Source organism: Acinonyx jubatus, chromosome D4, assembly GCF_027475565.1.
Source record: "Acinonyx jubatus isolate Ajub_Pintada_27869175 chromosome D4, VMU_Ajub_asm_v1.0, whole genome shotgun sequence".
NCBI classification, from domain to species: Eukaryota; Metazoa; Chordata; class Mammalia; order Carnivora; family Felidae; genus Acinonyx; species Acinonyx jubatus.
Genome location: NC_069391.1, coordinates 4,967,628 through 5,105,014, shown reverse-complemented (window position 1 = coordinate 5,105,014; position 137,387 = coordinate 4,967,628). Strand labels below are relative to the sequence as shown.

The 137,387-nt window shown below is 54.2% G+C and overlaps 3 protein-coding genes, 1 long non-coding RNA gene and 1 other non-coding gene across 21 annotated transcripts; 3 read left to right on the top strand and 2 right to left on the bottom strand.

The window, feature by feature from the left end:
- Positions 1-18,600: 18,600 nt before the first annotated feature.
- On the top strand, positions 18,601-109,017 carry PRRC2B (proline rich coiled-coil 2B). Of its 12 annotated transcripts, XR_008290884.1 has the most exons (33): positions 18,601-18,759; positions 46,684-46,853; positions 47,613-47,790; positions 50,630-50,732; positions 53,270-53,342; positions 57,652-57,795; positions 60,041-60,282; positions 60,747-60,868; positions 61,593-61,735; positions 67,233-67,323; positions 70,727-70,919; positions 74,568-74,883; positions 76,899-77,092; positions 79,256-79,451; positions 84,285-84,501; positions 85,153-87,216; positions 88,506-88,702; positions 89,290-89,435; positions 89,972-90,113; positions 91,861-91,943; positions 92,409-92,597; positions 92,736-92,933; positions 93,377-93,463; positions 94,184-94,288; positions 94,447-94,639; positions 95,485-95,582; positions 96,522-96,649; positions 97,170-97,410; positions 100,171-100,350; positions 100,932-101,023; positions 103,147-103,228; positions 104,522-106,263; positions 108,212-109,017. XR_008290884.1 is itself a non-coding variant. In XM_053204484.1 (32 exons), exons 2-32 carry the CDS (start codon positions 46,739-46,741, stop codon positions 104,654-104,656), a joined length of 6,687 nt encoding a protein of 2,228 aa, XP_053060459.1. In that variant the 5' UTR covers positions 18,601-18,759; positions 46,688-46,738; the 3' UTR covers positions 104,657-107,035. The 12 variants fall into 12 exon arrangements, 11 of the variants coding, with proteins under 11 accessions (XP_053060459.1, XP_053060462.1, XP_053060461.1 ...); XM_053204484.1 differs by lacking the exon at positions 108,212-109,017 and having other exon boundaries at positions 46,688-46,853; positions 104,522-107,035; XM_053204487.1 differs by lacking the exon at positions 108,212-109,017 and having other exon boundaries at positions 92,412-92,597; positions 100,174-100,350; positions 104,522-107,035.
- Positions 98,628-110,447, bottom strand: LOC128312081 (uncharacterized). The gene is made up of 3 exons (XR_008290886.1): positions 110,309-110,447; positions 106,764-106,934; positions 98,628-99,067 (listed from the first exon to the last, which is right to left on the bottom strand). It is a non-coding gene; the product is annotated as an uncharacterized LOC128312081 (long non-coding RNA).
- On the top strand, positions 99,320-99,403 carry LOC113592929 (small nucleolar RNA SNORD62). Its single transcript, XR_003412931.1, has one exon. It is a non-coding gene; the product is annotated as a small nucleolar RNA SNORD62 (small nucleolar RNA).
- Positions 110,448-110,773: 326 nt separating the features above from the next.
- On the top strand, positions 110,774-127,814 carry POMT1 (protein O-mannosyltransferase 1). Of its 5 annotated transcripts, XR_003412898.2 has the most exons (22): positions 110,780-110,947; positions 111,833-111,955; positions 113,323-113,429; positions 113,850-113,900; positions 114,454-114,600; positions 115,306-115,417; positions 115,798-115,863; positions 115,951-116,044; positions 116,246-116,401; positions 117,326-117,456; positions 117,963-118,058; positions 119,004-119,096; positions 120,572-120,668; positions 122,578-122,670; positions 122,978-123,098; positions 123,473-123,570; positions 124,065-124,178; positions 124,936-125,062; positions 126,071-126,248; positions 126,677-126,872; positions 127,040-127,352; positions 127,495-127,814. XR_003412898.2 is itself a non-coding variant. In XM_027035425.2 (21 exons), the coding sequence occupies exons 2-20, from the start codon at positions 111,834-111,836 to the stop codon at positions 126,849-126,851; spliced, it is 2,178 nt and encodes a 725-aa protein (XP_026891226.2). In that variant the 5' UTR covers positions 110,774-110,947; positions 111,798-111,833; the 3' UTR covers positions 126,852-126,872; positions 127,040-127,465. The 5 variants fall into 5 exon arrangements, 4 of the variants coding, with proteins under 4 accessions (XP_026891226.2, XP_026891224.2, XP_026891223.2 ...); XM_027035425.2 differs by lacking the exon at positions 127,495-127,814 and having other exon boundaries at positions 110,774-110,947; positions 111,798-111,955; positions 127,040-127,465; XM_027035423.2 differs by lacking the exon at positions 127,495-127,814 and having other exon boundaries at positions 126,677-126,866; positions 127,040-127,465.
- A 337-nt stretch (positions 127,815-128,151) lies between these two features.
- Positions 128,152-133,553, bottom strand: UCK1 (uridine-cytidine kinase 1). 2 transcript variants are annotated; one of them, XM_053204481.1, is made up of 8 exons: positions 133,329-133,553; positions 132,723-132,882; positions 131,616-131,712; positions 131,250-131,392; positions 131,078-131,172; positions 130,670-130,780; positions 129,308-129,356; positions 128,152-128,831 (listed from the first exon to the last, which is right to left on the bottom strand). In XM_053204481.1, the coding sequence occupies exons 1-8, from the start codon at positions 133,434-133,436 to the stop codon at positions 128,653-128,655; spliced, it is 942 nt and encodes a 313-aa protein (XP_053060456.1). In that variant the 5' UTR covers positions 133,437-133,553; the 3' UTR covers positions 128,152-128,652. The 2 variants fall into 2 exon arrangements, with proteins under 2 accessions (XP_053060456.1, XP_026891227.1); XM_027035426.2 differs by lacking the exon at positions 130,670-130,780 and having other exon boundaries at positions 133,329-133,550.
- Between the last annotated feature and the right edge of the window lie 3,834 nt (positions 133,554-137,387).

Here is a 137,387-nt window from a genome sequence, read left to right as displayed (position 1 = left end):
ACACCTCTCTGCCTCTGACCCCCCTGCCTCGCTCTTCTAAGAACTAGTGATTACAGTGAGCCCGCCCAGATGACCCAGGCTGATCTCCCCATCTTAAGATCCTTAACTTAATCAGATTGTCTGCAGAGTCGTGTCAGAGGTTCAGGGGATTAGGACAGGGATATTTTTCGGGGGCCATTATTCTGTCTGTTACAGCTACAATGAACATTGGTGTCTGAGTTTTTGTGTGGACATATGCTTGAGTTTATCTAGAAGCAGGATAGTTGGATCATATGTTAGTATAGGGTTCCCTTCTTAAGAAACTGCCAGATGGGGGCGCCTGTGTGGCTCAGTCGGTTAGGCATCCCGCTTTGGCTCAGGTCATGATCTCACGGTTCAGGGGGTTCCAGCCCTGCCTTGGGCTCTGTGCTGACAGCTCAGAGCCTCGAGCCTGCTTGGGATTCTGTGTCTCCCTCTCTCTCTGCCCCTCCCCTGCTCATGCTCTGTCTCTCAAAAATAACAAACGTTAAAAAAAAAAAAGAAAAGAAAAGAAAAGAAAAGAAAAAGAAAGAAAGAAAGAAAGATCCCAAAGAATCTACAAGGAAGTTACTAGAACTTGTGAGTCTAGCAGGGTTACAAAATATAAGGTCAGTATACACGAGTCAGTTGTGCTTCTGTATGCTCACTGCATTAGCTCCCCACTGCTGAGTAACAAAGCCATCCTAACACTTAGCTTCCTGAAACAACAAACTTTTATGATTTCACGTGATTTCTATGGGTCCGGAATACAGAAATGGGGCTGAGGATCTGTCACGAGGTTGCAGTCAAGATGTTGGCTGGAGCTGCGTTGTCACCTGATGGGTTGACTGGACCTAGGAGGACCCACTTCCCTTGATGTCCTCATCACCAAGAGAGAGCAGGGCAGAAGCTGTAACATTTTATGCTTTATGATTAAACCTTGGAAGTCACAGTCTGTCATTTCTGTCATATCCCGCTGGCTGCATAGGTCAGTTCTACGCAGGGCGTAAGGGCACTAACCACTCGAGGGAATGGAGAGCAGGAGAGCGAATCTCTGACGGCTTTCACGGGGGCTGGCTGCTACCCCAGTACTGAGCGCTGGACATTGAACTGTAAAAAGTACTGTGCATAATAGCACCACAACCCACGAGATACTTGTGTCTAAACTAACAGACGGATACCCAGTAGAGGTTTGCCACCCATCAGTTATGCCGCATGCAAATGGCACTTTCTTTTGCTTTAAAAAAAATGATTTAATATTTATTCATTTTTGAGAGAGGTGGGGGGGAGAGAGGGAGGGGCAGAGAGAGAGGGAGACACAGAATCCGAAGCAGGCTCCAGGCTCTGAGCTGTCAGCACAGAGCCCGACGCGGGGCTTGAACTCACGGACCGCGAGATCATGACCTGAGCCGAAGTCAGCCGCTTAACCGACTGAGCCACCCAGGCACCCCTAAAATACCATATTCTTAAACCAGAAGTAAAGGGGGAAAAAAGATCTCTGGGGGCAAGAAATCACTGTCACAAAGATCTTATGCTAAATTATAATCTTTTAGAAATACAATTCATGACAAACTTATTTGATTTCTCAGCCCAAAGCATTTTATCAGCCATACTGATGGGGATAAGGGTGAAGAGAGTAGGGCTGGAGAAAAGTATTATTTGAGACAGACTATGGCCACAAATCTGGCAGCCTGATATTAAGGTAACAGTAATCCAAAAAATAAACAGAATTCTATTAAGGCACAGAATGATAATAAATATTAATAATAGTGCTAAGTGATCAACAGAAGGTTAACTGCGTCCAAGATTCTCTATTTAAAGATTTTAGGGGTGCCTGGGTGGCTCAGTCGGTTAAGCGTCAGACTTCGGCTCAAGTCATGATCTCACAGTTTGTGAGCTCGAGCCCCACATCGGGCTCTGTGCTCTCAGTGCAGAGCCTGCTTTGGATCCTCTGTCTCCCTCTCTCTCTGCCCCTCCCTCACTGGCATGCTCTCTGTAAAATAAATAAACATAAAAAAGAATAAATAAATAAATAAGATTGTCATTTGAAACACAAAAAAACTTTGGGATTTTAAAGGGCCCATTTTGGGGATCTGGAAAGCTAACTTATGGCAAATAATTCGTATTCTTCTTAAGACACTGTTTTGAAAGAGCCGATCATATTCACAAATCGTGTTGTAACTGAGCACCAATTAACCAGTCAGGAGGGACAGAGTTCGTGGGATTAAAAACCCTTACATTTATAATCTTTCTCATCCATTACTGTCAATAATCTTCTTACTGGATCCATTTTGAGAAGGCAAATACTGATATTTTTACTTGTCCTATTGAAATTACACAAAACGTGCCAGGGCATAAAGGGACCATCGTTCTTTGCCAGAGCATAGCCCTGTGTGCCATCTTGGGGAAGTGGTGTAGCCTAACAGTGGAAAGGGTAGGTTCCATGGCCGGTTGCTAAGTTCAAACCCTTGCTATGTCATTTACCTGCTGCGCAAATGGCGGTTTCCTCTTTTCTAAAGTGGGAGTGACCAGAGTATCTGCTTCATAGGATTGTCGTAAGGACTTAACAAACTAAAGCATGCAAAGCACTTGCAAAGCGCCTGGGTGCACATGGAGAGGAGCAACGATTTGTGTCGTTAGTACTAATTATGATTATTAGTATTTCAATGTGGATTCCCCCCTGCTGGTTCTGAAGAACACAATGAACTTCTTATTTAGCAACTTGACCTAAGTAAAAATTCCGGGTCATTTTTGGGTAATCCTCTGCTGGCAGAATAATCTTGTGTGTTTTCACCACCCTAGAACATTTAAGTGATCTGGAATGCTCTTAATGACCTGATTTGGGAATATCGTCAAGTCGACTCTAAGGAAGAATGCTGTTCAGGTCGCCTTACGTGGCACCCCTTTATACGCGTAAGCCTCCCTGTTTCCAGGGGTCTCTTGGAGATTCGATCATGCAAGGGACTGACCCAGGGGGACTTCACTTCTTAGTATCATTACGTCTTTTTCAGGGTCTGTTACCCTCGTTCAACAAGCCATAAGCAGAGTGTGGTCTTTGCAGGGATTTTCACTTCCAAAAGCAAGCTTCAGCTTATTGAATACAATCAGGTGGCATCACACGTAGGATCTCCCATTATCTTTCCATTAACATGGAAACTGCCCAATTTTCTGGCTGTTGCTGTTGCCATTTTGCCACTACCTGTCTTTGTCATGCAGCAAGGACCCCCTGAGTGACGAAGCACCTCCCATAGGCCTGCAGGAAAACCTCCTCTCAGAAAGTCCGTCTGATCTCTCCTGGGCCTCAGGCATCTCACAGATAACAATCTTGGTGCAGGAAAACATTTTTTGGCTTTTTGTAGTGATGGATTTCTTGCGAGTCTTTCGTGTAACTTCTTCAATAACTTCAGGACGATCTATGCAAGACAAGCTCATTCCCACAGATGTTCTTTCTTCCTCCACCACAGTTATGTCCGGGGCAGGGTTTATTCGCCCACAGGCCACGGAGCTTCTGACAGAAGCACCTGTGCGCAGATTTCCGCTGGTCACGTTTCTCCTGGATCTTTCCCCCTTGGCCAAATGTCTTCAATCCTCCTCCCCCCCCACCCCCCCCGCCGCCAACCACTTGCCTCTTGAGAGGAGTCTGAGCGCTGAGAGGCTCGCTGCCAGCAATCAGCTTTTTGCTGTGTTTCGTCCAGTTCCCTTGCTCCCGGACCTCTGTGTGCTCCAGAAGCTCTCCACCTGCTCGGCCAGATTCAGTTTCCTGCAACTGCTCCTGACGGGTCCTGTGCATTTATCTGCTGGAGCAGAAGCCTCCGATCCCGGCTTCCGAACCCTTAGGCTTCCCAGGCCCGGTGGCAAGCCCGGGGACCTTGCTAGGTGTCCCGTGTCGACCACGCCACCTGGCGTCATCGCACGTCCTCCACCAGAGGTCCAGCCGGCATCTCGGTCCTTCGCGGGCCGGCGGCCACACCCCGCCTCTCCTGCTAGCCTTCTTAGCCCCTCATGCCTCAGGCCTCTCCACCTGACCGGCTCCCAGACCCCTGGGGCCTGGGGATCGCCGCGCGCCGCCCAGCAACTAGCACCCGGAAGCGAGAGCCGCCCTCGGGCGCCAGCAGACCCCTGGGGTGGCAGCCTCCTAGACGTAATTTGGCAAATCCTGCCCTCCCGCAGCACTTCGGCCAATCGAGGCTGGCCACGGGCGAGAGGCGGCAACTCCGTCCAATCGCGTCTCACCGACCCCGGGGGCTCGCCGAATCGCAAGGTGAAGCAGCCAATGGCGCCTCCAGGAGAAACAAGGAAGGCGGGGAAAAGCGAAGGGGTGTGGCCACAAGGCCCCGCCTTCCACTCTGAAGGAGAAGTGGTGCGCCTGCGTGAGGGAGCCTGGGGCAATAAGGCGGAGGCGGCGGTATCGAAGGTGGGTGTCTGTCCCTCAACCCTTCTTTGTAGGAATCTTTTAAAACCACCTGTCCATACTGTGAGAGCCAGTTTAATTAAAACCAAACTTACTGCGTTGATCCACTTATCCAAGCACTGCACGTGACACCTTCTATTTATGTTTATTCTATTAAAAAAATTTTTTTAATGTTTATTTATTTTTGGGAGAGAGACACACAGAGCGTCAGCAGAGGAGGGGCAGAGAGCGAGGGAGACACAGAATCCGAAGCGGGCTCCAGGCTCCCAGCTGTCAGCACAGAGCCCGACAGGGGCCTTGAACCCACGAACCGTGAGATCATGACCTGAGCTGCAGTCTGACGCTTAACCGACGGAGCCACCCAGGCGCCTCTATTTATGTTTATTCTAAAAAACAAAACCAAACCCACAGCGCATGACATTTTACTAATATGTATTATGCAGACGGGTCCTCAGCTGAGTGAAGGCACCAGGGTCAATCTGTATCATACGTATGAGTAAAGTCTATCTCTCTGATTTTTTGTAAAGAATACAGATAAGCATAAATAGAAGGAACCTATTTTCCCCTCGCGCCCGAGTGGACCAGCTGGCATCCTCCCCAGGGTACTAGCGCGTCACTTCGGAGACTCTGCTCTAGAACAATTTCTTTTGTTGTCTGTAAAGAGGTAGGAAAGGGGTAAATGTGTAAATAGGCTTTGGAGACAGATTACCTGGTTGGAGCCCTGTCTCTGCTGCGTACTTGTTGAGTGATCTCAGCCAAGTCACTTAACCTCTCTGTGCAATTTCCTCAACTTTAAAATAAGAGTATTAACAGTACGTCCCAGGGTTCTTGTGAGGATTGAATGAGTTAATATGAAAGTGCTTAGAACCATGCCGAATCTAAAGTCAGCACTTAATCAGTGATAATGATGTTGAGTGGGTGGGTGGGGTCTCGGAGCAGGTAGGGGCTCACTAGTGTCATCTGTCCTTACTCTTCTTTAAAAAAAAAATTTTTTTTTAATGTCTACTTATTTTTGAGAGACAGAGAGAGACAGAGTGCGAGCGGAGGAAGGGCAGAGAGAGAGGGGGAGACGCAGAATCCAAAACAGGCTCCAGGCTCCGAGCTGTCAGCACAGAGCCAGATGCGGGGCTTGAACTCACGGACCGCGAGATCGTGACCTGAGCCGAAGTCCGATGCTTAATCCACTGAGCCCCCCAGGGGCCCCTGTGCTTGCCTTTCAATTATAGGCTTTGAGTTGAAAAGATCAGATTCCACAGTGATTCTGCACTCATGAGCCTTTCACCTCAGAAAACGGACGAAAGCTTTCTAAGCCTCAGTTTCTCCTCTGTCAATGAGAGCGGACGCAAGTATAAAATGACAACATGCGTGTGACTTCTCCAGCACGGTGTCTGACATTTATCAGATGCTCATTCGGTAAATAAGCCCCTTCTCCTCCAGGGGACCCACTAGACTAATTCCCAGCTTCCCGTGCAGTCACGTGGGGCCACAAGACTGAGTTCTGGCCAGTGGAATGTGGGCAGACGTGATCTGCACACTCCCAGGCCTGCCTCCCTCTCTGTCGCTGTGTCTGCACAGCTAAGAGTGATAGTGGCGGGTTCCTGAATCCCTGCGACACCTCTTGGAACAGAGCAGCTCGACCAGGAACACACTTGGGAGGAAAACAAAACATAGACTTTTATTGTGATGCCCCGCTGAGATGCTGCGGTTGTTTGTCACTGTGACGGGTCAACCGAATACATGGTCATTTCTATTATTCCTGTAATGTTGTTACTGACTTTACTTTCTTTTTCTCTCTCAGCACTTCTGGTTCAGTTGCCACAAGATTCATCGTACTTTTTGAGGGTGTGTTGTTTTGTGAGGGCATTTTGAATGTGTGCTCAACACGACTGGAAGCCCCTCTCCGAGCTCTGTATCTTTTCTGTGCCCTCACCCCTGCCCTGTGCCTCACATTCACAGAGCCCTGTTCCTCCGGCAATCCCCGTGGAATGATGAGAGTGGTAAGTATCTCTCACCACCAATGATGAGGTGGGCACAAAAGTTGTTTCCTACTTCACTGACTTGTTATTTCACCTACTTCTCCCCTCCCCTCCTTTTTTGATGGATTCCTTTGTTCATCCATTCACTCATTGGTGTAGCAAGTATCTGTTGAGCTCCTACCCTGGGCCGGGCACCCTATGAGATTCAGAAGCATAGCTCTGAACGTTCAATCACCATCCCAGTCCACCGGATCTTACAGTCTAACGGGCAAGGAAGACAAGCAAACAGTGTCATTGATGTAAAACACTGGCCCGTGAACATCATGAACATTGTATGTCTTGTAAGTCACCGCATCCCTGGCCCAGGTGCTGGCCAAGTGATAGAGGTGAGAAGGCAGTTTGGAGGTGGGCACCCACAGGGAAGGGTTCTTAAAGGAAGTGATGTCCAAGCTGAGGCCTGAGGATTGAGTAGGATTCCCCCCGGGTGAAGGAGGTCGTGTGGGCAAGGGGGGAGTTTATTCCAGGCAGAGAGAACAGGTACCAAGTCTGGAGGGGAGAGAAAGCCATGACTCTGGAAAGTGAGGAGGTAGAGAGAAGGCTGGAGAGGTCAGGAGGGGCCAGAATATATTCCAGAATGCCAAGGAATACGGCCAAAGGCGTGAAGACCTGGTAAGAAAGACTTCCAACTGGTATTTCACTGGTTAATTCCCAGCTCAGCCTCTCAGGGCCGGGACAGGGGGTAAGCACCTGGGAAAAGCCACCGTGCGCCATGCTGCGAGAACTTCTGCAGGTGTAGAACCTGACCTGTGGGGACACAGCCCAGGGAAGCCAATCATCTCATTATTCCTGTTGCATTTTAATTTCCACACCTGGGCCCCACTGGCATGTCCTTCCCCCCTCTCCTGCCCCCGGCTGTTGTTTGTGTCAGGTGCTCCACTGGGATTATGAAAACCTGTACACCCAGCCTTTGTGAGAAGGGACTCGCCGTGATCACAGCCCATCGTTCTTAATATACCTTCTTTAGGGGCGCCTGGGTGGCTCAGCTGGTTGACCATCTGACTTCGGCTTAGGTCATGATCTTGCGGTTCTTGAGTTTAAGCCCTGCATCAGGCTCGCTGCTCTCTGTGCAGAACCTGCTTCGGATCCTCTGTCCCCTTCTCTTTCTCTCTCTCTCTCTCTCTGCTCTTCCCTGGCTTGTGCACTCTCTTTCTCAAAATAAATAAACATTAAAAAAAAAAAAAATACACCTGGGACACCTGTATGGCTCAGTCGGTTAAGCGTCCGACTCTTGGTTTTGGCTCAGGTCATGATCTCATGCTTTGTGGGTTCGAGCCCTGCATCAGGCTCCGCGCTGACAGTGCAGAGCCTGCTTGGAATTTTCTCTCTCCCTCTCTCTCTCAATAATAAATACACTTAAAAAATTGTTTTTAATTTTTTTAATGTTTATTTATTATTGAGAGACAGAGAGAGACAAGCATGAGCAGGGGAGGGGCAGAGAGAGGGGAGACACAGAATCTGAAGCAGGCTCCAGGCTCTGAGCTGTCAGCACAGAGCCCGAAGCGGGGCTCGAACCCACGAGCTGCGAGATCATGACCTGAGCCGAAGTCGGACGCTTAACCAACTGAGCCACCCAGGCGCTTCCAAAAAAAATTTTTTTTAAATAAAAAAAATACACCTTCTTTAGACCAGCCTTGTACACAGCTACTCACCCTCTGGCCCAGGCGAATTCATTTTGTTGGCTCTGGGAAGTCAACAATAGATTCATATAGGCAGCGTAGTTATTTAAACTTATTTACAATATTAAACTTTCCTTTAATTATTTTCCTTCTTTTCCCCCTTGATCTAACTTATGACCAAAGATTTTGGTGCCAAACAGAATCAGTATGGCACAGTTATTAAGAGGATTAGCTTTGAAGTCTGACAAAACTGGGTTTAACTCCTGGATGTGGTCATCACTAGCTGCCGTGGGCTTTTATCTTCTCTGAGTCTTGCTTTTCTCATCTGTAGAATGGGGATGTTAGATTCAATAAGACAGTGTATGTCAAATGTTTAGCACATCATTTGGCATGGTAGGAGGAAGCCAGTATTCAAGATTCAAGGGGCATCTGGGTGGCTCAGTGGGTTAAGCATCTGACATCAGCTAAGGTCATGATCTTGCTGTTTGTGGGTTCGAGCCCCACACTGGGCTCTCTGCCTGCTTTGGGTCCTTGGTCTCCCTCTCTCTCTGCTCCTCCCCTGCTTGTTCTCTCTCTCTCTCTCAAGTAAACTTAAAAAAAAAAAAAAGATTTAAAAATGTTTATTGAGCTCCTACTATGAGTCATGTGCTCCATAAATAATTCAAAGTGAGTCTGCTTCTTCTGGGTGGGTTTATCTGTTCTGCTTTTAAATTACCATGAAGGAAACGAGCTAAAACAGGTAGTTTTCAAAGTATGGTCTGCAGACTCCTGGGGGTCACTGAGATCTCAGGGACCTGCAAGGGTGAACATTATTTTTATAATAATACTGAGATATGATTTGCCTTTTTCACTGCGTGTGGACGTTTTTGCACAGAGGTCGGCAAACCAGCTGTCCCCTTAGGGCGAATCAAGGCGGTCCCTCCAAGCTGTATTAGTGACCATTGCATTCTTCAATTGCCACGTTCTTGCAGGAAAAAAAATAAAAGCCAGTTCTATTCGAGAGTGTCCTTGATGAAGCAGTAAGAATCGTTTTATTAAATTTCAATCCTTGAGGACATACCTTTACAGTACCTTGTCTGACAAGATGAGAAGTACCTAGAAGGCACTTTTCTGCAACATACCAGAATGTACAGTGCTTGTCTCCAAGAACAGCACTCGGAGGACGGAGTTGTCAGCTGAAGTGGACCACCGTTTTTACCTGACAAATGGTGGCGATCGAGACTAGACGGATTTGTTTTCGAAAGTGAACAAAGGGGGCCTGTCCTTTCAGGGAAAGCAACTGCCAGGATTTGTTTTCACTGACACAACTTGAAAGTGCAGGCCAAAGTTAGAATTTTGGAAAACGTGTACCAGCCACTGTGAGCTTGACAGTTTCCTGGTTAGTTTCTAAGATTTTGGGGGTGCTTTGAACAAATGCGATTTGGAAGTGTTGTCAGATTAAGTTTGTTGGCATCTGGCAGGTCTGTGTGAATCCGTGAATCAGTATTTTCCAAATGACCAATGCACGATACTACAAGATGAGTAAAGGATCCATTGAAAGGGAAAGATAGACCAATGGATCTCGAGATCACAGAGTAGGGAAAGTTCATCGTTATGGTTTCAGCTTCAACATTGCCGCCAAGAAACTAAAACTCGACGAGTTTTGGTGCACTGTTAGAGAATAATATCCACAGTGATCGGCAAAGGCTTTTGAAATAGCCCCTCCTTCTCCAACGGGGTGATTATGTCAGGCTGCATTTTCCTTATATACGTCAACCAGAACAACATATCACAATAGATTGGTTTCAGAAGTAGCTATGAGAATCCAGCTGTTTTCCGTTAAGTCAGACATTAAAGAGATTTATAAAAAAAATTTTTAATGCCAATTTCCTTGGTAAAAAAAAAGAAGTGTTTTGGAAAATTGAATTATTTTCATAAAACCATAGTATTTATACTAATATGTAATGGGCTTGTTGTAATTTTAATTGAAATAATATTTAGAATTTTTCTCAGTTTTAAGTTCTAATATGGTAAATAGAGATGGTTATAACCCGTATAAACAAAATCTCTTCGGGGCTGTGTTAAGATTGAAAAAGAATTCTAGTACCAAGAAGGTTTAGAAGCACGGACTTTGTTTACGACGTACTATAAACTGTTCAGAGCATTTCATGCATACTGTCATCTGAGCCTTAAATCAAGCCAATGTGATAGCTTGTGTGAACTGTCCATTCCATAGTCTCTAACTGCCACCGAGGAGTCCAAAGCCACCTCCCTTCAAAAATCCTAAGCTTCTGGGGTGCCTGGGTGGTTCAGTCAGCTAAACATCTGCCTTCTGCCCAGGTCACGATCTCACAGTTTGTGGGTTCAAGCCCCGCATTGGGCTCTGCACCGACAGCCTGGAGCCTGCTTTGGATCCTCTGTCTCCCTCTCTCTGCCCCTCAACTGGGCTCCTCCTTCCCTCAGTGAATTTCCTCCCAGGGGTTCTTACTCAATTCTAGGACCTGCCGTCCACCGGACCACCCTGCAATCTGCCAGCCTTGTCGGCCTGGAAGCTAACCCAGAAGGCTCCTCAGATGCCATTCAGGAAAGAGCCCCCCCGCCCCCCCGCTCCCCGGCTTTAAATACCTCACCTCACCTTGGACTCAGCTGCATGAGTCTTTTAGAAATAGACAGGAAGTTGCGTATCTTCCTTAAAATTTAAATATCACCTGGAAGTTGGGAAATGTAAATGATGCACGTGTAAACGAATGATGGTAACATAACTGACCAAGATCCCTGCAAAAATGCCATTTCAAATCAGATTACTTTTGTTGTGGTAAAAGACACACGACATAAAATCTACCTTTTTAACTCCTTCTAAAGTGTGCAATGCAGTAACACTTAGTACCTTCACAGTGTCCTGCACCCCTCACCTCTGTCTGGTTCCAGGATTGTTTCATCATCCCGGAAGGAAAGCTCATACCCGTTAAGCAGTCACTCCCCTCCCCTCCTCCCCACCTCCCCTCACAAACACTAATCTGCTTTTTGTCTCTATGGATTTGCCCATTCTGGGGATTTCATGGTAAGTGGTTCATACCATGCCATTATGCGGCTTCTGTGTCCGACTTCTTTCTCTTAGCGTAATGTTTTCAAGATCTGTTCGTGTTGTAGCGTGCAAAGTCCTTCGTTCTTTTCAGCAGCTAAATAATGTTTCAGGATGGATCTGCCGCATTTTGTCTAGCCACTCATCATCAGTGGACGGACAATTGGGTTATTTTTACCTTTCGGCTCTTGTGAATAGTGCCGGTGTAGACTTTCCTGTGTACATTTTGTTCGAACATCTCTTTTCAATTCTTTCAGATATACCTAGGAGGGGAATTTCTGGGTCATAGGATAATTTTTTTTTTTAAGTTTATTTATTTATTTTGAGAGAGAGAGAGAGAGAGCAGGGGAGCTGCAGAGAGAGAGGATCCCAAGCAGGCTCCGCACCAGCAACGCGGAGCCCAACGTGGGGCTTGAACTCCCAAACGGTGAGATCATGGCCGGAGTCAAAACCAGGGGTCCAACGCTTAACCGACTGAGCCACCCAGGCACCCCTCGCAGGATGATTCTGTGTAGCTTCATGAGGACCCACCAGACTGTTTTCTACAGCAGCTGTACCATTTTACATCCCCACCAGCGCCTAGGAGTATTCCGATGTCTCTCCATCCGTGTGAATGCTTGTTATCGCCCATCTTTTAGATTACAGTCATCCTGGTGGCTATGAGGTTGCATCTCACCGTGCTATTGACCTGCGTTTTCCAGGTAGCTAATGATGTTGGGCGTCTTTTCACATCCTAGTGGGCCATCAGTATGTCTTTGGAGACGTGTCTGTCCGAGTCTGTGACCCACTTCTATATTGGGTTGTTTGTCTTTCTGTCTTTGAGTTGCAGGTGTCTTTTTACTGGAGATCAGACCCTTACCAGATATTTGGCTTGCAAACATTTCCTTCCATTCTGTGGGTTGTCTTCTCTCTTGAAATCAAGTTAATTTGGAGATCTCTTCTTTCTCTAGTGCCTACATTTTGGAGAGCCAGTGGCTGCAGAGGACAAGACCTGATAACTAAATTCCCCTGCCAATGACCCTCCGGAGAGCGACGTGTTGAGGAAGGCGGTGAAGGGGCTCACGGGGGAGGAGGCGTGGGTACGGAAAGGGAGCAGGTAGGCTGTCTGGCCGGTGTCTGCCCTCCCTGTCCTTTATTTGGGAGCCCCCGGGAAGAGCTGACTCTTCCTTTCTTTCCTTTGCCTTCTCAGACCCCACCCCTCAATAATTTTTCGCTGCTTTTTCTCAGCTGAAGTTGCTAAGTTTTAAATCTTTCCCTCAATCTTCTTTTATTCCCAGTCTTGGCTCTTTTCCTCCCCGTCCCCCCAGTGGGAAAAGGAGGGCAAATTTGTAAGAATGCCGTGTGATGTGAACAGGTGTCAGGGCTCTCTGCCCTGGACTGTCCTTGTCATTGAGCCTCTCCAAGGAGATTGCGTTTAGTCTCTGTGCGTCAGGTGCTGAGACTCAGCTGCTGTCTGCCATGGTCTGAGGCCCCCTAGGTCTGTGCAGGGCCAGGCCCCCCCCCCCCCCCGCTGTGTGCTCAGACCCGCGTGTCTTATTTTTAGCTCAAGGCTCCCACCCTTACTGGAATGCACATTCCCTGGGATGGGGCCACTTTTCCAATGGCTACCAGCCAGCCCGTGGGCCCCTCCCGCTGCCCAGACACTCCTACCTCCAGGCCTTTGTTCAAGCCGGCCCCATCCATCTGGAATGGTCTTGCCCAGTCTCCCCAGCTGCAATCCGTTTCTCCATGGACTGTTACCCTTTTTTCTGCCCCCATTCAGATGACTGAAACAGGGACTCGCTCGCTCTCTCATTAGACAGTGCCCTTTAGAGAACAGGTGCAGTGAATACGAAAGCAAGGCCCTTCCAGGAATCCTGGGACGCATGGTCGCTACACAAGCTGCAGGCCTCCCGTTCCTGGAGTATGTTGCCGGATAGCTGTGGGCAGGTCGCCCGGTGTCCTCCTGCAGTCCTGGGCCACGAGGAAGCACCAGACCCGGTCAGAGGCAGGCCCTGGTGATTCGGACCCACCTCAGGCAGGTGCCCGGCAGGTGGTGAGAGCCACATATGTTTATTATTGCAGTTTTGTTTTGTTTCTCATGCCCCTTAATTTGGGAGTTTCTTGAGCATAGGGAGTGTGTATTTTCTCTTCTCGCCAGTTTCCCAGGACTCTGACTGGCTTGGCCATGACTGATCTCAGTATGAAGTGTTTCTGTGTTTTGTTTTTGTGTCGTTTTTGCAGTCGGACCGAATGTCTTCATTGGACAGGATGGGTGGAGGGCATAGGGCGGGGGAAAGCAAGAGGTCCTGAGAACCTGAAGGTTTATCCACGAATAATCCGCCAACCAACCTTTCCCTCCCTGCACACGTATGTGGCTCTTACCTTCAAGAGGGGGGTTATCTCTTCTTCCCCTGGAGTCTGAGCTGGCCCTGTGACTCACTCTGATGAACAAAACAATGCATCAGAAGTGACACCCTCAAGACAGACGCCTGTCTGCTTCCTCTTTCACTCCTGCGGAATCCAGCTGCCATGCTCTAAGAAGCCCAGACCATTTTTCTGGACAGGGAGCACATGGAGACTCCTGGAGGATGATGAGACATCACATGGAGGGGGAGGCAGTGTGACAGCATGATTGACCCCAATCAACACCAGGTGGAACAGGAAAATCGTTCCCAAGCCCACCAAATGATGAGCTGTAACAAACTCTTTAAGCCACTGGATTTGGGGGCCGTTTTGTTACGCAGCATGAGTGACTGCAAGAGGGGCTCTGATGTGTCTGAGAATAGGAAGGAACGACTGTGATAACAGACATGCATTGAGTGCCGGCCAGATGCCAGCTCGTGCTGACAGGCAGTGCACAGAATTCTCATTCAACTCTCATAATGGTCCTCCTCCCCGATTTTCAGAGGCTCAGAGAGTCGCAGTCACCTGTCTAAAGACACACAGTAAATGAGGAGAGAGACAAAATTCACATCAGGTTGGTCTGACTCCAAATTCTGGACTCTTAACCGTGGCTCCATGCTGGGGGTCAGCCCAGGGAAGGGGCACAGACCCAGTGCCTGCTTCTGGGTTTATTTGGGAAAGGCCCCACTGAGGAGGTGAGCTGAGATGAACCTGGCTGGGCTTCTGTGTATTGTGGAGTCAGTGTCAGTTTGCATGCCCATGTTGTGCACAACACTCAGTCTCAGAGGAGCTGGAGGGAGGCTTGCCTTGACACTAGACAGGGTCCACTTGAGAGGCTTCTGGGCCTGCCCCTGGGCTCTGTGCCTGGGCTAGCACTTTTAAAGGCTGGCTCTGGAGTCTGGGTGACCAGAAAAGCTCTCCTAACCACAGTGATATGATAAGCTTCTGGGAACTAAGCAGTGGTAAGTGAATGTCCTGGAGCCTCATTTTACTAATCTGTAAAATGGGGGTAATAATAGACCCTAAGTCACAAATCCTGCTGAAGAGGCTGTGATTCACAGAAGCTTTTCTGGCTTCCCTTTGAGGCCAGGACTGGACATGGTACCTGCAGAGGTCAGATTCTCATTCTCTCTGCCTTAAATTTTGTCTTCTTTCATTCAATAACTTCTCATTAAACACCTACTATATGCCACAGATTGTGTGCCAGGTGCTGGGGCACCTTGGTGGCTTAGATGGCTAAGCGTCTGACTCTTGGTTTTGTTTTAGGTCATGATTTCGAGGTTCGTGGGTTTGAGCCCCGTGTTGGGCTCTGTGCTAACAGCGCAGAGCCTGCTTGTGATTCTCTCCCTCTCTCTCTGCCCCCCCCCCTTGCTTGCTCGCTCTCTCTCTCTCTCTCTCTCTCAAATAAATTAATTAAAAAATTGTTTTAATGTTTGTTTATTTTTGAGAGAGAGAGGCAGAGAGAAAGAGAGAGAGAGAGAGCGGAATACACAGAATCGGAAGCAGGATCCAAGCTCTAAACTGTCAGCACAGAGCCTGACGCGAGGCTCGAACCCACAAACCGCGAGATTATGACCTGAGCCGAAGTCAGATGCTTATCCAACTGAGCCACCCAGGCGCCCCTAAATAAATTAATTTTTTAAAAATATTGAATAATTCAGTGGCTCCGTTTGGCTAAGCTCCTGGTCTTGTATACAGGGGACAGAGGTATGTATAGAAATGACAACCACCAGCCAGATAGAGGCTGTGATAGAGGGAATGTCAGAGTGTTAGAGAAGAAGAAGGCAGAGCACAGGGAAGAGAAAGAAGAAACAGAACATAAAAGGAGATAGTTTTTTAGATGAGTTAAAAAAAAAAATCAAAACAAAACAAAAACACAGAATGTGACCATGGCAGGGTTTTGTATATTCTACAAGAAATTAATGTGAAAGAGATCCGTATCTAGTCATACTGTGGCTCAACAAAGAAAATCATGGATGCGGGGCACCTGAATGGCTCAGTCGGTTGTGTCCAACTTCAGCTCAGGTCACGATCTCAGAGTTCGTGGTTCGTGGTTTGTGAATTCGAGCCCCACATGGGGCTCTGTGCTGACAGCATCGAGCCTGCTTGGGATTCTCTGTCCCCCTCTCTCTCTCTCTGCCCCTCCCCCACATTCTCTTTTTCTCTCTCTCTCTCTCTCTCTCTCTCTCTCTCTCAAAATAAACCTATGGGGCACCTGGGTGGCTCAGTTGGTTAAGCCTCTGACTTCCACCCAGCTTGTGATCTCACGGTTCGTGGGTTTAAGCTGCATGTCAGGCTCTGTGCTGACAGCTCAGAGCCTGGAGCCTGCTTCAGATTCTGTGTCTCCCTCTCTCTCCGCCCCACCCCTGCTCACGCTCTGTCTCTGTCTCTATCAAAAATAAATAAACATTAGGGGCACCTGGGTGGCTCAGTTGGTTGAGTGTCCGACTTCAGCTCAGGTCATGATCTCACAGTCGGTGAGTTCGAGCCCCGTGTCAGGCTCTGTGCTGACAGCTCAGAGCCTGCTTTGGATTCTGTGTCTCCCCCTCTCTCTCTGATCCTCCCCCGTTCATGCTGTCTCTCTCTGTCTCAAAAATAAGTAAACATTAAAAAAAAAAATAAACATTAAAAAAAATTAAAAATAAAAATTCTTTTAACATAATAAAAAAGAAAACAATGGATGAAAAACTTTATAAGTATTATACAAAAATATTAAATTTCAATGTAACAAAAATCATCAATCACATTTTGGGAAGAAAAAGATTCTGTAGACATAAAATCTGCATTAGGTCTCTAGGGATGGATGAAATTCCCCTTCTGTTCAGTTTGGAGGTCTGAAGGGGTTTCTCCACCCATTTGCAGAGTTGCAAGTTACCTAATATTTGGAAAGTAAAAAAAAAAAAAATAATAATAACGCAAGTGAAATAAATGGTTGCTCATTGGTTCCCGTCAACTCTCTGCTTGGTCTGCTCCCTCCCTCTGGTCTCTCTGGGTCTCTAGTTCTGCGAAAATTTGGCCAGGCTTGGCTGGCCCAGAAAAGGTGCTCAGTAAGTGGTACCCAGCATCACTGCTGTTGTCACCCCAGGAAAGTGCAGAAAGAAAAATGTTTCTCGAGCAGGGCAAGCGATTTGGATGCAGCCTGATCCTTGGGTTTTGCAGGAGTGAAGCATCTGCTGCCTTTGAAGTCCCAGGAACTTAGCAGCCCTCCTGTCCCCAGAGGGCGTCACTCCCCTACACCAGACCTGCCAGAGCAGAGCACTTGTAGACTTGGTTTTTACCCCCTTTGTGGTCTTTACTACTTCCTCCTCTGTCTTCCTGGAGCACTCAAGGCTGAAGCTTTTCATCTTAGGTTCTCTCTTGTCAGATCATTAAAAAAGAGACTCCCCCCACCCCCCGATTCTTAGGGAGTCTCTACCCACCAGCCTATAAGAGCCACTCATTCTGCCATTCAACAAACCAGCCAGTATTTATAGAGCGCCTACTGTGTGCCAGGCACTGTGCTCTGTGGCAACCCCTAACCTTATTCGTTAGGCTGCACTAGGTTGGCTTTCCTGTCAGGTCTTGCTGTGTGGCCTTGGGCAAGTTACTTAACCTCTCAGAGTCTCCGTTTCTCATCATTGAATTGAAAAAAATAACGTCCGCCTCAGGGGTGGGATTAATGTATGTGCTGCCGAAGCGAGCACACAGGGGTGGGATTAAATGAGGCAAACCGCTCCAAACTGTTGCACACAGGTTAGGGCCTGTGGCTGTGGTTTAAGGTGTAGGTGATCAAGTGCCAGAGACAGGGGCAGGTGATTTGGATTCCAGGTCCCAGCCACATTTCCTTATGTTGTTTGCTTTTGCAAATTGTTTGTTGTTCTAATTGCCAATATATTGAGAATGAAAAGCGAGAATTCTTGGCTCTCCAGACCTCAGACTGCAGAGGTAACCGAGACAAGAGTGCATTCTCCCAGACCTTTTGTTTTGCATTGACGCAAGTACACAAACACCGAAGACGATTGGCTTATTATTTCTCATTTTCCAAAAACGGATAAAGTATCTATATCGTGCAACAACCTTGCTTTTGAATTAACAATGTATTGTTTCTGTTTCCTCTCTGTGTACGTATCCTATAACAAAATCCGGGCTCACGGTCGGTCAGGAGGCGCGGCAGTGCTGAAGGGGAGGGGGCGGGGATCCAGGCTCAAACCCCCTCCCTTCTCAGCCCTTCTTCCGTCTGGGCCTCACCACCTCAGGCCCTCTCCCTCTCCAGCCCAGCCCTTCTTCCGGACCACTCCTCCCCGCCCCCCTCCCCCGGCTCGCCCCAACCTCCTCCCCAGGACCGCCTCCCCTTCCCCTCCCTAAGAACCCCTTCCCCTTCTCTCCCCGGACCCCTTCTCTGGGCCTCCAGCCCAAGTCCACCCGCTTCCCAGCCCGCCTTCTCCCAGCTTCCTCCCCTAGTCTCCCAGCCCCAATTCCGGCCCTTTTCCTTCCCCCTTAGCCCCCTCAGCCACCCCAGAACCCTAGCCCCCCATCTCTCGTACCCGTTCCCCTCTGTCTCCCTGGGACCCCAGCCCCCCACTTCTCTCGTGCCCCTCCCCTCCGCCGCCCGGCTCCTCCCCTCCCGGGACCCCAGCCCCGCTCCTCCCGTGCCCCTCCCCCGCCCCCGCTGCCCGGCCCGGCCCCTCCCCTCCCCTCCCGGGACCCCAGCCCCCACCCCTTCTCCGGTGCCCCTTCCCCTCCGTCTCCCCCGAACCCCAAACCCCCTTCTCCCGGGCCGCTCCCCTCCGCTGCCCGGCCCCTTCGCCTCCTCGGGGGGGGGGGGGGCCCACCCGGGGGGGCCCACCCCGCCCCGCCCCGCCCCCGCCTCCTCCGGCGCCCCTCCCCCCGCCGCCCGGCCCCTCCCCTCCCGGGGCCCCCAGCCCCACCCCCACCCTCCGGGCGGGCGGCGCGGCAGGGGGCGCTGCGCGGGCCGAGGCGCGGCTGCTGGCGGGCGGGCGGCGGGAGGAGGAGGCCCGGAGGAGGCGGGGGCGGCGGCAGGCGGGGGGCGGGGAGCCGAGCGCGAGAGGGAGGCGAGCGGCGAGACACAGGCTGCGAGGCTCCAGCGAGCGAGCGAGCGAGCGACGAGCGAGCCCGGGAGGGAGGGAGGGAGGGAGCGAGGGAGCGAGCAGCCGCGCCGCCGCCTCGCAATCCGCCGCCATCCCGCCGCCTCCGCGCCCGACCGCCGCCCGACCGCCATCGCCCGGCCCAGTCGCGCCCGCGGAACCAGACCAGGTGGGCCGAGGCGGCGGGGTGGCGGCGCGGGGCGGGGGACGGGGGCCGGGGGCCGGGGCGGCGGTCGGGCGCTAAGATGGAGGCGGCGCGGCCCGGCGGGGCTTTGTCTCGGCGGCGGCTGGCTGGCTGACTGACAGCGGCGAGCCCGGGCCCGGCCGCCCGCCCGCCGCCCGCCGTCCGCGAGCGCGCCGCCGCCTGGGCCCCGCCGGCCGGGGCGAGGGCCGCGGGGCCGGGCGGGGCCGGCCCGGGGGCGGCGGGCGGCCGGGCCCGAGCTCGCCATTGTTGTGCGGCGCCGCGCGGCCTGGGCGGGCGGCGGGGTCGGGGCCGGCGGGGCGGGGTGGGGGGGGGGGGTCGCCGCGTCCCGGGGCCGCCTCCCGCCCGCCGGGGGCCGGCGGCCCGGAGCGCCCCGCTGGCCTGGAAGTAGCCGGGGCGGCCTTCCTGCGCCCCCCGCCCCCCTCCCCCTCCCCCCGGGCCGGCCTGCAGAGGCCCCACCCCGCCCGGGAGTCCCGGGGTCGGGTTCCCCCCATTCCCGGGCGGGAGGTGTGGGGGGCGGCGGCGGCGGGGGGGGGGGCGCGGCGGTGCCCCTCCCCCTCGCCGAGTCGCCGGCCGGGGGCGCGCAGGGGGCAGGGGGCTCGCCGCCGCCGGCCGCCCTTTCGGTGCGCCAGCGACAGGATTATTTTCGAAATACTCCATGCTCTGCTACTGAGCGTGTTTAATAATAAACAGGATGTCGCTCCTCAGGGCCTGCCAGATGGGGTTTTTTCCCTTCCTTCTTTTTCCTTTTTCCCCCCTTTCGCCGGAGTGAGGAACAGCGCTGTCGAGACCGGGGGCCTCTGGAGTGGATTTGCCCACACACAAAGCTGGAAGGCGGTTTTCTCTTTCCTCCCTCCCTCTCTCAATACCGCGGGAGGTCCGAGCCCACCTTTCCGCGAGAAGAGGAGGTGTTTTTCGAGGGAATGGGTAGCTCGGAGGAAGTGGGGGAAACGGGGGCTGGGGAGGCTCCCCAGACGGTGTCATTTGCTCGATGGCTGCCAGGGAGAAGCCTTTAGAAGCCTTTGGTTTACGGGGTTGTTAAATTGGCCCTGAGGTTTTTCTTTCTCCGCCCCCCCCCCCCCCCCAAGATTTTCTGTGCATTTTGTGTGGCTGTGTATACATTTATCCAGTTTGGTTTTTGGAACCAGCCGTATGAAGCCGGAGCGTGGTTTCTCCGAATCTAACTGAGCCTTTTCGCTCTGTACACGGCGGTGTGGTGCAAAGAGGGCCTGGGGAGGCCCAGGCTTCGGGGTGCAAATCCTTCTGCCAGAGAAATCTAGGGTTCAGACAGCCGTCATTGGCCTAAATTTCGCATCCTCCACCTTGTAGAGTTAGGGAGGTGGGGAAAGATCTGGAAGGGCCCGGCCCGCAGGTTAGTGCTTAGCAGTAGTTTCTGCAACTGCCGTCAAGCCCTAGGATGGAATTTAGCCACCGTGATGCCACCCGTAGGGCTGACTGACCTGATGGAGCTGGTGCAGATGCCACAGGTGCTGGGCTAAGGCGTGGACCGGAGAGGAATGGAAGGCGCCGAACGTCTCTGGAGCACTTGGCTCATTCGGTGCTCAGCCTCTATGGGGAGACAAGGATGGGAGAGAGTGGCGTGTGGAGCTCCCAGGAACTGATGGTAGTAAGTCCGTGTCGTCGGGTCTGGGCTGCTTGCCCCCTCCCAGGCACGTTTACAGCTTTGTTTAAGGCAGACTTAGAACAGTGAGAGAACAAGCAGAGGCCGGGGACTTTGGAGGATGACTGCTTTCCTTTGGGGATGGCAGATGACCACTTGGGGAGCCTGTGCCTGCTCGGGCAAGTGTCTCTCCTGGAGCCCGCATTCCGGTCTTCATCGGCTTACCCTCGGCAAGTCTCTGAGCCGCGGCTGCTGCATCTGTGAAATGGGAATGATTATGCCTTGCCTGGAGTATCTGTTGGGGCTCTTGTGAGCCTCATATTCTGTTTGTACAGCAAACCGCTTCGTTCTGTGGGAGGGTGACGAGAATGTGTCTTGTTCTTGTTGATTTCCCGCTTTTCTCATCCTTTCTCAGCTCCTGAACTTTTTCTCCTGTTCTCCTGGCTGATGGCGCCGTGACTTCCCCACCCCAGATTCTATCCTTAGCTAGTATTTGCGTGTCACGGCCACTACTCGGGGCCTGGAAGCAACAGAACGGCCTAGAACAGCTAGGCTGCCCTGGGGTGTTTATTAGAGACCATAGGGAGGACTGAGGCTAATGCAAGGGAAACTGACCCCCGGTCTCGGTCGTGGGTGAGGGCCGAGACCCAGGTTATGTCTGGGCCACACCTGTAGCATGTTTGTAGACGGCCCCGGAGACGCTCTGCTTGGGCTTACTGTGCTTCTGCAGTCTCCTGGGCAGTTGTTTTGGTACATTCTGGCATTCCCCCAACCATCTTGGTTTTGTTGTGTTCTCTTTTTTTTTTTTTTTTAAACCTCCTTGGAACCTCCTCCAGGCCCACTGGCTGCGGGACTGAAGACATCTTAGCGGGGGCCCTGTCTTTAGTTTTCCCAGCTTCCTGCCTCTTGGCCTGTCTTTTCTATCGGATTTCATTGTGGCCAGGTCTGGCCCTGCACTATTACTTAGGGAAGGAGAAGAATCGGCTGTCCTTCCCCTTAAGCTTTTGGATTACCTGTGAATTTCAGTTACCCAAGGCTTTATGGAGGGGCCATGTTTCTGCCCATTGTGGGGGCCTGCCTGCAGCGGCCTGGGTCCTTTGCAGTCTCCTTCAAGCCCAAATGGGTAAAGAGCCTGGGGAAGGGAGAGCCAGAAAGCCCTGGGAGAGTAGAATTTCAGGAATGGCAAGTCAGAACTAGTTCCAGCACGGACTGGTTGCCTGGGGGCCCTGCGGAGGGATTTTTGTTGTGCCCCTTCACCATCCCCCACCCCCTTTTAAATTTCAGTTCTCTTTTCTCCTGAAGGATTATTTTATTGTACTTGAAAGATTATTCTTTTTCTTTTTTTTTTTTTGGCTTGCACAAAGTACTGACTCATGTTGCTAATGGCTGTGTGCTGGTTGGATGTCTCATTATTCTACCATTTAAGATTGATCATTTCTGTGTTGGTTTCTGTTTCACACCAGAATAGGCCGGGTGGGTCAGGACATGTATTTCTAAATTTGATAATGAGGCTTCTCTACTATCAAGCGTATGTGTCTTGTTATGGGCAGGCAGATCTTAAGTGGGGCCTGTCTACACTAGATTTTAAGGCCGTGCGCTCCCCTTGAAAAATAGTCTCCGGCGGAGAGCTGTGGGGCTTTGTGCTCTGAATCTCGAGTTCGGTCAGGGGTAACCAGACTGCTTTTCAAGTCGTAGCTCAAGTTTCTTAAGAAAGTCTCATTTTTTTCTGGGCCTTGTGTGGACTTGGGAACCTTTGGTCTGTCATTTGGACGGAGAAATAAAGCTGGTGGTGCTCAGGACGGATGAGAAAGACTGAGAGCTTTCTGGTGGACGGAAATTGTGGATGACAAGCTTTTAGGCTTCAAAGCCCAGGCCGCCTCACCTGGGAGCTCCAAGACCCCGGCTCCGTTGTCGGATCTGTGTCACCGATCGTGTCTGTGGCTGGCGTGTGCGAAGCCTCGGCCCCGGGAGAGAGGCTTGCTCTGGTGACTTGAGCCAGAAGTCCGGGTTGAGTGTTGCTGTTAGCTGTACTTGTTGATTTTGTTTTTTGTCCCCCGCCCCGTGTGGCCTGAGCTGAGGGCTGGGTTGCTTCTGTATGATGCTGGCAGCCGCACTGGTTTGTAGAGCTCTCTGCCTGTAGCGGGAGCGGTCTGTGGGCAGAGTGAGGTCTATCTTGGGTTGCTGGCGGCCCTTCACGTTCCCTCTGAGAGCACGTTCTTCTCCCACCTCTGCAGCTGGTTTTGGAGCTCGGGCTCTGGATCCTTTCTCCCTCTCAGCCTCTTTCCTCTCGGTGGCGGTGTGGCGAGGCAGTATGTAGCGCCTTTAAGAGTCACTGTCCTGCACCAGCTACTCCTTGAGCGTGTACTGTTTGCCAGGCGTTGTGCAAGGCCCTAGGAGTACATTCTTCCCTATTCATAAGAATCACATCTTTATTAAAGAAAAAAAAAGGGAAATACTGAAAGAATAAAGATAAAAAAATATAAAACACCTCTAAGCTCACCATGTGGAGAGAACTACAGACAAGACTGGTGTATTTTTTTCCTTGGCTTACGTATTTGTTTTTTCAAAGTTAGGAAAATACTATATACGCTGTTCACAATTTATAGTTCTTGGTTTTTTGTTTTTTTTTTTTAATTTTTTTTTTCAACGTTTATTTATTTTTGGGACAGAGAGAGACAGAGCATGAATGGGGGAGGGGCAGAGAGAGAGGGAGACACAGAATCGGAAACAGGCTCCAGGCTCTGAGCCATCAGCCCAGAGCCTGACGCGGGGCTCGAACTCCCGGACCGCGAGATGGTGACCTGGCTGAAGTCGGACGCTTAACCGACTGCGCCACCCAGGCGCCCCAGTTCTTGGTTTTTTTAATGTTTATATTTATTTTTTGAAAGAGCACAGATGGGGGAGGGGCCGTGAGAGGGGGACAGAGGCTCTGCACTGAGAGCCGTGAGCTCGAGGTGGGGCTCGAACTCATGAACCACGAGATCATGACCAGAGCCGAAGTCAGACACTCAACCGATCGAGCTGCCCAGGTGCCCCCATGGTTTATAGTTCTTACCGTTAGAGTATATTTTCTTAACTTATCGAGAACATATTTTTATTTTATTTCATTTTATGTTTTTAATTTTTTACAGTTTATTTATTTTGAGAGAGAGAGAGTGCGTGCATGCACAAGTAGGGGAGGAACAGAGAAAGAGGGAGAGACAGAATCCCAAGCAGGCTCCACACTGTCAGCACAGAGCCTGATGCAGGGCTCGAACCCACAAACCGTGGGGATCATGACCTGAGCCGAAACCAAGAGTCGGACGCCTAACTGACTGAGCCACCCAGGCGCCCCTACTTTATTTTATTTTTTTTTTTAAGTAAGCTCTCTGCCCGACACGGGGCTTGAACTCACAACCCTGAGATCAAGCGTTGCACGCGCTTCACTGACTGAGCCAACTAGGCCCCCGGAAAACGTTTTAGTAACTGTGTAATTGCTTTATATGGATTTGCCATGATTTTTTTTAATTCTGTTAGACATTTAAGTTGTTGTTACCCATTTTTCCTTCACGTAAACAAAATTTTAGGGCACATCCTCCCATGTAAATCTTGGTGTATGTTGCTCATGATTTCCCATAAGTGGCATTTCCTGCCCAGAGAGAATGCAGGCTCCTTCTTCAGTTCTGTTTTCTCCTTTAGCCCTTGTCCCTTTTGACTCCCAAGGTGGCTTCCTGCCTGAGCCACCAAGTTCTGGGCGTCCCGGACCTGGCCGTTTCAGTCCTGGCTAAGCTGTCTGATGAGTGAAGTTTGGGGTTTTAATCCATCTACTGGGTTGAGTCTGAACCAAGTGTCTTGACTTCAACATTTACCAGTCTGAGGCCACATGGCTGTTGGTGCCACGTTTGTGTTCCTTGGGAGCTTGTCCAGTGGGGAGAAAGCGAGTCCCTTCCTTAAAGAGGCCTCCGGACCTCTCAACCCGATTGTGTCATCATCTCCCTTGATTCTTTCCTTTTCTCCGTTGCTGTTCTCCGTAGTTCTTTTCCCAACTTTAAATACACTTTCTTAAACAGTTATTTTATTGTGAAATATACGTAAGGTTTGTCATTTTAGCCATTTCTAAGTGTACGATCAGTGGCGTTAAGTACATTTACAGTGTTGTGTAACCGCCACCCCCCTCCAGAAAGTTGTCACCTTCCCAAACCGAAACTCTGTGGCCGTCAAACACTGACTCCTCACTTCCCGTCCCTCAGCCCCTGGCAGCGACCGTCTGCTTTATGTCTCTCTGAGAGGAATCATACACCATTGGCCCTTTGTGTCTGACTTCACGCTTTCAGGGTTTGCCCAGGCTGTGGCGGGTGTTCGAACTCCGTTCCTCTTGGTGGCCGAATAGTATTCCATATTCTGTTTATATATCACATTTTGTTTACCCCTTCATCTGTCAGTGATGACAGCTTTTGAATGCAGTTTTGCTGTTTATTGACGGGTACGTTTTCCCCAGTGGGGTGAGTGAGGGAGGGGGGGCCAGGAAGCAGCATTCTGTTTCCTGTTTGCTGTGCTCTGTGTCTGACACAGGGAGGGGGCTCAGGTGCGGAAGCAGTGGAGCTGCAGATGAGGTGCGTGGGAGTCAAGGCCATCCCAGCCTAGGTGTGGGGTGGTCAGGGAAGACCTTCTGGAAACTACGGCAGACTTGAAATCAGCACCTGACCAAGAGCATGTGATTCTTGATCTCAGGGTTGTGAGTTTGAGCCCCATGTTGGGTGTAGAGATTGCTTTAAGAAAAAAAAAAATTCTTAAAAAGAACCAGGCACCTGTTGAAAACAGTATGCCAAGCCCCCTGGAGTATTAAAAATGTGTTTCTAAGTTGGAATCAGAACCGTGTGAGCCACGGTAGAAAACTTGCCGGTCAGCTTGCTTTGCAGGACGCGAGAGCCCTTTGGACGGGAACCTGTTAGGCGAGTACTTTGCTGTGGCTGGTGGCCAGCCGGGGGGGGGGGGGGGGGGGGGTCGCCTTCTTATTTTATTTCATAGTCGCGAGTCGACTTCTCCCACCGGGGCTTCGAGATCATCTCTTTGTGTAGGATGGGATGCGTTGCCGCAGGACCAACTGGGAAAAGGAGGTCATCCCCGGCACTCTTTCCACTCTCTCCACGGCTCCTTTGTGTCTTCCAGCGCTTTTTTCGGGAGGTGTTGTTTACATACAGTTCAGAGCTTAAAGAACTGCTCTGTTTCAGGCGCTACAGAAACATAGGCCTGTCTGGGAGCGGTGCTGCCTGGCCGACCTGCCGGGGGAGTGAATGGGCTGAGTGTTCCGAAATAGCTGGGGACAGTGGAAACGTTGTCCTAAGGCAGAAAGTGGAATTTTTTTTTCCCTGATAGAAAATTAATTACAAAAGTATACACGCTCATTAAGAAAGAGAAAAAGCAAGTGTATGAGGGAAAATGAAAGCTCTTTCCTTTCCAGGCAGTAACTACTGTTTACAGCTCAGTGTGTTTATCCTCCCAGACTCGACTCTTTTTTTTTTTTTTTTAAAGTTTATTTATTTTGAGGGCGGGGGAAGGGCAGAGAGAGAGCGTGCGAGTGCTCTCCAGAGGATTCCAAGCAGGCTCCGCACTGTCAGCGGGAGATCATGACCTGAGCCGAAACCCAGAGCGGGCCGCTTAACCCACTGAGCCACCCAGGCGCCCCCCACCACATGCATTCTTAAACACATCAAGAGCATGTTTTCATATTAATGCGTACCGGTGTGTTACGCTTCTAACATTTTTAAAATAATACTTCTGAAGCTTTTAAAAAATCTACAAGCGTATGAAGAAAAACAAAAATAGCTAGTAATTCCACGACTCAGATATTTCCAGTTGACTTTTTTCAAGAAAACAGTTAGGAAAGTTACGCTGTATTAAAAGTGTAAGGGCTCTTCCCCAGTCTCTCTGTAGAGAAACCACCATGAGAAGTTTGTCATGCCTTCCAGAAAACAGTTGTGCACATGGATGCCACGACAGTCCGTACAGATGGATTACGTCGTCTGTTTTAGCAATGCAGAGGATGTTTTGTGCATACACTTGGTTTAATCTGTTTCCCATTGGTGGACATTGGGGCTGTTTCTAACTTTTGGGTATTGCACAGTTTTGGTAAAATTCTGCCAGTTTTCTCTTGAGAAATGTATAACTTGCACATAATTGCATGTGTTTCTGTAGTGTGGACCCTTCGAGATGAATAGCATTTTGGAAAGAATTCTGCTAAATTCCTCTTCAAAAAACTTTGTGTCGGGGGCACCTGGGAGGCTCAGTGGGTTAAGCATACGACTTCAGCTCAGGTTATGATCTCGCGGTTCGTAGGTTCAAGCTCCGCATCGGGCTCTGTGCTGACAGCTCAGAGCCTGGAGCCTGCTTCGGATTCTGTGCCTCTTTCTCTCTGCCCCTACCCCACTCACACTTCCTCTCTCCCTCTCTCTCTCAAAAATAAGAATAAGTTTAAACCCGACTTCGTGCCCATTTGTAAATAATAGTATAAATCTGAGAGCGGGTGTTTCTGGACTGTGGACTTTACTAACCCTATAGCCTTTAACTTGTCATTTTGGATGAATGAGCACGGTTTCCCAAATCAAAAGCAGTCACTGTTTCGGACTTGCTCTAGTAGTCCGTGTCGAATCTTAGGGTTTTTTTTATGGAAGCAGTATTCACTGTGGTCTTCTGGTGCTGGAGTGGTGCCCTGGGCACCTCACGGGGGGAAGGTCAGGGTGGGAACCAGAAGGAGGTTGTGGAGAGAGGCACAGGTAGCCTCTTGGCACAGATGGTTTCTTCCAGCCTTTGCACACTGGAGCCTAGCCTCTCTGGAGATTTCTGAGGCTCCCGTTTTGCAGCCCTTGGTGGTTTTGTTGCTGTTAACATTTCTTACGGTGTGGAACTTACTTGGAGGCCAGCTCTCCGTTGCATTTCCTGATAATGGCTCTTAGGCAGATCCGCTCAACCGCTTGGCTTCAGGGCCCACGTCTCTCTCCCTTCTAGCTATTCAAGGAAATCACACTTCCTGGGCGAAGTGACTGCAGAAAGGAAGCCCCTGGAAGTGCCTGGATGGTATTTCATCAGGCGGGGTTGGGAAGGATTTGTGCTTGTGCCCAGGGGAGGTACCCTTTGGGATTATACTGCTCCTGCCCTTGAGGGCTGTTATTGTTAGCTTGAACTGGAAGCAGTCGCTGGCAGAGTTGGGAATGCCTTGCCCTCTCCTCTGCTCCCTTTCCCGATGGAGAGTAGCCCTCGGCTTTGAGGTCCACTGGCTTCATATCCAAGTTCGTCCATCCACTTGTGAGCCCGGTGATTTAAGGTTATTTAATCTTTTGGAGTCTCTGTTCTTGTCTGCAAAATGGGGGGTAATAATGCCATCCTCCTGGAAGGGGGAGGGATTCAGTGGGTCCTGTACCAAAGTGTGTAGAAGGTACCAGGCAGGAGGCAAGCAGGCTCGCAGTAAACAGTAGCTATTAATGGTTCCTGGATACAGCACTAGTCAAGGGCCTGGGGGTTTGGAGTAGGCAGGCGTATACACTTGGGGCTCATTTGTTTACTAGATGTGGCTGTTTCTAATAGTGTGCTAAGTCCTGTGCTACGTGCAGAAGATTTAGACCCAAATCAGATAGCCCCTGTCTTCACCTCCAGGAGCTCAGACACCTTAAGCAGGGGCCTCCCCGAGGGGCAGGTGCATCGGAGCACTTTCTGCCATACTTGTCTTCGTTCAAGGTAAATACTGGCATCTGGTCACTTGCTGGCGCCCTGTGCTGTTGCAGGTAAATGTCTTGCTAGGAATAAAGATAGGTGCACTCAGGCAGTTCACGGGTGCGAGGGAGGCCCTGCCGCTTGCTGGGCTACGACCTGTCTCGGCATCAGGCAAACGGGAGTGTTCATTTCCATCATTTCCATCTACTTGCTGGAGGACCTTGAACAAGTGCCATTCATCCCTTCGGGCCTCCGTTTCCTGCCAGATGGGGATGAAACCTGTCGTACGGTGTTGCGGTGACCACGGCACCTACTCAGCTCAAACAGTGTAAGGTGTTGATTCTGTATCGCTCAGTTTACCCAGACCTTAAAAACAATGTATCAGTAATGACACAGGCTTGTTACAAAAATGCCCAAACGCTTCAGAAGTGCCCAAAGTAGAAAGTGAGTCACTTCTTCCCGCCCACTATTCTGCTTTCAGATGAGATAGGGCGCATTCGGGGTGGGATGGCCGTAGACCGCCGTCCCTTTTTCAGATCAGTTGATGAGTGCAGTCTTGAGAGCAATTTTGTTTTCCACTAATGGGAATGCTTTATGCATATGAATTCTAAATCGGAAGTGACCACTGGAAAATAGCTGATAGGTGCTTCTAGGTATATCTTAATATAAACAAAGGTAAATAAAAGACACTTTATACGTGGTTTCCATATATGTTGTGTATTTAACGTATATGTTAAATGTATGATTGGCTGTGTTATAGATTTAGATAATATTTCCTATAATATATATTTATGTAATTTATATATTATCACGGGGGTCCTTTCTTGTTCTCTTAAGGAATAAAACAAAAGGCCCTTGTAGTTCCTTGCACCCGGGTGAGTCATGACGCTGTGCCGGTCATACCGAGCAGTGGCAAGAGGAGATTTAATGAGCCATTGTGGCCCTGCAGAGGTCTTGCGGTTGTGCGATTTGGTGTTGACACGGGGAGTGGGGAACAAGGTGGGCCGTGTGGTCTGTGGTGTGAACTTGTTAGGGTGGAGAGCAGCACACACGGCCTGTGGTAGTTCGGGGATGGTGGCGGAGACGATGGAGCGGGGAGGGGGCCCGGGATTTGTGAGAATAGAGCTCCATCGGTGGGGGTGACAGCTCTAAGACCTGTTACGAATGATAAGTGAGTGGAGTTGGTGTGTCAGCCGTGGGCGCACATGTTCCTTTTGACCTGTGACTGGCTTGGCGCGCCTGTGAGAGCCCCTGGGGACACTTGGCTCTTATTTTTGGGCTCTTTCTTTTTGTTACTTCAGACCTGGTCTTGCCCGATTGGAGGCCCAGTGGCTGTAATCATCCTGGGTTTCCTGTGGTGTCTGAGGCTTGGGGAATAAATAGCCTGTGGGTTCCGGGGCTCTAGTGCTCTGGGCTTTGTTGGAGATCGTTTAAACCAACTGAGCCCTTTTAGCACCACCACCCCCCCCCCCCCCCCCCGCCCCTGCCTTCAGCATATTTGGGTTTGTTAATTTATTTTCTTCAAAGAGAAGGTGGAAGGTGGATTTGCAGGGGCTGAGTTGTTGATGAAACATCTCTGCGTAAGCACAGCCCCTAGTGTGTGTGGCTCGCCTCTGGGTCGACATGAGTTGCTGAGTGACAGAACACAGAACGGAGTGACCTGGGCCTGTTCTTCCTTCACCTGTGGCCTCCACGTGGGGGTGATAGTTAGGACACCCACCTCTGCGGTGGTTAGCAGGGTCCTCTGTGCAGTTGTGACTGTGATTGAGGCAGCCTGGTGAAGTATTTCCTCGCCGGATTAAAGGGCGCATCACCTCCGGGTGGCATGGCTTGTTGCTAGGGAGTCTCCTTTGGGGCTTGTCAGGAGGCCACTGCTGCCTCCCCCCTGCCTCCTCAGGGTGCAGCCACGAGAGTGCCACCGTTCGAGCAGGGCTGCAAGATGGGGTCTTCGTTTGTTGCAAGTGGGGCGCGTTCTGCAGCCCTCAGGGTGCCCCTGCCAGAGGGCATCTGTCTCCCGGGAGGTTCACCTGGGGAAGGGTCTGGAGTCCGCAGCGCGGGGCCGGGTTACAGCTCTCATCTGCTGCCTCTCAACTCCTTGGGCGCAAACTAGAAACCTGCTCCGTGGAAAAGTCAGATGGTCCGCAAGTGTTGGCCCGAGTGCGTATAGGTGTGTGGACTGCGATGTTGGCTGTAGCATTATTCGTCATAGCACACAGCTGGAAGTCGTTTATGTATCTGTCTGTAGGGCAGTGGGTAAAGGCGCAGCTACACTGTGAAATACAATTAGGCATTCAAACGATGAGATAGATCTGTATGTGTTTTCTTGGAAAGATGACCCCAGTGTACTAAGAGAGTGAGCTACAGCATAATATGGAACCTTCCCACGTTGGTGGGCTGAAACTCGAAGACCACGGGCCGCTGCTAGGTTTGTGCGAGCTGAGAAGAAACGGTATGGAGGACGTCCACCATGTTAGTGAGTTGGATCGACTTGTCGTGTTATTTGCATTTGTTACACTGGATGCGGGGTAGTAACATGTACTGGTTGCGAAGGCGCGTACAAGCGTAACAGACATGCGTGCTTGTGGGTGGTCAGGGCCAGGACTGGGCAGCTCGCGCATTACTGGCTCTTTTCCGGCAACAGCTTCGCCCAGGGTCAGTATTGTGTTCAGCCTCATCCCGAGGGCCCCGGCTCCTGGCGTTGGGGCCCTGACGGTTCACAGGAATCCACCTGATTCAGTCATGTGTCTCTGTTCATGGCCGTTGGAAACCGCTTTGTTGATCTGGTTAGAAAGAACAATCCAATTCAAATGCCGTCTCAGTTTCTGTTCTCTGCTCAATCAGACCTTACAATATAGAACATGGATTTTGGTGGCATTTGCAAAGTGCTTCTCAGTTGCTAATTTACCATTAACGGGAGGTAGAAAAGGAAGGAGAAACTGAAATAAAGGTGTATGTCTTACGTATTTCTTTTTTTTGCCAGGTCTGTGGTAAGTTTTTCCTTTTCTTGTTTCTTTTTTTTTCACTGTTCATTTATTTTGAGAGAGAGAGAGCACTTGAAAGAGTATTCATGGGGAAGGGGCAAAGGGAGAGGGAGAGAATCCCAAGCAGGCTCTGTGCTGGATCTCCTGAACTCTGAGATCATGACCTGAGCCGAAATCGAGAGTCAGATGCTCAGCAGACTGAGCCACCCATGCACCCAGTCCTTGGTAAGTTTTGACCCTGGAGAGGGAGGCCTGTGTGTGGCATGTCTATCCCGAGTGTCCGTCTCCAGCTGTAAATTGAAATTGTCTTTTTTTTTTTCTCTCAGTAAATTAACCGTATGTTCAAAAGGTGAGGCTGGCTGGGAACTCTGCAGACTGCATAGGGATTTCTAGCAGACTCTTCTGCAGGCTTCAGCCCATTCCTGTGTGCGTGTGAGCTGGGTGTGTAGTGACTGACCCCATGGCCCATGAAGAAAGGAGCCATACAGAGTTTAAGTTGGTCAGGAGTGATGACAGGGTCCCTGGAACCATTCAGGTACTGTGGCTTAGAGACTCAAGACAGACCCCTGTAGGGGCACCTGGGTGGTTCCGTCGGTTAAGCGTCCTTCCGACTCACGGTTCCTGAGTTTGAGCCCCGATTTGGATTCTGTGTCTCCCTCTCTCTCCGTCCTCCCCACCCTCCCACCCCCCACTTGCTGGCACACCCGCTGGGGCCACAGGACTCTTGTTAGAGTCCCTCACCTGATGTGGTGCCTCCTCAGACCCCACCCCAGCCCACATTTGACCTGGACACTCACCACGGCCCCAGGAGCACTGGGAGAGCTGGGGGGTACTGTGGGCATTTTATTCTGGTGGCCACGTGGTCATTCTCTGGTGCCCACATGGGTCCATGCTTCAGAGCAGACCTGAATGTCAGACTGAGCTGGGTTTAGGCTCAGGTTTTACAACGTCCTAACTTGTTGATAGTGACCTTGGGCCACTCTTTTAACCTCACAGACTTGGTGTCCTGTCTGTGAAATGAGGTACAAATAGCTGTTTCTCAGTGGTTTATCTGTTTTATTTCTTGGTTCAAAGAACTGTTTTTAATTCCATTTTATTCCAATGTATTCAGTTACATTCATTCATTTATTTTCGGTTCATTTTTCTTCATTGTTTCCGCTTTCCTTTGCATTCCATTGTGTCTTTTTCTGACTTCTAGAATTGGATGCTTAATTTAATCTCATTCTTTTCTCTTGGAAATTTAAAGTTTTTTGGGGCACCTGGGTGGCCCAGTTGGTTAAGCGTCCGACCTCGGCTCAGGTCATGATCTCGCGGTTTGTGAGTTCGAGCCCCGCGTCGGGCTCTGTGCTGACAGCTCGGAGCCTGGAGCCTGCTTCGGATTCTGTGTCTCTCCATCTCTTGGTCCTTCCTCTCTGCTCATGCTCTGTGTCTCTCTGTCTCTCAATAATAAATAGACAAAAATTTTAAAAAAAAAAGGAAATTTGAAGTTTTTAGATTATTAAATTTCCTTTGCGTATAAATTTGTTTTAAAAGTTTTGATAGTGTAGTGTTCTCCTCCATTTGTGGTTTTCTAGGGATTCTGCATCTATGGTTTTGAATTTCCCTTTGCTTCAGAATTTTTTAAGAGTGTTTTAAGTTTTCCAACCGGTAGTGTTATTTTTTTACTTCTGCTTTCATTATGTCTTCTTTTATTGCACTGTGGTCAGAGAGTTTTGCTTTTCAGAATTTGGGTTTTTCCTTAAAGTTTCATATGTAGTAATTTCTTTCTTTCTTTTTTTTTTTTTAAGACTTTATTTTTAAGTAATCTCTGCCCCCCAATGTGGGGCTTGAACTTACAACCCAGAGACCAAGAGTTGCGCGCTTCATCGACCTGGTGAGGCAGATGCCGTGTAGTCCCTTTCTGAACATGTTGGCTGATCTACCTTAATCAGACCATCTGTGATCTTCTCTCTTTTGAGTGGGCTTTATCCACCAAGGTGCAGAGATTTTTTTCCCCAGTGTTTTCTATTTAACAATGATTTTTTTCAATGACTTTTTTTTTTTCGTTTTGAAGTTACTCTGCATATATAGGTTTGCACCAGTCTGTGTTTTCGTTACGGATTGCCCCCTGATGCTTATAAAATGACTCTCTGTTCTGCTTTTTTTTTTTTGTACGTGCTTTCATTCAGCGTGATATCTGTGAGTTTCATCAGTGTGGTTTGTGTGTGACAGTTTATTCATTCCCATTGTTGAATAGCATTCCATTATGTGGGTATGATATTTGTTCTAGTGGTGATAGACTTTTAGCTTCCGTTAGTTTCCATTTTGAGCTATTCCCGAATGATGCTGCCGTGCACCTTCAAACAGATATCCCTGGACGTGTGTGCGAACTTGTTCTGTTGGGTACGTACCCAGAAATGGGAAGGTTGGGTCGCAGGGTCGGCATATGTGTGGCTTTAACGGACGGCTGCCAGTTTTCCAGTGATTTTACCAACGGGCACGTCCACTGGCAGTGCGGGGCAGCTGTCCTGGCCACGCATATCACTAGCGCTTGGCCTTGTGAAGATGTCAGTTCTTCCGAATTTGAACTCTGGGTTCCATGTGATTTCGGTAAAAATCCCAGCAGCCTTTCTTTTATTGTTGTTTTGTTTGGAAATTGACAAACTGATTCTGAAATTTATACGAAAATGCTGAGAGCCAAGAATAAAGCAGTCTTGAAGAATAGCAAAGCTGAAGGACTTATCCTACCAGATGTCAAGACTTTATAAAAGCTGCAGTAATTAGGGCAGCACAGTGTTGTCAGAAGGACAGACAATAGGCTGTTAGAAGAGAGATCTTGAAACAGACTTCACAGAAGCCCGTTTACGACAAGGGTGCCTCACGACAAAGGGAAAAGATGGCCTTTTCAAAAAAGGTACTGGGAAAATAAATCTTCTGCCTCAAATCATATCCAGAATCAGGTTTACATAGAGCATAGAGCTGACCATGAAAGATGAGACAGTAAAGCTTCTAGAAGAAAACAGGAGAATATCTTTCCGATTTCAGGTAAGACAAAATTCCTTACGTGGGAAAGCACACCAGAACGGATACATTGGTTGGTAAATTGAATGACAATAAAACTTGAATCTTCTCCTTTCTTGCAAATGCTCAGTAAAATGCAGCAAATGCTGTTTTCACATTGCACAGATACATTAGGTAGTTGTGAGCGCTGTTTACCTCCTGGAACCCTCCCCATCTTCTTGCCTGTCGTGCAGTGGCCATCTTGGGCTTCCTTTGCATGTCATCCTGGGACCTTGTCCCTCTGTGCTGGATCCCTTGTTTCCTGGATCCCATGTGTGTACCAGTCGGGTAGTTTGAACATCAAGTAATCGCAACTATCTTAAGCTGCCTCGAACCACGAGGACGTTATTGACAGAGGAACCAGGTATGTTAATTGTCTGGGTGGGTCATGAACCCATGCTGAGCCGCTGAGCCAACAGCCCAGCCCAGCCAAGGGAATGGGCTTCTAGACCCTGCATACCACGCCCCCAACCCAGCAGGGTGTGGGTCAGCCCCCTCAGGCTGGGGAAGGACGGGATCACTTTTCCTCTAGGAAAGAGGAAGGGAGAATTAGCATCTATGACGTTTGCTTCTGTGTTGGATTGCTCTCTCGTTTGTTAGAGTATATTCCTCTGGAACTTTCTATGAAGGTATATGTTTTGAGTCCTCATGTGAGTCTGAAAGTATCTTTTTCTATGCCCATGTTTGATTTGGTCAGCTGAGTATTGGATTCTAGGTTGAAAATCCTTTTCCAGGGAGAGGAACGATGTGGATGAGAAATGCAGACACACATCATTGTTGTTCATGAGTCTTCATGGCCGTTCTCATTGCTTCTACCTAGTACGTGGGGTGCTTTCATAAACTTTGGGGTTCTTCTCTTTGTCCCTCATAATACTGGAATGTCACCTTGTACTCTGTTCTTTTCACGTCCGTTATTCTGAGCACTAGGGGTGCCCTTGCAATCTTGGGCACTTCAGCTCTGGGGATTTTTCATGTTTTTTTCATTTGATAAATTCTTCTCCCCTCTTTTCCTCTCTGTTTTTATCACTCCTGGTTAAATTTGGACTCCTGGGTCCATCCTTTAATTTTGGGTTGACGGAAAGACTAGCATTCATCTCTTTGTTAATTTCCTGAGATTTTCTTCACTTTATTTTTCATTTTTTCTATTGAAATTGAAGTTAAAATTTAGAAGAGTTTGGATTTACACAACAGTTGTAGTTTCTGTATACTGTGCTGCCGGTTTTTCCTATTACAAAGTTCTAACGTTAGTACGGTTCTTTGTCCCAATTAATTACCCAGTACTGATACGTTATTATTAATTGAAATTTTATTAGAGAGCATGTGCACACGCAGGGGCGGAGCCAAGAGACAGGGAGAGACAGAATCCCAAGCAGGCTCCGTGCTGTCAGCACGGAGCCTGTTGTGGGGTTCCATCCCACTAACCTGTGAGATCATGACCTGAGCCCAAATCAAGAGTTGGCAGCTTACCCAACTGAGCCACCCAGGTGCCCCTTAGATTTTGTTACTTTTATACTTAACGTCCTTTTTCTGTTCCAAGATACCACATTTAGTGTTCATGCCTCCTTGGTTCCCTCCAGACTGACCGTTACCCAATTTGCCTTGTTTCTGATGAACTTGACAGTTTGAGGGGTACCGGCCCAGTATTTTCTAGAATATCTGTCAGTTGAGATTTGTCTGCTGTTTTTCTCATGATTCACGTGAGGTGGTGGGGTTTGGCCTATCCGGTATTTAATACTTCCTAGGGCTTTTTCTGATTGTCCCTGAAGAAAAGAAACCCTGTTTTTATTGGATGGGTGTAGGATCTTTCGATTTCCTGAGGATATTAATTTTATGTTACTTTCTTTTTTTCTTTTACTGTTATTTTAAAATTCATTTATTTTTGAGAGAGAAAGGTGGGAGAGGGGCAGAGCCAGAGGGAGACACAGAATCCGAAGCAGGCTGCAAACTCTGAGCTGTCAGCACAGAGCCTGATGTGGGGCTAGAACCATGACCTGAGCCAAAGCCAGACGCTTAACCGACGAGCCACCCCGGAGCCCCTAATTTTATGTTACTTTATTTTTTTTAATCTTTGGTTCCTGGTGTTGTCTGTTTCTTCCAGGTTCTTTTGTCTGCGTTTTTTGTATCAGCCTTTTTGTGAGGCCCTTCAGATGACTATGGTCTTGGGCACACACAGCTGATTGAGGATGGGGTGGCTGGCTCTGGGTGCCTACCTCCCTGTAGGGTGAGTGGGTGGGAAGCCGGCCTTCTTTTCTCAAGACCCAAGTGTTTGTGTCTATTGGTTTTCAAGAGAAGACTCCTTCATCTTTGCCAGGGACGTGGAGAAAGGGACAGAATGTGTTTATCTACCACCCTGCAATGAGGCCCACAGCAGAGAGGGCTGAGGCACCCCACGATTTGCTTTGTGACTCAGGTTTTCACCTAGCTTTTTTTTTTTTTTTTTTTTAGGTCTTTTCCTCATTTCCATTCCCTTTGACCCTGGCATTCTCAAGTCTAGACTTCTCTTGTTTAATTTATCCAGGCGGGGGAGGGGTTTTTCAAGAAGCTGTCCCACCTTCAAATTCCTGCCTCCCCGTCTTACAAGGTGCCCACCGCCTCCCAGTGCCTCCTGAGCTCTCTCTAGTGTCCTGCAGGCCTGTCTGAGGATCTTTCAGTCTGTGAAATCAGTTTCCACTCGTGTGTCTGTTTCTTGTCTGCCAATATTGTCCCTGACCTTTGGGTGCCCTTTGTGTATTTTCATTTTAGGGGGTTTTGGAAGGTGAGCTAGAAATGCCTGTTGTCCTTTTGCCGTGTTTAACCAGAATCCCCCATATTCTATATAGTGTTTTTTGGATGGAATTGCATTAAGGGATGTGTGTGCCTGTATAGATACTCGGTCATATTTACGTGCGCGTGTTTGAATGTGTGCTCGTGTGTACATGTGTACGTATTTGTCAGTTACACCGCTCTGCTGCTGCTGTCCCCCACCCCTCCCCCGCTACAGTGAAAGGGCTGGTTGGGATCCCTGGTCATTTGTCTCCACCTCCTTGCGTGTGGAGTGTGAACTCTGCCCTCCCCTCCAGTTCTCTGGAGAAGGTTGGGAGCCGGAGGCTTCTGGGGCTGCAGGCGCTGTGGAGGGAGTCCAGGCGGGAGTCCGGCGCAGGGAGGAGGGTGGGAGGGGAGTAACTGGAGCCGCGAGTCCTCCACCAGGCGTGTTTGTATCACCTCTTGCGACCGGCATTTCTAATAACCCCATGAAGTACACTTTCTGTCCCTGTGTGTAGAGGAGCAAACGGAAGTGGCTGAGGTGGCCCTTGGACTCCTGGCACTTGCTTCCGTGTGTGTAGAGGGTGCTACTGTCTGCTAGAGGGGACTCACCCTTGGTAGGGGGGCTTTGCCCGAGAGCCCCTTAGTGGTCACTGGGGCAGGTGTGAAGCGATGTGGTCAGTGGTGGCTGGTGTTCGGCATTTGTAGAACCAGGCTCTGTCCCTGCACCATCCTGTGTGTTTATAGCCACAGATCTGTGAGGACGCGGGCTTTGGGAAGGTGGCAGGATGCTTTCCCCTGGGCTGAAGAAAGATGTTCTCTGCCCACGGTCCTCCCTCCTCTAGCCCAGCTTCCAGCCTGTGCTGTGACATCATTCCTGCGGGGAGGCTGTGGCTGTCAACAAAGTCACTGCTGGGACTCTCCTTCTGTGTGCCTGTGCACCGCCTGTCCCTCTCGGAGCTATCCTTAAAGTCATTCGTGTAATTTTCTTAAAAAAATTTTTTTTAATGTTTATTTTGATAGAGTGCGAGGTAGGGGAAGGGCAGAGAGAGAGGGACACATGGAATCCAAAGCAGGCTCCAGGCCCCGAGCTGTCAGCACAGACGGGCTCAAACCCACAAACCGTGAGAGCATGACCTGAGCGGAAGTCAGAAGTCGCTTGACTCACTGAGCCACCCAGGCACCCCTGTGCAGTTTTTTTACATGAGTAGCAAATCGGTTTAGAATTTAGTGACAGTGTTTTATATGACCTTCCTTGCCGAACTCTTTTGAAATAGGAAACAAAAGCAGAGCAGAAGAGCGGAACAGGAGGCAGGTGGCCAGAGTACTCATACTGGCAGAGGGAGAACGCCAGTGTAGCTGGGAGGTGGTTGACCGTATATATATTTTCTTAATGTTTATTTTCGAGAGAGAGGGAGAGAGGCAGTATGTGAGCAGGGGAGGGGCAGAGAGAGAGGGAGACACCGAATCCAAAGCAGGCTGCAGGCTTTGAGCTGTCAGCACAGAGCCTGCTGGCCCCACGTGGGGCTTGAACTCACAAACCGCAAGATCGTGACCTGAGCTGAAGTCAGAAGCTTAACCGACTGAGCCACCGAGGCGCCCCCTTTTTCTGTATGTCATAAAGCTTGTGACCAGTGTGTATTCCTTTTGTTCCTGAAGAGTATTACAGGTAAAGAAAGGAACTGGGGCTAGGATCACCCCCTCCTTGAGGGGGTCTGTCGTAACACTGGTGTGGGATTGCGTTGAATACCATGCTCATTGCCCTGAAGCGGGGGCAGTTGAGTGTTGTTTAAAATGTAGTCGCCGCGGACTCTTTGTCTCAAGAGGGTTTTCTGAGAATTAAAGTGTGTCTGTCTCCTGAGAATTAATTATGGGGTTCACCAACAGATCCTGAACATTGAACAAATTTCTTGCCGTGGTTTTAGAGGCCTGTGCTCTGCATCAGGGCTCTTAAGCTGTGCCACACCAAAGTGGGGACAGGTCCCTTGATCACAGGAGGAGGCGGGCACACGTCCCAGGTGTGGCAGCGCCCAGGCCTGTGGGAGCCCAGAGGTGGGGAAAACGAAGGCTTCGTTGCTTGCACGGGAATCCGGAGGAAGGAGTGCTGTGTGCCAGGCTGACGGTGGGGCGGGGCAGCTTGAGGGCTGGCCTGTGCAGAGCCAGTGTGACAGCTGCCCTTGGCCGAGAACCTTCTAAGGGCAGGCGAGCTCTGGGTCACGTGTGTTGTGTTCCTTGTCTCATTGATTCCTGACGTCAGACCTGGGAGGTGGATAACAGTGTGTTCATCTCTGTTTAATCCACGAGGAAACAGGCCTAAAGTCACAGCCAGTGTGGGGCGGAGTCAAGACACAAACAGCTTGTTTTGGAGAGCGGAGCCTGGTGGCGCGGGGGTGAGACTGGAGGGGCCTGTTTGGGGCCAGGCTCTCGGGCTGGAAGTTCGGGCTTGTTTGTGCCGTGGTGGGAATGCCCGATGCCATGCCGGTAAAAGAGTTACAGCAGGGGCTCCAGATGGACTTTGATCCTGGAGGGGGCCCGAGGGTCAGTCCAGTCCACGAGAGCTGAGCCTCTGTGTGGTCCAGGGAATCAAGGATGGGGCTTGCAAACCCAGCGTGCAGAAGAGGGGCCTGGGAAGTGCTTGGGTCCCTGCAGCGCGCGCCTTCTTTCTCATCTTTAATTTCTGTTGCTTCCTGAACACGCTGTCTGGGAATTGGGGGCTGGGGGTGGGGGCTCTGGTGCCCAATGGTGGGGGCCAGAAACCTCGTTTTCATCCCTTTGTGCTGTCGTCTGCAGGCACCCCTCATACTTTTCCTGCAGAAACCTCGAGGCCGGGCAATTGCAGGTGGAAGGACTGGCAGGGGACGCACAAGTACAGGTCCCTGCTTTTCTCGCTGCTGCCCCAGAAGGAGCCTCTGAAAGCGGGGTGTTGGGGGGGGGGGAGTGGAAGGTTTGACCCCTGCTGTGGCTGAGGGGGAGGCGGCGGAGTTCCCCTGCGAAACCCAGCTAGGATTCCCCACCCCCACGTGTGTCTCATGCCCCTGCTCTATCCTGCTGTGTATGCGAACCTCTTTTAGTTGAATCTGTCTAACTGTAGCGCATCATTTTCCTTTAGAGTAGGGTCAGCAAACTGCGGCTCCGAATCCTCCTGCCTCCTGTTTTTGTAAATAAAGTTTTATGAGAACACGACTCTTCCTTTTGTGCGTGTTGTCTGTGATTGCTTCTGTGCTGCAGTGACAGCCTTGGTAAGAGTGGAGTGGCCGTGGTGGGGACTGTGGCCGCAAAGCCTGACATACTATTTGTCCTTTCACAGAAAAGGGGTTCTGGGGACAAGGTTGGAGTCTCGTTGCCGACACAAAAAATGTCTGAGAATTTGAAGTAGGTGGCGTGTGGTGCCTTTCTTACATTAAAGTTCTCTTCTGTCGGAGAAGAGAACATGCCTTTGGCATGTTGCAAAAGGGTGGAATTACTTATTAATCTTCTAGCTGGCTTTTGTGGCGATGGTTCTTCACGTCTGACCGAGATTTAACAAGTGTACTGACTAATGACCACGTCCTTTCCGGCCCCACCGGTTGTTTTCTCAAGCATTTACCCAGCCTGCTCTCAGTTTCCACTCCTGTCGGATCAGGGTTTTTGATATGTTTTGTGTGGCAGTGGGGTCTTTCTGTTCCTTCTCTACAGGGACATTCTGCCGCCTTTTCCCCCCACCCTGGTCTGGGAGTTCTGCCTGTGCCGCACTGTTCTGGCACTGTGTCAGTGGGTCGTGGGTCGTCCGTGATCGACTGGCCCTGCTCTGAGAGAGCATCTTGGAGCTGGGGCACACAGTGGGTCCTTCCTCAGTGTTGGTGCTGTCTCCGGGTGTCCTGAGGGTTAAAGTCCTGTAGTCTTGTGACCTTGAACAGGTTACTGCTCCGCCCCAACTACGCCTTCGCGTCCTCTGTAAAGCAGGTTGGTGGCAGTAGCATCTTCCAGAAAGGGCTCTTGGGAGGAGCCCTGTGAGGGCACGTGAGTCGTGGCTGGTCAGCAGGGTGCCTGGCTCTCAGGAGTGAACGTGTAGCTGCAGTGGTCCCCGGGTGATTTATAGGCCGTCCCAGATCACCTGGCCAGGGGGGCTTCTGACTCTGGCCGGGACCCAAGCAGAGTGAAATTAATCCTGTTCCCGGAAATAGCTTTTGATAAGATGGGAGTACAGGGAGGTTTTCCCTTTGGTGGGCAGATAACAGACCGGCTCAGTAACCTGCTTGACAGGTGGGGCTACTGTCTGGAGAGGCGGGGCTTGGGTATTAAGTTGCCTTTGTTGGCGAATCTTTCTGGTGGTTTCTATGCCAGCAAATCCTGGGCCTCTTGAGCTTTTTTAGATAACTTGCCAGAATATGCATGCAGACCTTTTTTTTTTTTTTTTAAATGTTGGTTTATTTTTGATAGAGCAAGATGCCCACTTACTAGCTGGGAGGGGCCGAGAGAGCAGGGGACAGAGGATCAGAAGCTGGCCAGCCCCAGGCTGACAGCAGAGAGCCTGATGCAGGGCTCAAATTCACAACCCCAGAGATCATGGCCTGAGCTGAAGTCAGACACTTAAACTGACTGAGCCGCCCAGGTGTGCCTCTCTTCACACATGGATCTTAGGCCCTTTTTTTCTGTGCCTAATGGCAATATTTTCATTTAGGCCAGCCATTTTTCACAATGCTCCAGGACCCTGCGGTGTGCCTCCCTGGTGTCTCAGAGTGGCCGCTGGGGGAGAGAGTGGGTTACAGTGTAGGGGGTGGGGTGTAGGCCGGACCCCTCCTGTCAGGGCATCCCTGGCTGTTGTGTATGTAATACGGAGGGTCCAAGTTAGGTTTTATTTGGGGAAAGAAAATTAATTGTTACCTGCAAAAGGGAGAGAAAGCAGTGGCTACAAGCCAAGCGTGGTCATGCCCATCTGCAAGGACCTGGTGCGTCTCAGCCAGTTCTTGTCCCACGGATCCGGGCGTGAGTCAGGCTTGAATGAACATGCTTCTGATCCACCGAGAACGACGTTCTCTCGCCTTGACCGGCCTCATGATTCACAGCCAGATATTTGCCTGCACTTTTCTGCCATCTGATGAGGCCAGTCAAGCATGTTGTGTGTGTATGTGTGTGTGTTGGTGGGTAGCAACTCAGCAGATACCTGTAAGCCGTTCAAACTCCTATTAACAGTTAATGCTCTCGGCCTGAGGTTTATGAAAACCAAGGGGCAGGCAGAGTAGCCAGTTGGGTGTGGGGCTGGGCTGGGCCCCAAGTATGGCAATAATACCGGAGTGACTATATTTGTGTTTTAGATTTGTGTCCAGTGAAATCTGGCCTAATGAAAGGAACTTGGTATGCTCTCAGGCTGGTGTCTGTAATCTAAAGGCCAGACGGTAAATCGGTTATGCTTTGTGGGCCTCCTAGGCCTCTGCTGCATATTCTTCGGACTGTCAGTAACTCGGCGACCCCAGTCCTAAAGGGAAAACGGGGGCCGGGAGACCCTGCGTCTGTACGGTCTTCCCATCCAGCGTTAGATGAGAGGTATCCGGCCCCTCCCCGACAGGTGCTGTCTCCATAGCAACGGTGACTCGGTGGCACTGCCCGGCAGCATCCCAGGTTAGGTCAGAAGACACAATGCAGTAGCACGTGTGTGGCAAGAGACGGCCACCTTGACCGGGAGTCATTCCTAAATGCTGTGGCTGTGGGTTTTTCACACTGGCGTGTTTGATTTTTAGAACCGGCTGCCACTTGTGAAATCTTGCTGTGGCCCCTCCGTTCTGTGGACAGGGAGGCTGAGGGCAAGAGAGGCCACTAACGTGGCCCGCAGGTGCAGAGCTTGGGTGAGAAAGCAGGAGGGGGGGGGGGCATCAAAAAACTGCGCGCGCAGGTTGAATGTGGGCGTTAGTTCAGCGCGTGCTTGTGCTGGCTTTTTTGAAGCCCCGTTTGCAAGGGGTCCCAGCGCAGTAGGGACTCAGCTATTTGCTGAATGGTTGGATTTCTTGGGAGGGCCTCAGGCAACAGCTGCGGGCCAGCTAACGGTCGTGGACGGAATTCTCAGTTCCCGGGAGACTGGATCCCCTTGGCCCGGGGTTTTTCTTTAACTTTTCCCAGGGGTGCCAGGAGTCAGGGTGCGGTCAGGCTTCCGGTCTCCCAGTGCTTCCTGGGGGTGGGGGTGCAGACAGGTTAGTTCTCAGAAGTGTGTTGTCCCCAGGAAGGCCCAAGAGAGCCACCTGTGTTCACTCTGACCTCTGCCCGTGGGCCCAGGCAGTGCGGAATCAATCCAAGAAAGACCTGTTTGTATTCGTGAACTGGCAGGAGTTTGGACTGACAGATTTGAAGAGGACTTTTGATCACTATCTGTGGAAACAAGTATTTTCCGCCAGGTCTTGCAATTGAAAGACCTTCGATGTGTCAAAACCATTAAGGTTTCGTGTGGGCATTGGATAGGCTGGTCGATAATGTTTTCTTCTCTTTGTCAGTTTGGTTTTTAATTTGGTAAAGGACTCTGTAGTTACATAAGTTTAACAGTGCTAAATGTGTAGTCCCGCAAGGCCGGTGGCCAGGCAGGGGGCTTTATTCACGCTGGTTTTATTCAGCGCTGTGTGTAGGTTCACGGGTCAGGTGAAAGCCGTGGTCAGGGGTGGCAGAGAGGAGCAGTTTTCATCACTGTGCCCAAGTGAAAAATTCTGAAACAGGTTCCTTATTGATTAGCTGTGTGACTGTGGGTGGTCCCGTCGTCTCTGCGGGCTGGACATGGGGAGGGGAGGGCCCAGCCTGCTGTCTGCTGCATCCCAGGCCCAGCTCAGTGCTAGGCACAAGGCAGTGCCTAGTAAAAGCCTATTAATGAGTGTATTCTCTGTTGTAACCGGTTACTGTAAATCCAGTGACTTAGAACAACACAGACCTATCCTCTTACAGTTCTGGAGGTCAGGAGTCTCAGGTGAATCTTACTGGGCTGCATACAGTCAAGGTGTGGGCTGGGCTGGTTCCCTCTGGAGGCTCCACGGGAGAATCGTTTTCTTGCTTTCTCCAGCTCCTAGGGGCTCCTGCACCTCTCTGCAGTGGCCCCACTGATCCTCGAAGAGCGCGCCCCCCAGCCTTAGCTCCGGATGCCACGCCTTTCTGACTGTGGCCCTCCTGCTCCATGTCCTAGGGACCTTGTGATTACAGTGGCCCTGTCCACATAATCCAGGATAATATCCCCATCTTGAGATCCTTACGTGAATCATACATATCTGCAGAATCCCTTTCTCGCTGCTAAGGTAAGGAAGTCACAGGTCCGGGAGTTAGGATGTGAACTTCTTGGTTATGCAGCATGCCACACAAGTTTGTAAAAAGTACTAAGTAGGCAAGTCCCTAAGGGCCCAGTTCACAGTCCAGGGAATAATTTGCCCTGCCTGGGCCCCTCCCCCTTGTGCTGAGCCCTGCCCGGTCTCCTGGCTGAGCAGTAGGGCCTCTTCCCTGGTGCTCTCCCCACTCCCATCTGTTTCCCTCCTGGAGACTTTTTTTTTAAGTTTATTTATTTATTGTGAGAGAGAGCGAGTAGGGGAAGGGCAGAGCGAGAAGGAGAGAAAGAATCCCAAGCGGCCTCCGATGCAGGGCTCGATGCAGGGCTAGGACTAGAACTAGAACTGGAAACGAACCCGAACTAACGAACCTGTGCCGTGAGATCGCGACCTGAGCCAAGAGTCTGGACGCTTAACTGAATGAACCACCCAGGCGCCCCTCCCTCCTGGAGACTTTTCAAAGTGCTTGCTCAAGGCTTTTTCTTTTAGGCTCAGGGTCAGCAAAGTTTTCTTACCTGTGGCCGCATGGGGGTATCACACATTCTTTGTTTTTTTAAACAAAGGTGAAAACGATTTAAAAAATCATTCTTAGCTTGAGGGCTTTATGACAGGCCATTGGCCGGTCGCTGACCAGTGTTTGCCACCCCTTGGGGACTGGGACTGTAAGCTCTGTGACGCAGGCTCCACATGTTGCCATCACCGCCCACCCTGGAAGTTTCCAGGGCTTGTTAGTAGTGTGGGGTGTGTGGGTGTGGTGTTTTGTATTTTTATCTGCATGATCTTTTGATTTGATAGAAGTGTCTAGAAGTTAGATCTCTTCTGATCTTAATAGAGAATTTCAAGTTGACTTACATTTGATAGCCTGTTAAATGCCACTTATTCTGATGAAAATGAAATCTAGTCCCTGCCCTGAGCGTGGGGGAGGGATGTTGTTCCTAGCTGGGACTTTGGGGCCTGGCAGGGCAGAAACTCCCTGGAGCCAGCGCCGGGGAGGGAAGTTTAAAGAAAGGGGTATGTTCTGGAACTCCTGGGCACCAAAATCAGAAATTGGACACGTTTGGCCAGTTTCCATTCCTGGTCACTCTGCTCCTGGCACACGAGGCAGGCGCGTTGGGGGAGGGTTGCTGGCATGTAACATGGAAACTTGGGAGCTGTGAGCACTTTCGAGCGTTTCTGGTTGGTTTCTTCATGGAGGCTGATTCTCCTACACATCTCTTTCACTGTCAGGATTTCTTGAATGAAAGGGTGGATGTTCCCGGCTTTGTGTCAGAACCAGCTTGGTTCACACTTGGCGTGGCACCAGGCTCCGTGTGATGTCACTGTCCCCTGGTTCGCTTTTCTTGGCCTCGGTTTATAATTGATCTTTGCCTCTTTGCCCCTTGCGCTTTATACAAAGTCTTGGATCATAATATATAGGGTTTAACTGAGAGTCATCTCTGGGGGTGCAGAACACTTTGCCAGCACACTGCACGTGTTCCCTCTGGCCTGCGTGGCTTCGGCATAGTATAAGACGGCAAAGCGTACTGCTGCGGCCACCAAGGTCTTTTTATTACCAGTGGATGTTTTTACGGTTCCCTCCATTTTGTCACTAAAGACATCAGCGCTATGCCTAAGTGGATGGTTTAGCTTTCTTCCCATCCATTAATTCCAACGGGAAGTGGTGGGCACTTCTCCGAGTTTATCATGATCAAGTTTTAGAACCTGTGGCCCTGAGTCCCCAGTGCCTGCCATGTGGCACTCGCCCGCCCTCCGCAGGCACACACTAGGTGTTTGAGTGAATGCATGAGTGAGTGAATTAATGCTTTAACGGCTAATAGACTCGGTGAAGCACGTTAGGAAGTCAGAAAGCGGCAGGGGGAAGGGGCTTCTTTCTTGGTCATCCCCTCAAGATTTTCTGAGTGGAGGGGGCGGTGTCATCGCTACGGCCCCCCAAGTGGTCTCTCCCTGGGAAGTCCTTGCTTCCTCTTCTATGCCTGCGCCCCAGAGAACCCCGCTTCTGTTCCCCTCGCAGGTGTTTTTCTCTGGAGGCTGGTTCTTTAGTTTGAAACACAGCTGTTCCTGAAGACTTACTGATTTTGGTGGCTTCCCTTTGATTTGGTTTTGCTCATCCTTGAAATGAACAGCCTTCCACAAGCAGGTTGCGTACCTCCCCGCTCTGCCTTAGTTTTCACGTTAGGTCGATACAGTGGTGAGGATTTGTTTTTTCATCTTGAAGAGCGGTCCTTGACTTGGCCGGAGGACTCTGTGTGGAAAAGTTTACGTTTCTGTGTCACTGATGAGCAGTAGACTCTGGTCAGTTCAGACAGAGTAAGACTTCTGAACTTGGGTTGGGGAAGGTACCTACAATGAAACACTCTTTAAATGTGGGCGAAACAGCCTGTGCACGGTGAGGGTGTTTTTCTGGGGACAGAATCCAGGGCTTTCTTCAGGTCGTCAAGGAGATCCATGATCCCTGAAGGATTCAGCCCCCTGGCTCAGGGACTTTGGCGGATTAACACTCTTTTTTCTTTCTTTCTTTTTTTTTTTTTTTTTTTCCTTTCTTAACATTTCAAAGGCAGATCGGGAGCGGTGCCGAGAAAAATTTCCTTACTAGATGACATTTCATCGCAATGTCCGATCGTTTGGGGCAAATAACCAAGGGCAAGGATGGGAAAAGCAAGTATTCGACTCTCAGCCTGTTTGATAAGTATAAAGGAAAATCAGTAGACGCGGTCAGATCCTCAGGTAAGAACCGGGCTGGAGGCCAGTTCTTTATGCTTTCCCTTCCGTGAGAAACTCCAGGTCCTGAACTGTGAGGACCCAGGGTCCCTGCCTGGTCAGATGGTCTTCGGGGCACGGAGTGGTCACCAGGCAGTTCTGGGGACGTGCAGTCACCCCCTGCTCCTGTTCGATGTCCGATTTCGAGCAGGAATACCCCATCTCTGCCACAGTGGGATTGTTTCCTTAACCGTCTTACCTCGTTGGCCACAGATAGTTCTTCCCCTGTGAGGTAGAATGGAACTGACTTTGCATCAGAGCAACCAGTTTTAGGCTTCAGGGTTCTGACGTTTTGGACCTTTTGTCCACACCCCGGGAGGATTTTGTGGATGTCAAGGGCCCTGCTGAGCCTCGGGCCCGGCCCCGGGGCTAGGTGGAGGCTGGCCCTTGGGTCCTGCCAGGGAGGCCGGAGCAGTCTCAACTTGCGGAGAGGTGGTTACCGTGTGGGCCGGAGGTTTCTGGGCCCGGCTCCCCGCCCCGTCATAAACTCCCCACGCCTGCTCCTGCCCGCTAGTAAAGTGGAAGCCTCTGAAGACCTCAGCAGCTCCCAAGTGTCTGAGGCCTCGGTGAAGGGCTCGTAAAGTGGCGAAAGCAGCTACCAGGCCATTTGGTCTGTTGGCACAGGGCCACCCTTGGTGGTGGTTTGGCCGTCTGTCGTCGTCGTCGCTTAGAGCTTGCGAGAGCTTCTGAAGCTCCTCCCCTGCCCCCACCCCTCTCTCCCTACAGTTATTCCTCGACATGGCTTACAGAGTCTCGGGAAAGTTGCCACAGCCCGGCGTATGCCGCCACCTGCAAACCTGCCAAGCTTGAAGTCTGAAAACAGAGGAAACGACCCCAACATCGTTATAGTTCCCAAGGACGGAACGGGATGGGCAAACAAGCAGGATCAGCAAGACCCAAAGAGGTGGGAGCCGAGGGGGCGGGTGTGGGTGGCGAGCCGGGGCCTCACGGAGCCCGGCAGCTCCCTTTCCTTCTGCAGAAGGCAGAGCTGGAGAACCGGGTGACCCCAGAGGAGAGAGGCTGCCTTTGCTCGGACTCCCCCTGCTTGGTTGGTTCTTCCTCCCTGCCTTCGCTTTTCCTGGCTTCTGGAGCTGATGCAGCCTTGCCTCTGTGGGCCGCCTTGTCCCCAGTGACCAGTGTCCCCTGTGCCTTATTAGGAAGGACCTCCTCCCCCCAGAGGGGCTTATGCAATGCCTCAGAGCCAGTGCCTGAGCCAGTAAGGGCCACTGTGGCCAGAGCGGGTGCTTGAACGCTCCATTCTGGGGCATCCTGTGTGCTGGGCTCCGGGTTGAGGGGGCCGACTTCTAAGTGCGGGGTCAGCGGCGTCCCACACAGACTGCTGCGGTTAGTTGCTCCAAACAGACCCAGTTATGAAGGGTGGCAACCCAGAATCCTCATTATTGGGGGCGGGTGTGCAGCCTCTGTAGGCTCACTCACCCCTCTGCCAGCATACCACCTCCGGGAGCCTTCGGAGGCCCAGGGTCTGGCACAGAAATCCCCATCACGGCAACGGAGTGAATGTCGTGGCTGCTGCCGCGTAGTGTGGCCGGTGCCAGCTCTGCCCCGGGCCCGTAACCTGGGCCGTTCCCTCCTGCCCAAGTCCGTGTCCCTCCCCTTCCACTGCAAGTCTTCTGGGCGCCAGCCAGGGGAGAGGATTTGGGATTTGCACTGGGAAGGGACCAGAGAGGAATGGGACCCTGATGCTGGGGTTTGCCCGTCGGGGGATGAGAACAAAACTCGGTCCCGTGCGTCTTCCTGCCCTCCGTCTCTTGTGCCCTGGCTGCCTGGATATCTCGGGATCTAGACAGTAAACGACCCAGGGTGCAGCCTGCCAGCCAGTGTCCTTTTCTCTCACCGGGAACGGCCGCGGTAGCTTCTGTAAAACTTCGCGCAGTTACTTCACACAGGATGTAGAGAGGGAGCACGTAACTCGTTCGGATGAGCATAGGGTAGCAGTAACCAAAATAGGGTCTGAAAAGCTGTTTTTAAAACTTCTCCCACGATTTGTTTAGGGGTCATACTGGGCTGGGGGTGTGGCCCGACTTTCAGAGGCAGCCAGGCTACCTATACTACTAGCTTTGTGGAACTCAGAGAATTGCTTGATCGGTGCGCTCCGGCGTCCTTCTGTGCAGTAGGACTACCGCCTTGCCTGGTGGTTGTAAGAAATAGACCGGGCAGCGCGAGTCACGCACCTGGCACAGAACCTGGCAGAGGACACGCGGGCAGGTGCCGCTACCACCGCTGTCATTCTAGAGTTCACGCGGTAGATGCTACAGGTTCTCTGATGAAACGGACATCGTACGTTCCAGCACGAGTGTTGCGATGCCGCTGCTACGGGAAGTCCCAGAGAGAGGACGAGGCATCGCTTCCTCCTCGTGTCGGCTCCCACCGACACGGGCACGGGAGGGATGAGGCGGCTTTCGTGGGGCCGGTCGCGCTGAAGCATGCCAGCCAGGGAAGAGGTAGAAACAGAACACTGGACAAGGCCGTGGACCCCAGGCGCCGGTCCTCTGTTGCCCCGGGGCCACGTCCTCCTTTGGAGTGTCAGGGAGGTGACAGAGTGAGGGCCACAGCTGCTGGGACTCCGTGCTGACGTTTGGAGAACACAAAAGCAACACTCGCTGGAAGCTTCTGTTGTAGGTAGGAGGTGAAGTAAGAGATGAGTGGCCTTCATTACGTAGGAATCCTGCCCGGGGAGTTCCTTGGATCACATAAACCCTGGAAGCCTGTGTGTGGAGCATTTGGCTTCAGCTTACTGGGGAGCCCCTGGCGTTGGGCGACTGGCGGAGTAGACTGCTGCCCTCCTTGGGTCCCATCGGGATGAGGGAGTGGGCTGGAAGGCTCTGGGTGAGCAGACGTCTTCCTCGGAGCCCCTTTTTGTTTGGGGACTGTGTCTCGACTCACCCCGCCTTCTGGGGAGCACGCTTGGGCAATATCTCTTAAGCTTCAAAACCTCTTTTGATCCAGCAGTCCTGTTTCTAAGAACTTAGACTACTGGACTACCTACACAAAAGGGTGCCAAGTTATGTGTAAAAAGTGCTCGTTGCGGTTTCGCCGGTAATGGGAAAAAAAGATGGGGATTGTTAAGTTAGGGCCTGTCTAGCCGGCTACACTGTGTCACTAGAACAAAGAGGTAGATCCAGGCGTTGTCCTAAAAACATGTTCGATACAGTAAGTGGGAAACAGGTTACGAATTGTGTGTGTGGTGTTAAAAAAAATACTATGTTCATACACACACACACACACACACACGTATATATAGAAAAATCTGCTTGGCATCTCTCTCTGGAGGATGAGATCGTGACAAATCCTGTGTTCTCTATATTTATACGTTTATTTTCACTATGGGCATGTATTTCTTCTATAAGCCAGGAGAAGAAAAAAATCACGTCGCGAAGCAATCTGTCCCCTGTACAGCTATGAGCTCTTGGTCAAGAGCGAGGGGCTCAGAGCCCCTTCGCTGTGCTGACTCAGTTTCCCTGTTGGCAGCCCCTGCAGCACCTGTTTGTGGGGAACCTCTAGCCTTTGCAGGAAAGCCCTGCCAGGGGGCCGAGGACCGTCCTGCCCGGCAGACGTCAGCGGGCAGGCCTCGGATGGGGCCCGGCTTCTTGTGGGCTCTGAGGCGTCAGAGGCTGCTGGAGAGGTTCTGTGCTGCCTCTGGGCCACCGAGCAGCCGCCGCTGTGGGAAGCGCGGAGGGGACCACGCGTGCCCATCTGACCCCTGCGCCCCCTGCCTTGTCCAGTTCCAGTGCGACGGGCTCTCAGCCGCCGGAGTCGCTGCCGCAGCCGGGTTTGCAGAGGCCTGTCTCCAGCTTACAGAAGCCGACACAGTCGAGCAGCCAGGAGGTAGGTGCCGCGTGACCTGCTCCTTCCAGGGGTGAGCCTGGCGGGTGGCTGCGGAAAACGAGCGTGGGAGGTTGTCCTGGTTCCCGGGAGGTGCCTGAACGCGCGGCTCTTGGAGAAAGACCCCAGGTGCAGAACGGAGTACGGACACCTAATTTGCTTCCTGGTGACTTACCTGGAGGCATGGTCGCTGGGGCCAGCTATACGCTAGGTCAGGGTCCCCTGAATGTGCGCCGTGGGGACTGGTTAGGCCACGGGAACGTTTGGGGTCAGGTAAGTTGGAAAAATGAAGCATGCTCCTTTACTGTCACACTTCTCATCAGTGTCTTTAACGTGCTGACGTGTGCTGTGACTCTGTAAAGACACAGTGGGGACAGCATCCCCCAACTCATTTGTCCTGGGAAATCTTTCTAACTGACTGACTTTAGAGACTACTGTCCCTCAGAACACACTTGGGAAATACTGATCTGTGACCCTTTATTTGTTGATGCATTTAAAGTGTTTTCCCCGGGGGGGGGGGGGGGCCGCGGCTGGCTCAGTCAGTAGAGCACGCAACTCTTGATCTCGGGGTTGTGAGTTTGAGTCCCACGTTTGGTATAGCGATTGCTTGAAAAATAAAGTCTTAAAATAAGTAAATTAAATAAATAAAGTGTTTTCCTAAGCAGGAAGTTAGGATTTAACCGAGCCGGGGCTTGTAATATATTCAGCCCCTCCGAGTCCGTCTGGGTTTCGCGGCCAGCAGGAGGGTGGGTGTACTTAGCTGGTAGTTAGAAATCTGGATGAGAGGTCTCCTAATCCTGTAGAAAACCGCAAGGCGCGTGGACGGGTACCTAGCATTTGGCAGCTCTCTGGAAGACAACCTGAACGGTGTGCTCTCGTTCTGTACTGTGCCCTGGGCAGCAGAAGGTCTGGGGTGCCACCCAACCACGGGGGACAGTGTATGGGTCTGCCAGAAGGGCACCCTCCCCCACCCAACACTGAATTGTGCCTTTGGAACTAAAGGGAAAGGAAAGAGAGGTCCACATTCATGCGGAACTCTCTGTTCATTGGCCTGCATCCATGGGTGCCGTCACGCAGTCAGAGCACAGAGAGTCGAGTCTGGATCTGTCTCCCGGGATCGGCAGCTCAGAGATTGGAGAGCCTCGGTTTGACAGCCCTGGCTGGATGTCCGACTCCCCTTCAGAGCCGCCCGAAGGGTGTCTGTTATGTGGCCGTACCCAAGCACGGCGGGGTCTAGGCTGGGGCCTGGTGTGGTCCCGGCATCTGTCAACAAACTGCTGGAGGTCAGAGCCCTGTCCTGGGGCTGGCACGCCGCTCGCTCCGTCCAGAGCGCAGCCCTTCCCGCCATGGTGGGAATGGGACCCCCAGCGTTTCCCAGCCCCTAAAGCCTCGCCTCAGGCATGGCAGCCTTCTAATGGCAACGTTAGTAACCCCTCCTCGGCCCCGGGAGCCCTTCTCTAACCGGTCAGTGCCTCTGGTGGGCGAGGGCAGGGGCGTCCTCGTGCGGCCTGCGGACGCCGAGTGGGAGGCTGTGGGACAGGCGGTGCCCCTGTGCCTCCTGGGGACCTGGCAGCCCCGGTGGCACTGCCCTGTGACGTTGCGGGCACATCCCTTCTGTGGTCTGTGTGCGTGTGTGCGGGGGGCCTGTCTGTGGCTACCCCAGGGCGCTGAGGGCAACTCCTGATCGGTAAATGGATTGTTACGCCTGGCCGGCTCCACGTGGAAGGTGAGAGACGCCGCCGTCTGCCCTGAGCTTGGTGGTACTGGAGGCGGGGGTGCTGAGAAAGGGTGATTATTTAACGTGAGGTCTGACTCAGGAAGTGCTGCCCCAGCTTTGTTTTGTATGTTTGCACCTTCAGTTGGAGGGGAAGGCCGTTGGTTGAATGTTGTCGGGAGAGGCAGATGGGCTCAGTGGTTGGGGACTCCTGGGGCTTGGGACACAGGCAGAGTGGGGCGAAGTCCTGGTCCTGCCCTCTGGGCTGGGCCCGGTCGCTCCTTTCTGAGCCTCCGCTGGGATAGGACTAGAAACTTCCCAGGGTGTGGGAGGATTCGCTCAGGCAGGGTGTGCCCAGCACAAAGCCTCGCCTGCAGTGAGTTTTCAGCACGCTCAACCCCTCGGCTTGTGTGCGAGCCAGGCAAGTGTGGACTAGCGGAGGAGGGAGGCCTCTCACTTGAGTAGTTGTGCCTTGGAGAACGACAGTAATTATGGAGAGCGGTGCGGTGGCCCTTCCAGCGGAAGATCAGACACGCCAGCCTCCCGTGCCGATGCTCCTCGGTTCGCAGTGGCACACGGGTTATGAGACACGTGTTAGAATTGGGGTCTGGTCTTTATCTCTGGAGCAAGGCCTCGTAGCTGCCAGTATTCCGGAGTGTCGCACGAAGCGGATGTGGGTTGGAGTCCTGGCTGGGCTGTGGAACCAGCCGTGGGAGCTGCCCCCGCCCCCCGCGCCGTGGGCCCAGGCTGCCGTGCCCAGGCGGGGAGCTGGGTAGAAAGCAGGCCGACCGGGCTGGCTTTGTTTTCATTTCCTTCCTTCTTTCAGAACACAAATTCAGTGCCAGGTGGACCAAAGTCATGGGCACAGCTGAATGGAAAGCCAGCAGGACACGAAGGTGGTAAGTGTGGTCGGGTGGCGTTGGGCTGGGTGGGAGGGAGGGAGGAGTGCCTTTTCCGGACGGTTCTGCCCAGGTCTAGGCAGCCCTTGGCCAAAGCTTTGTGGGATCTCTCACCCGAGTGAGCTGCTACCCTGAGGAGCCTTACCTCTGCCCCCGGGGGTGGGGGCGCTGCATCTGCCAGGCCTGTCCGCTCCCTGGTTTCACTGAACGTTACTACTCCTGACATCCCCCCTGGGGGCTGTGGAGAGGCTGGGCGCTGGCTCTGCTGCTCTTGGACTCCGCCGTGTGGTTGGTGCCCTTGCTACCTGCTCAGCGGTGTGGCCGACATGCGCCTACTTCCTCTCCCTGGGGCCTGCAAGGAGGAGGTGTGGTGTGGTGTGGGGCGAGCTTCGGGCCTGGGTTTCTAAATAAGCCAGGCCCTGGGAGTTGGGCTGCTTGCTCTTTGGTTGGTGACACCAGAGCATTCACGGCTCACGCGGTCCTTGGTACCGTTTATGTCGCGCCTGACACGGGAAGTGTCAGAGGTGTTGCCCGCAGGACCTCAGCCGCGGCAGCTGTGCAGAGGGAAGATGGCGGGGAGGAGCAGGAGGGGGAGATGGTGAGAGGGCTTCCCGGGCAGGCCCAGAGCCGAGGGGAGGGCCCACCTGGGCAGAGAGGGCGCCAGACTGCTCCACTCCCCACCCCCCAGCCACCACTGATAGCTCGAATGTTTCTAGCATGTTGTACGGACCAAACTGGGCGATGCCCCCGTACGGGAAGGAGAGGGCTGCAGGTGGAAGTGGCGGGCCACGCTTGCTCTTCCTCCCACCACCCTTCCCCCACCGGCCTCCCCACCGCGGCGCCCTTGGCCTTCTGCATGCCCCTGGCGGCCAAGACTTCGCCAGCTGCCTTCTGTAGCTCGTGTAGAGAAACAGCGAACATCCTGCCTGCCCTAAACCCTCCGCTCCTACCCGGCACGTACCCCTTCTGGGCGGGAGTCCTGTGTGGTTGGAGGCTCTGTCCCCAACACGTCAGTCATTGTGCCCACTGACGTCAGACTCCGGCTCCTGTGGAGGGGCTAAGGGCAGGAGGGAGCTTTACGGATTCTCCAGTCCGTGGGGTGAGGTGGAGGGGGCAAGATAAGCGGGGGCGGGGGGCAAGGGGAGCGGCGACCAGCATTTCAGTCCCCTAAAATTAGGTCTTTAAAGAGGCTTTTTACAGAGAGTGCTCACTAGACTGTGTTAACAGTGGTCTTTGCTTTCTACAGCTTTTACTCTGTGGGTTAGGATTTTTTAAAGTAAATCACATGCATTCATTTTTATTTAAAAAGAACTGCAGAGGGGTGCCTGGGTGACTCCGTTAGTTAGGTGTCCGACTTTGGCTCAGGTCATGATCTCGCGGTTCATGAGTTTGAGCCCCACGTCGGGCTCTGTGCGGACAGCTCGGAGCCTGGAGCCTGCTCGGATTCTGTGTCTCCCTCACTCTCTGCCCCTCCCCCACTCGCACTCTTGTCTCTCTCAAAAATAGACATTAAAATTAAAAAGAAAATAAAAAATAAAACCTGCAGAGAGAGTATTAAAAAAATACTAGAGTAGGGGCACCTGGGTGGCTCAGTCAGTTAAGCGTCTGACTTCGGCTCAGATCATGATCTCACGGTTCGTGGGTTTGAGCCCTGTGTCGGGCTCTGTGCTGACAGCTCGGAGCCCGGAGCCTGCTTCAGATTCTATGTCTCCCTCTCTCTCGGCCCCTGCCCCCCTCTGTGTGTGTGTGTGTGTGTGTGTGTGTGTGTGTGTGTGTGTGTGTCTCTCTCTCTCTCTGTCAAAAAGAAAACAAACATTAAAAAAAACAATACAAAGAAATACTAGAGTAAATTGGTACAGCCCCTTGGCGGGCAGCTTGGTGCTATCAGAATACTAATGTGTGCACCCTTTGACCTAGCATTTCCACGTGGAGGAAGATCACCCCAGAAATGATGCTTGCCGATGTGAGAAATGGCGTATATTCAAAAGATACTCATTGCAAAATTGTGGTAGGGAAAGATGGGAAACAGTCACTTGAAAGGTCCATTAAATGTTGGTGCTTTAAAGAAATACTACTTGCCTCTAGGGAAAAAAAAAAGTAGTTTTCCACGGATCTGGCAAGATCTCTAGGATATATTCTTAAATGAAAAAAAAAGTTCAGAATAATATGTAGAGTATGTTACTATTCATGAAAAAAAATTGGGACGAGGGAAAGTGTACTTATAGAAAATGTACGTGCCATCAAAAAAAAAAAAAAAAAAAAAAGTCTCCGGAAGGAAGCCTGAGAGGGAGGGGGGGAAGCCGCCTGTTTTCTCAGGGCGTCAGAAGTAGGCAGGTGGGCACGCAGGCAGGAGGGAGTCGTCTGTTTGTACTTTTCTATGCTTCTTACTTTTGAACCATGTGATTGTGTTTCTTATGAAAAATAAGTGATCTAGAAAAGAATTCTAAAACACAGCAGCACCTTCTGTAAATGTGTGATTGCTCATCTGGGAGGCAACAGGGCCCAGGAGCCCGGGAGGAGGGACAGATGCATCCTAGGCCTCTGCTGGGGCTGAGATGGGAGCAGCCCCCGGTTCCCCGTCCTGTGCTGCCGTCACGAGTCTGTGGTGCCATCAGGGCGGTGGGCACTTGGTGGTGTTGCCCACACACATGTTCAGACTCTGCAGTTCAGAAGGGCTCTTCCTGCGTTGATAGACCACTGCACGGAGAGTGGTGTTTGGGCCTGTTGCAGCTGGGTCAGACCGGGGCGGGGTGGGCGGCCTGACTGGTGCGGGTGGAGGCCAGGGGGATGGTTCCATCTGGGACCTTAGAAGAAGCCCCTGACATTCCAGCCTCAGATTCTCACGGCAGAGATCACATAGCACGCGGCATTGGTGGTGAACGTTGTAGAGCACTGAAAACCTTAGGAATGCTACTGCTTTGGCTTGAGATTTTGGGTTCTTTGTCCTTCTGGTCTGTGGAAGGGAAGTTTATTTATTTTTTTTTTAATTAATTTATTTATTTTTTAACATTTATTTATTTTTGAGACAGAGAGAGACAAAGCATGAACGGGGGAGGGTCAGAGAGAGGGAGACACAGAATCGGAAACAGGCTCCAGGCCCTGAGCCGTCAGCCCAGAGCCTGACGCGGGGCTCGAACTCACGGACCGCGAGATCATGACCTGAGCCGAAGTCGGCTGCTTAACCGACTGAGCCACCCAGGCGCCCCATGTGGAAGGGAAGTTTAATTCACGCATAGAGTAAGACCTTCGTGACTGCTGAGGTAGATAAAAGTACTGAGTGCTTGTTTTCAAGCTCCAGATCTGCGTGTGTTTAAGGCATGACTTTCACATTTCATCCTCGCCAAGGATTTTTTAACTTGGGTCCAAGTCCCCCTTCGCAGAGTAGTGGAGCTCCTTTGTGACACCGGGAGGTTGTGTCACCCTGGCGGGTGTATTTGACCCTGGGACTTTTTGCTAAATAGGGATGTTATGCCTTGTGCGTCTGCACCAATCCCAGCTGCTGCTTTCTGCAAAGTCTGCTGTAGTTCATGGGTCCGTGAAAGAGTGGTGGGGAAGAGGGGGGAGAGTTTGGTTTTATCGCCTAGGGAACGAGGCATTTCTCAGTTAGACATGGGCCATGTGCTGTTACTGTCGTGTTAAGTTTAGATGGTGCTGGGCATTTGGTCCAGATAAAAGCACCAAATCCCACTCTGGACCATAGAATGCACCTTTTGTTATTATCTGTTCGTCCAAAATAGATCAGAGGTCCCCAGTGTTAAGTGCTGGGAGGGGCTCCTGCAGAGATAAAGCAGGGCTTCTTCTCAGGGGCCTGTGGCGTTGGGGAACGGATGGGACAGCAAAGGAGGGAATCGATCCCAAGATGGCAGGTGTAAGCTGTCCGGTGCTCATGAGAGTGGAACGAGGGTGCAGACCTTTCTGTTGGCATTACCTCCACACAAAAGCAGTTGACCTCCCTGGGCTGATTTCCCTGAAGACTGTGCTTGTGTGTCCCCCGGGGCCACCAGGAGGGCCTTACTGCCTTTTTCCGGCAGCGTGAAGGATCCGAGCTGGATGGAGCGGCTGTGCTGTCCTCTCCCTTGCTCCTGCAGGTTAGCTGCTAGGGCCTGGTGTAGCCTGCGTCTGGCCTCTCCTTGTCACATGGGGTCTCCAGTGCCACCCTGCCAACACAAGATGCCAGCACAGATGGGGCACTTAACAGGAGCTCACGCCAGGGCAGTGTGGCTTCGGGCCCGTGGAGCGGCTGAAGCAGAGGACTGTCGATGCCCGTCTCACTTGCTCCCTAACTGAGTCTTTCTGGTTTTCTTGGCAGGTTTAAGGGGCTCAAGCCGACTGTTATCCTTCTCTCCCGAGGAATTTCCGACGCTGAAAGCAGCTGGAGGGCAGGACAAGGCTGGCAAAGAAAGGGGCGTCTTAGATCTGTCGTATGGGCCAGGACCAAGCCTCCGCCCTCAGAGTGAGTGAGCTGCCGTCCCTGTCCGGGCACCCGTGGGGACAGCGGGGCTCCCCCTCATCTTCCTGCCTCTCTGCCTGCTAGAAGCATACGTGTCCTCGGCAAGCCGAGCTCCCGGGGCCCAGGCTCCCTGCCTGGAAAGCATGGCTACTGACCCTTTGTCTGCTCTCTGCCTCTGTGGGATTTGCCCCCTAGGCTGGGCCGGAGGTCATTCCTCTCTTGTCCTTTGGGTTGGGCCAGGCCTGTCTGCTTCCCCGGCTGTCATCAGATGTGAGTTCTGCTCTGCTCAGGTGGTCCTGGCAAAGACAGACTGAGGGCGCGTTAACTCTGTCCCCGAGCCAGGAGCTTGTTTTCTAAGCCAGTGGTTCCTAAACCTAGCGGAGTCCTGTCAGGGTCCTTTGGGGAGTTTGTTAAAAAGTCTGATTTCCAGCCCTCCTCCGTCCTCAGCCAAATTAGCATCTCTTGTGTGTGGTTTTTTTTTTTTTTTAAGTTTATTTATTTTGAGAGGGAGAGAGAGAGAGAGGGAGTGAGCTCATCCCTGGGGGAGGGGCAGAGAGAGAGGGAGGGCTCTGCACTATCAGTCAGCACAGAGACCCATTGCAGGGGCTTGAACCCATGAACTGTGAGATCATGACCCGAGCTGAAATCAAGAGTCGGACACTTAACCAACTGAGCTGCCCACGTGCCCCGAGAATCTCCGTTTTTTAACATGTTCCCTTGGGGATTGTTTGGTAGCCAGTCTAGGATTTGTCTCCACAGTTCCCTCACCTGGGGTCTAGCCAAGGAGTTGGCAGGATTATATAGCAATACTTGCAGGTAGGATTTTCTTTTTAGTGGCCTTGAGCGGTTAGAGGTTAAGGTTTTTTGAGGAATGAGATTTTTCCTTCTGTTCTAAGCAAGGATTGTGAAATAGCTCTTATGTATTTTGTTTGTTTGGGATGGGGGGGAGGGGAGGGCTTGATCAGGTCTTGAAATGGAGGGACTTTTGTCTGCCTGTCCTGATTAATCCCCAAGGTATCCCGGGGTTAGAGGTAGAACTGACACCCTATAAAGGAAATGATCACTAGGTGGCTCCTTAATGAGCATGCTACCTTTTCAGGGGCCTGTGGTGGGTTATTTTGTCTGCTCCAAATAGGTAACCAAATTCTCAGGCCGAGAACTGTATAGCTTTCTGGGATTAAGATGACCTGCTTTGTAGGACCACAGAAATTTAGACCTAGCAGAGGCTTCTGGGATCGGTTCCATCTCTTCATTTGAGGAGAAGGAGAAGAAGCAGGAGTGGCCAGAGCAGTGGCCATAGGGCTTGCCCAAGGTCACACTCAAGGCGGTCATATTGCCGGGAGCTGACCCTGATTTTGTGGCTCCTGTGCTGTGTCTCTTTCTCTTGAGGGTCAGGTACTCAGGGGCTTCGTGTTTCACCTCCTAGCCATACGTTGACTGAGAAGGGGCAGGCTTATCTGTAATTCCCCCACATCTTGCTATGTTTGGCAGTGGGAAACGTCATCTTAGAAAGGTCGATAGGTGGGAAGGTTTTAATCTGTGACCTGCAGGAGAGCCCTATGGGCTGGAGCAGGACCAATTCGGGTGAAGGCCTGGTGGGTAGGGCCCCAGACCCTTTCATGCCCCCACTTGGAGGGAGAGGGGCTCTGCTTCTTATGACCTGGGGAGTCTGTCTGACTAGAGATGTCACCTTGAATCAGAGTTGAAACATGTCAGGACTTACTCCAGTTTTAAAGATTTCATTTTTAAGTAATCTCTACACCCAGAGTGGGGCTCAGACTCACAGCCCTGAGGTCAACAGTTGCACGCTCCTCTAGCCAGGTACCATAGGACTCGGTCCAGTTTTAACGTAAAGGCCAGTGCTGCTCCTGACGGGTCAGTGATCGTGGGAGAAATGGCCCAACGCTGTTTCATCCGGGCTGTCCTGATTTCTTTGGGGTGGTCGGTCTGTGGGTGTGCGTGGTTTATATTCACCCATGAAGACCACGTCTTGCTTCTACCTGCCTTCTCTGTGAGTGGACCTTATTTTGTGTTTCTCTTTACGCCTGACTTCCCGCAGCAAGTTCATGCTCGTTGGCCAGGTGTCCGTCCTCCACCTTCCGTGACAGATTCGACCACTTGACTCGACTCTGCACTTTTGGGGCTTTTGTTTTTGGTGAATGAGGGGGTCCCTTGACCTTCAGACCCTCATACAGTCCCTCCTCCCCCCCCCCTTTCCTTTCCCCTTTTGCCCCCTTTCGATTTCCAGATGTGACAAGCTGGAGGGAGGGCGGTGGGCGAAACATAATTTCTGCCACGTCTCTGAGCGCCTCCCCGACTGAGCTGGGCAGCAGGAACTCGAGTGCGGGAGACGGAGCCCCCTCCTCGGCATGTACCAGCGATTCTAAGGACCCCTCTCTCCGCCCGGCTCAGCCTGTCCGCAAAGGGGCTTCACAGTTCATGGGAAATGTATACCACCCACCTACATACCATGACATGCTTCCTGCTTTTGTAAGTTTTCAGAGTGTGCATATTTTTTTTTCCCATGGAGTCGGATTGCTTGCGAAGGCAGAACCTACTCTAAGTGGTTGAATATCCACCTCGGTTTCCCCTCCCAGTGTCTTTGCCCTGATATACCCTGCCTTGGAAGTGCCCGTTACTTCTGCGTTTGCTCTCCCCCTTTTCAGATCTTAAGGGTCTTTGGCTTCTTTCCCTGGTGATGTAGATACTGTTTCAGCCTTGGTTCTTTAGAAAAAGGAGAGGCAGGCATTGCTCCGGACACCACGAGTCCCCAGGTTCACTTCCTGACGGCGGGAAACAGATGGGGGAGATGGTGGTAGGATTAAGTGGGAAGTTCCAAGACTTGCCTGTCTCTTTTTCCCATTTTCTGTTTTTCCCAAACAAATTCGGATGCAGGGGGAACTTAGAATTTGAGCCATTACCGGAAAACCCTGTTCATTGATGTTATGTTTCAGATGTGTTCGCCACAGTCATCAGAGAACCAGGGTACCGTGGAACGAGGACCTTTCCCCCTCCCCCAGCTCCGTCTTGAGCCCCGTGTCCCTTTTAGACAGTTCCAGATGAATGACCAAGATGGGTAAGGCTACTGCATTAATAGTCCCGTGTCTAGAAATTGCCCCCGGTGGTTGTATTGCACAACATCGTGGGCTCATGTGCGAAGGTGTCTTGTCTCCTGGAGACTCTGAAAACCAACTCAGAGCTCCAGGGCGTGTGGGGTGGCTGGGATCTGGAGCTAGACGAGGTTGTATTATGATCGCAAGTTCTTGACAGAGTTGGAAGTTTTGGCATGTGCTTGTGGCTGCTACGCTGGGCATTAGTGCCGAGTGTATAAAACTGTGCAATGAGGCGATACTCTCTGGGACGTATTTGTTCGGCATAGGTTTCTTTTATCTTTTCATTATTAGTTTCTTTTAACTTTTTTAAGTTTCTTCATTTATTTTGAGAGACAGAGACCATGCGAGTGGGGGAGGGGTAGAGAAAGAGGGAGACGGAATCCCGAGCAGGCTCCGCACTGCCAGCGCAGAGCCCGCCGTGGGGCTCAAACCCGCAAAACCGAGAGATCATGACCTGACCCGGAACCAAGAGTCGGACGCTTAACCGACTGAGCACCGCCCCCCCCCAGGCGCCCCTGTTAGAAGTTTTTTTTTTTTTCTTTTTTTCCCTTAAAGGAGAGGATTTAAATATTAAATGCAACCATGAACCTTTGCAATGTGGGACATATTTTTGGAAAAGTATTGGCTTTTGCTTCCATCTGTGCACTTGACACGAGGCCAGATCTTTACTCTTCTCGCCCTCATCAGAAAAGAAAGCAGGCTGGGAACGACTCGGCCCATCCGCCCGCTGAGGCAGCTGGTGGGACGGGCGCCGCGGCCCACGATCATCAACGCGGAAAACCTGAAGGGCCTGGACGACCTGGACGCCGACGCCGACGACGGCTGGGCAGGTGGGTTGTGGGGCTTTCAGGGTCGGGGTCGCCTCTGCTTTCCAGGGCTGAAGGCCCCCCGGCAGCAAGGTGTGCGTCCCTCAGCCAGCCACCTCGCCAGTGGTGACTTCCTCTCTGAGCACTGACTCCTGTTGGCCTTTGGTCTTGATCTCAGATCCATGGGAGATTTTGTTGACTTGCCAAAAAGACTTTTTGGAATGGGAAAGTTAAACAGAGCTGTAAATGGGGTAATGAGCCCCCAGCTTCCCATCACCTAGCTTCAACAACTACCGTGCCCCGTCTGCCAACCTGATGATTTTCTCTTAAAATCGTTTTTATTTGCGTTCACGTACATGGGAATTCCATCAACAGGTGCCCATTTTAATGATGCAGTTTTGACAAATGGATACATGTGTGCCGAATGTCCCCCCTCCCCCGCCCCCCCAGATGTCCCCCCCCCCCCCCCCAACTCCCCGCTCCCACCCCAGGGCCTCCCCTCTCCTGAGGGGACTTCCTATCGAATAGTACGTTCATTCAGTCAGTACCCAGGAGTGAATTGTTAGGTCGGAGGGAAGGTGTGTGATCGGGCCCGTGAGACCCACCTAAACCTTTCTCCACGGTGGCTGTGGGGAACGCGGGTCCCCTGTAGCCTCACGACGCTTCCACGTGATTAGTCTTTTTAATTTTAGCCCTTCTGGTGGGTGTGTAGTGGTGTCTCATTGTGCGTTTCATTTGCATTTTGCTGATGACTAATGCTGATGAATAGGTTTTCTTGTGTTATTTGGCAACTGGTAGATTTTCTCGTTTCTTTGAGCGGTAGGTTACAAGTAAGTCGTGGATACGAGTCCTTGGCCACTTACTTTTTACAAATATTTCCCCCATTGCTTGTCTTGTTGGTTCATTTTTTTTTTTTTAGCACTGTTTTGATGAGCAGTTTTTTTTATTTTGATGAAGGTTAATTTGTAAGTTTGTGTTTTCTATGGTTGTTTCTTTTGCGTCCTATCTGAAAATCTTCGTCTCTCCCTGACAGCAAAGATATTCCCTTATTTTCTATAGTTTCAACCCTTGTTTTGGGGTCCGTGATTTACGTGGAATTAACTCTTGTACATAAGATGGAGTTGAGGCTCGTTTTAATCCGTCAGGATATCCGGTTCCGCACCATTTGTTGGGAGAACTTTCCTCTGCCTATTGAATTGCTTTGGCACCTGCCAAAAATCAATTGACCAGATAAGTGTGGATCTATTTCTGGACGCTGTTTGTGTCCTGGATGTATTGATTCATTCATGCCACCACCACACTGTCGCTCTATAGTAAGTCTTAAAGTTCAGGTAGCATAAGCTTTCTGGCCTTGTTCCCTTTCATGTTATTTGACTGTAAGGTCTTTTCATTCCCATATAAATTTAGGATCAGCCTGTCAGTATTTACAAAAAGCCTAGAGGCATTTTGGGTAGGACAGCGTCGAATGTATTTCTGGATAGATGATACCTTGGATCTCCCATCCAGGACCTTGGGTGAATCTCTGACTTTCTTCAGTTCTGTTTCAGTTTTCAGTGTTGGAGGTCTTGAACATCTTCTGTTGAGTTTATTCCTAAGTAGTTGATGTTGTTTGGATGATGCTGTAAATGGCATTGATTTTTTTTTTTTTAAGTGTAATTTATTTCTTATGTTTGGTGTTCCTATAGATAATACAGTTGATTTTCGTGTGTGGACCTTGTTGTAGGCACTTTGCTGAATACGCTCTTTAGTTTTACTAGTTTCTGTTGATTTCTTAGAATTTCTAAGATTTTTTTTTTTTTTTTTTTTTAGAGGGAAAGAGCGAGAGAGTGCACACACCACATAAGGGGGGAAGGAGGAGAGGGAGGGAGAGAATCCCAAGCAGCCTCCACACTCAGTGTGGAGCCCACGTGGGGCTCTAGTTCCCATGACCTGAACTGAAATCAAGACTTGCATGCTTAACCAACTGAGCCACCCAGACACCCCCATTTCTTAGAATTTTCTACATAAACCATCATGTTGTCTATAAATAGGGATGGTTTTATGTTTCTTTTTCAGATTATATGCCTTTTATTTCTTTTTTCCTTTTTTTTTTTTTTTAATGTTTGTTTTTTGAGAAAGAGAGTGGGAAAGGGGCAGAGAGAGAGAGGGAGACAGAATGCGAAGCAGGCTCCAGGCTCCGAGCTGTCAGCACAGAGCCTGACGTGGGGCTCGAACCCACGAACTGTGAGATCATGACCTGAGCCTCAGCTTAACCGACTGAGCCACCCAGGCGCCCCCTACCTTTTATTTCTTGCCTAAATGCTGTGTGGTACTTCCAGGACAGGGTTGTTTCAAGTTCTTTGTTCCTGATCTTGTGGAGAAAGCGTTTAGTGTTTCACCATTAAATCTGATGTCAGCTGTAGGGTTTGGGTGTTCTTTATCAGATTGAGGGTTTCCTTGTATTTCTGGCTTGCTGAATGTTTTCTAAATCACGAATGGGTATTGAATTTTGTGAAATAAATTTTCCTGTGCTGTGATTATAAGGTTTTTCTCCTTTATTTTGGTAATCTGGTGGATTGCTTTCTTTCTTTCTTTCTTTCTTTCTTTCTTTCTTTCTTTCTTTCTTTCTTTCTTTCTTTCTTTCTTTCTTTCTTTTTCCTTCCTTCCTTCCTTCCTTCCTTCCTTCCTTCCTTCCTTCCTTCCTTCCTTCCATGTACATGAGCAGGGAAGAGAAGAGGAGAGAGAGAGAGAGAGAGAGAGAGAGAGAGAGGAAAAAAAAAAGAGAATATTCCAAGCAGGCTCCCTGCTCAGCATTGAGTCTGATGCTGGGCTCAGTCCCACGACCCTGGGATCATGACCTGAGCCGAAATCAAGAGTTAGATGCTCAACCTACTGAGCCACCAGGTGCCCTGCACCAACTGATTTTTTTAATGCTAAACCAACCTTGCATTCCTAGACTAAGCTACACCTTTTTGTATACCTAGATTCAATGTGCTGATATTTTATTAAGGTTCTTGGCCTCCATGTCCATGGTGGATATTGGTCTATAATTTTCTTTTTTTTTTTAAATTTCTTTGTTGGGCTCATAAGATGAGTTGGAAAGTGTTCCTTCTCTACTTTCTGAAAGAGTTTCTGTAAGTTTGGGATTATTTCTCCCATAAATGCTTGATAGAATTCACCAGTGAAATAACCTGGCGCTGGTATTTTCTTTGTGGTGACATTTGTGATAATTTAATTTCTTTTCTTTTTTTTTTTTTTTTCAACGTTTATTTATTTTTGGGACAGAGAGAGACAGAGCATGAACGGGGGAGGGGCAGAGAGAGAGGGAGACACAGAATTGGAAACAGGCTCCAGGCTCTAAGGCATCAGCCCAGAGCCTGACACGGGGCTCGAACTCATGGACCGCGAGATCGTGACCTGGCTGAAGTCGGACGCTTAACCGACTGCGCCACCCAGGCGCCCCAGTGATAATTTAATTTCTGTGAGTAGTTAATGGGGCTGCTCAGATTCCCTTTGTTGTTTTGTGTCAATATTGGTAAGTTGTGTTTTTCAAGGGATTTATTTGTTCTTTGTGATTGAATTTATTGGTATAAAGTTGATAGCAATTCCTTTTCTTTCTGATGTCTGTAAGCTCTGTAGTGATGGACTTCTTTCTTTCTCATTAATTGGGTAATCTGTATTCTTCTTTTTCTTACTTATGCCAAGGGCTTATTGGTTTTATTAATCTTTTACTAAAAGGCAGTTTTGGGCTTTCATTTTCTCCATTGTTGGATTGTTTCTATTTCATTTTATCTGTTCATTCTAATTATTGGGGCTCTCTAGATTTCTAATTTAATTCCATTATAGTCAGAGAGCATGCACTGTATGATTTCAGTTCTTTTCAGCGTACTGAGACTTGTTTTATGATCAGAACATGATCTTTCTTCATGAATATTCCAAGTGCGTTTGAAAAGAATGCGTATTCTACGGTTGTTGATTATTACATTCTGTAAATCTCAATTTAGTCACTATCAAGGTTGTGGAATGTGTCTTTCAGACCTTACATAGTTACTGATGTTTTTGTATGATCCTCTCAGACAATGAAGCATTAAATTCTCCACTGTGACTGTGGATTTATCTGTTTCTCCCTTTAATTCTATCAGTCTCTGCTTCATTGATTTCAAAGCTATTGTTAGGCATATGCACATTTATAATTTTTATGAGTTGACACATTGACCCTTGGTATTGTTTGCAGATGTCCTTTATCATTGGAAGTGCTTCTTGGAGTCTGTCTTGTCCTGTGTTACTACTGCTCTGGTGTTACTGTGTAAACGGTGTGTCTTTTTTCTTTAATCCTTTTCCTTTCAACCCATTTGTGGTTGTATTTCAACGGATGATCTAGACAGCATATAGTTGCCCTTGCTTTTTCATTAAATCTGCTTTGTAATTGTATTGGGCTTTTTGCCTTTTTATTAAGATACGGTGCATATAACAAATTTCATATACCATAACATGTACCCTTTTAAAGTCTGCAATTCATTGGATCTTTAGTATATTGACAAGTTTGTGCAACCATTTCCACTGTTCAGTTCGAGAACATTCTCATCAGCCACAAAAGAAGTGTTGTATCATTAACCGTCACTCTCACTTACCCCCCAGCCCCGCACACAGCCTCTGGCAACCACTGAGCTACTTTCTATCTCTGTGGTCTTGCTTATTCTGGACATTTCATATAAATGGAAGCACCAGTATAGAATGTGGCCTTTCACGTCTGGCTTCTCTCACTGAGCTTGTTTTTCAAGGTTTGTCTTGTTGAGGAGGTGTGTCTGCATTCATTTTTTTTTTTTTAATGTTTGTTTATTTTTGAGAGTTAGACAAAGCACGAGTGGGAGAGGGGCAGAGAGAGAGGGAGACACAGAATTGGAAGCAGGCCCCAGGCTCTGCGCTGTCAGCACAGAGCCCGCTGCGGGGCTTGAACTCACGAACCACAAGATCATGACCTGAGCTGAAGTCGGTCACCCGGCTGACGGAGCCACCCAGGCGCCCCTGTCTGCATTCATTTTGTGGCCAAAGTACCATTCCCCTGTGTGGATCTCCCACAGTGTGTGTGCCCACTTGCCACCTGATGGGCACTTTCTGCCCCTGAGCTGCTCAGGCCGGGGAGTGCCCTAGGGCACAAGCAGCAGCCCACGAATCACGCTGGCCAAGCCTCTGTGTTGCCAGATGGATCTGGGTCCTGTCTGGTTTTTGCCTGCTTTCTTTCGTTCACTCTTCTGCACCTTCCAATATAATTCCAAAATACTTTGTCCAGATTTAAGAACTGTCCTCTGTGGGAAGGTTAATCTGACGGGGCCGCCTTGCTGTCACCCGAAGCCGGAGCTGTCCCTCACTTGATCTGCAGTGTCTGTCTGGTGGTTGCGGTTGGCTGGGTGGCCCTCCTCCTCAGCTGGGCCAGGACGAGCTCCGACCGGAGGAAGCCCCCCCTACCCCTCGCCTCGTGTGGCGCTCTTGGCGCTGCTGAGTCTTGGCTTTGCCCGTTCTCCCTGGCCCTCCCTGGTTACAGGTCTTCATGAGGAAGTGGACTACTCCGAGAAACTGAAGTTCAGTGATGATGAAGAGGAGGAGGAAGTTGGGAAGGACGGCAGGCCCAAGTGGTAAGGATGCCCCCCAGCCCTGCTCGTGGCACCGCGCCCTGGGGCTTGACCGCGGCCGGAGGCGCACGCATCAGTGCGGGTCACCGTGCCAGGCGCATTGCCTCGTCGCCCCGGCAGCCTCACTGGGGCAGATTGGGTTTCCATTCTGCGGATGGCACAGCCGTGCGGGACGGGAGCCAGGGTGTGCTGGCCGGGTGGCTGGCGGGCCGGCTGAGTCCCGGTGGTTTCAACCGCTGTGTCCCCCTGAGTGTGTGTGTATACGCCGCTTGTTCCACAGATCACTTCTGTGGGTGTGGTGCCCAGAAGGGTTTCTCTAGCCAAGCATGTTTGGGAAACCACCAGGGTTCAACTTACCCCTTTACTCCGGGGTTGTGCGTGCTAGAGTGCACATCCGGGATCTTGGGAGAAGCACCGGACGGGGGATACGAGATTTCCGGAGCTTCCTCGACCCCTTCGGTCTTCCCTTTTCTGGGTCATTTTGTTGGGCTCATTTTACTTATGACGCCTTTTGGAAAATCACTGCATTGTAGTCTGGTCCCTCTAGTTTTTGTCATAATAGATTGATGGTAGAATGATTGGCTAGGACTTTTTTTTTTTTTTTTTTTTTAACGTTTATTTATTTTTGAGACAGAGACAGAGCATGAACAGGGGACGAGCAGAGAGAGAGGGAGACACAGAATCCGAAACAGGCTCCAGGCTCTGAGCTGTCAGCACAGAGCCTAACGCGGGGCTCAAACTCACAGACCGTGAGATCATGACCCGAGCCGAAGTCGGACGCTTAACCGACCAAGCCACCCAGGCGCCCCAGGACTTTTTATTTTTAGTTATTTACTTATTTTAAGTGTATTTATTTTGAGGTAGAACATATGAACAAGGGAGGGGCAGAGAGAGAGGGAGAGAGAGAGAGAGAGAGAGAGAATCCTAAGCGGGCCCTGCACTGTCAGCATGGAGGCCGATGTGGGGCTCGAACTCACAAACTGTGAGATCATGACCTGAGCCGAAACCAAGAATCGGATGCTTAGCTGCCTGAGCCACCCAGGCGCCCTGTTTTTATTATTTTTGGAGTAAACTCCATCCCTAACGTGGGGCTCGAACTCCCAATCCTGAGATCAAGAGTCACAGTTTGTATGCACTGAACCAGCCAGCTGTCTGTGGCTAGTACTTTTTTTTTTTTAATTTTTAATTTAATTTTTTTTTTTTTTTTTATTTTTGAGACAGAGACAGAGCATGAGCAGGGGAGGGGCAGAGAGAGAGGGAGACACAGAGTCCGAAGCAGGCTCCGGGCTCTGCACTGTCATCACAGAGCCGGACGCGGGGCTCAAACTCACGGAGTGTGAGATCATGACCCGAGCCGAAGTCGGACCTCACTGACTGAGCTACCCAGGCGCCTCTGGTTCTTTCTAAATAGTACCTACAGCTGCATTAATTTGCTTTTTATTTATTTATGTTGAATACCAGCAAATATGGATGCTTTCTTTTGTATGGAATTGCCTATGTTCTTTGCATATTTATTTATTGGACTTAGTGTATTTCCTTTAAAACGTGATCAATGTTATATATTGTTTAGATATTAATACTTCGCTGTTTTTCCTTAAAAAAAAATTTTTTTTAATGTTTATTTTTGAGAGAGAGAGAGAACACGAGTAGAGGAGGGGCAGGGAAAGAGGGAGACACAGAATCCGAAATAGGCTCCAGGCTCCAAGCCCTGACATGGGGCTTAAACTCACAAACTGTAAGATCATGACCTGAGCTGAAGTCAGACGCTCAACTGACTGAGGCACCCAGGCACCCCTTGATGTTTTTCCTTTTGTCTATTTTATTGTCTATAACTGAATGTTCAGAGGGCCAAGTTTGCGAGCCTTGGTTTGTTTTTTGTTTGGTTTAGTTTTGTTTTGTTTTTGGTTATTCGATATTCCTCCCTTCAAAGCCGTTCTAGAGGGAGCTGGTAGTGACCTTCTGCTGGTTTTTCTCTGATACACAAACAGTTAACTATTTGAGGCTTTTCTAATTTATTTTAATGCTGTGTGATTTTAACTGAAGTTTTAGACGCACTTGGGAAATATCTTGTGGGTCAGTTCTTGGAACACTAAGCTCAGAAGGAATTGTGAGCAAGAATTTAAATCAAAAGCAAAGACATAAAATATTACAGACTTCTGGAACAGTAGGACACTCTGTTCCTTGTCTCTTTCGGTTGATGTGAATTGAATATTCAACCGAAAGAGTTAGGCATGGGTTTGGGCGAGGCTTTGCTAATGTGACCAAGGACATCTCAAATTGAGAATCCCCAAACCACCCCCCACCCCCACCCCACCCTGCTGAACCTGATCTTTCCACCGTGTTCTTTGAGCTGGTTGTGAGTCTCCTCCTCCAAGCTCCCAGGTCTTCCTTACATCTTGTCTCCCCACCTGTGACGGCTTCCTGACACTTCCCTGGATCCCAGCCCTTCCTGCTCACTGTCTCTGGGTCCCTGGGACCTCATCCTTTCTTTTCCAGACCACTCAGAGGTTAGCCGGCTCGCCTCCTTCCTTCACACTGTGCCCTTGTCATCTTTCCTGGGGGGGCGGGAGCCTCGTGTGGTTAAGGCAGTAGTCACTAGCACTTAGTGCCCTGCCGTGACCTCAGCCACCTCCGCAGCCTCATTCCACCCCCCCCCCCACCCCTGGTGTGTGTGTGGACACCTGCGGACATGCACGTGCGGGCCACACCTGACTCCCTGCTTTTCTCGGAACTCCTTGATGTGTGCTGGGCACTTGTTTTGCATAGACGAGGTGCTTGGTAAATGCACACGGTGTTTTTCCCTGGTGCCTTTGTTTCCCCCGCGGCAGGTAAAGGTGAGCACGGGCTGGATCTCCATTCCCTCCGAGCCTCCCTTTGGAACCTCTCCCCTTTCTCACGTGGAGTCTGCTCTGCTTTCCTCTTCTTGGTCTCCCGTTACGGCATTATTCAGTGAGCCTTCTTTTGCTATTTTGAGGAAAATCGATCGGGCACCTCCTTTATGCAAAGCACAGGGAAGGAGCCCTGGTATGAGGAGAGAGACCTTCCTCTGGGATCTTAGGTTCCAGTCTAGTCACTCCTCCTGGGAAGGCAGCTCCCCAGCGTCTCTGACACTCCGTTACCACCCCTTTAAAATGGGGGTGAGCACTTGTTTTCCTGCAAACCAAGTAATGGGTGTGAAACATCCTGCCCAGAGCTTTGTGTGCAAGAGGGACTTGGTAAATGTTGGTGCCACCGGATTGTGGTGTTTTGGGCATGTCCTCTCAGCCGTGAGGGGCTGGGTCTGTTCGAGGGAAGGACACTGGTATGTGGGCAGCTGGCTTCGGAAAACCTGAGGCCCTGTGACGGGTAAGATCAGACTGCACTGGGGCTGAATGGGAAAACTCACATTCACTGTGGTTTGTCCTAGGAACAGTTGGGACCCCCGACGGCAGCGGCAGTTGTCAATGAGCTCCGCGGACAGTGCTGATGCTAAGCGTCCCCAAGAGGAAGGAAAGGACTGGGGTGAAGCCGTGGGTGTGGCCCGTGTTGTCCGCAAAGTGCCAGAACCTCAGCCACCTTCTAGGAAGCTTCACAGCTGGGCATCTGGCCCAGACTACCAGGTATCATGGGCACTGGAGGGGTTCTGTGCATGTGATTAGCTTGGAAGGTGCACACGCGTACATAAAAGTCCTAGGTGGACGTTTCTTTCTCCTGTTTTAATTAAAAAAAAAAAAAAAAAAAAAAGTCTTTGAAAATTTCAAAAACAGTTAGCTGGATACAAAGAATATTTTTCTCTGAACCTTTTGTAGAGTAAGTTGCTGGGCTGACCAGGCCCTGTCACCGCAGAACACGTTGGCATCTATTTTCTACCTCCTGGGTGACCTCAGTCAAAACTAGGAAGGTAGCGTCGATAACCACTGCCATCTGATCCCCAGACCCCCTCCGTCTTGTACCACTTGTGTCGCTGATGTTCTTTGTACGGAAGAATCGGTGCAGAGTCACATGCCGCCTTCAGTCTAGGATAGCCCCTCAGCCTTCCTTAACGTTCAGGACTTGGACACTTGTGGGGACTGTAAGCCGGTTATTTTGTAGAATGTACCTCAAGTAGGGGTTGGTTTGGTGCTTCCTCACGATTAGGTTCAAGGTTTCCGTTTGTGGCTAGAATCTCTCAGGAGTGACACTGGCTCATGTTGCCTCCCGCCAGGTCACTGATTCCACTCTGCCCACCTGCTGACAGCCTTCACTCTGATCTCTTGACTAAGGTTATAATGTCTGCCGAACTTCACGCTGTGGGGTTTCTCTCTTCCACATTCGTAATTGATGAGAATTTTGTGGGGAGATACTTTGAGGCTATGAATGTCCTGTTTCTTACGAAACTTCGAATTTATTTATTGATACCAATGGGTTATGATCTGTGCCTCTGACTGTTGGCTCTGAAGCCCCAAGTATTTTCGGTTTGGCTGTTGGGAACCTCTTCAAGCTGCGTCTGTCTTTATGTGTCTTCATCCTTACGGAGCAAATCCCTTGCTTGCTGATTAGACAAGTTGGCTTTTTTTTCTTTTCTTTTTTTTTTTTTCTCTCTCTTTTCTTTCCCTTTCAAAAAAATTTTTTTTTTCAGGCCCACCAGGAGAACCTTTCCCAAGCTCATTTTGTCCTTACCCTGCCTTGGTCTGGAATCAGCCCTTGTGATATTGAGAAACCAATATGTGGTCACCAGGAATGCTCACTGCTCTTGGGTCCTTTTGGTGGACAGAGTGAGGAAATGTGTGTGTATAGATATGTGCGTGCACGCGTACATACATGTTCGTGTTGTCTTTATTATTTACTTCTATATCTGCGTGGAGAACTATGAGTTCACAGTTATATCTCTGGTTCCACACATTCCAACCTAGTTCTCTCCCACCGCGTATCTGTAACTCCTGTCTCCAACAGTGAGACACCTGTTCCCATTGTCCCCAGTATTCACACTTCCTCGATCAGCTCCCCTATACGTGACCCGTCTCCCATTTCTGCCCCCACCCTCTCTCCCTTGTAAAGATGCCCTCCTCACTCACTCAACCATCTGTGTCGTTCCCCCACTCCCAACCCCACAGATGCCCTGAATCTCCCCTCTAGGCCACCTCTCCTTATGAATTGCCTCCTCACCCAGCTTGATGGGGCTCTCACTCCCACACCAGCCACGTCTCCACACGGACATCCTCCTCTCCCTGCCCGGGTTCTGACCACCTGCTCTTAGCCACCATGACTTCCTGGTGCCACACGTGCCACACTTCATGACTTCATGACGTTGGGACTGAATTGTGCAGGAGGCACAGTATTAGGGGTAGAAAAGGCATTAATTTAAATATATTTGGGGGAAAAAAACCCCAAAACAAACCTTGCTTTTTTTTTTTTTTTTGAGAGGGAGAGGGAGAGCTCACCAGCAGTGGATGGGCAGAGGAAAAGAGAGAGAAATCTTAAGCAGGCCCAGCCATGAGATCATTACCTGGGCCGAAATCAGGAGTCAGACTCCCAACTGACTGAGTCACCCAGGCACCCAAAACTTGCCATTTTTAATGCACTTTGCCATTTAAGGGAGTCTGGTTCCATATCTTACAAAATGAAAATACTTTATCTTCAGGTTTGTTTGTTTTTTTAAAATTGAGTACCAGGCACTGTGCTAGGTACAGGGGAAAACAAAAACGAAACAAAATTGACATAGAGCTAGGGCACCTGGGTGACTCAGTCAGTCGAGCATCTGACCCTTGATTTTGGCTCAGGACATGATCTCCCAGGTTCATGAGATCAAGCCCCGCGTTGGGCTTTGTGCTGACTGGGTAGAGCCTGCTTGGGATTCTTTCTCTTTTTCCCTCTCTCTCTCTCTCTCTCTCTCAAATAAACAAACATTAAAAAACAAATTGACACAGACCTATTCTTGGAAATTACCCTGCAATGAATCCAAATTTCGTTCATATGTTGGGGTTGGTGAGTATTCAAAGAAGATTTCGTTTTGATCTCATAACAATGTGAATTAACTGAGTCGGGAAAGAAAAAATGTAGTTTTCTGCATTCCAATTTCTGAAAAGTTCCAAGTATTTTGCAGAGCATGGAGTCTATGAAATGGTAGCTACTGTCGGGAGTTCAGAAAGGCACGTCAGCCGTCTCGATGGAAGTATTCATACACTTTGAGTGCTGCTCCTTCCTCTCTGGGAGCACCGGGGGCTGATGGTGGAGGCTCTGTGGTGCCACTGTGCCCAGCGCTACAGAGCGCGGCCGGAGCTGGTCAAGGGCCACGTGAAGGACAGTGCACACGTCGGCCCCAGTTACATCGTGTGAAAGTACTTTCGCTTCCAGGTCAGAGGTTTCTGATCTTTTACAATTGTCACCGTTGTCTCTGGATTATGAGAAGCCAGCTCTCAGGAGGAAAAGTCCTTGACTGCGGTCAACGTGTCACATAGCGCTTTTGCGGAGGGTTCACGAGCAGACCGGAGAAGGCCCAGACCGTGTTTGTTTATGTTTGAGGACTCGTGACACTTCTGTGCGTCACTAGCACTCAGAATGGGAAGCTGTGTGTTGTGACGGTCACCTCGCTGGAGTTCCAGTGGCTGGGGATCGGTTGAACTTGGCCGTCGTCCGTGCTGGTGCATATTCTGGGTGCTCCCTGCAGATCAGGGAGGAACCTTCCCGGTGTTGAATGGGCTTCTCTCTGTTGCTGTCCGGTAACTGGTGACCGGTGAGAGAGACTCAGGAGTGGATGAAGTCGCCAGAAGAGATGTTTTTAGATGAAGCGTCACTTTGTAACCGTCGATCTGACTGCATTTTAATTTCTCGTACCTCTTTATTCCCAGAGGTTTCTGTATTTTTACGGGAGAAAGACTAGAGCCGTTTTGCAACTCGGGGGATGAGCGTGTGGTCCCTGCTCCCGTCCAGTAGCCGTGGAGGCCCTTATCTTGTGTGCCCATTCGTGGTGGTGGGAGCACCAGGGTGCTGTTTTCTTTGTCGGTCACCATGCAGAGTGTGGTGCAAATCCTTCCTTGCACACCCACCATCCCGAGGGCCTCCTCTATCCCCAGCTTACAGTGGGGAGCTAAGGGAGGGAGGGTTGACACTTGCCCAGACCTCACTGCAGGTTAGGAAAGGGCCTGGAGACCCAGGTCCGCGGCGTGCGTGACTGCTGCCTCTCGAAGGTGCTCGGGGATCTTGGGAAGCAGAACTGCTCCCATGCTGGGGTGGCCCCGTCTCCTGGGTTTGGGGTCTGTTGTTCCAGCAGACTTCATTTCTCTCGGCAGAAGTCCTCGCTGGGCAGCGTGTTCCGGCAACAGTCTGTCGAGGACAAAGAGGACAAGCCACCTCCGCGGCAGAAGTTTGTGCAGTCAGAGATGTCCGAGGCCGTGGAACGAGCCCGAAAGCGCCGGGAGGAGGAGGAGCGCCGAGCACGGGAGGAGAGGCTGGCTGCCTGTGCCGCCAAGCTCAAGCAGCTGGACCAGAAGCGTAAGCAGGCTCAGAAGGCGGGCGAGGCCCCGAAACCGGCAGAGAAGGAAGTGCCCCGATCTCCAGGCACCGAGAAGGTGCCCCCACAGGAGAATGGCCCTGCTGTCCGCAAAGGTAGGCGCTGGGCCCTTGTCCCATCAACTGGACACCCTAGGCTGTGGGTGCCTCCCTGCCTTACTGGTTCAGCCTGTGGCGGGCAGCTGGAGGGGGCGGGGAAGCACCGGCTGTTGAGTTTCGGCATGGGTTCACGTCCCGTGTCAGGGACTGAAACCGGCTGGCTGCGGCCACTCGCCTCCCTGGTGCCCGTTCCCTCAGCTGTAAAATGGGCTGGAATTAGTACGCACTTTGCCACACGCTGAGGGGCACGTGAGATAACGTACAGAAAGCACCTCGTGCAGCTTCTAGATACGGAAAGTGTGCGCGCTGCCCGCTTGGTTGTCATTCCGTACCTCGTGGCCATTCTCACCCCTGCCACTGCTCAACCAAAGATGCAGATGGTGGCGGGCCTCAATGCAAGCCCGGGGTCCTCTGAGTTCATTTAACAAAATCACAAAGTGGGGCGACTGGGGGGCTCAGCCGGTGAAGCGGCTGACTTCAGCTCAAGTCATGATCTCACAGTTTGTGAGTTCAAGCCCCACGTCGGGCTCTGTGCTGACGGCTCAGAGCCTGGAGCCTGCTTCGGAATGTGTCTCCCCTCTCTCTCTGCCCCTCGCCTGCTCATGCTCTGTCTCTCTGTCTCTCTCAAAAATGGATAAACATTTAAAAAAAAAACCAAAATCACAAAGTGGGGCGCCGGGGTGGCTCAGTCGGTTAAGCGTCCACCTCTTGATATCTGCTCAGGTCATGATCTCATGTTCGTGGGATCGAGCCCCAAGTTGGGCTCTGTGCTGACAACACGGAGCCTGCTTGGGATTCTCTCTCTCCCTCTCTCTCTGCCCCTCCTTCACTTGTGCTCGCACATGCACACACTGTATCTCAAGAAAGAAAGAGAGAGAGAGAGAGAGAGAGAGAGAACCACAAAGTATCTTTGTGACCTTGGGGAGAAGCCCGCCTGTTTGTTAGAGTATGTTTTTCCTGGCCTGGATTCTGAGGGCTGGATCCACACGGCTCCATAAGAGATGTCGAACAGCATTGCACGTCGGAAAGTGCCTTGTAGCAGTTGTAAAGAACATGTTCTTTGTGACCAGCTTTGTTCTTTGGGACCTTCTTAAACGAACTAAAACCAACTCTGTTTAGGAGAGAGGGGCCTGATGTTAGTTTCAGACCCTGAAAGCTTCTCAGGTGGGTCTTACTCAATGGTCATGGTCTGCTGGTCCTCAGCCCCCTTCTGGCCAAGGAACACCGAGAAACCGCCACTGTCCTGCCCATCGCCTCTCACTGTGGCCCGAGTGCAGCCTGTGCTGGTGTCCACACTCGCTGAGACAGGCAGTGGAGAGTCCAGGAAGCGGGTGCCATGGTGTGAGTGTGTCCAATTGAGACTGGCCTTCGGGGTGTGTGGGCACCTGCTCTGTGCTCTTCCGTGTTCCCCCTGTGCTGCACCGCTGGGTCCCTGAGGCTTTGCATCAGGGTTTGGGTGTCCCCTGCAGTAAAATCAAGAATGCCGATGTCTTTTCTACTTCGTTAAAGCTGTAAAGGTGGCTTGAGGTAAGGAAGAAGGGAATTTCAGAGAGTGTACAGATGGGAAGTTGTGTGGAACACTTGCTACCGGCCTTGCATGGATTGTCTCCCTTAAGGCTCACAAAGGCCTGTGGGATGGACAGAGTTGCTGTCCTCCCTTTACAGATGAGGCAACCAGCCAGGGGACGCGTGCTGACTTGGTGGCCAGCACGGCCTTTGGCTGCATTGACTCATGTCGCTCAGGTGATGGCTGTGGGCTATCGCCGAGCTGGTGGCTGCTCTCTCATTTACTGGGGTCCTTTTCGATAGAACCCTTCTCTTCTGGAACCCTGGTGGTTCCTCTGACCTCTCGACCCTTAGCTCTCTCTCACCTCTGAAGCGATGGCGTCGTGGGGAGTCCATGGCCTCGTGCACCGTCCGTGCCAGCGAGAGCAAGCGTTTGCCGTAAACGTTTGACTGGCCCGGCTTCTGTGAGCTCACCGCAGCCATTTCTCTGGTTACTTGTCCTCTAGGCTCCCCTGAGTTTCCTGCCCAGGGAACCCCCAACACGTTTTCAGAAGAAGCCCCCGCGGCTCCTCCAGCTGTGGCTCAGAGTGGCGGCAGTGAGGAGGGCGCCAGGGAGGCTGGGTCCCCTGCACAGGAGTTCAGCAAGTACCAGAAGTCTCTTCCTCCCAGATTCCAGCGCCAGCAGCAGCAGCAACAGCAGGTAAACAGATCGGACTGCTGAGTGTGGATGTCCCCTGTCTCCTCCTCTGGTCCCCTCCCCCTTCGATGAAAAGAAACAACTCGAATATCCCCATCACTGGCACGGATGTTAGGGGCTGCACCTGAAAACTTACAGCCTTGGAAGATCATCCCTGGCCGTGTTTTGTTTTTCCGAGTGATTTCTCCCGTGGATGAATAGAACGGTTGTTGGTGGCGTCTTCCCTTGTCTGGTGTTGGTGAGGCAGTGGCAGCGGGGTGTGCACTCACCCAGTGCAGTTTCGCTGAAGAGTGGTGTTTTCGTTCAGAGCAGTGCACTGCAGCCTGTCCATAGGCCAGCGTTGTCCGCCCTGGGACCGTCCCAAGGAGTGAGGAAGCCCGGGAGGGCTTGGAAAGCTGGCAGAGAGGTGTACTAGCTTGGGATAAGCACTGGGGTTTGTAGGGGTTGAGTTGAACTGCTGTGCATCCTGGTCCTAATCGTGCAGCTTCTCGGGTCGAGTGTGGCCTCAGGTGGCCCAGGAACAACGAGTACCGGCCTCAGAGGGGCAGCGAGGGTTTTGTGGCACCTGCATTCTGGTGGATCGGCGTTATCAGTGTCATCTTTATTAGTGTTTTGTGAACTTTAAAAGGGACCTGCTCTTTGCCCCAGAGAAGATTACGTGGGTGATGGTTGTAATCGTACCGATCTCTGGTGGCCAGCTGGAAGCACCGTTGGTGATTGTGTGTGTTCCAGGAGTGATAAATGAAGGAACAGATGATTACTGATGAGCAGTGCACTCGGGTGGGAAACAGATGAAACGTGGACATCACGTAGCCCAGCAGCTAGATGTGCAGTAAATCATCCTTAATAACAACGATCCCGGTGCAGAACATGTGTGCCTTAGGGACACAAATCAGGATCTCCAGCATCTCCAGCCTTTTCCAGAATCTCATTTGGTTGCCTGTAAAACCTTCACCCCAGACCCTCCTTCCCCTGGGCCCCTACGAGGTCTTCCGGAAGCTCATCAGGTCCTGAGCGGTAAACACGAAGCTGTGTTCCTTGTGTGCTTTGACGGTCTTATAGTGTGAGCCAGCACTGTGCAGTTACTCCCTGGCTTGGTGGAGAACTACTGACCAGGAAGGTCTCTGGGGTGACTCCAGCCAGACACAGCAGCGAGAGCTCCTGTGTGTAACGCTTCTGGGGGGCGGGGACGGGTAAGTCCTTCGGGAAGAGAAAGGAGTCTGAAAGCACCGGGACTGCCGAAGGAGCCTGGCAGACAGACTGTCTGGTCAGGTTCCCGGGGGGCCTGGGGTCCGGACGGAGGAGGAGCTCTGGGCGGAGGCCCACAGAGCCGTCCTGGGAATCCAGCCCGGGCCTTTTTGTTTGCAGATGGGAAGGGTGCGGCCCGGTCCGCTTTTCTTGTCTGACTCTGCACCTGGGTCCTGCCGGAATGCTGATTCTGGGTGCACTGGAGAGGGAGGGCAGCTCTGGAGGTCACTGATGTGAAGGGGCAGGGCTGGAAATGAGCCCCCACGGGGTCTAGGACCAGATTTTGAAGGTTTTGCTGGTATTTATCCATTTGTGCACTGGATTTTCTATGTGCCGTGACTGGTGGTAGGCCGCAAGGATACGACAGTGAACCCGGCGTGTAGTTTCTTATGGTTTTGTGAGGGAGACCGGCAGCTCAAAACGATCACCCACTGTCAGTGCTACAGAGGAGAAGGACCAGTGCTGCAGAGCAGAGGCAGGGGCCTCATCTCGTCCAGGGACTCGGGGTGGCTGCCCGGAGGAAGGGCGTTTTGAGCGGAATCCTGAAAGAGGAGCAGGGATGAGCCGGGATGCAAGGGAGTAGGAAGCCTCCTAGACGGAGGGCCCAGTGTGCAACCAGGGCCCCATGTGGGCAGGCAGTCGTGTGCAGTGAAGCTGGTGGGTGGTCGGGCAGGTCGCGTGGGGCCTGGTGGGACTCAGGCTGTTCCATGGAGAGCTGTGGGGAGCCATCAGAGACTCCTACAGCCCGGGGTTAGTGTGCCTGTGTGTGTGAGTGTGTGTGTATGGGGGGTGGGGGTGTGTGCGTGTGCGTGTGTGCGTAGTGTGTATATGTGTGAGAGTGCGTGCATGTGCGTGTATACACCTGCACGGTCTCTGCCCCGAGCACCGGTCTGACCTGTTCTCTCTCTGTCTGCTCAGGAGCAGCTGTATAAGATGCAGCACTGGCAGCCCGTGTACCCCCCACCTTCCCACCCACAGCGCACTTTCTACCCCCACCACCCCCAAATGCTGGGCTTTGATCCCAGGTGGATGATGATGCCTTCCTACATGGACCCACGGATCCCGCCCACTCGGGCCCCAGTGGATTTCTACCCGTCCGCCCTCCATCCCTCGGGTAAGCGAGCCCCAGTGGGCCACACCAGTGGAGTCCAGGACGGTGTGGTGTTTGGGGTGTTGCTTCGGGACTTAGGCCCGCCCAGATCCGGTCTGGCCGCTCCTGTAACTCACGTGACCAGTCTGAGTTTGAACTTTGTTGTTGGCACCATGAGGGCATGGATAGTACCAGTCGCAAAGAATTACTGGGCAGAGTCTTTCTGATGATGCATTATGTGTTGTTTTAACTAGTTCTGATGTCCCTGCAACGTCCTTTTGTTCCTCTTTCCTTTTTTTTTTCTTGTTTCTTTCTTTTTTTTCTTACTGAAGGGTATCTCTCTTTCCATTCATAGTGTTTTTTTGTGACTTCTCTCTTTTTTTTCCTTGGTTTCTCCTCCCCATTTTTAAAATGCCATTTTTAAAAAGCAACTTTTGGGTTTCTTAATTCTTTTATCTTATTTGGTTTTTATTTCATTAATTTTCCTCATTAATTCCTTTGAAAGTATTGTACTCTTTTGTAATTGCGCCGAATACTTAGCCCAGTAATTTCTGATTTTTAGATGTAAGTATTTAAGTATTACTTTAGCTGTAAATTGCTATGAACAGGAGTTTTAAGATACAGCATTTTTGTTACTGTACAGTTTTCAGTGCCCGTCAGATTTTGATTTGTTACCTTTCTTTGGTTGATGGTTTTTAATAGTATGGCATAAATTTTCCAAATACAGAGTTTTAAGAATATCCGGATGGTGTTAATTTCTAACGTGGCTGCTTTGTGGTCAGATACCATTGTCTGTATGATCTAGAACAGGGGTCAGGAAGCTTTTCTGTAAATGCCAGATAATAAATATTTTGGGCTTTGAACAGCTACTCCATTTTGCTGTTGTAGAACAAAAATGACCAAAGACGATAGTGATTGAACGAGTCTGGTCGCTTTCCAGTAAAACTTTATTTTTAAAAACAGGTGGCAGGTCAGGTTTCACTCAAGGGCATTCGTATGCCAGCTAGCTCCCGATCGAGATTGCTTGGTGTTTTGTTGAGATTTTTTTTTTGTAGGCTATTACATACTCTTTATTTAACATTCTGTGTTTTCTTGAAAAGAATATTCTCCAATTGGATGTGGTCCATTCCATCGAACTTGCTGGCTGTGCTGTGCGAGTTTCTCTCACATCCATCACGATTTGTTAACCCCCCCCCCCCCCCATCACTTACTAAGAGGTGCGTGAGAATCTCCCACTGTGACTGTAGGTGTGTTGAATCCCTAAGCCTGTCGGGCTTCGCTCTCTCTGGAAGCAAACAGGTTTGGACTGATGTATCTCGTTCTCCTTATCCTCACACAGCACTGTCCTCCTTAACTGTGCTTTCCACCTCTCCTGTCCACTGTGTCTGATACTGATGTCATCATTCCAGGTTTCTTTTGATGAAGATTCATTTGGTATCTTTTTACCATCCGCCTCCCTGAGCCCTTTTTTGCAGGGGGCGTTTGTAGGTACAAGATGCGTATGGTTTTACCCACTCTGAAAATCTGTGACTGTAATTGCCAAAGTGCCTCTCTTTGGATTTGGGGGGATTATGATATTCGGATTTTCTGCTGTCCTACTTTATACTTTCTGTTGATCCCACCTTTCTTACTTTTCTTCTTCCTTTTTTTGGATCAAGTTTTCCTATGCTTCCGGTTGTTTTACTTCTGCGTGCTGTTTGTACTGTGTTAGTGGTTACGTGACGTTCTGATACGCACCTGTGACTGGCATAGGCTGATGGGCGTTCTCACCCTTCACCCGAGCTGATGAGCTCATCAGTCTGTCTTCTGAGTTCTCCCTCGAGTTTTAGTTCTTGTTTTTATGCCACCAAATCGGGCATTGTTTCTGTTGCTTCCTACAGTCTGCTTCTGCAGACTCGCCTGTCCCTTCACTAGTTCCTTCCCGTGTGTTCCATCTGGGTGCGATACGCTTCTTTGTGAAGTACATTCTGTCGAGTTCTTCAGGAAGTTTTTCTGGCAGTAGGTTTTCTTTGCCTGGAAAAGTCTTTATGGCACCCTTTCTCTAGCTGGGTGTAGAATTCTGGGTTGGCATGTCTCTTTTTCAGGGCCAGGAAGGTAGTAGTGCATTTTCTTCTGGTTCTGTGGCTGCTCAGAGTGATTCGTTTCTGTGGAACCCACTCTGTGTTCTTTCTGGCTTCTTTAAGATCTCCTCTTTCCTCTGTGGTTTCGTCTCCCCGTGTTGTGTCCATTTTCTCTCTGCTTGTGTCCAATTTCTCTCTCTCTCTCTCTTTTTAATTTTATTGCCCAGTGAATTTTTTCAGTGACTATATTTTTTATTATTGGAATTTCTTTTGTCAATTCTAGTGTGTGTGTGTTTGTGTGTGTCATGTTTTTCTTAAGGTTTTAATTCCTTTTTTATGCTTTTAATAACTTAAAACCTGATTTCTAGTATTTATTATTCTGTTATCTGAAGTTCTCAGGCAGGTAACCCTGTGGGCTCACTGTGGGCTAGTGGTGGGCAGCTTCCCACACATGCTGGGAATTTTGGATTGTGAGCTCATTTTCAACAGAGCTGTATTTGTTGTGGGGATCCGGTACAGCTCCAGTGGAGAGTCTGTCTCTCCAGTTATGTTTTCTCTTGCCTTCCTAGAACCCCTTGCTATTCTAACTTGGGAAAATTCTGGACCACTCTTGGGGAATGCATCTAAACCCTCCTCCCCACAACCTGCATGAAAGCCAGCACAGTTATACATTCCTAGCAGCTAACTATTTTTCCCTAACTGGCCCAGGCCAGGACACAAACTTAAGTTGTTTCCCTGTACTAAAGAGCGTGTGTGTGTGTGTGTGTGTGTGTGTGTGTGTGTGTGTGTGTATGTATATGTATATATATGTGTGTGTATATATATACATATATATATATTTTTTTAATATTTTTGTTTGTTTATTTTGAGAGAGAGAGCGAGCCACCCATGTGAACAGGGAAGGGGCGGGGAGAGAGAAAGAATCTCAAGCAGGCTCCACACTGCCAGTGCAGAGCCTGATGTGGGGTTGAACTCACGAACTGTGAGATCATGTCCTGAGCCAAAATCATGAGTCAGGCACTCAATCGACTGAACCACCCGGGTGCCCCAAAGAGCATGGATTTTTAAATCTGCCTTTGAATTGAGGGCCTCTGTCTTGAGCAGCTTCTCCTTGTGCAGAAAGCTCCATCCCCTGTGCTGCCGGGGGTCAGAGTCCAAGCCCATGCTTACTAGGACTGACAGGTGTATTCCCCTGCTCCCCTCCAGGAAGCACCGGCTTGTGGCGCTGGCCGGTGGCTGTGGTTTCAACTCCCTGGGGATTTCCCAATTTCTTGGGAACACAGCTCTGCAAGTGATATGTGTGATGACCTATTCTGCCCCGCACGTTTGTGGTAGCAGGGTTTTCTAGGTAATAAGAGCTGTGAAAAGAAGCCAGTGTGCCTCATAATGAGTACTTAATGAGTGGTGTGTAATTTCAGGGTTCCAGAGAGGGTCCCCACCGGCTGACTCACACTAACTTTATGTTGGAGTCACGTATCAGTGGCATTTGAAGAGGGCGCTCTAGAGCTAAAAGAAAGCTTTAACGCACCGGCCTAACGCAGAGCCGTTTTCTGGCCAGATTATCTCTGTGTAAAAGCCACACAAAATGTATGTATGCTAATAAGCTCTGTGAAGAAAGTATCTGAAAAATCAGATCTTTCTCTGTCCACAGACTTAGGCCTGATGAGACGTTTAATTTCTGCACCACCTCCCTCCTCACTCTCCCCAGGTTGATGGACGTGGACAGATAGGCCACGGTGGCGGGGAGGGGGGTGGTGGCACACTTTCCCCTGGTAGCTTATGTGTGGAGGGACCGAGGTGTCCTCTGTGTCTTAATCACCTCAGGCCCGTTAAACAGTTTATTGTCATCTGTGCACCCCCATTCACCGTATAAAAACGTGGAGTGTGGCAGTCAGTCCTAGGGCTAGAGATAAAAGGAACTGGGGCACCTGGCTGGCTTGTTCAGGAGAGCATCCGACTCTAAATGGTTTAAGGGTTGTGGGTTTGAGCCCCATGTTGGATGTAGAGATTACTTAAAAATTAAATCTTTTTAAAAATAAATAAAGGAACTGATGGGGGCACCTGGGTGGCTCAGTCGGTTAAGCGTCCGACTTTGGCTGAGGTCACGATCTCACAGTTAGCGAGTTCAAGCCCCGTGTTGGGCTCTGTGCTGACGGCTCAGAGCCTGGAGCCTGCTTCGGATTCTGTGTCTCCCCCTCTCTGTACCCCTCCCCTGCTTGTGCACTCTCTTTCTTTGTCTCTCTCTCTCTCTGAAATACAAATAAACATTAAAAAAAAAAAACAAAACTGAAAGCAGAATCCCTTCCTAAGGCTTGCTGCTCGGGGTTTGAAGCCTGCAGACGGCAGCTCTTGGTCCGTGTGCCTCTTGGCCACACGGCTGGTCTTCCTCGCGCCTGGGCAGGAGACCTCAGCGTCCCTGCCCGCACACAGACCCTCGTGGCCGACGGGTTGACCTCTCTAGCCTTTTGCTGACGTGATGGGCTCTCTAGTTAGATATTTCCAGTTTCCATTTGCCAGTTTGAGGCACTCTTCAGCATGGGGGGGAGCTCAGGTTGGACTTCACAGGTCTTAGAATGGATCCGTAGACCCCTCCCGTCGCGTGCTCGTGCGCCTTCAGAGGTTCCGTGTTGAGAGAACACGGAGGGCTCGGCGATGGCGAGCAGGTGGGGTGCTGTGTCCGCCTGATAGGGTAACTGGTAACTACGGTCTCCCTCGGGCCTTGGGTTGCCCCCGAGGTTGGAGTGCGGCTCTCTGCACTGGCTGATGCGGGGTGATTCTTTGCCTGTGCCTCCTTCAGGACTGATGAAACCCATGATGCCCCAAGACTCCCTCGGTGGGACTGGCTGTCGCTCTGAGGACCAGAACTGCGTGCCCCCGCTGCAAGAAAGGAAAGTGGCCGCCCTCGATCCGGCCCCCGTGTGGAGCCCAGAGGGCTACATGGCGTTGCAGAGCAAAGGCTACTCGCTTCCGCAGCCGAAATCAAACGACGCTTTGGCCGTGGACATGCATGTCAGGTGAGCTGGAACTCGGCCGTCCTGGCCTGCAAGTGAAGGCAGGATGTCCAAATCCTGCTCGTGCGGGGCTCCGGGAGGGGGCGCTGTCCCCGCAGGCAGTGTCCTCCGTGGACGGGGAGTACGAGGAGGTTTGCTGGAACGCTTTTGTGTGAGAGGCGCTCACCTGCCGGCGGGGCTGACGGCCGAGGAGAGGTCCTGGGTCAGAGGCAGATCTGCTGAACCTTGGGTCAGGGCGAGGGGTGGGGTCTGGCGGGGCCGCGTGCCCGGGTCGTGGCTCCTTCCTGTCCAAGTGGAGCAAGCTGGCCCTGCTGGCCCAGGGCCCCAGACTCTCCGTGGACTCCCAGGCTCCAGCTTGTCGCTTGAACCAGAGGATCCCCAGCTGCTACGCCTCCAGGTGGCACGCTGAGGCCACCAGCAGCCCCCGCGTTCTTCACTCTGGACTCCAGGGGCCGCCGACCAATCCATGGCCCAGCAGCTCTGAGACGTGTTTAAAGCTAGAGCAAATGTTGGTGCTTATGTTTTTTTTTCTTTTTCATTTTCTTTTTAAAAAAGATTTTTTTTTTTCCTTTTTAAAACTAAGCTCTGTGTTCAGCATGGAAACCAGGAACCAAGCTCCAATCACATTGACTGATTTTTCTGGTTCCTTTTCAGGAATGAAAGCTCTTACTCTGCCCCCCCCGGAAGGTCAGGGGGTGTAGGTGCCCAGCGCGATCTCCTTGAGGAGAGAGGGGAGGAGTTCTTGAGTGCTTTTGACAAGAAGGCCCCAGCAGACTTTGACAGCTGTGTCTCTTCTCAAAGAATAGGCCAGGAGCTTTTGTTTCCACCCCAAGAAAATGTTCAGGAAGCGGGTGCTCCTGGGGGTCACAGCCCAGACCTCAGGTGTTCCCCACTGGAGCCCGACTTTGCCCCAGCGGAGAAAAAGCCAGAGTATAGCAGTTGGGACGTTAGCCACCCGCCAGAGTCCACGGACACGGCCAGCGGCATCGAGAAGGGAACACCCCGGGAGGAGCCACCCTTTAACGTCTCCTCCTGGGAGAAGGACGGGAGCCCCAACAAACAGCCGTCCCTGGAGCCCGAGTGGACTGCCGAGCCCCGGGGCCCCGGCAGCCAGCACCAGGAGCAGACCAGCAGGACGCGGAGGTCGGGACCCATCAAGAAGCCCGTCCTGAAAGCCCTCAAGGTGGAGGACAAGGAGAAGGAACTGGAGAAGATTAAGCACGAGCTGGGGGAGGAGAGCGCCCGAGTGGCCAAGGAGAAGGGGCCGGCTCACAAGGCAGAGAAGGACGAGGATGAAGAGAACGACCCCACACTGGCCAACTCCTCCCCCTCCCCCTTGGAGGACCAGGGCCCTGCCCGTGCTAGTGTGGGCCGCGAGGCCAGCAGGTGTGACGAGGACGAGAAGCCGGCCAGGGCCTGGGAGGGCAGACCCTCCCGGGAGTCCAGTGACACGCCCGCGACAAAGAGGAACAATTGGATCTTTATCGACGAGGAGCAAGCTTTCGGGGGCCGAGGGCAGGCCCGGGGCCGCGGCCGTGGCTTCCGAGAGTTCACCTTCCGAGGGCGGCCGGCGGGCGGTGGCCCAGGCCTCTGCGGTGGGGGGGTGCTCGGGGCGCGGGGCGTCTACGGCGGCAGCCAGAGGAGTGGCCGCGGCCGGGGGCTGCGGGACTTTGGCCAGCCGGAGGACTTCCCCAGGGCCAAGCCGCGACGGCGCATCGCCAGTGAGACGCACAGCGAGGGCTCTGAGTACGAAGAGCTTCCCAAGCGGCGGCGGCAGCGAGGCTCGGAGAACGGGAGCGAGGGCTCGCTCCTGGAGCGGGAGGGCAGCACCCTGAGGAGGGGCGACTTCAGGGACTCCTGGCGCTCCACCAAGGCATGCTCCGAGGACCACGGCGGCCCGGAGGCCAAGAGCCGAGGCCCTCGCGCCTTCGGCCGGGCGCTCCCTCCCCGGCTGAGCAGCTGCGGCTACGGCCGGAGAACCTTTGTGTCCAAAGAGGCCGCCCCCTGGCAGAGCAAGGGCCCGGGAGCCTCCTGGCAGGAGTACAGCTCCCCAGACACGTGCGGGTCCCGGCGACCCGCAGACAGAGACTGTGTCCCTGACGCCTACAGACATTCTGACTCGCTTGGCGCCAGGGCCTTCGAGGACGGCCGCCTGGAGGACAAGAGGCCCTTCTTCCCCGATGACCATGCGGCCGACTCGGAAGGCGCCGAGAACCGGCCCTTCCGGAGAAGGCGCCCCCCGCGTCAGGACAAGCCCCCTCGCTTCCGGCGCCTCCGGCAGGAGCGGGAGTCCCTGGGCCTGTGGGGGCCGGAGGAGGAGCCGCACCTCTTGGCGGGGCCGTGGCCGGGCCGGCCCAAGCTCTGCCCCGGGGACAAGAGCGGGTCCCCCGAGCTCTCGTACCAGAACTCGTCTGATCACGCCAACGAGGAGTGGGAGACGGCTTCCGAGAGCAGTGACTTCAGCGAGCGGCGGGAGCGGCGCGAGGGCCCAGGGGCCGAGCCCGACCCGCAGGCGGACGGCAGCCTGCCCGGGGCCGCCGCGGGTGAGAAGAAGGAGCTGGCCAAGAGGAGCTTCTCCAGCCAGAGGCCCCTGGCCGACAGGCAGAGCCGAAAGCTGGAGCCGGGGGGGTTTGGGGACAAGTCCATTAGGCCAGGCGGTGGTGACGCCTCTCCCCGTTATGACAGCCAACAGAATGGGACGCCTTTGAAAGCCAAAAGGTAAAACGCAGACCGAACCCCAGGCTCTTCTCTGTTGCTGTTCTGTTACCAAGCCTGTTGTTGTAAGCAGCACCCATGCATGCATGCCCTGCCGTGTGTCCGGCGCCCCGACTCCGTCCCTCTGTCGTCCTCCAGCAGGGCCGCTGCCCACCCAGGCCGTTGTGTGTGGGCGTCTCCATCACTTGCTCTCACACTGCTTGTCTGCCTCTCTCGTGGCATGTTGTCGTTGTTGTTGTTGTGGCTTGAAAACCGAAACCCAGAGCCCCAGCCCGTTGGTCCTCGAGTGGTGGCTGCCCCAGCACCCGTCAGGAGAGCTCAGCCTCCGTCAGTACCCTTTGCCGCCCCGCCGAGGGGGACGCTTCCTGTGCACGGTGCCGGTCCCCCAGATTCCTCTGCCCCTGGACTGCTCTCCCCCCATGTCCTGCTGGGCCATCTAGCCTCCTGGGCCTGTAGGGACGGCTCTTCCCAAGTGGCTCTGCCTCTTGGCGGTGAGGAGATGCGGCTCCGTTTCAGGGATTGACCACCTCCTGGTGGGAAGAGCCAGGCAGTGGCAAAAGCAGGTGAGCTGCCTGAGGCCCTGTGAGCGTCTCTCAGGGGATCTGGAGGCTTCCAGGTGGCTCAGGTTTGTGTGGCTCAGTGCCTGCAGGCTGCCTGGAATCCGGGAGAGGGGAGAGCCCGTGCAGAGACTCACTCGTGCAGCCTGTTTTTCTGATCCATGCCTCCGCCTGAGGAAGGCCACTTCCTACCTCCCAGTCTCCTTAGAATCCAGGGCCACAAACCTGGATTGGAATCCACTCAGCCCCAAAGAAGGAGCCCTAGGGGAATGCTGATCTTTCCAGGTGTTGGGCTGGCCTAGCTTTCCAGGCCCCAGCTGCTGACACGGGGCTTTGCTTCTGACTTCTGCTGAGAGCCTTGTTGTGCGGCCTGGCCCGGCTCCTTGACTCCCTGGTCAGTCTCCCGTGCCAGGAGCGGTAAGGGCTGTGGCCCTGCTCTGGGCATTCCCCTTTGTTCTCTCCCGTCTGCAGCCCTGCTGAGTTTGGCACGCAGTGGGAAAGAACCGAGGCACTGAGCCCTGGAAGGGGTCAGAGAAGAGCAGTTGTCCCCATGAGCTGGCAGTGTGGCCGTAGCAGGGCTGCCGCTGGGAGCAGCTTCGACTGCGCAGAGGGGGCGCGCTGTAGGTCAGGGCCCCGTGTCCACGTGCGTGCCGTGTGCACATGCTGATCGTCCCTTTCTCTCCTTCCCCAGCCTCTGGCCGCTTCTGAGCTAACGCGGTTCTTCCTTCTTCCTAGGTCCCCAGATGAGGCCTTGCCCGCGGGTCTCGGTTGCAGCAGTGGGAGCAGCCACTACGTGCTGGAGCGGGTGGCCCACGGTGCCTCCGACATCCCCGAGGCCTCCTGTGAGACGGCGGAGGAGGCGGCCAAGCTGGTTGCTCAGAGGGCGGGCGAACAGGGAGAGACCATGAAACAGTTTGACCTGAACTATGGAAGTGAGTCTGTCCCCTCACATCTTCAGGCCCCTCAAAACCGAGGGCCACGGTGGCTTTCGAGGGTTGCTGGGTTTGCCCATCCGTTCTCTGGACATCGTGGCCTCTGGGCAGGTGGTGGGCCAAGTTCCAGGGCGACGCTGGTGAGCAGAATGGATATGGTTCCTGCCCTCCTGCTGCTCACAGCCTTGCCACCCCCGTAGCAGCCCCGGTGCCCCAGTTTTACAGAGGGGGACCCCGAGGCCCAGCGAGGTTGTGTGGTGTGTCCAGGGTCACGTGGCTGGCTAGCACCAGAGCAGAGACTTCGGTCACCAGCATCTTTTCTTAAACTGTAGTGTTACTGTTGTCTGCGGTGTGAGACAACTGTGTGCCGAGGATGCCTGGGGTTGGGGGGGGGGGGGGGGGGGAGAAGGGACCCTTTCAGGATTTCCATAGACTCCAAGTACAGTCTGCTCCTTGGAGGCATCAGGCCTGGTGCCGCCCGACCTTCGGAGCTGAGCTGTCCTTAGATATCAGAAACCGGTAGGGTTGGGTTACTCTTTCTTCCGATGAATGGAGACACTGTCCCTTCTTGTGAAATCTGGGTTCAGATTCCATCATTGAAAACTGCGGGTCCAGCCCTGGGGAGGAGAGTGAGGTGGGCCCCATGGCGGGCGAAGGCTTCATTGAGGTCCTGACCAAGAAGCAGCGCCGTCTGCTGGAAGAAGAGAGGAGGAAGAAGGAGCAGGCCGTGCAGGTAGGGGGTGTGGGGTGGAGGACAGGCCGGCACAGAGAAACCCAGAGCGAGGAGAGAGAGTTCTGAATCAGGCCCAAGCTAGAAGAGGGGAAGGCGGGCACAGCAGCTTGTGCTCCCAACATCACCAACCCTGTTGTCGTGTGGGAGTAGGTGATGTTAGCCCAGTGCTTGCAGAAGGTGACTCATCCCAGGTGACAACAGGACGCAGGCCTCCCTCAGGCCCCCCTCCTCCCACCACTCCAGCCTGTGTGGGATGAGATTTGTCACCCGGGGCGTCTCGAGGGCCGGGGACCCTGTATTCAAACTGCAGTCAGGCCTGGACCCTGCACCCTTGGCCTCTGCAGCCTGCATGCACCGGCCTGTCGCCTTTCCTGGGGATGGTGTGGTTGGCCTTGCCATTCACCTGTGGCTGAGGCCTTGAGATGCCAGCGTTCCTGCACCCCTGGGGCAGTTTCCCGTGGTGTGGTTCTGGCGGGGAGAACTCGTGCTTCACGCCTCACGTCTGGGCCAGACAGCGTCACCTCTTTTCTCCTTAGGTGCCTGTCAAGGGTCGAGGTCTTTCCTCCCGTATTCCTCCTCGGTTTGCTAAAAAGCAGAACAACTTGTGCCTGGAGCAGGGTGACGTGACCGTGCCTGGCAGCAGCCTGGGCACGGAGATCTGGGAGAGCAGCGGCCAGGGTAAGAGTTGGGTGCTTGGGCTCAGCTGCTTGGTCCACGGCTGTCCCCAGGGCAGGGGGTCTCTTCTCTGGGAGCGTCCTGTTTTGGGGCTGTGCATGCCTGTGGGGTTTGCCTGTCTCCTGCCTCCTCTCCGGAGCCACGGTGTCAGATACCGTCTCGGCACCACCGGCAGCCCCGAACAGCTGGAAACTCCCCTGCCTGCGATTTGGGGCAAGAGCGCACCATTCCTTGCGTCCACTGATCTGGACAAGGGAGGCCCCGTCCCTGCCCGGCTCCGGTCACGGGGGGAGTTGGCTCGACTCCTTTGCCCCTGTCAGGCACCCAAGAAACTCAGCTTGTGGAGGAGCACCAGGTGACCGCCAGGGAGGAGGAGCGGGTCCGAAGCCTTCCTGTCTGTGCCGCGTGCCGGCCCTGACGCCGGGCGCTCCTGGCCACTCCTCCTCATGCTCTCCTGAGCCAGACAGGATTGAGACCAAAGTGAGGAGACCTCACTTTTTGGAAAATTTATTTTCCTGAACTTAAAAAAGAAAAAAAAAAATTCAAACCCAATGCTCTTTTTTTTTTTGGTAACTCTTCGTTTTAAAATACAAAAGCAATTTTTTTTCTTTTTAGCATTTGTTTTTGAGGGAGGGCACGAGTCAGAGAGGGGCAGAGAGGGGGACAGAGGACCAGAAGCAGGCTCTGCGTTGACAGCGTGAGCCGGACGTGGGGCTTGAACTCACGAGCTGTGAGATCATGACCTGCGCCGAAGTCGGACGCCCAACCGACCGAGCCACCCAGGTGTTCCTGAGATACAAAACCATGTTAATCGAGCAGATTCTTCATTAATGCCTGCTTGAGGCAGAGCCCTGGAGAGTACACAGGTGAAGAAAAGCATGATGCTTCACAGGGGAGCCTAGAGAAATTACCCATTTCCGGTGTGTTAAACAAAGTAGCCGAGGACCCTGGAGTGCAGTGACGTGATCCCAGAGCCACATGACAGACACTCAAAGTTCTGAGTCCTAGGTGTTGATTCTTTGAATCTTCCCTCCTGGCCTATCACGTTCCGGGCTAAAACCTAGGTTCCAACACGTTACAAATAACACTGGACGACGTTCAACTCTGATTCGAAGTATGATCTTCTCTTCATAAAATACGGCTGTGAGTTGATTTGGTAGCACACGTGAGCAGGGTATCACACTCCGAGTGTCCACAGATAACCTCCCAGGTTGTCGCTCGGAGCAGGCTGGACGCCAGCCCCTGCCCTTGGGCCTTTACTGCCAGGACCCGCCTCACTGGCCGCTCAGCCCGGGGGCGCATGCACGGCTTCAGAGGGTCCCTGGCTCTGAAAATAGCACGTCGGGTTTGCATACATACGCAGGGTCTGCGGCTTTGGTGGGAGTCCTGGAGTGGTCCTCGAGCTAACAGAGGTTGAGTAGTACCAGCCTAGATCCTTGAGAGACTCTGTGAAGCTGCCAGGCTTATAGAAATGAACAGTCGGCTTAAGATTAAGACCACGTCAGTACACGGAGTAGCGGTACAGCTTTCTCACGGATGTGAACGAGAAGTTGCTGGCGTGCCTTCCAGAGCAAGTAGCGGATGAAGTAAAGGGAAGCACGCTTCTTGGAGTGTGAGGATGTTGGGAAGTCGGGTGAAGCTACCAGAGCAGCTCCAGTGCCCTGCATGGGGCAGGAGAGCTGGGAGGGGCTGCGCCAGCCAGGCGGTTCCCCTGCGCGGCCCTGACTCTCTGTCTTGCACCCTCGGGCAGCCCTGCCCGTCCAGGCCCCGGCCAGCGACTCCTGGACTAAAGCCGCAACTGCCTTCAACAGCGCCGAGCCTGGCTCCGCCGAGGTGAGTGACCACTGAGCCACTCGCGGGCAGCGCGCGAGCCCGCCGCCCCCGTGGCCGGCTTGTCCTGGGCCTCGTGCACCCTTGCCCAGCCCAGCTCTTCCTCGCCGCGCCGATGAGCCTGGCCCAGAGCCTGATTCCACTGGCCCTGGCTTGGCGCTGGTCTTTGTTCCTGACTTCTGGGGAGGGTGGGCGACCAGGCCCGTGGTGGCAGTCGCCCTGTCTGACCTGGCCACAAGGGAATGAGCTTGGCGGCCCTGTCCCTGGCGCCCATTGCATACTGTGGTTTTTTTGATCGCGTCTTCAGTTGCTGGGTACTGTTGGCGGGTCAGGGCCCAAGTCAGGACGGGGCTAAAAAGGACAGGCTTACGGGGGTGTGTCTCAGCCACGCACTTGGTCCCACTTCCTGGGCAGTCCCGTGTTGGAGTCTGGGGGTCAGGGTTCTCACCCGTTTTGTGCCTTGCACAGCAGGGTTTTAAGAGCAGCCAGGGGGATAGCGGCGTTGACCTGAGCGCCGAGTCTCGGGAGTCGTCTGCAACATCCTCCCAGCGCAGCTCCCCGTATGGCACTCTGAAGCCGGAGGACATGAACGGGCCTGGCCTGGAGCCCAAGGCTGACGGCCACAAGGAGCAGGCCCAGAAGCAGCCCGAGCCAAAGGTCAGCTGGAAGTCCCTCCGTGGAGGCCTGGGCCGGGGACTGCCGTCCCTTGTCTTTTCCCCTCTTCCTGGTGCTCGGAAGCTTGGGACTGGGGTCCTTCCAGCCCGTGTTTCTCAGCATCTCTGGTTTTCTATCAAGGACTCAGATCAAGGCTCAGGACAGAGCAAGGAGCACAGACCGGGACCCATTGGCAATGAGCGCTCTCTGAAAAACAGGAAGGGCTCAGAGGGGGCCGAGCGGCTGCAGGGAGCCGTCGTCCCGCCCGTTAACGGGGTGGAGATTCACGTGGACTCTGTGCTGCCGGTGCCGCCCATTGAATTTGGAGTCAATCCAAAAGTGAGGCTTGGATATGTTTCTTTCCCACCCCCCAACCCCCCTCACAAGTCCCCCGTGGTTTTGAACTTGGAGAGGGAGGGGAGGTGCTGAGACGGGGCTGTCACCTAGAAAGAGCCGGGGGACAGAAGCTGAGCAGCTCTCTGGTGGAGTGTGTCAGCCTGCAGGATGAGGCAGGTGCCACTGAGCTGCCTTCTAGATTATGCTGACACCAGCCAGGTTCTCAGGCTGGGCAGACTAGTGATCTTCACTGTCTCTTTTGGGATTGGCCAGTGGGCATAGGCAGGGAGCACGGAGGGAGGGTCATGGGGTGGCGTCCTTTTTTGGGTGCTATCTGGTGGACGCTGCCCACTAGATTTCTTGAGTCTTGGAGACTGGATCAAATTAATGTGTGCCTCTTCTGAAAAGCGGGCAGATGATTTCAGTGAGCTCTTCCTTCTCTTCAGGACTCGGATTTCAGCTTGCCACCTGGCTCTGCCTCTGGTCCCGCAGGGAATCCGGTCGTCAAACTTCAGGACGCCTTGGCCAGTAACGTGAGTGTGTGTCTCCCTCTGTTTCTTGTGCTGGCAGGCCCTGGAGAGAAAGGAGCAAGGCTTCTAGGGGGCTCTGAAGCCAGAGGAGGGGGCCAACACCAGCTTTGGGGTCAGGCAGACCTGGGTGCGTGGCACAACGCGTTCTCTAGCTGGTTACGTGTCCTCAGGCATGTTGCGTAAATATCCTGTGCCCCGGTTTTGTGATCTTACCACGGGAAAACAGAACTTCTCAGGTCCGGGTTATTTGACGTTCTGTGGTTACGTATGTTTGGTAGTGCTGGGATAAACCAACGTGTTTACTCAGAATCCCTCTGATACGCTGAGGGGCACTGGGCACACATGGGAGGGTCTGTTGGCCACATGTGTGAAGAAACGTTACCAGGGACCTCGTTCAGTTTCCGGTGGGGGGCGGAGACAGGACCTGGGGGTCTCCACGCCAGGCGTCGGCGCCTCTGTGCTGGCAGCCGGTCGTTGTGCCTGGCGCGGCCGCCCCTGCCCGAGTGCTCCGTGGGCTGTGGGTGTGCAGGCGGCTCTCCACAGACTTCTGTTGAGAGAATCGGGGAAGACCACCGACCGGAGCAGATCAGCTTGGGTGTCTGCTCCCGGCAGGTTCACCGTAGGGGTCTTGAGTGCCCGTGGGCAAAACCAAAGGTGCGTTTTGCTCTGCTGTCATGTTGGCCCTGTGCCCGTCGTGTTCCATGGTCTCCTTTCCCCTTCCAGGCTGGGTTAACACAAAGTATTCCCATCCTCCGGCGTGATCATCACATCCAGAGGGCCATCGGCCTCTCCCAAATGTCCTTCCCCACCGCCGACCTCACCCTGAAGGTAACGCCAGGCCGGCGCTAGGCGAAGGCTGCGGGGCGCCTTAGCTTGCCGAGGGCTGGAGCACGCAGCCCCGCCCTCCCGCCCGCCCATCCTGGGGCCTCGATCTGTGCCGTCCCCCGCCTTCTTGGAAGTAATTCTTCCCTCCCCTTGCTTTCCAGATGGAGTCCGCACGCAAGGCTTGGGAAAATTCACCCAGTTTGCCAGAGCAGAGCTCCCCGGGAGGCGCGGGCTCGGGAATCCAGCCCCCGTCCTCTGTGGGCGCCTCCAACGGCGTCAGCTACAGCTCGTTCGGCGGAGTTTCCATGCCGCCCATGCCCGTGGCCTCCGTAGCACCCTCTGCTTCTCTTCCAGGTATCTCCTCCCTCACCTGAACCAGCTCAGGGAGGCTCCCTTCACTGCCAGGAGAAAAGTGGTGCTGGCCCTGAGCGCCTCCCCCTACCCTGACTTGAGTGTGCAAAAGTAGGAGCTTGTTGATGGGCCGGGTGGTCCTGGCCTCCCAGGTGCTACAGACCCCTGGCCCTGCCCTCTACCCTGCGTCCCTTCTGTGGTGTGGGAAGCAGACCAGGAGCAAGCAGAGACAGGGCTTGGAGTCAGAGCCGGGTCACATGCAGGGGCTGTGTCCTCTCCGCCTTCAAGTGGCTCAGCCCTCCGGGCCACGGCCCCTTCCTTCCTCTGTGAGATACACCTGGCTCTCTCTGGGCTGTTAGCTCGTGACACAGAGTCAACCTGCAAAGTGCTTCGTGTCAGCCAAGCCCTCACAGGTGGCCCATCAGTGGTAGACCGCTGTTGGTGCCCCCAAGGGAGAGGGCCGGAGTTTTGAGGGCCCAGCTGCCAGGGTCTCCATGGCATTTCCAGTGGACCATCCTGCTCTCCACCGTGGACTCCGTGCAGGGAGACAGAGGAGTAGGGGGCTGAGACCAGGGCTGCCTGAGCTGCAGTGGAGCCCCTCCCCAGGGTGTGGTTCAGTGGGCCCGGGGTCTGGTGAGCGAGGTCAGTTGTCCACCCCCCTGGGCCCGTGTTCCCCTGGGGGCGAGCAAGTGTGGGGCTGTGGGGTGCAGGGCCAGCAGCAGGGGACCGAGCAGGCTCTGCACACACTCCGTCCCTCCCACTGATTCCCCAGGAAAGTGTGCGTGCGTGGACGTTCAGGAAGGGTGAGGCTTGACTCTGTCCTGTCTGCTCTCGGGTTCTGTTTGCAGGCAGCCACTTGCCACCTCTGTACCTGGACGGCCACGTGTTTGCAGGTCAGCCTCGGCTGGTTCCTCAGACGATACCTCAGCAGCAGAGTTACCAGCAGGTGATGACAGCCGGACGGGTGGCCCCGTGGGGGATGGGGATGCAGCACACGGTGGAATTAATTTCCCTTCTCGACTTGTTTGCTGTCTTGTTTCTGTGTCCCCTCACGTGGACCGCCCAGCACCCAGCCCATCCTAGCAGGCAGGAACTGTTTGGTGAATGAACACAGGAGAGGCAGGGAAGAGGAATGGAGCTTGGCACTCTAGACTCCTAGATCCCCTCGGTCAGTTCCTCCTGTGTCCTAGCTGGGGAATTAGCTGAAATGGAATTCTCTTTGGTATCCTTTGGTATCAGGTATCCTTCTGATGAAGAGAAGAAAGGCCTAGACTCCCAGGCATGGATGCGTTAGAAAGAGGTAGTTTTAGAAATGTGCAGGTGTTTGTTTTCGTGCAGGATGGGCGTATTTTCTGTGCTGCAAGGGGCAGAGTTCTGGAAGTCTCCCTCCTGAACCTGGTGTGGGGCCTTTGATGGTCTGGCACCCCATGGACCTGTGTGCCTGGATGGTGGGGCCCTTGGGCAGAAGTAGATTTTGGGACAGAGAACAGAGGACTTGGCCTGTCCTGATCTCTTTATGAAACATGTTCTTAAACGTTACGTTGTTGAGATTTATGATGTATCGATGTTCACCTCACCGGATCATACTGAATGTAGTTTTCGTGTATGTTTCCCGTTGACAGGTGCATGCTGAAATGCACCTCTGTGGACAGCTGTAGCCAGAATTCATTCTTGCTGTTGTATAGAACCCAGCGTAGGAAATCATGGTTTGGGGTTGTTACCCAGTTTTTGCCTTTTCCCCAAGAGCAAGGAAAGCACCGGAAGGCCATGCTCCAGTTTGCATTTGGGGCAGTGTTCGAGCTGCTGCGTGGAGCAGGGGGTGCGGCGGGGGGCAGACACCCACCCTGGAGGGCACTGCGGTTACCTGCCTGGCTTCCCACCGCAGGCTGCCGCTGCCCAGCAGATCCCGATTTCCCTTCACACGTCTCTGCAGGCTCAGGCCCAGCTTGGACTGAGGGGCGGGCTCCCCGTCTCCCAGTCTCAGGAGATCTTCAGCTCCTTACAGCCCTTCAGGTGAGGTGCAGCCAGAAGCTCAGGCCCCCGCGGCCTGTGGACGTGCCCCTCTGGACTGTTGCCGCTCCACAATTCTCCGCTCGGCGGTGGGTCGGGGGCGTGGTGGTCTCGGCACTGCAGAGTCGTCATTGACCCGCTGCAGGAGCTGCCGTGGGCTTGACAGCACTCTTCCCATCTCCCACCACCCTCGGTGGGCTCTTCCCACGCATCTGAGGTCCTGCGCTTTTGGCGTCCCCTGGGTTTTCCTGTGCCTTGTACAGCCTGGATGATTTCGCTCGTGTAATCAAGTGACGCTCAGACTGCGGTCTCTGGACCTGCAGCATCAGCACCATCTAGGAGCTTGTCATAAATGCAAGTCCTCAGGCTCTGTCCCAGGCACTTCTGAGTCAGAAACTCTGAGGGCGAGGCCAGCAGTGTGGGTTTTAGCAAGCCCTCTGGGGGATGGTGGGGTGTGCCCTCATTTGAGACCCCCTGGTGTAGTCCTGCACCCGACCCACTGACTGTCTGCCTGCTTTTGCAGATCTCAGGTGTACATGCACCCCAGCCTGTCACCGCCCAGCACCATGATCCTCTCTGGAGGCACGGCCCTGAAGCCTCCCTACTCGGCCTTCCCAGGCATGCAGCCCTTGGAGATGGTGAAGCCCCAGTCCGGCTCCCCCTACCAGCCCATGAGCGGAAACCAAGCCCTGGTCTACGAGGGCCAGCTCGGCCAGGCTGCTGGCCTGGGTGCCTCGCAGCTGTTGGACTCCCAGCTTCCACAGGTCAGGAATTCAGCCCCTCTCGCCCAAAACACTGGGCTTTTTTCTTCCACCACGGCTTTCTCCCTCGTATCTGCCTCTCGCTGCGTGCTGACTTACATGCTGTTTGCGACCGTTGGGACTGGTCCTCGGGCTGCTAGAACTGGGGCCAGGTCTCCCACCTCATGTGCCTATCCCAAGAGTGCTGCTTCTCCCGCGGCTTCTCTCCCGCCCTCAACCTGGGGGGCTTGGAGATGAGGTGTGCGCGTCCTCCTGGCATTCCCACCGATGCTTCTAGACCGCTGTCCCTCCCTTCTCTCTGGAGCCCATAGTGTTGACTACCGCACTGGCCTCCGTGTTGCTGTGAGTCCATAATTTGAATCTAGCATTTGGCTTCATGTCATCCTCTCCCGTGACCGCCCGCAATATCAGACACCTTCGGGGGTCACCCCTCTCCTCCTTTGGCCCCTGGCCCAGTCTCTGCGACACAGCTCCTGTTACAGCTGCTGGTGGTTTCGATGTCTGCGTAGATGATACGTCGTCTCTGTACGCACAGGCCCCCTTGCCTCCAGCGGTCCGCTGTGCCCACGATCCTGTCTGCATTGGTCACTGCTAGAAACTGTACCTCTTTCTTTATCTCAAGATTAAGGGTCCTACCCAGTCACCGCCTCTGCTTTCTTAGCTCTTTCCCTCTAGCCACCCGGCTCCAGCCACCTTTTTATCACCTTCCCCCTCTGGGCTCACTTCCTTCTCTGCTCACTTCTTCTCTTCTCTGGGCCCCCCTGCAGTGTTTCCACCTTGGTGGAGTCCAGTCCCGCCTTTGCACAACTATCTGTGCCAGGAGAACACCAGCCCCACTCAGACCACCTGCGGCTGCACGCCGGCAGCCGCACTCAGGCCCGGTCCCTCCCCGCCGCCCCGGCACCCGCTCCTGACTTGGAGCTTCCTCCTCACCACCTTCCACCCGTCTGCATCTTGCTTACGGTGTCCCTAGAGAAACGAGATCTCGTGTCGGGTCTCCTGTCACAAGGGTGGGCTAGTCGTGCCCGGGAGAGGCCCCCTCACCCCCCGTCCCTTCCAGCCAGCCTCCTGCTCGCTCCTACAGCACATGTCCCGTCAGCACACAGACGAGCTGCTCGCAGGGCCACCTTCTGGGGAGGAGGGTCCTCCGGATTATACCCAGACAACCCTATTGTTCCTCCTTTGAAAACAACAACAACAAAATTGTGTAAGCACACGCATCAGTTCCCGATGGTTATTCTTTGCTCTCGTCCTGCTGCCCTGTCGGCCACACTTGACCCAGAGATGCTCGTTCCCCCAGAGTCCTGTTCTTCGCTCAGTTCACGGGCACCATCCTGGCGAAACCCTCCTCATTACCCGCCTGGTGTGTGGTTTCTCCGTGTCCCGCGGGCTCTGCTCTCCGACCCCTGTCTAGCCCCGTGGCTCTACGTCCCATCCAAACCTGTCTTCCTGCTGCCCCCCAGCTGTGTTCTCCAGCCCGTGGGCTACGCGTCGCCTCTGCTCTGGCGTCTTGCGGCATCTCCTGCGTGACACATGCTGGCACCATGTCCAAGACCTGAGTTCTCCTGGTCCTCCTGGCTGTCGTGTCCGTGTCCCCTGTAGGTCCCCACTTCCCCGTGCGCCCCCTCTGATCCTTCCGCAGGGGTCCTGTTGGCCCTACCTGTGGAAAGCATTCCGAATCCAGCCATGCCTCATCCCCGCCCTCCACCTTCCTCCCCATCCAGGCTCCTGTGGGGGCTCCTCCCTGATCTCCCGCCTCTGCTCTTGGGCCTGACAGTCTGTTCTCAACACACCAGCCAGGGTGCCCCCGGAACACAAGTCTCCCGAAATACAGCGCTGTCCTCCTCCTCGTCCCACTCCCTGCTGTGTGCAGGGAGGAGTCTGGGGGTCTGGAGGCTCTGGCTGCTGCTCGTCTCAGTGATGCGATTCCAATAGATCCTTCTGACCCTCCACTGTGGACTCAACGCAGGGGGTGAAGAGGAAAGTGACTGAGAGACGACAAGTGGCTTCCTTGCGCCAGTCCCGAGTCTCCAGGCCCCTCTCCTCCCTGTCACTCCCCCCACCCCCACTTTCTTTTGATATAATGGTCTTCAGAAGGATCCAGAGTCTCCAGTTCAGTTCCAGAACCCCTGAACCCCTGAACCCCAGAACCCCAGAACCCAGTTGTGTCTTGTTTTGTATCACCATTAGAGCAACAGCAAAGCAACAGAGGAGTTTTGCCTTTTTGTGCTGCACCAAAGAGGCCAAAGATACACATCCACACAGCTTTCGTCTCTGGGGGCTCGCTTGGACGTTGCTTCCTAAGAAGCCTTCCTGACCTTCCCTTCCTCTTCCCCATCCCCCACGCACATGGGGTTTGCTGCCCACATTCCACATGCTGGGTCCTTGCTGCGCCCTGGTCTGACCATGTCCTGGTGCTTCCCCGGCACGTAACGTGCACTGAGCAGACCCTGGCTGGGTGCGAGCAAGAAGGTCTGGGGTGCACGTGGCTCTTGCAGCCCTAGAGAGGAGCCGCGTGCGTGGCGTGGCCTTGGGCTTATCTTCACCCCCTGCCTTGTTCCGGCGATCAGACCTGCCCCTCCCTCAGAGGGTGTGCTCGAACAGAAACCCAGAACCTATGGCTGTGCAGAGGCCTCTCTTTAGCTGTCTTGAAACGAGAACCTGAAGCATAATCTGTGTTTACTCTTGGGGGCAGGTGTGACCAGTAGTCTGTGGCTTTCTCCCCAACATCCATGCCTCCTCTTGACTGTCCCTGTCATCCAGCAGCTGACGATGCCGCTGCCTGGCTCCCAGCTGCCTCTGCCTCGGTACGGCTCCGGGCAGCAGCCCCTGATTCTGCCACAGTCCATCCAGCTGCCACAGGGGCAGAGCCTCTCTGTCGGGGCTCCCCGACGAATCCTTCCACCTGGGTCCCAGCCTTCGGTCCTTAACACCAGCAGAGAGGTAAGGATGACTTCATCCTGTTGCGTCCTGGGGAGAACCCTTACTAGCTAGTCAGGAACCACTGTTGTGGCAGAAAGTGCCAGAGGTCTAGGTGAGGGGCAAGCTCTTGGCCTCACCAGACCACTGGTTTCCTGCTCGTGGGGAACCCCATGGTGGGACCCCCTTGGTTCCTGTGTAAGCTAGCGATGGGAACCAAGGCCCAGAGCAGAGGGGAGGATTGTGGTAGCTGATGCTGATGCTTGGGCCCTTCGGCCTGTGGAGCCGCTGTGGGGCCATTTCAGAGACCGGTCCCCCAGATCCCCAGAAAATGTGTCTGGCCTGGGCTCTGCTGATGGCCGTCCTGGTGGTGACGCACGGTCCTCTCTCCCCACTGCACTTCAAAAAAACAAAAACACAGAGTACAGTTCCCACTTCCAAGAAGCCGCCTCCTGAGCCTAGACTGGGGGGCAGGGGAGTACGCATTTCTTTAGAGAGTTCCTCTGTCCGCAGAAGTCCTCATCGGCTCTGCACGGGTGTTTCAGTGAGGGCCAGGTGTCTCCAGGGCCATCGAGTGACCCCTCATTCCTTCTTGGTGTCTTTAGTCCTCTCAGATGGAGATGAAGGGCTTCCACTTTGCCGACAGTAAACAGAATGTTCCTTCAGGAGGCTCCGTGCCATCGCCGCAGACTTACAGGTAAAGAAACGCGCTGGGAGTCGGATGCTGCATCGCCGAGTACTTGGTCTAGATGCGACCCAGTGGTGTTGGCGAGTCCTAGGGGACCAGGGAGAGCCCCGGAAGGGCCCTGAGGCTGGGTCCCCTTGGAGGCCACGTGTCACCTTGAAGTTTCAGTGCTGGGACACGCTCCTGTTTTAGTTAACCATGGAGGAATCAGGAACCGTCAGAGCAGTTCGCCTTCAATCATCATAATAAAATGCTCTGGTTTGGGAGAGCTTTTTGGAAAGGTAGGAAAAGGAACAACGGATGTTTTACTAGTGTGAGGCCCATCCTGACTGCTCACAGCTTTCTCACCAGATTTTACAAAGGATTCACTGGCCAGGAAGGTACACGCCCCGGAAGGCGGGGAGAATTCCCTTGCCTCAGGGCTGCCTGTCCCCTGCACCAGGCCTCTGGCCCTGCCAGGCCGGTGGCTGCTGGCCTCACGGGGGCGTCCGTGCCTCCCACAGCGTGGACCGGCACCTTCTCTTCGCGTCCTTGGCCTCGGTCTCTGCCTCCAACAGCTGCCCCAGGTCCCTTACTTAGCTGGATCTGGAGGTGGCTTTGTGTGAATCCCTGTGCTGAATTCCTTCTACTAGAAGGTGGCAGAACCAGTGGTTCGCTGACCTGCTCGCCCCTGAGGAGAAGTGTGCGGGGACGGGAGGCAGCATGCTGTGGCGTGGGGCCCACGGGTGGGTGCAGCCAACTCTTGTCTCATGTGGGAGAAGCCTGGAGAGCCCTCGGGCTTGCAGGGCAGGGGGTGGGTAGAACAGACGTGCACGGCTCGCAGCGCCCTTGCCCTGTGAGAGGTCAGCAGCCCGGCTCCGGGGCGGCCCCGGGCCCCTTGAAGGGAACGCTGCTGCACATCAGGTCGCCATCTCGAGTCTTCGTGCCGTGGCCACGCTGCCCCGTCGCTCCTGGAGTGTCGAGGCTGCGTTTCTCCCCTGTCCCATCCATCTGGTCATTCCATACTTCCACATTTCCAGAGAAAGGCGTTTTTTGTGACCTTTTTCCCATTTCATCATCTTTTCTGTTCTTCTTTTATTCTCTTGGCTTCACTTATTTTTGTTTGTTTTGTTCCCCAGCCACATTTTTCACAAAGGTCAAAACAACAGAACTGTAGGAAAGGTGCGGCCAGACAGCCACACAAACAGTGAGCGTAGGTTGGACCAGAGGGAGCTTCACAGATGAACAGATGCTGTGTCTCCGTGGCTGCCACAGGTGGCATTTAGCCGCATCCAAGGACAGAGACCAACCAGAACACGGAAACTCACATGGCAGGAGTCGTCCGTGTCTATGTAGCGTAGGAATGGCAGCAGCCAACTCTTTGGAGAAAGACTATGTAGAAAACATAAACATTAACGGATAGCCTTTGTTCGGTCGGCATGTTAGTGGGGTTGGGGAAATTGGTATATTTTCACAGAGCAGTGTTTCCCATGTTTTCCGGACGCAGAGCTTCTGAGGCACGTCCTGCCACAAAAGGGCCCTCCGGTCAGGTCCTTGGACGTGCTTATTGGGGGTCATGCTCCTCAGCACGAGGGGGGGTCTAGGTACCCCCGCCATCGCGGGTCCTGACAAACTCAGCACATAGCACTTCTCAAGCTTTGACCACAGAATCTTTTTCTCCACGTGGCATGTAATTAGCGTCCACGAGAACTGATTGTCCAGTCAGTGGAACACATTCAGAAAGGCGTCCCGAAAGATTTTTGTTGCTCTTGGTTTCCCTTTCCGCCCCTCCCACCCCCATCGTATACAAAAGTGAAAACCTAAGAAAATACTCCGCACCGCCCTTAAGTCAGCTGCATAGACCGTGTGTCTGGGTCACAGAATCCCATTGGCCCAAACCCCCCAAACCCTGAGAGACGGTCGGTGCCCGTCCACCCGTCTGGTCAGTGTCTGCCCACGGCAGGGGCCTTGGCCTCTGTGCCCTCGGGTGCGTCTGCGTGTGCCGCCCCGGCACCCTCTGCACTCTGGCTGTCCGAGGTCTTGGCTTTCCTCTGTCGGAGAGGGTGCCGCCCGAGCCAGGGCCGCGCTGTGTGCTAGGCTTGACTCCATTGTCTGGCGACGCGCGTGTTCTCACCCCCTGCCTTTGGTTTTTTCAGGCCTAGCTCTGCTAGCCCCAGTGGGAAGCCCTCTGGATCAGCAGTTAACATGGGCTCTGTGCAGGGACACTACGTTCAACAGGTAGAAGATGGCTTTCCAGACCTTCCAGCCCCGGACGCTTAGGCCCATCTCCAGGCGCCAAAAGAGAAGGGACTGTGTCCAACCCATTTGAGTGCTCCTCTTATAAAGAGAGACGTGCCCTAAGCGCTTAGAGTGTGGCGCCGGGAGCCGGCAGCCGGCAGCCTGAGTCCCTTCTGGCGAAGGCATTTCTCCTCTTGACGGGCGTCTGGATCCTTCCTTGTCCTGCAGAGAAGGGAGGATGCGGATTCCTCTGAGGAGGTGGTGCCAGAAGGTGGACTCTCCTTCCACAGCGATTTGGGCTGTGAAGGCGCTGGGACTCGGTTAGGTCTGTGGGTCAGCTCTAGAAGCCGCGTGTGTGCATGTGTGTGTGTGCGCGTGTGTGCGTGCGCGTGCCGGCTCCAGTAAGTGCTGTGTCTCGTCTCTGTCTTGGCTGGGTGGGATTACATGTGGAACGACGCCTTCCCATTCTGTGACAGAAGGGGTTTCTCAGGGTCTCTGCCTTCAGGCACCGTTCTCGGCTACTGCTCTAAAACGCGATGGGGCTCCAGAGCTCCCACGCATCAGGCGTGGTTTTTTTACTAATACCGCATTCCTGGCTGGTGGAGGTGGAAGTTTGATTGGTTCCCTGGAGGGTCGCTCCTTGAATTGCTTGAACTGAGCTGCTAAAGCTTTCTTCCAGAGTTTGCACCCCGGTGGGGGGGCAGAGTCGAGGCTGGCCGCTCTGTGACCCGTCCACTGCACAGAGTTGCAGGTCAATGGGACCCTGGCTAGGAATCTTAAGGGCATACTAGGGTCCTGGGGAAAGGTCTCCACAGAGCGGGAGGCAGGGGAGGTCCAAGATTGGGGAGGACCAAGTCCACCTAGTGGCCCCGTGCCCCTCGGCAAACATCCGGGAGTTCCGACTCGTGGGGTGCACTTGGATCTGCTCGGGGGCTTTTTACCCTTGGGCCACGGGGGCACTGATTTGAAAAGGTCTCTCGGGTCGGCCTGGGAAGTGCTGCTCCTTCAGAGGCCCGTGGGCATCACAGAATGCTTCCCGGAGGACCCAGCCTCTTCCTGCCTCTCCGAATCACCACCCTCAGCACCCGTGGGAGGGGAGAGAGCATCTCACGCCAGTGTCCTTCCTACTCATGCCAGTTCCTTCTCAGTCCGGTCCTTCCACCAAAGGATGGGCTTCTTAGGGTGGCTTTTCTCTGTGACTCAGAAGCAGTCAGGGGGCGGTGGGGGCTGTGTATCCAGACCGGTATTTCTGCGGAAGGGTAACTATCTTTGTCCCCATTCATCTGTCCAAAGGCCAAACAACGAGTGGATGAAAAACCCAGCTTGGGAGCTGTGAAACTTCAGGAGGCCCCCTCGGCCGCCTCCCAGATGAAGAGAACCGGAGCAATCAAGCCTCGGGCGGTCAAAGTGGAGGAGAGCAAGGCCTGAAGGTGCTTGGCCACGCCTCGCCCCCCACCTTGAGGACAGGGCCCCCGCTTGGCCTTGACATCTCACTAGATCCACCGTCCAACCACCTGGCCCAGACTGAGAGACCTCCCTTCTCTTCTCCACTCCTGAGAGCTCCATCGTCCAACCGGCTTGCCCCCGTGGATACGTGACATTGACCTGCTCGCTTTAATACGAAACAAGCAAGCAAGCAAACGACCCCGACCCCACGTCGTCCCTGCCTCCTTTCCACCGTGACTGTGGAGTGACTCCCACCTTCGTGCAGTACAGATGAGCTCGCCCCCCCCCACCCCGCTCCGCCGCTGGGTCCCCAGCCTTCCCGGCCCCAGGCACAGTGGTTTGTCAGCAGGGCCATTGTAGTTGGAGGCTTTTTGTTGTAAAAAGCAGCTGAAGTTTTTACAAAGGCGGAAGGAAAAGAAAAACAAAAACACAAGCTATGTCTGCGTAGCTGAACTTTTCTACTTTGCCATCCTCTCCCTCACCTCCTCCTGTTCCGGTCCTACCCTTAACCGCGTCTGCCGCTCCGCTGGTCCGTCGCTGCGATCCCTTAACACCTGACGCAGGCGGGCGCCCCCCACCCCCCGCGCTTCCTCCGTCGGTGAACCGGTGCCGGGCCATGCCGGGGGCGGCTGCCTGCTTGGGAGCAGCGAGAGACAGGGGAGGTGGGTCAGTGTCACGGTTGGATTCTCGCCCCTGGCCTGAGGACCCCTGGAGTCTAGGGACAGCCCAGTGAAGCTGATGACGATTTTAGCATAGGAATTACACAGAGTCTCTGTCCTGGACCCTTCTACGGCCGGTGGACATGCTGACCCCTGGGCACCTGAGGGAAACCACAGAGATACACAGTCACCGGCGTTTTCCGGTGTGACCCGGACGGTGCGAGCTGACCGCGCCGCGGGGCCCCGCGGCGCCTCCGCGTCTGGGGCTCCAGCACCTGGGGGCTGCTGTTTGACCCGCACGCCCTTCTCGAAGCCTTCCGTGACATGCCCTCCTCTTTTCTTCCTGAGCCTGTCTCTTGTCTGGATCTTCCTGTCCTGCCATCTTTCACCCAGCTCGTCCCCGGAGATCGTGAGGCCCCTTCTCGTGGGGACAGGGGCGCACGGACGGTTGTCTGACTGGGTCTGCGGCAGAGGCGTGTGGCGTGCAAGGCTGCTGGGAGGGATCCCTTTCTTTTTTCTCTTTCTTTTTTCTTTTTTGGCTCCCACTGGCAGACCCGGGTTGTTGGGACAGAGGCACTGGAGCTGGGCAGCGGGTGTCCGTCTCTGCGGACGACTGGGGCAGGGTCCCGGGGCTGGGAGGGCTGAGGGTCTGACCCTTGTTCCTCAGCAGCCTGGGGGCGGCCTTGGGGGAAGACGACAGCCTCTGAAGTCTGCAGCGATGCCTCTGGCAAACTGTTTGTGTGAGCCAGTTTATGCTGGTTTTTTGTTGTTTCTTCTTAAAATAAGAACTAGAAGGAAATCGTCCCAGGTTTTGTCATTCCAGGGAGAGGGGAAGGGAAATGTCAAGTAATGCACGTGCTCTGCAGAGCATCTAACCAGCCAGCCCGCTGGCGGCTCCTGGGAGGATCTGGCTCAGAGGACAAGCAGCCGGTGAGTGGGGACGTGCCCCGCAGAGTCCACCCTGAGTGCCAGCACAGACGTGTAACACCCTGCGGCTCTGAGCTGTATGTTTAGGGCAGGGCCTCAGGAACTGCGCACGCGACTCCCTGTCCCCGTTCCCTGCTCTAAGGAAGCGGGGGCACGTCCTGCCTGCAAGGGTGCCGGGCGTCTGCGGGGCTCACCCGGAGAGGGCCGGCTTTCCCGAAAGCCGCCCTGCTGCTTAGTCTGCAGCTTGCCGCGCTCCCCCGCCTGCCTCCACCCTCAGACCTTGCTTACCAGCTGGTCACCTTCATGCCTGAAGCTTAGCTTACTCTGAGGTCCATTCTCGAAGGGCCTCTCACTCGAGGAGTTGCCCGCACTCAACCGCCCCCGTGTGCGCCCCTGCTCTTTCTCTCCCCTGCAAGTGTGTGACTGCTGTCCCCGTGACCAGCCGCCCTGCCCACAGCTCCCCTCTGCCACCACCTGCCCCCGCAGGAGCCACCCTCGCTCACCTGTACACTTAGAAACACGGCCACACCCTCACACCTAATTCCGGTGCACGTTGTATGTCAAAAGGAAAAAAAGGTTTTCTCGTTTCGAAATTCAACAGAACAGTCGTGGATGCTGTTACACACTCAAGACGTACCCTGCGGGCAAACCTGCCGGCAGGGTGACAGTCCTCCCTGTTTTGAGAAAAAATAAAAACAAGGTCACCTGTTCTCCAGCCCTTCTCTCTACCCTTGTATTTTCTCTCCTCCCCCTCCCCAATAAAAAAAACAACAAACAACAAAACACTAGAATTTATTTATATGTATTGATGTTGTAGGTCTAGGTGAAAACCAGTAAATGTTTCACTGCTCTATTTATATATAATGTCTGAATTATTCTGTGCAGGAAAGGCCAGGAAATTGCATGTGAAGTTCAGTGCATTCACCACCTCTGTGTGCCCGAGCTGCCGTCTCTTTCCCACTAAGATGCAGATTTTAAATTGGACTCGGGGCAGAGGGCAGACCTGAGGCCTGCCCGACGTCCCGTCCCTTCCTTGGTCTGATGAAACGCAGTTTTATAGTGCAGAGGTGTTTAAGGTGCAATATCTCTTCCTTTCATGTGGTTTTAGAACCACGCTCAAGGTTAATGGGGCTTAGGGTCTTATTTTGGTTTCAAACCCTCATCCTCAGAGTGTAAATCCACGCAGAGGCCTCTGCCAGGATGCCGTGGGGCCTTTGGTGGGAACAGGCGAAGACCAGCACTTAGCTTTCCTGCTGCTGAGATGGAGGGGAGGGGAGGGGTCGGAGCTCTCTCACCGCACCTTTGCCTCCCTTCCGATGCTGGCAGCTTGGCCTTGGCCATTGATGGTGCGGCCCGTTGCTCGGCAACAGGCGACCCTGCGGTAGTGTCTGTCCAGCGTCAGCTACTGAACAGGGCGAAGTCTCAGAGTGTGGGGTCGAGTATCCAAGAGGCATACACCCACTGAAAACGTCTCTGCCAGTTGTATTTGGTCTGGTTTTCTTTACTGTTGCTTCCCCCTTTTTAATCCACCTTACTTTTGTTTTCAAACTTGGAATTCATACACTTCTGGCTCTGGGTTCCTCAAGAGGGAAAACAAAGGATGGACCTACACACTCAGAAATCGGTTGGTTGAGTTCAAAGCTGTGGTCATCCAGCCACTTCTGGGGATATTGGGGTATCTTTGTTAAATGTCGACATCGGGTCTCCAACTACGCCCTCGCCTTCCCGTCTTCAGGATCTGCCTTCTGGATGGTGGGTGAGGTTTGTGAATGATGCTCAGAGCCAAGGACGCTGAGGGTGTGCACGTGGTTGCACGGCCGTGTTCAGAGACGGCCCACCGAGGCAGTGTGTGGCAAACCGGTAAAGCCCCTCCCTGCTGTTCTGTTTCCCTCCACCAAGCGGCTGCATGTTGCCCCTCAAATCTGTATTTGTCCCTTTGCACTTCTTGCAGAGCAAGCCTGGGTTACAAGGTCAGTTGGAAATGGCCTTTGACAACCGAGGACACTACAGAGTGCCTCTGCTTTGTCATGGTTTGTGATGAATGGGAAACGCAGACTTCCGGAAAGCCAGCTCACCCTGCTTGAAAATGAGATGGACCTGAGACAGAGCTCACCTGGGACAGGGTGGCTCAGTGTTGGGGTCTGACACTGTCCCCTAGCCACGCCCTCCTCCAGGACCACCAGCACATATTTGGCTAGTGATCTTCAGGCGCATCTGATCTTGCTGTTCACCATTTCCCCACCCTGGCTGGGGGACAGTGTCCCCAGGACCCTGTGTTCAGCATGTTAGGAAGCCTCAGAGTGGAAATTTCTATTAAGGCTCTGTGTGGATGACTTTCTTCCATTGTTTAAAGGGGATACTGTACTCTTAAGCTTTTGACTTCAAGCCTTGTGTAGTAAAAGGGTTTGGGTTTTTTGTTGTTGTTCTTAAGAGGGTTGTGTTTTGTTTTTGTTCCCTTTTGTTTTTATTTTGGCCTTTCCTCTCTTTGTCTTTTCATGTAGACCAGATATTTGAAAGGGCAGACGATGGCTAAAGGTGTAATGTGCAGCTTGTTTATACGTTTTCTGGGAAGCTTTTGCCTTGGATGGGAAACGGAATCATGGATTCAGCAGGCCATGGTGGCACTCACCCTTTGCCCTTTCCCTCCGATCAGTACCTATTGTTTCTCCTTTCAAATATGTGATTGTACTAGCTCTTTCCATATGAAAGAATTCTCCTTATTTAAATAAAAAAAAATTTAAAAAAAAACAAAAAAAAGCCCTAAAGCTGAATGTGCTTTCTCAGGCTGTGTGTCCCTCGATTTTCTGTCATTTGACAAAGTTAGAGATTTTACAGAGTGCTTGAGGAAATCCAGAGTGACTTGGCTGAAATGCTTTAAAGCAAGGTGGGGGAGGAAAGGGATCGAAACCTGTAGGTGGGGTGCATCTTCCAAATGGGTTTGCATTAGCAATCTCCGTCCTTTATCCGTGTGATATTAAAGGTGTGCAGGACATCTGCCTGCCCTCCGCCCTCCCCCTGCTTCCCATGAGAAGTGGGTGGGTCAGAGGAGCAAGCATTTGTCACTTTTTTTTTTTTTTTTTAATATTTTTAAGTAAGCTCTATGCCCAAGGTGGGTCTTGAACTCATGACCCTGAGATCAAGGGTTGTATCCTCTACCCTCTGAGCCAGCCAGGCATCCCTGATTTGACGTTTTATTGGTGGTGACCCCTTCTTTTGCTGGGAGGAGAAAGGAGTGCAGCGCTTTGGGGTAGGAGGGAGGAGTTCTTTCGTCTGGGGGCAGTGAAGGATCAAGGGCTTGGATCGGAGTCCCAGAGGTGATCCTCCGTTCTGCTGCCCACCCCACACCCTACAACTGCAAGACTGGGAGCTGGGAAGGACACTTCCCCACCCCAGAGGCACACTTTGAACTGTGCCCACCTCATGGGGTCGTGTGGATTCAAAGAAGTAACGGTAGTAGTTAACATAGCTGCCTGGCACCAATTAATGTAAGAAGCTTACAAATTACTCCCAGGTTGGACACTTTCCATGAGAAATGACTCCTTCTGAATTGGGACCTGGGCACGGGCTGTCTCAGCTCTGGCATCCGTACCCTTTCCCTGGATTTACTGCCCCCAGGGACAGGAGTATAGGGAACTACACCAGGAGCCAGCCCCACTCCTCTCCAGGCCCAGGGAGCCCCTGAACGGTCTACACAGCCTTGGGGGAAGCCTGCTTGTCAGAAGTAACCACCACATTTTTTAAGTTCGTTATTTATTTTTCAGAGTGTGTGCACCAGCAGGGGAGGGACAGAGAGAGGGAGAGAAACTCAAGCAGGTTCCAAGTTAGCACAGAGCCCAATGCGGGGCATGACAAGGGCGGAACTCGAGTCGGCCGCTTAACCGTCTGAGCCCCCCAGGCGCCTCAATCACCACACACTTAACCGATGTTCTCTAATGTTGGGTTGACCAACATTCCCGGAAATAAAAATTCTTGCAGACGATCAAGAACCTTAATTGCAGTTTTCAAATCAGCAGCACCCTTTCCGTCCACGAGATGAAAGCATACATACCCCAGAGACCCAGGAAGAGTGAGGCTGGGGAGAACGGTGGTGTCGCCGTCGGTTAACCGTCCGGCCCCGCCGTTCCCTGGCCAAAGGCGCTGTGTCTCCTGCAGGGCAGGCTCGGGCAGGCTCCTCGCGGGGTTCGGGGACCGCAGGTGCGGGGGCCCGGGCGGTACGGGTTCCGTGGGGCGCAGCGGCCGCACTGACCCTGCCCGCCCTCCCGGCGCACGTGCTCACCCGCGGGCTCGGGGCGGACACGCCCACGCGGGTTGCTCGCGCTGAGAGGCACGCGGACAAGGCCCTACTGTCTTGTTTTGTAAAAGGACACCGGAGCGTTCCCTGGGCACGGCGATCTTAGAACACCCACCCAGGCCGCTAACGACGTACCACAGAGGTGGACCTCTGCGCCTGTGCGCACGCGCGACGCGCGACGTCCGGGCCCGGGACGCACGCGCGCTTCCCCCGCGTAAGGCTCCGCAGGCAAGGCGAATCGAGCGCCGAGCAGGCGGCGCGTGGGCGGTGCCACATGCCGAGCAGACTCGCCCCCGCGCGCGGCGAGAAACCCTAACGGTGAGCCCCCCACCCCACGGCAGATCCGAGGCGGGGCCGGATGCGGGAGCAGCGTTGCGGGAACTCGACGAAACGCGAGTACGTTCGGGGCGTCAGGGACCAGGGCGGCACCCGGGAGAGCCTGCGCGGGACGCGCGTACGCGGACTGAAGACTAGCCGGGGCGGGGGCGTCGGCGTCGGCGTCGTAGCCGACGGGGGGCGGGACCGAGGGCTAGTGCGCGCAGAAAGGCGGGCGCCCCGGCAGGTGCAGTCTTGGGAAAAGGAGGGGTACTCGGGCGAATGGAACCTTTGGGGCAGACGGTGGCGCGGGACCAGTGCAGCCCATGGGGGGGGGGGGGGAAGGTCTGGAAGAGCAGTAGGGGCCTCCTGGGGCAGATGAGATCTCTGCGGAGAGGGGGACCGCCAGACCCCGGGTGCAGCTTTATTTGGTGCGACAAAGGGGGGCGTCGAGTAGATGCAGCCTTAAGACGAGTGGCGCTCAAGGGAAGATGACGCCTCGGGGACGAAACGGGGGCGCCTGGGTGCAGAGGCACCCCCACGGTGAGAAGGGGGGCGCCTAGGTGATGGTGCTGCGGCGGGTAGGGGAGGAGCGGAGATGCTAGCGGCAGAGGAGGAGGCTTCTGAGGGTCAGAAGGTCGAGGTCACCGAGGTGAGCGGGCTTCTGAAAGCAGCTCCTTTCCAAGAAGTGCTCAGCTGGTGTTCGTGGGGTGCGTCGTTGAATGAGTGAATATTCGGGCATGAGGTTCCCAAACCCTCACCTTAGTTGACTGCTCGTGCCCTCCCGATTTTCTCTCAATGACCCCACGACGCGTATGGTTCTTCGTAGCGCCGCCTGAGAGCCAGGGCAGTTGTGATCCTTTCTCTAGCGTCTGGGGGCCTTCAGGTTTGCCGCTTATGTATTGACGTCATCCCTTCCCTTGTTTTCTAGGGTGTTTTCGAGGACCTGCTTTTGCTTTTCTACAGGATGTTGGGATTTTTGAAGCACCCCGTCGTGGTGACGGCTGACATCAACTTGAACGTTGTGGCTCTGACTGCACTGGGGTTACTGAGCCGCCTATGGCAGCTCTCCTATCCAAGGGCTGTGGTGTAAGCCAAACAACTCCGTTGGGGGGGGGGGGGGCGGATTCGGAAAGGGTTGTCATTTGTTCATGCGCCGGTGACCGGAAGTGCCTTTCTGAACAGCAGAGGTGGGAGAGTGGAATTCTGGGCTTCCTGGCGACAGGTGCTTTTGGCAGAGGAGAGGCCGGTTTGTCCCCCGGACGGCCCCTGCTGAGTCTGCCTATCACGACTTGACCGGTAGTTTTCTAGCAGGTGAAACCTGGCCCATGAAACAGGTGCCACAGCTTAGGTAACCATTTAAAATCAAGGGTGGAGGGAGGAGGATTGATGAATTCGGAAGTGAGTCGTCACTAACCTTAAGAGAGCATCCTTTGGGGCGCCTGGGTGGCTCGGTCGGTTAGGCGTCCGACTTCGGCTCAGGTCACGATCTCGCAGTCCGTGGGTTCGAGCCCCGTGTTGGGCTCTGTACTGACAGCTCAGAGCCTGGAGCCTGTTTCAGATTCTGTGTCTCCCTCTCTCTGACCCTCCCCCATTCATGCTCTGTCTCTCTCTGTCTCAAAAATAAATAAACGTTAAAAAAAAATTAAAAAAAAAGAGCATCTTTTATTATAACGAGACGTGACTGCTGTTATCGCAGTGCTAGCCACTATCTGGTTAATACCTGTGTACTTTCTGCTTAACTTTTCGTGGCCGAAAACGTTGAACGTACACAAAAGTAGGGAGAACGATATAACGACCCTTCCAAACAGTATTCATCACCCAGCTTCAACAAGTTATCAATTCCTAGCCACCCCTCCCTCGTGGTGGATTTTTTTAAGCAAGTCATAAACAGTATGGTTAAGTAATTCGGTTTAGTTCTAAAAGATGACGAGTCTTAAAGAACAAAAACCATATTAACGTTAGCAGGCCTAAGAAATTAACAGCAATATTGACCGTGTCATTGAATGTCCCTGATTGACTGAAACGTTTGTTGCGGTTGGTTTCTGCGTGTTTTGCTTTCACACCTGCCCCTGTTTCGTTTGGTTACCAGCTGTGATTCTGGACCCTCTGTCACACGAGTGGTGGTGAACGAGGGGATTAGCGTCAGGTCTCTGTGGCTTTTCAATAGGCCGCCCGCTAGCACGTCCCTCAATGGGAACAGTAGGGGTAAATAGAGTCTGTGTTAGACAAACACGCAGAGTATGTGTGGCTGTTCTTCTGTGCGTTTTCCCTCCTGTCCTGGTGGATGATGCCGTGCCCGTGTCTCCGTATTTGGGGACGGAGTGTAGTTGAGGCAAAAGTTCTGACCTTTGCTGAGCACTTTCTAACATTGTTCGGGAACAGGTATATGGTTACCCTTGAGCCTTTGTTTGCTGAAGATTTCTGGTTGAATCTCACGTGGGTTTGCTTTTCAGTTTCGATGAAGTGTATTATGGGCAGTACATCTCTTTTTACATGAAGCGGATCTTCTTTTTGGATGGCAGTGGACCACCATTTGGCCACATGCTGCTGGCACTGGGAGGTAGGATTCGTTACCGAGAGAAGTATCCTTTTAAGACTTCTAAGCGAGGGCGGTTTGTGGGTTCAGGCCCCACATTGGGCTCTGTGCTGACAGCTCGGAGCCTGGAGCCTGCTTCAGATTCTGTGTTTTTGTGTGTGTGTGTGTGTCTCTCTCTCTCTCTCTCCCTCCCTCTCTCTCTCTCTGCCCCTCTCCCACTCACTCTCTTTCAAAAATAAACACTAAAAAAAAAAAAAGAAAAATGGAAAAAAAACAACTAACTGAATAAAATTGTGGCAGTTTATTAAGAAAAGTAATAATGAAATAAGACCTGTAAGTGAAATTTCTGATTATTTGTCATTGTTTCCTTGTTCCCTGCCACGGTCTGGCAACTCCAGAACCGTTTGCTGAATGGCTGAGTTACCGATCAGTCTTCTGTTTCAGGTTATTTAGGAGGATTCGATGGTAACTTCTTGTGGAACAGAATCGGAGCAGGTAAAAGTCATCTTCATGGCCCTTATACTGATGTGTACGTATCACAATGGAGGGAGAGTGGCTTTCATAGGGATTAACAAGCGTGGTTTATGACGTGTCCGGGGCATGGGAAGTTCGGTCTAAGCGGAAGACTTTGGAAAGATCTGGTAACTCTCTTAGTGTTTAGTCGTGGTAACTATCGCATCCTGAGCTTTTGGCATACGTAGCACATTGCATACGTGGCATCGGACGACAGTCACTTTTCTGTACGTGTAAATTTTCTACATTGCCTCAATGTTTGGGGGGAAAAGTGAGGTAAATTTGTAAATGAGTAAAGCACCAATTCCAGCATCATCGGGCGTTGTTTTTAGGCGTAACGAGAGCTAGGTTTTGAGTGCGCGCGGCTCGTTTCAGAGCTTTCATTTGTAGCTTGTACCTGCGTTCCTGACACGGCCCCTAGTTTTGCAGACTTGCATTTTCGGTTCTGTGAACACGATGCCCTGTTGGAAAACACGGCTGCAGCATATGAAGCTGTGTGCGTGGTGCATTCAGCTGAGTGTGGCTGTTCTTTCAGAATACAGTAGCAACGTGCCCGTGTGGTCTCTGCGCCTGCTGCCCGCCCTCACGGGGGCCCTGTCGGTCCCCATGGCCTACCAGATCCTGTCGGAGCTTGGTTTTTCTCACTGTGCCGCCATGGGGGCCGCCCTGCTGATGCTCATCGGTAAGACCGGGCCTCGGCCTGCTTTGGGGTCGCCCAGGGAAGAACCGAGCACTGGCCTTTGTTATGTGTGAGCGTGCCGCCCAGATGTGCCCCCACCCCCCGCCCCCCGTGGTGTCTCCTCCTCCCAGGATGGAGGGAAGTGTGCCCGGTTCGCCCAGATTTGACTCTGGGCGTCCCCTGACTCCCAGGCTGCAGGGTGGCGGGACCGTGTGTTCAGACTTGCGCAGTCCTATGTGGGGGTGGGGCTGCGCAGACGGGGCTCCCGGGTGCTCCGTGGTGCCTCCGCCTCCAGCCAAGTCTGGCCCGGGTTTATGGACAACTGAAAACTAAGATGAGAAGTCATGGGAGAAAATACAAAGAACTGGGGTTTGTGGAGTGAGTGGCCCCTCTAACGGAGGCCCTGAACCAGTGTCCTGTCCTAACGGGCAGCCCCACCAAGTTGGTATTCCTTGGGCAAATGGGAAAAACAGAGACTCAGAAAGGTTCGGCGACTCGCCCAGGGTTGCACAGGTCTTGCTGGGCATGATTCTCGCCTAAGAACCTGCCTTCGTGGTTCTGGACCACGCCCCGTCCGGCCCCCCAGTCCCGAACTTCCCACCTCCACGTGCCGTGACTTTTAGGGCAGGCCCTTCCCGTGGGTGCTTCGACCTTCGTACATCTGCCCTCACCACATCACAACCGACACGTGTGTCCTCTTTGCAACAGAGAACGCTCTCATCACTCAGTCAAGGCTAATGCTTTTGGAGTCCGTGTTAATATTCTTTAATCTGTTGGCTGTGCTGTCCTACCTGAAGTTCTCCAACTCCCAAAAACAGAGGTATGCGGGATGTGACACGCCCTTCCTAGTTCGTGAGAAAGAAGGGCTCGGGTGGTTTGTTGACCTGAGACGGTCTGATGCCTTTTCATTTCGGAGAGCCACCCGCTGGCTACCTTTTGTCACCGGGACTGGCCCTTTGCTCCTTCCTGACTCCAGAAATACGTTCTCATTTTTGCGTACTTTAAAGTAACTGCAGAGATGTCCCGGCTAAAAAGAGATTTTGTCAGGGCCGACATTTGGGAGATGAGCGTTCGTTTTTCCCGTCCTGAAGCTCAGGGACAGCCAGCCGACCCCGAGAGGTCTGAGAAACGTGCCCTCTCTGGCCTTCGGGTGGTCTTTGGCGACCTGTCCCCAGCTTTGCTCTTCCTCTTTGACCACAGGCCCTTCTCTCCGAGCTGGTGGTTTTGGCTGACGCTGACCGGAGTGGCCTGCTCCTGTGCCGTGGGGTGAGTTTGGTCCACGGGTCTGAGGCGGCGTTGGCGGCCTCCTGCTTCTGAGCCTCGTCGTAACGGCTTCTCATCGTGTCCTTTCAGCGTCAAATACGTGGGTGTTTTCACGTACCTGCTCGTGCTCGCTGTCGCTGGCGTCCACGCCTGGCACCTGATAGGAGACCGGAGTCTGTCAAACGTAGGTGCTAAAGTAGAGCGGGGCGTGTGGCTGTCCCGGGGTGGGGCAGAGGGCTGTGCCGGGCACGGCTGGCGGGAAAGGCTTCTCAAAAGGCAGACCTCCGTGAGCCCCCCACGGGCGGCCGCGTGGAGCCCCGAGCTCTGCTGCTGACCTGCGTGCCTTTGCGTGGGGCAGGACGTGACGTGTCTCCGTCCCGTGTAGGTCTCTGTGCTCTGTCACCTGCTGGCCCGCGCGGCAGCTCTGTTGGTCGTCCCGGCCGCCATGTACTTGCTGTTCTTTTACGTCCACCTGAGTCTGGTCTATCGCTCTGGGCCCCACGATCAAATCATGTCCAGTGCCTTCCAGGCCAGCTTGGAGGTAAGACGCGGTGCCGCGGGCCCCTTAGAAAGAGGACAGGGGCAGGGCGCCTGGGTGGCTCAGTCGGTTGAGCGTCCGACTTCGGCTCAGGTCATGATCTCGCGGATCGTGGGTTCGAGCGCCGCGTCGGGTTCTGTGCTGACGGCTCGGAGCCTGGAGCCTGCTTCTGATTCTGTGTCTCCCTCTCTCTCTGCCCCTCTGCCATTCATGCTCTGTCTTTCTCTGTCTCAAAAATAAATAAAAACACTAAAAAAAGAGGACGGGGTGGACTCAAAGTTTTCTCATATAGACGTCGAGTGTTTAGGGGAAAACCAAGTCAAGAGGAATCTGCTTTAGTATTTCTAAATTAATCCTGCACATGCTGACGGTGAGCTATTGCACGAAGGGGTTAGCTCTTCAGTGTGACCTGCCCCGGGACCTCATGATGTCCTGCAAACTCCGGGCAGCTGCAAATGCTTCCGAGGACGAGCTCGACTCTGGCGTTCGTTCATACTGACTTTGCGGCGATAGTGAGATGTGCCAGTCCGGGCGGTTAGGACAGGAGACACGAGTCAGACGGACCCGCTCCTGAGTGCTGGTCTGGGTGTTTGCACAAATCTGTCAGCTCATCCCGTTCCTACTTTTCTCACCTTTTGAATGGACAGGGTTGCCCTTCTCTGAAGATGCTGTTGGATCTTAGGGGTGTTGTGGAAGGGTAGGTGAGCGCCTGGACCCAGAGCCAGCATCCAGTCCTCAGCAGCTGTGTTAGCGATTACCTAACGTGACATTACGGTTAGGTCCCCTGTCATCACAGTTATGTGACGTGATAACAATGGCCACTACTGTGAATATGTCCCCCCCCCCCCCATGGAGGTGTGGCCATCAGTGAGGCTGGTGAGATCGGCCCCCCCTTTCTCACTTGCCCCCTTTTCGCTTTTGTCTTAGGGAGGGCTGGCTCGGATCACGCAGGGCCAGCCCCTGGAGGTGGCCTACGGTTCCCAGGTCACTCTGAAGAACGTTTTTGGCAAACCCGTGCCCTGCTGGCTTCATTCCCACCAGAGCACCTACCCCATGATGTAAGGAAAGTGGCCGTTGTAACTCGAACATTGCAACACGTTTGGTTTGTTTCACACTTCGGCTGTTACCAGCTTTCACTGTAAATGAAGTTTATGGGGGGCGCCTGGGTTAAGCGTCTGACTCTTGATCTCAGGGTCATGAGTTCAAGCCCTGCGTTAGGCTCCACAGCGTGGAAAAAAGGAAGAAGGAAAGAAATACACGAGACAGAAAGACTTTGGGCTCTGAGAGTCTGATTATCAATAAACCTTGTCGTTTCTGTGTATAAAACAGAGGGACTTGAGGAGCAGGGGGCCCGGGCTCTGCCGTGTCAGCTGTGCGCCCTCCACGCTGGACACAGCCTCCTGCCGGAGTCTTCCAGCCCCGCTTAGACTTAGACATTCGTCCTCCCCCCTCCCCCCCCCCCCCCCGCGGCCCCGCACCCTGCTAGGTGACATTCTCAGGGACCTGGAGAGGAGGCTGCTTGCTGCCCGCTGGCAGACGCGTTTCTGTGTTGGTTCCTTCACAGATACGAGAACGGCCGAGGCAGCTCGCACCAGCAGCAGGTGACCTGTTACCCCTTCAAAGACGTCAACAACTGGTGGATCGTAAAGGACCCTGGGAGGTGCGTGCAGGTGCTGGGCCTCCGGGACAGGGCTCGGCTCCTGGGCTCCTCGCCGTGTGCACCTCCTCCCTCGGAGCTCCGAGAGCCGCTCCGTGCTGATGAGCCGCAGTCGGGGGGTAGATCCTTCCTCCGTGAACTGGCCGCTCTCTGTCCCACCCCTGGGTTCTGTGCAGGTGCATCCCAAACGCTCCTCTGTCACCATCCACCCCACCTTCCCCGGGCATTCACCTGCTCAGGCCTCCCAGACGGAGGACCCCCCCCGTCCCCCTCTCCCAGTCCACTCCGTCAGCCAGGCTGTGCTGTTGCCCATCCAGTGCAATCCAGACCTCTGCCCTGGCCCTGCATTTCTGGAGCGAGGCAGGCTCCACGCGTGCTGCCCCTCTGGCCGGAACAGTCCTACTCAGCTGGCTCCTCTGGGAGGCGGCCTGGACCGCCCTCCTCCCTGTGGGTGGCCCGATGGCTTCCCTGTGTCCGTCGTGGCACAACCGTTGGCTGCTGCTTAGCTTGCTCTCTCGGCGGCTGTGTTCCCCATTTACTGCGGTGACGTGAGGCCAGCGGCCACGTCCGACTGTTTGACCGCACGCACGGTGCCGACCCGACGGGCCCTTAGTACGCTTTCATCGAGGGCTTGCCGGAAAACAGATTCCATCCGTTTGAGCGATTTCTGGGCGGGTGCAGGTGTGTCTGCCACTCCGCCGTTTGTAGAGAAACACAGAGCAACCAGAGAGTGGTGATGGCGAGCGGGGTCACGACAGGAAGCTTGGAAAGTGGCCTGAGGTCTCAGGAAAGAGTTAACCAGACTTGTGTGTTTTGTTTTTTACGAATTCACCTCCCATAAGGTACAGATTGCCGCCGGTGGGAGAATGTGGAGCCCTTGCCGCCCGGTGGGCGCGGTGCTTCTGCGGGGGCCCGAGCTCGGTCCCAGCCGGCCCTCTGTCCCCGCAGGCACCAGCTGGTGGTGAGCAACCCTCCGAGGCCCGTGCGGCATGGAGACGTGGTGCAGCTGGTGCACGGCATGACCACGCGCTTCCTCAACACGTGAGTGTCCCTGCTCGGCCCCCTCGGTCCCCCTCGGGCTCTCCGTTCGGCGAAGCCGCGTCTGCCTCCCCTGGGGCGGCCCCGCGCGGGACCCTGCACTCGGCGGGCGCGAAGGAGCAGTGCGAGCCCGGGAGGCCCCAGAGCTTCGAAAGACAAGTTTGGGGCGAGCACGGGAGTTGCTTCCCGCACAGGATGAAGTGAAGTCCGGTTGCTTGAAGCAAACGTGAATTCGAGAAGGATTCAAACGCGGGCTCAATGGGGCTGGGAAAGGTCCTTACGTGTGGGTTCTCAGCCCTCACCTCACCTGACCCGAGCCGTCCGCACATCGATGGGCCCGGGCCCCGTCTCTTCGTCCACCCGGCTTCGTGGGTCATCTCACGGCTCTCCAGGACGCGTGAATTGTGCCTCGGGTCCCGGCCTCCCCCCGGAGGCCACACCGCAGATCTTGGCTTTGGGGTACAGCAGGTTCCCGGCCTCCGGCCTGCTTCTCTCTGGAAGGAGTCAGTTGCTGAGCCGCCCCCTGGGTCCTTCTCTGTGTTCCCTTCCTCTCCTCAGATAAGACCACTTCTTCCCGTCCGCGTTCTCACTGCGGCCCAGGCCAGGCCTGATCCCTGTGCTGTTGGGGCCGGTGCCCCGACCTCTGCCTCTCTCCCCCCGACCCCCGACAGCGGCACCCTGTGAACACAGTGCTGGCCTTTTGGCCAGAAGCACTCCAGTGGATTCCACGGTGTGGCCCTGACACTCAACGTCCCCACTTCTCCTGGCTGCAGGCCCCCTGGTCACCTTCCCTGCAGTCACCCTGGCCTCTGCTGTCCCCACACGACCAAGTGCTGCACCCCTGGGGCCTTGACGCTTGCTCCATCGGCCTGGAAAGTTCTTGGACTCACGCCCCCATGGCCTGCTGTGTCCACGTGTCCACTGAAACGTCACCTCCTCAGAGCGTTTCCCAGGCACTTTCCCTGCTACTTTGGTTTTATCGGTGGTGCCTACAAGCCTGCCACTCTCTCGTCCATATGTGTGACGGTCTGCCTTCTGCAGGGTGTGAGACAGACTCCGTTCCCGGTGGGGTCCCCAGCTGCTCCGTAGTGCCCAGCGCACAGTAGGACACAGCGAACGAGGGTGGTGGGTGTTTCTGGACGTTGGAGGTCGCCGGCACCGAGGGCACCTTGTCCCCCGACAGTGCTCTTCGTGGCCCAGACGTTTCTGAGGCCTGGCTGTCCGGGAGCTGCCGGATGCACGTTGTCGGGCTTCTGGGGGATCGTGGGCGCTTGCCCAGCGACACGGTGCCTCTGTCAGACCCCTCGTCACGTGCCCTTTCCCCCAGAGGTGTGACTGTGGCAGGCGGCTGCCTTTTCCGTGTCACGTTCATCAGCAGGCCCCAGGGTGGTGCGTCCTCGGGGACCCTCGAAGACCTCGTGAACGCCTTTTCGGAGCAGCCTGAGGCAGTCCCTCCGCAAGCCCGTTTCCTTCTCCAGGCACGACGTCGCGGCGCCCCTGAGCCCCCACTCGCAGGAGGTATCCTGCTACGTCGACTACAACATCTCCATGCCTTCTCAGAACCTCTGGAGACTGGTGAGTCCCCGCCGGAAACGGGGCTTAATGGCCGTCAGTACCGCATCCTTTGTAACGTGACCGTTCAGAACTGCCGTTTGGAGCGGTTCCGATTCAGGGGTGCCCAGGGGCTGCCTCGGCGGAGCGGGTGACTCTTGATCTCAGGGTCCTGAGTTCGAGCCCCACGTTGGGTGTAGAGATGACTTGAAAATCTGGAGGGTGGCTCAGTCGATTAAGCATCCAACTCTGGATTTCAGCTCAGGTCGTGATCCCAGAGTCATGAGATCCAGCCCCGCATCGGGCTCTGCACAGAGTGTGGGGCATGCTTAAGATTCTTTCTCCTCCTTGTTCTCTCGACTGAAAAGTAAAATCTCAAAAAAAAAAAAAAAAAACAATTCTGATTTCGATGTAAAATTAGTGACTTTTAATCATAAGGTCATAGGTGTTTTCCTTGGGGACAGGGACTTCCCCTGAGGCAGTGACGAGGTTACGGAACGGTGGGTCAGTGCTCCACGCCGGCTGTATGGTTCACGTGGGCCTCCAGGTGAAGGTTCCCTCTGACTTGGTTGCTTGTTCAGCCTCCAGGTCACTGAACACACGGGGTCGGGGGCCTCAGCCCCCCTCCCTTGACCAGAGGAGCCTGATGTTAACCAGCACGCCCCCCCCCCCCCCACAGAGTTTCCCCAGGGGCTGCTTGGCCCTTCAGTCGGGCGGTTCCTTGGGGTGGCCCTTCGCTGAGGCGGCGGGCGCTGGGGTCGCCCTTCCTTGGAGCCTCCAGGGGCACGTGCCGTCCCCACAGAGTCACTCTCCAGGGCTGCACGCGCGTCCAGCAAAGAAGGCAGGAGGAAAGCGTTCCGTGCTGGGTCCATGAGCCCGCAGGAGTTAAGGACGTGCTCGCAAACACCACTACAGTCCCTTGAGCGTGGTGACCCGCTGGGGGGCCCTCCCTAATGAGAGGCCCTCCCTAATGAGAGGCGGGCTTTCCTCGCGGCGGCAGCAGCTGCCCGCCGAACACCAGCCTCCTCGCCCCACTTCTGGTTCCCGCAGGCGTGACCGGCATGTCCCACGGGGTGCGGTGCCGCTCGCAGGCCGTCCCGGCAAAGCCAGGGCCACGAGGCTGCTGTCGGTGCTCGTGTGCACGCTGTGTCTCCCGCTTTGCGTCTCCGTGGGCAGCTGTCTGCCTGCCGTCTGCTCGTCTCCCCCTGCCCCCCCCCCAGATGTCCCCGCTGGACACACACACTCCGCGCCCAGCCCAGCCTGGAATCTCTACTGAGGGTCCTACCCACCGCCCTTTCTGCCGTCCTGCTGTCGCTGATTCTTTTCCTCCCCCTCCCCCTCCCCCTCCTCCCCCTCCCCCTCCTCCCCCTCCCCCTCCTCCCCCTCCCTTCCCCTGCCCCTGCCGGTACCACCTTCAGCCCCACGCACCCACACTTCCCACGGGAGCTCACAGAGCTGGGACAGGGCCGGAAGATGGCTGGCATAGGCCGTGCTCCTCAGCCAGGCCTCCTCGCCGTGCCCACTGGGCCCCCCAGGCCCTCTGGTTCTCACCGGCAGCACAGGCCTCACGGGGTCTTCTTGAGGCTGCGATAAGATATGACAAGGCCAGTGCTCTTGTGACGTTTGTGTTTCCGTCATGCACTCTGGGGAGTCCCTTCCAAGGACCTGTCGGGGACCACGTGTGCACTTGCCAGAGAAGGCAGCGCTCGGAGGTCCCTCAATTCTGCGGGAGGGCGGTGTTTGCCCCGGACCCGCGGCACCGGCACCTGTGCTTGGGTGTCCGCAGCGAGGTCAGGGCCGCCATCCTCTTAGCTTCCCGGAGCTTGGCCCCTCGTGCCGGGCCTGGGGCAGTGTCGTCTGGTGACCGGTCCTCACGTTCCGTGGAAGGAAGTGGGGGACAGAACGAGACGACGGACGGGGTCTGCTTTCACAGGACATCGTAAACAGAGACTCCGACGCGGGGGTTTGGAAGACCATCTTGTCCGAGGTCCGCCTGGTGCACGTGAACACCTCCGCGGTCCTGAAGGTGAGAGGGTGCCGCGTCTGGCTCGCCCGGCTGGGCGGGGGGCTCGTGAAATCGGTTTACGGATCCTTCAGGCCGAACGGGCTCCTAGCGGGCAGCGCATCTGGCCAAGGTCCTTGCCGTGTTTCCTGCCCACTGACAAGGGAGGACTTTATAACTTCTCACCACTGCATCCCACCGTGACGGCCCCACGGGGGAGAGGCTGTCGCCCTTGGGGGCTGCAGACAAAGTGACCGGGTGGCAGGGGTGGCGGGCCTGAGCCGGGGCCTCGAGCCCCCCAGTCACGCCCCGCCTCCCTCGGTTTTGCCAGCTGAGCGGGGCACACCTCCCGGACTGGGGGTTCCGGCAGCTGGAGGTCGTCGGGGAGAAGCTGTCGCGGGGCTACCACGAGAGCACCGTGTGGAACGTGGAGGAGCACCGCTACGGCAAAAGTGAGTCCGGCCTGGCCCGCTGGCCACCCGTCGCCGCCCCTTTACCAGGACGCCGGCCCCGCGGGCTCTGGTTCCGGCAGGGGCTGGACGCGCTGTCCACGCTGCTCCCCGCTCAGCCGAGCCGTGAGCAACCGAAGCCGTCACTCGGAAGTGTGGCCGGAAGGCAGTATGAGCTGAGCTGCCTGACTGGAAAGATCTAGATTTGGTGGGTGCCGTCCCGTTGCGGGGGGAGAGCCGAGCGGAGTGACACGGTTAGATGCAGCCACTGTGGGCGGTCTGAGGAGGGGGAGGCCCGCTTTTCACCACGCCGACGGCTGTGTTGCGGGCTCCCCGACCTTCCGCTCACGTTCTTCTGGGTCCGGGGTGTCTGTCAGGCCAGGAGCAGAAGGAGAGAGAAGTGGAGTTGCACTTGCCCACGCAGATGGACGTTCACAGGAACCTGAGCTTCCTGGCCAGGTTCCTGGAGCTGCAGGTGACGCGGTGGGGGCGGGTGGGTGGGCGCACCATGGCCATGCATGGGGGAGCGGGCTCCCGGCCATACGGCACTGCGCCCCGGAGAGCGGCTCCCTCCCCGGCGTCAGCCTGGGGCCTGGCTCAGTGGGGCGGGCTCCTCTGTCTCCGGAAGTGGCCAGTGCCCCGCTGTCAGCCCGGGGGGCCTGTGATGTCAGGGGCAGGAGTAGTCAGAGCCCAGCCAGCAGCGTGGTACATGCTGAGCCCCCCCGGGTCAGGTCATTGTGTGCCACGGTCAACACGATGGGGCCCGAGAGAGGTCAGAAGCAGAAAGTCGGGGTCCCGTCTCTAAAAGCGTTCTCAGCACCAAGTTCAGTTCTCTCGTCTGCAGACGGGGTGGCTGGAGCTCTGGGGCCGCGTCTCAGGGGAAGCGGGATGCCCCCGTGACCGGGACAGGTCCCTGCGCGGTGAGGCGTCTGGCTGTCCGCCCGCCTCAAGCCTGTGGCCTTGTTGCAGTGGAGAATGCTGACGGCCAAGAGCGACGGCTCGGAGCACAAGTACAGCTCGTCGCCACTGGACTGGGTCACACTGGACACCAGCATCGCTTACTGGCTGCATCCCAGGACCAGCGTAAGTGGGTGCTCGCGCTGGCGGCCGTCACGGTCGTCCCTCGAGACTCCCGTGGCGTTGAGAGCAGCCACCGCGTCCTACCCAGCCTGGCTTCCTCCAGGGCCTTCCGCCGCACGGAAGCCCACGATGGGCTTTTTCCCTACACGAGTTGGCAGCACAGGGTCAGTGCTCCTGCCAGGAGGGTGCTCCCTCCCTCACGTGACGAGTAAGGTCCTACGTGTCTGCACGTTGATGGGAACCAGGCTTTACTGCTCTGGGGGGAGCAACGCTGTTCCCCTTTCCTGACAAAAGCTGTATTTTCTGCGGAGCATGAGCGGCTGAGCCCGCCAGTGCTGTTTCCATGTGTATTGTCCCTCTTGTCCCAGTAGGACCAACGGCCCTGGAGCTGGCGCCCAGTCGGTTGCCAGCAGATACTCCCCAAATTTTCATGCTGAAAACGCTCACCTCTCTCGTTCCCGCCGGAGCGGGGGACGAGCCATCACTTGCCGGGAAGCAGGGTCCTTGGCCCTTTGTGGCTCTGGGTTGGCCCTTGTTAATGTAAGAGTGCCGGCCGCGCCCGGCTGGGTTTCTGCCTACCAGGTCAAGGAGCTTAGCACTTTTCCAGAGGGAGACTCATTGGGAATAGGCACGTCCATCGGCAGTGGGGTCCCAGCCTGCGCCAGCGTTTGGGCTGAAGGCCGGCAGACAGGCGAGCGTCATCGAGGGTTTATCCCTCTGGGCGGTCGATGGCCGACGGTGTGTCCCTGTGTGCTCACAGGCTCAGATCCACCTGCTCGGGAACGTCGTGATCTGGGCTTCGGCCAGCCTCGCCACTGTGGTCTACACTCTGCTCTTCTTCTGGTACCTGCTTAGACGCCGAAGAAAGATCTGTGACCTCCCTGAGGGTTAGTGCGGCCGGTTTCTTTCTTTTTGTCTCTTTCTCGAAAGCAAACGTTAAAAAAAGAGAGCGTGGGCAGCAGAGGGGCAGGGAGAGAGGGAGACACAGAATCCGAAGCAGGCTCCAGCCTCCAAGCGCCGGGCTCGAACTCACGAGCTTGTGAGTCGCGAGATTGTGCCCTGAGCCGGTCAGACGCTTAACCGACTGAGCCCCCCAGGTGCCCCGAATGTGCAGCTTGTTTCTGACGGGCATTCACAGCACTTGCGGTGACAGCCCGGCCTCACCAGGATCCTGCACCTTAGACGATTTTCTGCATAGAAGGAACTTAAATCAATTTTTGTCTCCCTAGAGACAAAATGTTGCGGTTGACTTCCCCAGTTGTGCCAGAGGCTTCTCCGGGGAAGTGTGGGTACCAGGCAGCGCTTGCTGTGACCTCAGGCCGTGACAGCCTGAGTGCCTGCACGCTCGGCATGGCTGGATGGCACAGAGTGGCCAGCAGGCGATCTCTTGGGCAGGGGTGCTTTACAGTAATAGAAACCACTGTAAACCATCTTGAGACGAAGAGCTGTAAGGACCTGGGGCAGGGCGGGGCCACAAAGGCCTCGGGAGCCGTGTGGCCCGTCTCCACTCTTCCCGCTGACTCTTGACCCAGCGGGCCGGCCGGGCGCACAAACACAGCCCCTTACGGCTCTTACGGGAGGCTGACCCACTTGGTGGTGATCCCGGACAAGCCAGGGACCGTGGGGACCAGCTGGGCCTGCCCCCCACCCACCCCGGGGGCTGGTGTGGCTCAGAGGGTCGGGATGGTGAGGACCCCGCAGGAAGCCACTGGAAAGTTCCTACGACACAGGACACAGTCCGCTCTTTCCCCAGAGGTCACGGGAAGGGTCAGGAGGTGGGGGAGGAGCGAGTGGGCACCCTGAAAGATGAGGCAGGCAGCTCCGGGGACCCACAGGGCCTTTGCGGGCGAGGCCTGAGTCAGCAGCGCTGGCTCAGGGTGACCTTCCCGCCCCAGATTCCTGGCTGCGCTGGGTGCTGGCGGGGGCTCTGTGTGCCGGCGGCTGGGCGGTGAACTACGTCCCCTTCTTCCTGATGGAGAAGACGCTCTTCCTGTACCACTACCTGCCGGCGCTCACCTTCCAGATCCTTCTGCTCCCCGTGGTCTTGCAGCACATTAGTGACCACCTGTGCAGGTGCAGGCCCTCCCCGGGGCCCCGGAGTGACGGCTTCAGTGTGGCGTGGGACGGGCTAAGGTCACAGCAGGGACGCCAGGGGAGGAAGCTGGGGCTGGCTGGGAGAGGAGGTGCGGGTGTGGGAGACGGGGAAGGACCCCCGTGGCGGGGCTGCCCGGTGCACAGAGCTACAGCAGAGAGACGTGTAAACCCGAGTTCTGGAAGCCGGACCAAAGGGCATGGACTCGGGATCCGGGGTGGTCAGGGGCCGCAGAGCCTCTCGGGAGGGCTGTGGTACGACGACACTGGATGTGGGGACGCTACTGTGGGATCGTGGGTGTAGATGGAAGATTCGGGAAGATGCACGAGGGTCACTTTCGGCACATCAGGCAGGGCGTGAGGAGGGTGACAGGGTCCCTCATGCCCGTGCCCTGCCCTGGTGCCCGCAGGACCCAGCTCCTGAGGAGCCTCTTCAGCGCCCTGCTTGTGGCGTGGTACTCCTGTGCCTGTCACGTGTTCAACACGCTGCGCCCGCTCACCTACGGGGACAAGTCACTCTCCCCCAGCGAACTGAAGGCCCTTCGCTGGAAGGACAGCTGGGACATTTTGATTCGCAAATACTAGCAGGACACAAACACGGTGAAGGTCTGGGCCGGGGCCGGGGCCAGGGCGAGGCAGAACTTTTATGGGGGTGTTCTTGTGACAGGGTAGCCCTAAGCCTGGCCGGCTGGCCAGGCTACTGCGGTTTCATTTTTCAAACAGTCCTCAGATAAGCAAAGTTCATTTTGAGCCACAAAGTTTCTTTGTTCCAGGCGTTAAAGAACGCGGCCTTCTGGGTCCACTAACGCCCAAGAACCTCCCGAACCAGGCTAGTGTGGGACTCACGCTGGAGGAGAAACAGGAAGGGAGCGAGGGTCGCGCCAGCCAAGGCCCCGGTCGCTCTCCCGAGCGCCCGCTGGACCTGCCCCCGGTGAGGTCTTGAGGACGCGCTCCGAACACGGTGGTGTCACACAAGCTACCGGGTGATAAGCCTTTGAAGAAGCAGAGGTGGGATTCTGGCCACTGCAGTGAGGACCCTCACTGCCGCCGACTCTCAACCCCCCGCCCCTGCGGGGTTCGGCTGAGGTGCGTGGGCGAGCGGCACCTGCAGCACGTGACGTGTATTCCAGCCCCGCGGATCCGTGTCCTGAACCTGCCTTCCATGTAGAATTAAAAAAGGGACAAATTGGTATTGGTAACTGGTGTTATTTATTGATTCTCTCTCCAGAAGGGGAGCAAATAACCTGGACAAGACTGTCACACACACCTCAGAGAGCAGCCACGGAGCTCGGCCAAGCCCAACTGAGGTCCCATCCGTGTTACTACACACAGTACTCGCTAGGAGAAAACCAGAAGTGCCCGTGCGGTTTAGCCGGTGGCAACGGCAAAGCGTCGCTTTCACAGGAACGGGGCCACTGGGGAGGGGAAGACAAAGCAGGACAACATGGAGCCCGGGCACCGTCTGTGCGGCCGCGGACTCTAGGTGTGTGCAGGGAGACGGGCTGCCTTTGGACGGTGCGCCCGACTCGGGAAGGCCTGTCCGCAGAGCACGCGGGGCCCAGGTGGCTCCTGCAAGCGGGGAGGCCTGACCCCGAGTAGGACCGTGTGTGGACACGGCGGGCGCCAGCCTGCCTCCTGTCCCAACCCGCAGGGCCGGGGGAGCGGGGCCCGTCCCCTGCGGCCGAGGCTGGCTAACGAAAGCTTGTTCCCAGGGCTCGTTCCTCGACTCTGCCCTTGGCGCACAGGCCAGGAGGAAGGAGAGCCCTCCGTGGCTCCTACATCCGTGCGTGCCAGACCGGGTCGCACCCCACTGCGGGGCACGAGACTCCGTCACTAGGTCACAACTAACGGTAGAATAAATAACGAAACAAAACACTCGCACGTGTAACACGTAAAAAGGGGAAACGCTCCCTCTCCAAACCTATGTTTCGGTCACACGTTGTGTGGGAACCAGACCGTCCTGGACAGAGTCCCTCACGCTGTGGGTTCCCGTCGAACACACCGGGACAGCCACGGCGTCCAGGCGGGCTGCTCAATGCTCCCGAAATACGTGACTTGCTCGCCACACGTTCTGTGGCACGCTTCTCAGTAACTTAAAGATGGACTCGAAGCTTCCTGAACGTGAGGAAGCAGGTGAAGGCAGCAGGAGGGCCTGCCGCCATCCCGGGGGGCTGCGTGTCACAGGTGCAGGTCTGCCCACAACAGGGAGGAACCCCGTGATCCTCGCGCTCCACCCCCACCCCACGTCTGTACCGTGAGACGCAGAGAGGAAGCAGCAGCTGCGTCCACGGGGTGGGGGGGGGGGGCGGGCATCTCTGGACACAGCCGGAACGGTCTGTCGGGGTGGGGGCAGGGGGCCTGCCCGGGCGGCCGGGCACCCCGCCGCTCAGTGGGGTCTGCTGCTGGACTCCAAGTGCGATCGCTTGCCGGAGGTCAGCACTGCGGGATGGTCTCCCGGCTCGGGAAACGTCCTCTTGTAGCTCCGCCCATTGGACCCTCGGTGCCACTTGCAGATGTCGCCGCTCAGGATGTCCTGGATGTGCTGCACAATCAGGTTGATGGCCACTGTAGCAGAGACAGAGCGCACTGAACCGTGCCCGTTCCCCCTCGAGGCCTCCAGGCCAGCGAAAAATCTGCCGTGGGCTCGCTGGGCCGCGCCTGCCCGCGGTGGCCCTGGGCCTGGTGGCACCGCGTCTCAGCAGACAGAAAGACGCGGGTCGGGCAGTGAGCACAGTAAAACTCGGCGGCCCGGTCTGCGGGGGTTTCTGTGAACCAAGAGCCTGGGTAGGCCGCTCTCTGTGAATGAGGGACTCCCCCGTCGATACACATCTTTTCCCAGCTTTACTGAGCTATAACTGACGACCGGCATCGGGTCAGCTTAAGGTGTACGACGTGTCAAACCCCTTTTTTAATACTTGGAACCTGTGTCGTTAACGTGCACGGACAGGCAACCGTCCCAGCCTCAGGAACGGTGCCAGGACCGGGCAGGGTCTGCTTTGGGGCTCTGGGAGGCAGACGGAGGAGGCGGGGCGGCTTCTTACCCATGTTGTCCACCCCTCGGGGGATGATCACGTCGGCATACTTCTTCGTCTGCAAGGCAGAAAGGGGGGTCTCGTAAGGATCTGTCCCCCCCCCCCCCCGGGGTGACTTCTAGTTGTTTGAGGCCAGATTCAATGGCAGGAGAGCAGCCCCAGGGCGTAGCAGGGACCAGTGTCGTGGCAGACCGTGGGGCCGGGATTCAGGGCTTAGCCAGGAGCCGGAGGCAGTGACCCAAGAGGCAAAACAAGAAGGAGAAGCGGAGGCAGCCGGAAGAGACGTGTCTCTCCCCTGGTGTCTCTCGCGCTTTCCCGTGGACGCCACCGTGGGAACATTTCTCTGTGCAAACAGCGCACCGAGCCAAGTGCAGCGGGGCGTCCTGCCACAACACGTGACCTTCCTCCTCAGGAACTAGGAAGCTTTCTGCAGGAGGCCCGGTGCGGTGAGCCTGCTCCCTCGCTAACCCCTCCCCAGCAGGCGCCCCTCTAGGTACGGGCAGGGAGACAGATAGACTAGGAGGCACAGGGCCACCGAGGAGCGACCCCAACTAGAAGCCGCTGAGGGGGACACACGTGAATCAGGCAAAGCAGAGGGAGAGCAAAGAGAAACGGGTCGGGGCTGAGGGACCGACCCGCGGAGTGTGCAAGGTTGCAGGCGTGTCGATACGGACCAACAGGGCACGTCACAAGAGATGAGCCACACGGGCCGGCGGTGGGGACCCACCGAGGACATGAGCACAGGGGGCCAGGCTGGTTCCACAAGGTTTGCTCACTGGTGGGGTGCAGATGAGGGGACGGCGAGGGGCAGGAGGGATGGAACCCAATGCAGAGCTGAGAAAGGTCGTGCTCCCGGGGGTGGGGGAGGGACACGGCCACCCAGGCTGGACTCGGTGTGAGGCTGTGAGTAAAACGAGTGGCAAGTTCAAGGGCGGTCCACGCAGGGTCACCGTCAGACCGGGCACCCAGAGTTTTGCCGTAAACCACCTACTTTGCCAAACATCTTTCTGTGAATAACAGGATATAACCATTTACTTCTCTAACCATTCTCCGGGCGCTTCTGGAAACGTGAACGTGAGATAAAAAAACGTTCTTTTCAAGCAACGGGAGAGGGAACTCGTTTGTCCAACTTAACCGAAGCAGGAAGCCGGGTTCGAGTGCCTTTGTGCCGTATTTCACTTTTAAGAAGCAAAATATTAAGTTTCCCCTGAGAAGCACCTGGAAACCCTATCCAGTTAGGACGGAAGGTGGAGGACACGACAGATGGCCGTGCAACAGTGAAGGCCTCCCCGCAGGCCACCTGGACCTGGAGAGCCAGCCACGGGCAGCCTGGAGAAACCCGCGGCAGGGACAGGGGGACGAAGTGCCTACGGTGTGCCAGATCTGTGTCCGTTTGGGCCGCGAGCAAACACGTCCCTGCCTTCGTGGCGTTTCCCGTTGTGAGAGGGGCCAGCAAAGCAGGGAGTGTGAGACCAGAGGTGCCTGGAGATGGGGGAGCAGGGGGTTCCTGGGGTGAGCACATGGGGTGAGTCAAGGCCCGCAGCAGAGAGGAGGTGAGCTGCGTGGACGTGGGGACGAGGGGCTTTTGTAGGCAGAGAAAGTGATAACGCAAAAGACGCTTCAAGAGCTGGGAATGGCCTGGGAACGAGGTGCAGTGGGCTAATCTCTCCATTCGTAAATCAGACCCTGTGCACCCACGATTCAGCTCTCCCGGAACAGGGCGCCAGGGGTCCCTCTCGAAGAGGGAGAAAAGGAGGGTCCCGAGTAGGCGAAAGGTACCGGCAGGCAGAACTCCTCGAAGGCCGGCTTCACGAAGGTGGTGTACTGGGTCAGAATCTGCTCCAGATCCCTCCCGCGGTGCACGTCCCGAAGAACTGGGGCAAGAAGAGGAGGGCGGTGAGGACCGGCGGCCGGCCTGGGCCAGGGGCAGAGAGGCCCGCGTCCGCCTCACCTCTTCGCGACAGCCTGACGTCGGAGTCCGTGTCCACGAAGAGGCGCAGGTGAAACATGTCGCGGACCTCCTGGCTGTAGAACACCAAGATGCCCTCAAACAGGACCACATCTGCAGGGTAGACCACCGTGGTCTCCGGTAACCTGTGAGGTGAGACCCAGAGATGGGCCCTGCTGGCGATCCGGGGTCCGGCGGGCCCGGGCCCAGTCGGCGTGGAGGGGGACAGATCGCAGCGGGGAAGGGGTGGGTGTGCAGAAAGACCACAGGGCAGGTCAGTCTGTGGACGCCCCGGTGGGGACGTGCTAGCTGCCCCCCCCCCCCCCCCCCCCCCCGCAAACAGTCCCTCTCCCTGGAACCACTGCTCACCTGGAGTGGGTCACAAAATCATAGGTTGGGACCTCGACGGTTTTGCCCTCCACGATGTTTTTCAGAGTCCTGTGCATCAAATCGTTATCAAAAGCATCTGCGGGGGATAGAACAAAAGGCAGGACTATCTATCCAGGTGCCCTTGTGCCGGGGACGGAGCGACTCCCTCTGCCTCGGGGTCGGCCAGCCACGGCTTGGGTGCTGGCCCGTACCCACGACCCTCAGGAACATTTTGGACTGGGAGCCGCCCCTGCAGACTACATTTACGGGGCCGCTGCCCAGGCTCCTGTCCCACACAGAAGTTTGCACCCAGCGATTTCCTGAGTGGCCAGCCCAGGGAGGTAGGTGGGTTAGAAATCTACTTCTATTTTTCTTTTTTTTAATGTTTATTTATTTTGAGAGACAGAGTGTGAGGGAGGGAGGGGTAGAGAAAGAGGGAGACACAGAATCCCAAGCAGGCTCGAGGCTCTGAGCTGTCAGCACAGAGCCCGACCTGGGGCTCGAACCCACAAACCGTGAGATCGTGACCTGAGCCGAAGGCGGACGCCTAAATGACTGAGCCACCCAGGCGCCCCCATCTGCTTCCATTTCTGAGAAATAACTACCGACGGACACTCCTCAGGCCTTCCTCCCACGTGTCCCCCAAGAAAGAAAGATGGGTGCCAGCCACAGGGTGAAGTCTTCTAGCAGCGGCAGTGGCAGGCAAGGGCAGGCTGGCTCTCTCCCCTCATCTATCTACCCCACTTCCACCTGTCCCCTGACCAGACCAGATCAGACCAGAGTCCGCCCTCTGGTTTACCCACTGCTTCCCCTGCTGGCCTCTCAAGGACTTTGGCCCCAGGGCAGGTGGGGAAATGCAAAACGCTGTGCACAAAGGACCCCAAACAGCTGGAAGTGTGCATGGATTTCTGGGGTCCCCTCCACCGAGACGACTTCCTGGCTGGCTCCAACCAAGGAAGCCGGGAACGCCTGCGGGGCTGCTCGGGGGCCCAGGGGGCCAGGCAAATTCCATGGAAGCACTCGGGCCTCTCTGCATCCCCATCCGACCCTGGAGCCCAGACCCCTTGGCCTGTCCTCCCCTGCTCCCCTCAGGGTCTTGCGCTGCACCTGGGTGGTCGAAATTGTACTGGCCCTTCAATGCCTTGGCTTTCTGCTCTGCAGTCAGGACCTTGTAGAACCTATCTTGGCTCAGGATGACCAGCTTCCGCTGCCGGTGGTCCACTTCGTTCTGGCCCAGCAGCTCCATGATCTTCTCACACACAGTGGACTGGGAATACACAAACAGGATTCCCGCCTGGACCCGCTTCTCCTGCCACGGGGCGGCCCTTTCCCGGCCGTTTCTGCAGGGAGCTGGCTTCTGGGGACACCGACCCACCAGCCCCCACGGACTGCCCAGCAGGCCGGCGACAGGTGGGGCTGGGCTCGGGGTAGGGCCGCGGGGCACTGGCAGGGGCAGCACGCACCGGGGGCCCCAGAGGAACCAGGCCGGCGGGAAGGCTGTGGGGGTGGGGCCCGAGGGCAAGCGCCCCCCGCCCCGCCTGCCCACCACGGCCGCAGCCCCGCGCTCACTCCGCCCCCCGCTCCGCCCACACCCTAGAGGGGGGCGCCTTGGCAGCCTCTTCTCTGGCTAGAGGCCGCAACGGGCCGCCCGGAGTCTCAGGGGGCCGGGGATCGAGCTGCACGCAGGCCCCGCCGGGCCGCTCAGCCCCTTACCTTCCCGCTCGCGGTGCCGCCGCTCACCCCGATCAGGAAGGGCCGCTGGTGAGGGCGGTCCGCCTCCGGCGCGGCGCCCTCGCAGTCGCCGCCTCCAGCGGAAGCCATCGCGGGCTCCGCTGGCCGGCATCGGGGTCCTCGCTCCCGGCGCCTCCCGGAACCAGCCCGTCTGCTCGCCCCCGCTAGAAGGTCGGAGACGCCCCCCCCCCCCGCCCCACCCCCGGGCTCCACTTCCGGGAGCCCGGGGACGGGAGCGCGCTGAGCACCGCGGCAGTTGTAGTCCAAGGCAGCGGAGGGCGGCCGCGCATGCGTCAGGCGGGCCGCCCACCGTTGCCGGGGAAACGGAGGCCCGCTGACCTTCGGCGGCGTCCGCCGGAGCCTCTCGCGCAGCCGGTTTGCGGCGAAGGACGAAAGCCGCCGAGTACCGCATTTGGCTGTAGGAGATTCCAGTCGCGGAGCGGCCTCCGCATCAGAGGCGGTGGCCCGGGAAGTTCCCTCCGTCTGCGCCTCAGGTGCCTAGGGGCTTCGGGAATGATCTCCCGAGACTGCAGGCCGGGGTGGGGTCAAGGGGAGCGCCAGGGCCGGCAAGTCAGCCTCCTGAGCCGCGTGGCCAGGGTGGGAAACACCGACTTTACGGCCTCGTGAGCTGTCACCCCGAGAACGCGGTACGGATTCTGCTCCTATCCAGCGTCCTCGCCGGCGCACAGCCTCCCTCACCCCGCGCTCCACTCCGGCCAGAGTTTCCTAAAATTCCTCCGATCGCGTCGCTCCTCCCCCAACCCCCGTCTTCAGCGGCTCCCCACCAAGTCTCCTTAACCTCCCCAGCACTTGGTGACAACGATGACTTTTTAGACGCCTGCACTAGGCAGGCTGTGAGCCAAGGAAGCAGACTGGGTACCCCTGTCCCCCTAGTGCCTGGCGCAGAGAAGGCAAACGCTGATGGGCCCAAATGGTCTGTTTCCGCAAGGGATCAAGACTCTCTTTACAGGTCCGGCTCCCCATGCAGCGTGAGCCCCATCATGAGTATTTGATGACAATGAGGTATGAAGCCACAAAGACTACACCAGGCAAAGTCGCTCTTTAGGCAACTTCAAAAGTACTAGCCGGGTTGGCTGGGTGGCTCAGTCTGTTAAGCGTCCAACTTCGGCTCAGGTCATGATCTCGCTGTTGGTGAGTTCAAGCCCCACTTCGGGCTCTGTGCTGACAGCTCAGAGCCTGGAGCCTGCTTGGGATTCTGTGTCTCCCTCTCTCTCTGCCCCTCCCCCGTTCATGCTCTGTCTCTGTCTCAAAAATAAATAAACGTTAAAAAAAAAATTTTTTTTTTTTTTTTAAGTACCAACCCATCTCAGGAGAGGCTGCAGGCAGCTTCTGCTGGTCAGAGGGCAGGGGTGCAAAGGGGACTTGGGCCTCCTGAGCTCTGGAACTTGGACAGACTGAAGCCAATGCAGGGACAGGAGAAAGCCACCTCCTCACTGAGAGGAAGGACCTTACACAGGAGCTCAAAGTCAGGAGGACCACTCACCTGCTAACAGTGAGCATGTGGGGTCTGGAGCCGCGCTCTGGGCTGAGAGAGGGGACAGCCTTTGGGCTCTGCTGAGTGACCTCTGGCGGTTCTGTGATCACTTTGCATTTCCTCTGTTCCGAAACGGGGAAATGTTATGACTTGTTAAAATTAACATTTGGTGGGGCGCCTGGGTGGCGCAGTCGGTTAAGCGTCCGACTTCAGCCAGGTCATGATCTCGCGGTCCGGGAGTTCGAGCCCCACGTCGGGCTCTGGGCTGATGGCTCGGAGCCTGGAGCCTGTTTCCGATTCTGTGTCTCCCTCTCTCTCTGCCCCTCGCCCATTCATGCTCTGTCTCTCTCTGTCCCAAAAATAAATAAAAGTTGAAAAAAAAAATTTAACATTTGGTAAGTGGAGTGCGGGGGGGGGGGGGTGGGACGGGGGGGGGGGACTGCTGAATGGTGAGCAGAGTTTCAACAGACCACAGAGAAATTGAAGCAGAGACATTGACTACGCACAGGTCCTGGAGGAAATGCACATCACGGTCTCGAGGGGCCACCCAAGGAGGTCAAGGCAGAGTGCAGACAGGCAGGACCTGGTCACCTGCCTTTGTTAGGGTCCGTGGGTGGCGTGCTTTGGGGTCCTGGGCTAGGGCTGGATCGGTCTACTCAGACCAGAAGAGCGGGGAGAAGCCGCGTGGGCGCTGGTCACGAGGGCGGCCGCGACGTCCTGGGAGCTGCCACTTGTCATCACTCTGGCTGCTCCTGTCCTCCCCGGGGCCTGCGTTCCCCTGAGGATCCGTGCAGGGGAAGGTCTCTGCAGGCTGCTGGGCGGGACAGAGTGGCCACGAGGCCGCAGTCCCGCGGGGGGTGGAAACACATCAGTGAGGCTGTGATGCCAGAAAGCTCACAAAGGGCTGGGGTCTGACCCAGAGGAGGGGCCTGTTCTGGGTTTTCTTCAATTCTGTATTTGTCTCTTCGGCAATCTGTTCTTCATGGGGCCAATTATATTAACTGTATTTTCTTATTTTTTGTACTCTTGACGCTCTGGCCTTTGGGGCCCTATAGGCCCCGGGAGAGACTGCCCTTCCGAGGCTAACCAGTTCTTGGAACAGCAGAGAGAGCATGTCTCTTACCTGCAAACTGGCCGGCCCCCAACCACTTCTCGTCTGACTCTCACTCGGGCTCCCACCAAGCCCCGAGCCTGGACCTTTCCTCCCCGCTGTCCAATCCTACCCTTTGCAGGGCTGACTCTTCCCAGCACCCCTTCCCCAAGGTTACACTCCGGCCCCGCCCCAAGCTGGACCAGGCGAGCCTCATCCGGGTCATTAGTGGCCTGGGCACTTTTCCTGGGGAGCACCTGCTAACCGCTGCAGTGTAAGCAGATTCTGCAGTCGCTTGCTTGAGGCTCGTCTGGAGAGCAGAAACCCCGTGAGGGCAGGGCCCTGGCCGAGCCTCTGCTGGGCACGGTAAACTGTTGTTGCTGAGCGGGACTCGGGGCTGAGAAGGCTTTGGGTTTCTCAGCAGCGAGGTGGGCCTGGTAAAAATAAGCGGTGACAATCCTCTGGGGTTCTCGGCTCCTGTCCTCACCACCCCCGCCCCCCGCCCCCTGCTCTCCAAGGCCGCCCTCCTTCCCCACCCCCTCGGCCCACCCAGTCGCCTGCAAAAATGTCAGTTCATGCCAAGCACGTCTTTAAGCTTTTATTGAACACAGGTGGGCACTCGGCACTTAAAGCTGACCAGGCATCAATGCTTTAAGTAGCGTTTATTGTCATTTTCCTAATCACAGAAGGAACCCATGCTTGTTGCAGAAAACACACACACACACATAAAACTAGAATCACCCATCACCCCTCAAGCAGGGAAAGCAGTGGTTTTGTATCCCCATGTCGGCTCTCTGGCCTCATGCGGCTATGGCTACACGGTAGGATGATAAACAAGATTTGGCTCTGAATCTTAAATATCAACAGTAAAGCCTCACATCAGCCCTAGGATGTGGGTACCATTATGCTCCCATTTTCCTAACGGGGAAGTTGAGAAGCAGAGAGATCACACGGCTTGCCCACGGCTTCCAGTCCAGATAGCCGAGCTGGTAGGCGTAGCAAGTCAACCCGACCCCTATGCACACTCGCGCACCTTCCAAACGCCGAGAAGCGCATACCCTCTCTCTTCCAAGACAAGAAAGGGAAATGTGATAGACCAGGCCCCTGAATGAAGAAGGTCCTCGTAGCCAGCGGTTGAAACCGAGTTGCCCACGAAGGGGTCAGGACCAGATGGTGCCTCGGAGGTGGGAGTCAAAGCCACAGCCCCCCAAACAGCCACTGGGTTCCGGAAATGGCCCTGTGCCTACTGCTGGAGCCTGAAGGCACCGCCCCTTAGTGAACCTAAGTAAACCACTATACCGATGGCTCTGGGTAGAAAGAGTCCTCCCTAAGAAGGTGGAACCCTTGGCAAGCTCTATGCCCGATGCGAGGCTTGAACTCACAAACCGAAAAATCGTGACCTGAGTTGAAATCAAGAGTCCGACGCTCAACTGACTGAGTCACCCAGGTGCCCCTA

Coding starts and splice junctions, on each gene's coding strand:
- POMT1 (XM_027035423.2), top strand. CDS start 110,910: ATGCGGGAGCAGCGTTGCGGGAACTCGACGAAACGCGA. Junction 116,402..117,325: donor CCTTCCAGGCCAGCTTGGAG/GTAAGACGCGGT, acceptor CTTTTGTCTTAG/GGAGGGCTGGCTCGGATCAC. Junction 123,571..124,064: donor CCAGGTTCCTGGAGCTGCAG/GTGACGCGGTGG, acceptor GCCTTGTTGCAG/TGGAGAATGCTGACGGCCAA.
- PRRC2B (XM_053204484.1), top strand. CDS start 46,739: ATGTCCGATCGTTTGGGGCAAATAACCAAGGGCAAGGATGGGAAAAGC. Junction 67,324..70,726: donor AAGGACGGCAGGCCCAAGTG/GTAAGGATGCCC, acceptor GGTTTGTCCTAG/GAACAGTTGGGACCCCCGAC. Junction 87,217..88,505: donor ACGCCTTTGAAAGCCAAAAG/GTAAAACGCAGA, acceptor CCTTCTTCCTAG/GTCCCCAGATGAGGCCTTGC.
- UCK1 (XM_053204481.1), bottom strand. CDS start 133,436: ATGGCTTCCGCTGGAGGCGGCGACTGCGAGGGCGCCGCGCCGGAGGCG. Junction 132,883..133,328: donor GCGGCACCGCGAGCGGGAAG/GTAAGGGGCTGA, acceptor GTGTATTCCCAG/TCCACTGTGTGTGAGAAGAT. Junction 130,781..131,077: donor TCGAGGAGTTCTGCCTGCCG/GTACCTTTCGCC, acceptor CCCCATCTCCAG/GCACCTCTGGTCTCACACTC.